The following is a 131,244-nucleotide window of genomic DNA, read 5'->3' on the forward strand; positions in this document are numbered from 1 at the left end:
TGAGATGGCTTAGCAAGCCACTCAGTTGTATCAAGCTGCTACAAAGTCAAAAAGGAATGAAACCGGACAGACCACCCGGCATCGACTTGGACACTGGAAACAACAACAGCAAACTCAGCCCTGCATCTGGGGGATAGTGCCAAAATTGGGAGAGCTGTCTCACAGACAAGTCAAGCAACAGCTTGACATAGTCATACTCACGGAATCATACCTTAAAGATAACCACCATCGCCATCCCTGAGTATCTCCTGTGCCACCAGGAGGACAGACCCAGCAGAGGTGGCGGCACAGTCAGATGGGAGTTGCCTGGGAGTCCTCAACATCAACTCTGAACCCAATGAAGTCTCATGGCATCAGGTCAAACATGACAAGGAAACCTTCTGCTGATTACCACGTACCACCCTCCCTTGGCTGTTGAACACCACTTGGAGGAAGCACTGAGGGTGGAAAGGGCACAGAACATTCTGAGTGGGGGGCTTCAATGTTAATCACCAAGAGTGGCTCGGTAGCGCCACTGTGACCAAGCTGGCCAAGTCCTAAAGGACATAGCTGCTAAACTGAGTCTGCGGCAGGTGGTGAGGAAACCAACAAGAGGGAAAAATTTTTTTCATTGATTCATGGGATGTGGGCATTGCTGGCTAGACCAATTTATTTCCCATCCCTATTGCCCTTCAGATGGTGGTGAGTTGTCTTCTTGATTGCTGCTGTCCATGTGGTGTAGGTATACTCAAAGTGCTGTTAGGGAGAGAGTTCCAGGATTTTGACCCAGCGACAGTGAAGGAATAGCGATATATTTCCAAGTCAGGATGGTGTGTGGCTTGGAGGGAAGCTTCCAGGTGGTGGCATTCCCATGCACCTGCTGCCCGTGTCCTTTCAGATGGTAGTGGTCATGGGTTTCGAAGGTGCTGTCTAAGAAGCCTTGGTGAGTTCGTGCAGTGCTTCTTCTTGTAGATGGTACACTTTGCTGCCACTGTGAGTTTGTGGTGGAGGGAGTGAATGTTTGTGGATGTGGTGTCACTCAAGCGGGCTGCTTTGCTCATCCTCACCAAACTGCCTGAGACGAAGTCCCAACTTCACATTGAGGATACCCTCCATCGTGCTGCATGGCACTACCTCTGTGAAAAATGGGATAGCTTTCAAATAGATTTAGCAACTCAAGACTGGGCAACTATGAGGCGCAGTAGGTCATCATCAGCAGCAGAATTGTACTCAGCCACATCTGTAACCTCATGGCTCAGCATATCCCCCACTCTACCATTACCACCAAACGAGGGGGACAACCCTGGTTCAATGAAGTGTGCAGGAGGGCATGACAGGAGCAGTACCAGGCATACCTAAAAATGAGGTGTCAACCTGGTGAAGCTATAACACAGGACTATTTCCATGCCAAACAGCATAAGCAGCAAGTGCTAGACAGATCTAAGCCATTCCACAACCAATGGATCAGGTCCAAGCTCTGCAGTCCTGCCAAATCCAGTCATGAATGGAGGTGGACAATTAAACAACTCACTGTAGGAGGAGGCTCCACAAATATCCCCATCCTCAATCATGGGGGAGCACAGCACATCAGTGCAAAAAAGAAGGCTGAAACATTTGCAACAACCTTCAGCCAGAAGTGCCGAGTGGATGATTCATCTCGGCCTCCTCCGGAGGTCCCCAGCATCACAGATGCCAGTCTTCAGCCAATTCGATTCATTCCATGTGATATCAAAAAATGACTGAAGGCACCGGATACTGCAAAGGCTATGGGCCCTGACAATATTCCGGCAATAGAACTAAAGACTTGTCTCCAGATCTTGCTGTGCCCCTAGCCAAGCTGTTCCAGTACAGCTACAACATGGGCATCTACTCGGCTTTGTGGAAAATTACACAGGTATGTCCTGAACTCGGAAAGCAGGACAAATCCAACCCGGCCAATCACTGCCCCATCAGTCTCCTCTCGAACATCAGTAAAGTGATGGAAGGGGCCATCAACAGTGCTAGCAAGTGGCAATTGCTTAACAATAATCTGATGTTCAGTTTGATTTTCATCAGGGTCACTCAGCTTTTGAACTCATTACAACCTTGATTCAAACATGGACAAAAAGGCTGGTCAGAGATGATTGTATGGATTAGGCCCCAACCTGTGCCATTGCAGTTAGCACCAATCAGTGTCAACCTGAGCCTGGTGTGGGAATAGCATTGTTTTTTTGATGCTAATGCAATGACATGAACTCTAGATTTGAAATATATAGCCTGGAACTGGGGGTGGAATTTTGCAATGAACAATAGAAATTGATGTCAGAATAAAACCTGGCACTGATGATAATGATGAACATTAATGTGACATTCGTGTCCAGAATACAACTCACTGCCTATAGGCAACCTCTGCGAGGCCCTGCAGTCTAACCAACAAGTTTCACAATGTAAAATATTTATTCAACATTCCTATATAGATGCAATAGTCTTTGCCTCAATATTCCCTGTAACAAGGCATTTGCAAAGTTCTGCCAGGAGGGCCGTTGTTAACTATCAATTAAAAAAAAATTTAAAGGATGTGGAACTGGCACTGAGAAATAAACAGGACACAGAGGGATGATGTGAGGAGAATTTCAGTTGGAATATTCCCTCCTTTGCAGTGTCTCTACTGGCACTGATTGGTTTCTGTTTGGGATTTGCTTTTTCTTGTATTAGATCAAATTGCCTTTGTTGTTTTGCTTCTCATATTGAGTGAGTAAGGTGTTTGAAAAAAATGCCAGTTTGTCTCACTCATCCTGACACCAACTGCATACTTAGAACCATAGAACAGTTATGGCGCAAAAAGAGGCCATTCAGCCCATCGTGTCTGCACCAGAAGAACAAGAAATTAGACACAGAAAATGGTTAGCAGCTTAATGTTAAAAGCAGAAGACGCCACTGCTTCTGGAATTGGACGACTGAAAACATCTTTGAACCATTTTACCGTTTCTGTATCAATAACCACTAGTTCTAACCATTTGTGTGAAGCATCTCTTTCATTCCCATCCTTCATTCTTCAAGTCTTAACCCTGACCTCTCAGTGCTGGTGGATAATTTGATAACTTGTTCACTCCCTCCTTCTCAGCCTCTGCCCTTAATTAGAACATAAGAACGTAAAAAATAGGGACAGGAGTAGGCCATTCAGCCCTTCAAGCCTGCCCCACCATGGCTGGTCTGCCGCAGGTCTCAACTCTTGAGTAGTCATTCATTCTATCCCAAATCTATACTCAACACCAATCAATGGTCTCAATGGCTCTCAACTACATGTATAAACTAACCTTTTACAGCACCAACGTTTTGACTGTCAGTTGGTGAGCAATATTTCCATTGTTCACGCTTCCTTTATCAAACAAACTTTAGACGTGTTTTGTTCATTCATGGGATGTGGGCATCGCTGGCTAGGCCAGTATTTGCTGTCCACCCCTAATTGCCCTCAAGAAGGTGGTGATAAGCTGCCTTCTTGAACCACTGCAGTCCCTGTGGTGTAGGTACACCCACAGTGCTGTTAGGGAGGGAGTTCCAGCATTTTGACCCAGCATATCCTCATTCAGTCCTTGAGGGATGAGCCAGAGAGAATAAGAGTCAGTGAGGCACTGAAAGTGGTTGTGCAGCCTCCTGTCTCAAATTCTCCCAGTTTGCAAACCTACTGAGATGTCTGATCTCAATATGATGGTCAGTGTGAGGGTGACACTTCTCTCATGATGTCATGGTTTCCCTCATCCAGTTAAAGGTCTCACCTTGATGAAAGTTTTGGGCAAACACCCTTGGATTTCATTTCAGTCACAATGATCGAATGAGTTAATGGAAAAACAGATTTCCGTGTGATTACAAGCCAGAGAACAGGGCCCAGGGACAATGGGCAGTGATAAGAATGTTTGCTTCTTCAGTGCCCCATACTCTTGGTGGAGGATGGTTCCAACACTCCAATGTCCTTCTGAAACAGTGTTTGTCTTTCTTGGTTTTGGGCCGTAGTAGAGCTGAGGGCTCCAGATGTTTGATGGCCAGACACCATTGATCAGGATCCACTGATGCTGGGTTTGTATCAATAAAGTGGGGAATTGATAGATACAGGCTGAGGCCTTACATGGAGCAGAATCCAATTCCAACTGCTCCAAACGTATTGTTCAGGTTGAGGCTTTTCAACATGTTGAATAGCTGGGATTGATGAACTAGTTCCATTAGGCTCCATAATGTATATGCAGGTAGCGGTGATGAGCGGGGCGGGGTGGGGGGGTGGGGGAAATGGTGTGGGGGCGTTCCTGGGACTTCAGAGTGAGGCGCAGTAAAGTCTGTTAACTACTGCCCACCCTTCAGAACTGACACCAGAAATAACAAGAGGGATCTACCAATGATGTTAAGTAGTTTTATACGTTTACAGAACAGGGAGTGAGCACCAAATTCAAGGACAGGTTGCAACTGGGTTGGTAAGAGACAACTGGGAAGTACATGAGAGTGAGGCAGTGTAACCATCAGTAACCAGACTCCAGAACTTAGACTACCTATGCAAACCAAAACTGAAGGTTTATCTCAACAGTAACTTCAACTAAACCACCCGACTCTGCATCAATATTACTGGGTGTGTTACAGCTAATTATATTGCTTGTTATGACATTCACAAATTACTATACAAGATAACCATGTTGAGACAAACTATTCAATGTCTGCAACCTCCTGTCTAACCCACAGATTGATGACGTTGGTGTTGGTCATAATCTCTTCACAAAGTAAATCTGTTCAGTTCATCCAGCCAATTACATTCACTCCTAGATAGATCAGCCAGTTAGTAACAGTCCAGGTCTTTCACTGAAACTGGTTCTGCAGCCTCCTGTCCCAAATTTACCCAATTAATGAACCTGTGATATCTGTGATATCAGTGTGATGGTCAGTGTAAGGGTGAGACTCAATCTGCAATCTCATAGTTTGACTCAACTAGCCAAGGGCTTCGTCTAAATGAAAGTTTTGGGCAATCGCCCTTTGGCTTTATTTAGGTCACAGTGACAGAATGAGCTGGAAAATAAAAACAGGCTCCCATGGGGTTACAGCCCAGTGAAAATGGCAGGTAGACAATGGTAATGGGATTGTTTGTCTTCTCGATGGTTTACCAATGCTTCAATGTCCTTTTAAAGAGTGCTTATGTTTCTTGGATTTGTAGCACTGTAGCACTGGACACTCCAGACCATCAGTGGTGCCAGACACCATTGATTAGGATTCACTGATGTTGGCTTGATTCCAGAGGCAGGGAAACCAACCAGTGCTATTGAAGGCCTCAGATGGAGCTGAGTCACTGGGTTATATGTGTTGCTGCAGCTGAGGCTTTTCAATAAGTCCTTGCTGAGTGAAAGGACAGTGGAGATGAACCAGCTCTGTTAAGCTGTATCCTGTACATGCAGACACAGCAGGGGGTAAATCTCTACCTGGAACTTTAGAGTGGGTCTAGCAAACATTAATACTTTTTTCCATCCTCTAGATCATTGCAAATAATACCAATGATGTTAGGTACTGTAGTTGAATATAGTGACAGAACAGGGCATGAGACCAAATCATAGACTGGCAGTGAGATGGTCAGTCAGGGACTCCAAAGAAAGACCTGAGAGTGAGACTGATAAACCATCAAATATCAGACTTTAGGCACCTGACTGACTACCTATGAGCAATGACATGGAAGATCTATGTTGAACAACAAATATAATGAATCCATCCCACCGTGTATTGTAGTATATGCCTACATGCCATTGTAATGTAAAGGTGATCATCAGAGCACGGGTTAATGTGGGACTGGAGAATAGCATTGCCCACTGTATGATGCATGGAGTCACATGGCAATAGACTGAGAGAACAGTCTAGAATGAACACTCTAGAAGCAACCTACTTACATGGAGTTAGCAGCACCATGCATGACAGTAACCTGGGACCTGTACATGGCTAAATGTTAACAATTATTGGTTCATGTTTCAGCATACAAGTCTCAAGACTTCTTCATTGAGCCACCACAACTGGCACCATAATACAACATGGTGAGTAATGGCAGTGATGTGAAAGGCAGCATTTTAAATGATCAACCCAGAACAGTATCCAAAGACATGAGAAATTAAAAGCAGCTGAAGCTGGGCATCTACCTTGGGACTGCACAAGAATATCTGAAGGAGAGAGATACTCCAGTACCCTGAGCAGGGTCAAGTCCTCTGAGGGTGCCAACCCCAAATGAACTGGTGCCAAATGGCCTCCAACGTTCCAAGACTGTGGTGGTATCACCACAAGGACAGTGAAAGCATCTGCTGAAAGATTCACCAAGACTAGCAGGTGGTGCCTGGGGAACGTATTCTGGCAGCAATTTGTATGGCCACCTCAGAGCCAGATGATGTCAGGGGAGGAGTCTTGCTCTTTATTGTCAACTTCAGTACAGATTGGAATGAGTGCCTCACACAATGGTATAGACAGGGATGACAGGAATTGGTTAATGAGAGGCATTAACCAGCCCATCTCATTCTACATCATCAAGGCAACAACCAGGGCATCTCTCTTATCACTGAGGTTTTCCAATTCAGAGTGGAACTTGCCAGGATCAGCAAGGTGAGAAAAGCAGGGAATACTTACTCAGTGAAACTCTCAGGCAGGGAAGTCTTCAACCAATGACACTGAACAGCTGCAGGCATATCCAGGTGAGAGGCTGCTGCTTTTAGCACTTCTTCTGAAAGTGCAAGTTCATGGCTTAATAGGTGATTTCCAACTTTTTGGAGGTCAGTTCTCCTGTCTTGAACTTCATTCACCTTGATCTGCATTTCCCTGCTTTGAGCCCTCACCACATCATGGGATCAGCTTAGGTATCTCCATCTTGAACCTCTGATGAGGAGCAAAAGGAGCTGCAACACCATCACCAATAGCACCAGCAGCAGCAGGAGCAAAAAACCAGCAGCAGCACCGCCAGCTGCCTTCTCCTCAGCCACATGCTGCTCCATGCAACAGAGCTGATGGACACTAAGATCCAGCTGGGTGTAGGTGTGTCCCCCCAAAGCAAGGTCTACAGAGGGTAACCACTTTCAATATGTGGGAGCTCCAAGCAATTAAACTTAATCAGGAGGCTCAGGCTTTCATGACAGGTCATTGCTGACATCTGCAGCCTCCTGGAAGAAGACTTCCTTACCAGTGGAGCAGGTTGGGCACTGTCATGAAAGTGGATTACTGTCCCAAATTACTTATGGGCATATTGAACTTTTTAAGGAAGACGCATTTTTTAAACTGACATACAAGCAAAGACACTGAGCAAAAACTGGCCAAGAATGTAAAGTAACCATTTTTGGAAAATTCTTACATGGATTATACTTGACCGACTAGTCCAGAGAGAACATGGAATGTCGCACCTAAAAAGATGTCAAGACAGAGACACTTGAAAGGAAGAGATGAAATACAAAAGACTGAACTTTTATCTCTTTGCGTGGTTGTGGAGACAATGGAGAATGATTACCACATCTCAGCAGAAACATCTCTGTTGAGTTATATCTCAGAATGTGAAAATTATCTGAGTTGAAAGAAAATGGGCTCTGGGTGAAAGACTTGTTTGTTATTTCCCTTCCAGGAATACATAAGGAATTGGGTTAAAAAGCTAGCTGCAGGCCTCATCTGTGTGTTCTAGTTCTTGTGTGCAAGTAAGAGTCACAACAGAAGGAGGTCAACTAGGCACCCTTTTGCAGCTCAAAGGCAAAGGCACTCTTTCTCTCCCTGCTGGAGGTAAGTCAGCAAAGCCACAGTCAAAAAGGAAATAGGATAGTTCTTCAGCTAATCTGCTGAAACTAACCTGAGGAACAAAGTGTCTCCAAATCAATTGCTAAACAGCCAAAGTCAGCTCTACTAGCATCATCCAACTTAACAGCCGCAACATTTCACCATCTACGCTTCACGGACAAGACAAAGACTGATTTGTATAGCTTTTTCAATTTTTACTTTTGGACTCAACTTCTCAATTTCTGATCTGTGTGTGTGTGTTGCATTTTTATCATTTTTTTCTCATGTTTTTACTAACTAATGAACTTACTTTTCCTTTGACTCAAGAAAGTCTGCTTAAATTGGCTCCTTATAAAACCTAAATACATTTGGACTGGGAAAAGGGAGGCACAAGGGAAGGGATTCCTTTTAAATTAACCTTGTTATGACTAACCGAGGTGTTTGAATAAAGATGGGGAGCCAGCTTATTGGTCCTCACCCGGGAGCATAACAAAATTGGGTCCCTTTGGGAAGTTACAATTTGGGAGACCTCATCAGGGATCATAACAAATTAGGGGACCTCACCCGGGGACTGGTCATAACAAATTGGAGGCTCGGTTCCAGGATAGTTACCACAGACAAAACAAAAGAATTTGAGTGGGGAAAGTAAATTGTTCCTTTGAACTCAATATTAAAAACTGCAAAAAGGTTTTCTTGAATCTGTACTACTAAAGTGTAGAAATTACCACATTTGATAGTGGTAATTAAATTTGATTTAATTACCACAGTGCTTTTGCAGGAGAATTTGGGGAAGTTAATTTTTAGGATTTAAAAGTTCTGAACCTCGAACAGTTAAAAGAGTTAGTGAGGCACTTAGGATTAAAATTTCGCCCCAAAGCCAGAAAATCCGAAATTTTAAAAGGAGTGGCCAACAAGTCTACTGATGGAAATCAAGGATGATGAAATGGATAAAATAGCAGTAGAGAGATTAAAATTGGAGCTGCGGAAAATAGTGTTTTGGGAAAGAGAAAGAGAGAAAGAAGAAAGAGAGAAGGTAAGAAGAGGAAGCTTTCCAAAAAGAACAGAGAGAGAAACAGGAAAGAGAAAGGGAAAGGGAGGCAGCTTTCCAAAGAAGACTGCATGAATTGGAAAGGGAGATAGAGGTGTCCAAGGCATCCTGTAAAATACTACTCCTGAGCAGTTAGGAAAAACCACTTGAGTCAAGAGAAGCCGAAAGGGCTGGAGGAAACCAGCTGGGATCTGTAGGAGTACAGGGAACCCAGAATGGTTCAGATGTCTTGAAGGGGGCAATAGAGCCTATAAGGGTTGGAGTAGCGAGGCAGGGACTACTTGCAATCAAAGAGGTGGGGAACATGCAGCCAAAGTCTGCAGAGAGACAGAGCTGGAGATCGTTCAGGGGCCCAAAAGGAGGCGATAGAACCAGTGAGAGTTGGAGTAGTTAAGAAACAGCTTCTTGAATTTAAAAAAGGCCAAGGTTAGGTCTGTAGAGTTAACAAGGGTCCAGGAAAGACCAGTGGAATTTAAAACAGGCAGAGAGGATGACCTGGAAATTGAGTTATTAGGCACAATTTTGCAGAATTAATCAGGGACCAGGAGAGTTCCAAGACAAGGAAGGCGACAGTGAGAGAGGTGCAACGCCCGGCTGCAGAGCCACTGGAAACTAAAAGGGCCAAAGAGAGACCTGCAGAAGTGAAAAGAAACAATGTAGAACCTGAGCAAGTTTAAAGGATCAAAGCTAGACCAGCCGTAATAAAAGAGGTCCATTAGGGACCCGTAAAGATTAAAAAGGAAGATAGGAATAGGCCAATGATCTGTTTGGCAAACAGCTTCATGGCAAATTTAAATGGGAATGAGGAGGGGTTCCAAACAGAAAGGCAGATAGTGAGGGGGATGCCTCACCTGGCTGAAGAGCCACAAGAGAGTATGACAGGAGCTGGACATCCACTTGGCAGCGATAATGTTCCGGGAGATGTGGAACAGGTTGGGGAGCACAAATTCCCAATGCAACAGAGAGTGTTATTGAATCAACATTCTGTTTGCTCACTAGCTTCATGGCAGATTTAGACAGGGACAAGGGGAGCTCCCAAACAGAGAAACTATTAGTGAGGGAGCTGCCTCACACATTCGAAAAGCCACATGACAGAGCAATAAAAGCTAGCCAGCCCGATGTGAGCTGGGGCGATCCAGAGACAATCGACAGAATAGGGATTGGCCCATCCCTACAGTAACTACATTGGGGAAGTCATTACCATATGAGCAGGCCCACGCTTGCCACCACCCAGGAGGCAGAGCAAGTGTTGCAGCTAACTCCCAGGCATCCAAAACCGGTGGACAGAGCTCTGTTGAGGAGCCAAGGGGAAGAAAAAAGACTGGGATGGGAGGACCAAGGCTGGAGGAGATGCAGTCAATGAGGGGCTAGCAAAATTTTTCTCCCTGGAGATAAATAGGGGCACAAAAAGTCCCCAGGTCCAGCTAGCAAACTTAAAACGAAAGGAGCCCTGCTGAATGAGCAGGTGGTTGACAGAAATCTTTGTATCCTCACTGGCTGCGGGTGAGGTCCCAGAGGACTGGAGAATGGCCAATGTTGTTCTATTGTTTAAGAAGGGTAGCAGGGATAATCCAGGAAATTACAGGCCGGTGAGCCTTATGTCAGTGGTAGGGAAATTATTGGTGAAGATTCTTCATGACAGGATTAACTACCATTTGGAAGCAAATGGGCGTATTAGTGAGAGGCAGCATGGAAGAGGAGGTCGTGTCTCACTAACTTGATCGAGCTTTTCGAGGAAGTGACAAAGATGATCAACGATGGAAGGGCAGTGGATGTTATATACAGGGATTTCAGTAAGGCCTTTGACAAGGTCCCTCTTGGCAGACTGGTACAGAAGGTAAAGTCGCACGGGATCAGAGGTGAGCTGGCAAGATGGATACAGAATTGGCTTGGTCATAGAAGACAGAGGGTTGCAGTGGAAAGGTGCTGTTCTGAATGGAGAGCTGTGACTGGTGGAGTTCCGCAGGGATTAGTGCTGGGACCTTTGCTGTTTGTAGTATACATAAATGATTTGGAGGAAAATGTAGCTGGGCTAATTAGTAAATTTGCAGACAACACAAAAGTTGGAGGAGTTGCAGATAGTGAAGAGGATTGTCAAAGGATACAACGGGATATAGATCGGTTGGAGACTTGGGCAGAGAAATGGCAGATGAAGTTTAATCCGGACAAATGCGAGGTAATGCATTTTGGAAGGTCTAATACAGGCAGGAATTATACAGTAAATGGCAGAACCCTTAAGTGCATAGTTGGGCAGAGGGATCTGGGTGTACAGGTCCACAGGTCACTGAAAGTGGCAACACAGGTGGGTAAGGTAGTCAGGAAGGCATATGGCATGCTTGCCTTCATCGGCAGGGCTATTGAGTATAAAAGCTGGGAAGTCATGCTGCAGCTGTATAGAACCTTGGTTAGGCCACACTTGGAATATTGCGTGCAATTCTGGTCGCCACATTACCAGAAGGATATGGAGGTATTGGAGAGGGTGCAGAGGAGGTTTACCAGGATGCTGCCTGATCTGGAGGTTATTAACTATGAGGAGAGGTTGGAGAAACTCGTATTGTTCTCACTAGAGCAATGGAGATTGAGGAGCTACTTGATAGAAGTTTACAAAATTATGAATGGCATGGACAGAGTGGATAGTCAGAAGCTTTCTCCCAGGGTGGAAGAGTCAATTACTAGGGGACATCGATTTAAGGTGAGAGGAGAAAACTATGGAGGAGATGTGTGCGGCAAGTTTTTTACGCAGAGGGTAGTAAGTGTCTGGAATTCGCTGCCAGAGGGGGTGGTGGAAGCAGGTATGATAGTGGTGTTAAAGAGGCAGCTTGACAAATACATGAATAGGTCGGGAATAGAGGGATATGGACCCCGGAAGTGCAAAATGTTTTAGTTGATGGGCAATATGATTGGCGCAGGCTTGGAGTGCCGAAGGGCCTGTTCCTGTGTTGTACTTTTCTTTGTTCGTTGTTCTTTGAGGTCTCGCTAGCCCACACCATTTTTCCCACTTTAGAGGGAGAATAGGGAAGGACCCAAGTAAACATTAAGATGGTGAGGGGCAATGCCTCACCAAGTTGATGAGCTGCAGGGCACTGCAGCAGATGCTGAACCTCAACCTGAGAGCAGTAGTGTTCCTGGGCACATGAGAGAGGCTAGGGGAGACCTCCTAAAGCAAAAGAGGAAGAGAGGACAGTCTGCCCTAAAATAGGCAAATCATGTGGAAATCACAAGCAGGATAGCAAGGAAACCCATGCAGGAGTCAGCTCTGGTAACCAGATGAAACCAAACAAGTTTTAGACCTCAACCAGAACAGTGTTGATGAAAAACTCACTAAGAGTGAAGTACCGGAACCAAAACCCCTACACGAGATGGAAGTCACAGCACAACCCACTGACACCCTGACAATTAGACCAATAAAAGTGCCTGCGTCTGAGCCAGTAAATGGGTTACAGAGGTAGGCAAAGAGTTAAATCCGACAAGAGCATCTCTGCACAGCAGCTAAATGTGCATAGTAACTGCCTCTGTGAAAGACAGTATGAGGCTAATACTAGAGACTCAGAATCACAGAATTTTTCACAGATTTCTAATGGCACAGAAGGAGGCCATTCAGCCCATTGTGTCTGCACCAGTTCGCCAAATGAGCATTCTGACCTAGTGTCATTGCCCTTCCCTTTCCCCGTACCTTGCACATTGCTTCTATTCAGATAATCATCTAATGTCCTGCTGAATGCCTCGAATGAACCTGCCTCCACCACACTTCCAGACAGTGCATTCCAGACCCGAACCACTCATTGTGTGAAAAAGTTTTTTCTCATGTCACACTTGCTTCTTTTGCAAATCACTTTAAATCTGTGCTCTCTCGTTCTTGATCCTTTTACGAGTCGGAACCATATTATAGAAAGGATGTGAACACATTGGAGAGAGTGCAGAAGAGAAACTAAGACCCGAGGGCACAGCCTCAGATTAAAGGGAAGACCTTTTAGAACAGAGATGAGGAGAAACTTCTTTAGCCAGAGAGCGGTGAATCTATGGAATTCATTGCCACAGAAGGCTGTGAAGGCCAGGTCATTGAGTGTATTTAAGACCGAGATAGATAGGTTCTTGATTGGTAAGGGGATCAAAGATTACGGGGCGAAGGCGGGAGAAATGGGGTTGAGAAACTTATCAGCCATGATTGAATGGCGGAGCAGACTCGATGGGCCGAATGGCCTAATTTCTGCTCATATGTCTTATGGTCTTATGGTTTACAAGAATGGTTTCAGGGATGAGAAACTTCAGCTATAAGGATAGATTGGAGAGATCGGGACTGTTCTCTGTCCAGCCCCCTCATGATTTTGAACATCTCAATCAAATCTCCTCTCATCCGCCTTCTCTCCAAGGAGAACAGTCCCGATCTCTCCAATCTATCCTTATAGCTGAAGTTTCTCATCCCTGAAACCATTCTTGTAAAACTCTTCTGCACTCTCTCCAGTGTGTTCACATCCTTCCTATAATATGCTTCCCACAACTGTACACAATATTCCAGCTGAGTTCTCATGAATATCTTATATAAATTCAGCATAGCCTCCCTGCTCTTGTACTCTATGCCCTATAAATAAAGCCCAGGATACTATATGGTTTATTAACTGCTCTCCCCACCTGCCTTGCATGTTCAATGATCTATGCACATAAACACCCAAGTCTTTCTGTTCCTACGCCCACTTCAAAATTTCACCCTTTATGTTATATTGTCTGTCCATGTTCCACCAAAATAAATCATCTCACACTTCTCCACATTGAACTTCAACTGCCACCTATCTGCCCACTCTACCAACTTGTCTATGTCCTCTTGAAGATCCACACCATCCTCCTTGCAGTTCACACGCCCAAGCTTCGTATCATCCACAAACTTTGAAGACCTAGACCTAGATCATTAATATACGTCAGGAAAAGCAAGGGTCCCAATACCGACCCCTGGAGAACTTGACTACAAACCTTCCTCCAGCCTGAAAAATATCCGTTGACCATTACTCTCTGCTTCCTATTTTTCAGCCAATTTTGTATCCACGTTGCCACTGTCCCTTTTATTCCGTGAGGAATAACTTCTCACCAGTCAGTTGTGTGGCACCGTGTCAAATGCCTTTTCAAAGACCATGTACACCACATCAACAGCATTAACCTCATTGACCTCTTCAAAAAACTCCAGCAAGTTAGTTAAACACGATTTCCACTTCAGAAATCCATGTCGGCTCTTCCTTATCAACCAATATTTTTCCATGTGACTACTAATTCTATCACAAATAATTGTTTCTAGAATCTTAAACTGAACTTAAACTGACTGGTCTTTCAGTGCTGGACCTTTTTTGAACAGGGCATAATGTTTGCAATTCTCCAGTCCTCTGGCATCACAACCTGAGTCGAGGGAAGATTGAAAGATTATGGCCAGTGCCCCTGCAATTTCTACTCTCAATTCCTTCATATCCTTGGATGCATCTCATCCAGTACTGGTGCCTTATCAACTTTAAGCACCAACAATCTATTCAACACTTCCTCCTTATCAACTTTGAACTTTTCTAGTGACAGAGTTACCTCATCTGTCACCATGGCCTGGGTAGCATCTACCTCTTTGGTAAAGATGGATGCAAAGTATTCATTTAATACCTCAGCCATGGCCCCTTCATCCATGTGTAAATTCACTACTTTGTCCACCCCCTTTAGCATCTTACATAGCTCAGTTTGATTTCCTCTCATCCTTCTAAACTCTAGCGAATATAAGCTGTTCAATCGCTCCTCATAATACAAACCCCACATCCCTGGAATCAATCTAGTGAACTTCCTCTGAACCGCCTCCAATGCAACTACATCCTTCCTCAAGTGAGGGGACCAAAACTGTGCACAGTACTTCAGGTGCGGTTCCACCAATGCCTTGTACAGTTGCAATAACACTTTTCTATTTTTATACTCTATTCCTTTAGCAATAAATGCCAAAATTCCATTTGCCTTCCTTATTACCTGCTGTACCTGCATACTAGCTTTCAGTGATCCATGCACGAGGACACACAGATCCCTCTGCACTGAAGCATTCTGAAGTGGCTCTCCATTTAAATAATAAGTCGCCTTTTTATTCTTCTGACCAAAATGGATAACCTCACACTTATCCACGTTAAACTCCATCTGCCAAATTTTGGCCCATTCACCTAACCTGTCCATATCCATTTGCAAATTTCTTATTTCTTCATTGCAGCTTACTTTCCCACCTATTTTGGAGTCAACTGTAAATATAGCTATAGTACCTTCTATCCCTGAATCCAAGCCATTAATATAGATTGTAAATAGCTGGGGCCCAAGGACTGAACCCCATGGCACCCCACTAATCACAGCTTGCCATCCAGAAAAAAATCCATTTATCCCAACTCTCTGCTTTATGTTGATTAGCCAATCCTCTATCCAAGCTAATATTATTTTAACTCCACGTGATCTTATCTTGTGTACTAATTTTTTGTGCGGCACCTTATCAAAGTCCTTCTGGAAGTCCAGATATACTATACCTACAGGATCCCCATTATCCAATTTGCTTGTCACATCTTCAAAGAACTCTAGCAAATTAGTCAAACACGATTTACTCTTCATAAAACCATGCTGACTCTGATGGATTTCACTTTGGCTTTCCAAATGTCCCATTACTACTTCCTTAATAATGGATTCCAACAACTTCCGAACAACAGACGTTAAACTAATTGGTCTATAGCTTCCTACTTTCTGCCTCCTCCCCTTTTTTGAAGAAGGGCGTTATATTAGCATTTTTCCAATCCACTGGAACCTTTTCAGAATCCAGGGAATTTTGGAATATTAGAGCCAATGCATCCACTATCTCCACTGCCACTTCCTTTAAGACCCTGGGATATAGGCCATCGGGTCCTGCGGACCTGTCACCCTTTAATCCCAATAGTTTGCTCAGTACTTTTTCTCTAGTCATAGTGATTGTTCTAAGTTCCTCCTTCTCTATACCCTCTGCACTACCTGTTACTATTGGGATAGTACTAATGTCCTCCACCATTAAAACTGAGGCAAAACATTGATTAAGCGTCTCTGCTATTTCTGCGTTCCCCACTATTAACTCCCCAGTCTCATCCTCCAAGGGACCAACATTCATTTTAGCAACTCTCTTTAATTTTCTATACTTGTAGAAGCTTTTGCTTTCAGTTTTTACATTTTGCACTAGTTTTCTTTCATAATTTATCTTTACTCTTTTTCCCTACAGATTTTTTCTTCTACATTCTTCTCATAATTTGTCGGTCTATAGGCTATGCCAAGCAATGTAATTGCACCCTTTTTGTTCCTTAGCTCTAGCCAAATTGATTCTGCCCTTGAACCATTTGGGACGTGTTGTTTCTCCAGAACTGCATTGCTCTTCTGAAACAATACCGCCAATCTTCCTCCTTCCTATTTTCCTATATCTTCTAAACACCTTGTACCTGGGGATATTTAACATACAGTTCTGCCCTTCCTTGAACCAGGTCTCTTTTATTGTCACAATATCATATGCCAATCTGCACCTGTAACTCCCCAATCTTATTTATTATACTCCATGCTTTCACAGTGCTTTCAATGAGTCAACCTGTTTTACTCTGTTAGTTTATGGGCACCAAGTGTGAAGTCTGTTGAAACTAAGCAAGGAGAGGATTTTAGAGTAGAAGGAGGACATCTCCATGTTAGACTACGTAACCGTGTTTTGGGAGCAACTCATGAGAGCCTGTGAGCTGGCCCAAGGACACTTAAAATGGTCCCAGAGATGTTTGGCTATTAGCAATTTGGGAGCTAACAGTCAGGTAAAACACCCAAACCCCATTGATGTTACTTAAGCCAGTGTCACAGCAAGGTACGGACACAGGGTTACTGACCAGAGATGACTATAAGATAAAGCAACTTTGAAACCTTGATACCAAGCTAATCCGTAAATGAATGTAACCTATGTGGAAAGGTTTAAGACAAACTGCCAGGTTATTCATTGGCGTTTGTTTCTCCAACAGAACCACCAGACACTGTCACATGAGGGGACATGTCTGCATAATTTTTTTTATTTTAAACATGTTTTAAGCTGAACTTAATCTCCCCGAGGCAGCTCCATGTCTCAAGGAGATTTCTGCACTCTTTTGCACACATGCGCAAAAGAGCGCAGGCCTCAACTTTCCCTCCTCCCCCCATCTGCACAGGTAGCGCTAAACACTTACGGGTGCACATCACGCTGGGTGGGCCTTAATTGGCCCACCCACGTAAAATGGCGTCATGCAGCTGATCGCAGGCAGCAATCGGCTCTGCACCCGCTCCCGACCAGCCCACCCAGCGGGGAGAAAATTCTCCCCCATGTGTTTTTTAAAAAGACATACAAGCAAAGACACTGAGAAAAAGTTGTCTGAGAAAGTAAAGTAACCACTTTCTGAAAAATTCCTATGTGGATTATACTTGACCAACTAGTCGAGAGAGAACATGGAATGTCGCACCTAAAAAGGTGTCATGACCTGCTTCAGGCAGAGACACTTGAAAGAAAGAGAGGAAATTTAAAAGACAGAACTTTAATCTTCTGTGGTTGTGGAGACAATAGAGACTGATTACCACATCTCAGCATAAACCATTTCCTATTGAGTTCTATCTACAACATGAAGTCACCCTCTTATCTCCAGGAGATTTCACAATTCAGACTGGCATTCTTGGTAATACCTTATCAGCTGACTTAAATCTCAAATCCCATACAAGTGCCTCCTCCAAACTTGTCCTCAGTAACACTTGGTTAGTTCCCAGCATTCCATACAGAATACTTGAATGAGATACAGCTCCCTTGTAAATTGATCCATTGTAAAATTCTGTTCATTCTGCAAGTAATGTAGCATTTTCCAGTCGTCTGTTTGTATCCCTTGCCCTAGTGGGGTTTGTTTGCGAAGTATCCTTTCTTCATTCTAGGTTGTATGTATGTGTCAACAATCTGCATTCTAGGGTGTACTAAAAGTTAACAATCAACAGGAGTCTCTGAGGTTGGGGAAAACATGTGGGTGTGCTCTCCAGAGTTAGGCCATTTAAATAAAATGATCATTGAAACTGAGATCATGCCTTAAGAAAATTTCCCGAAATAAATGGTGCCGATGCATCCCAGTGTTCAGATCCACATTCTGCTCCTTTCAGCCAGTCTGAAGGCTGTAGAGCTGTAGCCATTTCCACGTGAGAGGTTGGTACTCAGAGCATTTTTTCTGAAAGTATGCTTTCACAGCTTGACAGACAATTTCCAATTTCTAAGAAGTCAGTTCTCCTGTCTTGAACTTCGCTCACTGGATCTGCATTTCCCTGCTGTCAGCCTTCACCACTTCTCAGGAGCAGCTTAGGCATCTCCACCTTGAACCTCTGCTGAAGAACAAGAGGAACTGCAACAGCAACAGCAGCAGCTGCCTTTCCTCAGCCACATGCTGCTCCTCATAGCGGGGTTGATGGACACTGAGATTCATCTGGGAAAGGTGAGACGCCCCAAAACAGGGTCTATGGGCAGAGAGTCACCTCTTTCGACATGTATGAGCTCCAAACAGCCTGGGCCTCCTGAGAAATCCTTCCTTTGACAGATTCAGGGCATCAGCAAACACAATCCCTCTGATTGGCGGGTAAACATGGAAGCAGGATGTTGATGTCATGTCTGAGTAAAATAGCCTCGGTAAAATCCATTGCTGAATCAAATGGGTTCCTGACCTATTACTGACCTAACTGCTGTGTGCAGGTCCATTAGGATAAGATTCCACCCATTGTTACTTGAACCACAAAGTGAGATTCCTGGTGCCACATTTAACCAGAGTGGCAACATAACAGTCAGGACAATCAGCTGCCCTGCAATCCACCTTGACCAGTGGATGAACCACACTGAGGTAGTCCAGATGCAGCAGAATGTTGAAGCAGAAGGTGGCTCTAAATAATACTTTACTGGCCCACTATGCATCATCCTCAGACACCCCTGCTGTTGAAAGCTGCCAGTCTGAACTCAGGGACACATTGAAGATGCCAAGTCATTTGTAGAGTAAAGATGGCCCACTTTTAATTTAGGGGATCTTTAGTTTCTCAAACACTGTCCAACAGTTAATCAGGATAACAAAGGCTTCTCCTGCTAGACCAACTTGTTAATCATCTTATTTTTCATGTGCAATTGATGCATAATGTTAAGTTGAATTTCTTGAATTTGGATCTTGTCAGTGTCTGATTAATGGCCTGCAAATTGAGATGGAATTCCTTTTAGATAATTGTACGCCTGCAATGTGATAACTGCCATGGTGAATACACTACGTGTCCCAAGTACACCTACAACATGGAGTCATCCTCATATCTCCAGGAAATATCACTGCTCAGACCTGTATTCATGGCTAATAATCACGCCATCATGTTTGTCCTCGTCATTTATATCTCTATTCCCATTCAAATACCTCTACCATTCTTTACCTAGGTGCTACTTGGTTTGTCCTCATTACTACTCAGTTTGTCCTCAGTAGTCTGTTCTGACTACATGTTGTAGGATGACTAAGTTGTACTATTAGTGATAGAGTTGATCTGCAGACAATTCTTATACTCAGCAGCAACTACACGTGTGCTTTCAACTCCAACTCTATCTCTAAACTGACTGCTGTAGTAGCCTCCTATTGGTTACAACAGATATATGATCTCCCTTAACAAGTATTATTCTTAAAAGTACATTACACACCAAATAAAACAATAATTACGACATTCCTCCCCCCTTAACCCAGCTATATGTATTATATTTACCAGTACATATTTTTCAAGACAACGTAATATTTATACTGGGTAAGGGATTTACAAGTTCAGTCTTTCAGGTGGTTTCCTGGTACATGTGGAACATCGCAGCTCCACAATTTCAGATTATTTGTCAGGTTACATCTTTTTCCAGAGTTGCCTGAACACCAGGTGCTTCAGTGGGCACTTACAGTTCTGTATCCTCAACTCTTATAGGAACATCGGACATGTCAGTCCTGGTTTGAGTATCCTCAACAGGAAACGCAGACCCAGTCATGATCACTGGCGGAACCAAATCTTAATGATTTATCTCTCTCTTCTTTAAATGGTCCACATGTTTACGGATGATCCGGCCTTCCACCTCCACATAAGATAGAGGTCCAGTCTCTGCACTTATTTCATCTGGTAACCACTTTGGCGCTTCCCAGAAATTTTTCATGTATACTGGCATACTGGCTCTCCCACGGTAAATTTCCTCTCGTGACTATGCTAGCCTGCGAGCTTATTTGCCAAGGAATTGCCAGTTAGCTTTTACATGCCTGCCTTGAGCATTTGAACTACCCTTTCGGCCAGTCCATTTGAGGAAGGGTGGTACAGTGTAGTTTTCACATGAGTGATACCATTGAGGCTGATAAATGGTTGAAACTCAGCACTCATAAATGCACTTAGTCATCATCGGAAACATTACTTCTGGTAGTGAATAGCAAAACTCTGACGCAGTTTCACAATCATAGAAGCCGACATTGGTGATTTCACCTTATATACATCCAGCCATTTTGAATGGGCATCGACAATGAGCAGAAACATTGTTCCCAGGAAAGGTCCAACATAGTCAATGTGTAACTGTACCCAGCATCTACCTGGCCACTCCCATGGGTGTAATGAGCTGTCACTGGCAACTTTTGCAGTTGCTGACATTGCACATAGTGCTTTACTAAACCGTTTATTTCGCCATCCATCCCAGGCCACCATAGATAGCTGCATGCTATGGTCTTCATTTCAGGAAATTCCTGGATGAGCACTGTGTAGTTCAAATAAAAGTGGCTCCCTTCCCTTTGGAGGAACTATCACTCATGCTCCCCACAATAAGATGCCATCCTGGCTGGTTATTTCATGTCTTGTTTCATTTCGTCAGATTTAGGCTCCTGTGACAAACCATGTGGCACTTGATCTTGTACTTGAGATAGGACTGTCTACCAACTTGTCCTGTCTCTGATCTGTCGAGCACATACAAGTAATGAATCTAAGAAATTTAACAGTAAAACAAGTTCCTGGGATGTGCTCATCATTGTCTTGTAAAAGCAAATGACTAAGGGCATCGGCATTTGCGATTGGATTGCCAGGCCTATGTACAAAAGTGTATTCATATGCTGCCCAGAATTAAAGCCCATTTTTGCTGAGGCTATGGGTGGTATAGCCTTGTCCTCACTAAACAATCTTAGCAATGCTTTGCGGTCTGAAATGATTGTAAAATGGTGGTCGTGCATGTACTGGTGAAATTTCTTGACAGCAAAGATGATGGGCAGGCCTTCTTATTCTGTCTACGAGTATCCCTTTTCCACTGTGGTGAGCATTCGTGGTACATAACCTATTGGCCGTTCTGTGCTGTCGTCCATCTGATGAGATTCTTTCTGAGGCGCCTCCCAAGACCAACATTGGTTCTTTTTGAGTAGAGAATGCAGGGGGATTAGCACTGTAGACAAATTGGGTAAGAACCACCCATAATAGTTGATCATTCCTAGGAATGATTTGAACTCAAAGCATTCTGTGGCACAGTGCCTCTCTTACGGCTCTCACTTTCTCACCAACAGGGTGGAGGCCCTGTGAATGTACCTGGTGACCCAAATAGATCACTTCTCTCGCTTGGAATGGCACTTATCTTTTTTTTAAATGCACGCCAACTTGCAAGTAACATTTTAAGACTTCTAAGTTTGCCAAATGCTCTTTTTCAATGAATTCTGTCACCAATTGCCTTAAACTTCAAGGGAGTGAGGCAAGGCTGGATGGCCTCTACTTTAATGCCAGGAGTATTACAGGTAAAACAGATGAGTTAAGGGTGAGGATTGACACATGGAATTGTGATACAATAGCCATCACTGAGACGTGGTTGAGGGAAGGGCAGGATTGGCAGCTCAACATTCTGGGATATGGAATCTTCAAGTGAGACAGGGGAGGGGTAAAAGAGGAGGAGGCGTTGCATTATTAGTTAAGTAGTCAGTTACGGCAGTAAGGAGAGATGATATCTTGGAGGGGGCGTCGAATGAAGCTCTGTAAGTACAGCTTAGGAATAAAAAAGGGGCAGCCACATTGTTAGGTGTTTATTACAGACCCCCAGATAGTCAGCGGGAAATTGAGGAGCAAATATGTGCACAATTTGTGGAAGTGTGTAAAAATAATAACAATAGGGTAATTAGATTAGGTGATTTCAATTTTCCCAACATTAATTGGGATAGACATAGTGTTAAGGGCTTGGATGGAGTGGATTTCTTGAAATGTGTACAGGAGAGCTTTTTAGGTCAATATGTAGAGGATCCAACAAGGGATGGCGCAGTGCTGGACCTAATTCTGGGGAATGAAGCCGGACAGATGACTGAGGTAGTGTTGGGTGAGCATTTTGGCGATAGCGACCACAACATAGTACAGTTTAAGTTTGTTATGGACAAAAAAATCTACAAGTTGCAAAAAAAAATTTGAATTGGGGGAGAGTGGATTTTAGTAAAATAAGGCGGGATCTGGCCAAGGTAGACTGGGAACAGTTACCTGTGGGGAAATCTACAGAGGAACAGTGGGGAGTGTTCAAAAAGGAACTGGGGAGAGTACAGGCTCAACATGTTCCCTCTAGGGTGATAGGCAGGAGTAACAAGTCCAGAGAACGATGGATGACCAGAGATATTTAGGTTAATATGAGAAGGAAAGAAGAGGTTTTTAGCAGGTACAAGGGAAGCAAATCAGCAGCAGCATTAGAGGAATACAGAAAGTGCTGGGTGGAGCTTAAGAAATAATTAGGAGAGCAAAGAGGGGATATGAGAAAGCTCTGGCTGGTAAAAGTAAGGAAAATATAAGATATTCCATAAGGATATCAATGGGAAGAGGAGGATAACCAGGAAAAGAGTAGGGCCCATTAGGAACCAAGGGAGCAATCTATGGGTGGAGCCAGAGGACATCGCGTGAGTTTGAATGAATACTTCACATTCATCTTCACCCAAGAGAATGAGGATGAAGGTATCGAACTCGGGGACAGAGACTGTGAGGTTCTTAAGCAAATTGATATAGGGAGTGACAAGGTATTGGAGGTGTTGCCAGGATTAAAAGTGGGCAAATCTCCAGGACTGGATGATTTGTGACCCAGGCTGCTGAGGGAGGCAAGGGAGGATTTGGGCTTGACCCAAATTTCTAATTCCTCTCTGGCCACGGGGGAGGTGCCAGAGGACTGGAGAACATCTCATGTGGTTCTGCTATTTAAGAAGAGTTGTAGAGATAAGCCAGGGAACTACAAGCCAGTGAGTCTCACGTCAGTAGTAGGGAAACTATTGGAGAAATTTCTGAAGGAGAGTATCTATCTCCACTTGGAGAGGCAAGGTTTGATCAAGGATAGTCAGCATGGCTTTGTCAGAGGGAGGTCATGCCTAACAAATTTGATTGAATTTTTTGAGGAGGTGATCAGGTGTGTAATGAGGGTCGTGCAGTTGATGTAGTTCATATGGATTTCAGCAAAGCCTTTGACAAGGTGCCACATGGGAGACTTATAAAGAAGACAAATGCACATGGGATACAGGGTAATTTGATAAGTGGATTCAAAATTGGCTTAGTTGTAGGAGGCAGAGGGTGATGACAGAAGGATGCTTTAGTGACTGGAAGCCAGAGTCCAGTGGCATACCACAGGGACCTGTGCTCAGTACCCTATTATCTGTCATTTATGTAAATGACATAGATGACTATGTGGGAGGTAGAATTAGTAAGTTTGCCGATGACACAAAGATTGGCTGGGTGGTTAGCAGTGATGTTGAGTGTCTTGGGCTACAGGAAGAAATAAACAGGATGGTCAAATGGGCAGATAAGTGGCAGATGGAATTTAACCCTGAAAAGTGTGAGGTGATACACTTTGGAAGGAGTAATTTGACAAGGAAGTATTCAATGAACGGCATGACACTAGTAGGTTCTGAGAAACAAAGGGACCTTGGCATGTGTGTCCATAGATCTCTGAAGGCGGAAGGGCATGTTAGTGGGGTGGTGAAAAAGACATTTGGGACACTTGCCTTTATCAAACGAGGCATAGTTTACAAAAGTAGGGAGGTCATGTTGGAGTTGTATAGAACCTTAGTGAGGCCACAGCTGGAGTACTGTGTGCAGATCTGGTCACCACATTATAGGAAGGATGTGATTGCACTGGAGGGGGTGCAGAGAAGATTCACCAGGAAATTGCCTCGGATGAAACATTTAAGTTATGAAGAGAGGTTGGATAGACTTGGGTTGTTTTCGTTGGAGCAGGGAAGACTGAGGGGCGACCTGATTGAGGTGTACAAGATTATGAGGGCCATGGACAGGGTGGATAGGGAGCAGCTGTTCCCCTTAGTTGAAGGGTCAGTCACGAGGGGACATAAGTTCAAGATGAGGGGCAGGAGGTTTGGGGGGATGTGAGGAAAAACTTTTTTACCCAGAGGGTGGTGACGGTCTGGAATGCGCTCCCTGGGGGAGTGGTGGAGGCGGGTTGCCTCACATCCTTTAAAAAGTACCTGGATGAGCACTTGACATGTCATAACATTCAAGGCTATGGGCCAAGTGCTGGTAAATGGAATTAGTTAGGTAGGTCAGGTGTTTCTCATATGTAGGTGCAGACTCGATGGGTCGAAGGGCCTCTTCTGCTCTGTGATTCTGTGAATACATCGTCTAAATAGACTGCACCCTGGGCAGTCCCTGCAGTAAGCTTTCCATTGTTGCCTGAAAGATGGCACAAGCAGAGGAGACACTGAAGGGCAATCGTGTTTATTGGTACAACCCTTTGTGAGTATTAATTGTGACAAATTCCCGGGAGGCAGTATCCAACTCTAGTTGTTGATAAGCATGACAGATGTAAAGTTTTGTGTATGTTGTCCCTGCTGCCAGCTTGGCATACACGTCTTTGAATTTTGGAATGGGGTGCCTGTCTAGCTTAGCTATTTTATTAACCTTCAGTTTGTAGTCTTCACAAATTCAGATGCTTTGGTCAGGTTTAAGGGCAGGAACAATGGGCGAAGCCTATTCCGAGAACTGAACAGGTTGTATAATGCCCAGTTTCTCAAGTCTGTTCAGTTCAATGTCAGCTCTTTCTCACAAGGCATTTTGCACCTGTCTCGCCTTCATGAAGTGAGAGGGGTTGCTTCTGGATCCACATGAATCTTAGCCTGCAGGCCCTGGATTTTACCTAGTTCACCCTTGAAGATGATGGCATACTTTCTAAGTTGCTCTGGTAGCCCATTTGCTCTCAGCTGGAAAATTTCAGCCCATTCTAACTTAGGGCGGGATTTTCCAGTCGGTGAGTGGGGGATAGGGCCCGCTCGCTGACACGTAAAATGATGCACAGTGATGTCGGGCAGAACTCCCAACGACACCGCACCCCATTTAAATTTTCCGGCAGGCGGGGGTGCAGCAAAATCAGCTGTGTGCCCGCCGACTTGTCAATGGCCAATTGAGGCAATTGACAGAGTAGTTTAGCTCATTAATGGACCTGCCCGTCCAACCTTAAGGTTGATGAGCAGGCCAGGAGCCCCAGCGGGAATTAGAAAATGCATGAAACCTCATTCATGGGCAGGATGAAGTTTCATGTAGGTTTTTAAAAATTTTAATAAAGTTTTTGTTAAAATTATGGATATGCCCCAACTCATGTGATGCTGTCACATGGGAGGACATCAGGAATTTTTTTTTTCTATTTTTAATTTCTGTCACAGAACAGCCAATTTCCCTGAGGCAACACTTAGCCTCAGAGAGATGAGTGCGCTCTTTCATGCGCATGCGCAAAAGAGCGCACTCTCGATTTTGGGATATCCCCCCTGCCACCTGCACAGGGAGAACATAGCGATTCTCTGCGGACGTCATGTTGGGTGGGCCTTAATTGACCCGCCAACGTAAAATGGTACCACGCCCCCAAACGGGGGCGCCGATCAGAAGCGCACCTGTGCACACCCGCCCTTCAACTTCACCCCCGACAGGGGGAGAAAGCCTGCCCTTAATCTCCTTTAATCAGTTTTGCCCCAGGAGACTTGGCCCTTTACCTGTTACCATCATCAAGGGTAGCTTTGCCGATTAGCTTCCATAATGGGCAGTTACTCTGTTTATGCCTTTTACCTGAATGCCTTCACCCATATATGTTTTTAGCTTGGCATCAAACTTAATTGAGGTTCACCATTTTTCAAATATCTGAAGGTATATTCCCCAATTACTGTAGTGGACGCTCCCATGTCAACTCCCATTCCTGCCATTTAGTTTCACTGTAACAAATACTGATTCTGTCTTTCCAACTTTCAGATTAAACAACGAATAAAAGTCTGAATTTGTTGTTTCAGGCTCTTCTGCATTATAGATTCATTGGGCTTTTTCTTTTATTTACAAGCCTGCTTGAATCCTTCCTTGCATTTCCTCATCATGTGTCCATTTCTATGACAAAAATAGCATACGATTTTTTTAAATTGCCAATCAGTAAAACACTGTTTGTTTCCACCTCTATTAAAATTATTCTTTGAATTCACTGCTGAGTTATTTTTCTATGTTCTTCAATTAGCTGTTTCCCGCTTCTCGGCGGATTCCTGCTTTTTCGCGCCTCTTTCAGCTGAGGTTTCTCGCCCGATATGGAGGTTGGCACCATTTTGCATACCATGTATTGCTTTTGAATCTCTTACTGTGCTTTCCATGGACAACACTATCTCTAGCACCCATTTGAAATCCAGATTCACTTCGGATAATAATCGTTTCTGAATAAAATCCTCTTTCACACTACACACTAAACAATCCCTGAGCATGTTGTTCAGAGTCATACTGAACTCTCAATGTTCCATTAGCTGCTTCAAGTTTGCCACATAGCATGCAATTGTCAAAGCCGTGGCCTTATTTCTCAAATTAAACCTGAACATCTGCATCATGACTAAAGGCTTGGGTTGAAATTGACCCTTCATGAGGTCCACCAATTCATCAAATTTTTTTGAATCTGGGGCACTGGGTTCTGTCAAACTTCAAATAAAACATTAGGTTTTGCTCCAGCCACTACTAAAGAGGATTGCTCGCCTCTTCTCTTCCCCCGTCATCACACTCGCTTGAAAAAAAAGAACGAGGCATTCTATGTATTGAGACCAATAGTCTGTGGCAAGTTCTAAAGGATACATTCTCCTAAATTGTGGCATTTTGAAAGAGGATAACTTCTTCAATTCTACTTAATGCTACTTACGATCACTAGGCGAGATCCTGTGCCAATTTTTTTCTAACTTGATTTCTTCTGTTCAGTCCCGTTTGATCCTTGTCACCAGTTTGTTGTAGGGTGGCCGGGTTGTACTATTAGTGATAGAGTTGATCTGCAGACACTTCTTGGGTGGAAACATTAAGTTTATTTACAATGTACTCCCAGCAACTACACGTGTGCTTTCGACTCCAACTCTATCTCTTCACTGACTGCTGCGATCGCCTGCACTACTCTGCTATTGGTTACCGCAGATCATGTGATCTCTCTTAACAAGTATTATTCTTAAAGGTACACTACACACAAAATAAAACCATAATTATTACACATCACTTCCTGGGACCAGATTGGTTGTCTGCCTTCTGTCTTGCTTCCATTAAAATCAGAAGTGAGCATGTGGAGGCCTGGCTGAGGTCAGGATTTAGATTCTTAACACTTTGCCTCCCAGCTGATCAAAATCTGCCTGTATTTTGGATTAAAATCCACCCCCAAAGGATTGGAATCCCAACTGATGTATTTTGGTCCATCCGCTTAGGTCAGGCTAACTCAGTAGAGTACGGAAAACAAGATATTCCTGGTTTGTCTGCTACATATCCATCCTGGACAATGTCTCTGTAAAATTGCTAAATGAAATATTTTTAATGAGTGACCCAAATTCCAGCACCACAGATTAGCAGAATAAAGGTTTTCAATCTCATCAGTTTTAGGCCTGGATTTTTGCTCCTAAGGCTGGTGCGCAGAGTTAGGAAATTTTCTAACTTTCCGAACCCACCATGGGACCAAGTGCCTCAATGGCAGAATCTTCCTTCCGGGGTGGGATGGAAGTGGTGTGGGATAGAGTCATGATCACCACACCCAGACGCAGATTGAAGGAAACAACAGGAGCCACCGAGTACCAAAACCAGCTGTTTAAAAAGCCCACCTCGGTTCTCTGAGATTTTGTCCCACCTGTGTTGCTAAATATTAGGCCTTCTTAACCTCACCCCTCACACTCCTTCACCCTCACACACTCTCCATGCCAATTCAACCCAAACTAATGTCCTTTAGGGAAGGAAATCTGCTGTCCTCACCTGGTCTGGCCGACATGTGACTCCAGACCCACAGAAATGTGGTTCAATCTTAACTGCCCTCTGAAATGGCTTAGCAAGTCACTCAGTTGTATCAAGCCACTGCCAAGTCTAAAATGAATTACACTGGATGGACCCGCCATCTGTAGTATAAGGGTCTGGCACATATATGGTTAATATGGGACTGAATACAGTACCACCCATACAGTGATGTAAAAGAGCACATGATCTGCACCCAGGGTCAGTCGTGTGTTAGACAGAGCCATGTGTACCAGCAAGCATGGAGACAGCTCCCAGCTTGTACCTGTTACTATATATTTGTAAATAGCTCTACGAGTCAGTAAAGATTTACAGCTCACCCACATATGACTATGAAGACTTCTTCAGACCTACTGAACTGTAACCAACACCCTAAAACAGCTTCAACCTAGGCACCAGAATGGCAACACCAAATTTAGCCCTGTCAACCCTACAAAGTCTTCTTTACAAAGAACTGGGGGCTTGTGCCAAAGTTGGGAGAGCTGTCCCACGCACTATTGAAGCAACAACCTGACATAGCCATGCTCATGGAATCATACCTTACAGATAAAGTCCCATAACTATCCCTGGATATGTCCTGTCCCACCAACAGGACAGACTTAACTGAAGAAGAGGCACAGTGGTATACAGTATGGAGGGAGTTGCCCTGGGAGCCCTCAATATTGACTCTAGACCCCATGAAGTCTCAATGCATCAGGTCAGATGTGGACAAGGAGGCCTCCTGCTGATTACCATGTACCACGCCCCTCACCCAACTCCCCCCACCTCAGCTGATGAATCAGTGCTCCTCCATGCTGAACACCAATTCCAAGAAGAACTGAGGGCGGCAAGGGCACAAAATGTACTCTGTGTGGGGGACTTCAATGTCCATCACCAAGAGTAGCTCGGTACCACCACTACTGACTGAGCTGGCCGCCACATTAAGGGCATCGCTGCTAGACTGGATCTGCAGCAGGTGGTGGGGGAACCAAAAAGGGGGAGAAACCTACTTGACCTCATCCTCACCAATCTGCTTGCTGCAGATGCATCTGTCCATGACAATATGGGCAGAAATGACCACCACACAGTCCTTGTGGAGACAAATTCCCGTCTTCACATTGAGGATACCTTCCACCGTGTTGTGTGGCACTACCACCGAGCTAAATGGGATAGATTTTGAACTGATCTAGCAACTCCAAACTGGGCATCTATGAGATGCTGTGGGCCATCAGCATCTGTAGAATTGTACTCAAACATAAGCTGTAACCTCATGGCCCAGCATATCCTCCATTCTACTATTACCATATAGCTGAGGCATCAGTTCTGGTTCAATGAAGAGTGCAGGAGGGCATGCCAGGAGCAGTACAAGGCATACCTAAAAATGAGGTGTCAACCTGGTGAAGCTACAACATAGGATGACTTGGATGCCAAACAGCAGAAGCCGTAAGACCCTCTCCCTGGTCTAAAGGTCCTTGTCATGGATATCAACAGCACTCAACAACTTGGATAAAGTTCAACCAGAGGTGATACGCCTTTATTAAACCACTAAGCAAGAGTACATACTCATGATAATATTTGTTTAGCTTCCCTGCAAGCCGCAGTCCACCTCGGTGGTCAATCCGATGTTGAATCCTCCGTGCACGTCTTCTGAGAAACTAACTGAATCGCTCTAACCACTGCAGCCCAGACGGTTCTGTGGACTCTTTCTTTATACCTTTCTTTGCTGTGGCCCTTTGCCATATAAGGTAAAGCCTACTTTTAGTCCATTTAATTTGGTATTCAATTACATCAGTGTTCATCTCCATGGCCAGAATTTTATGTCCTGAAGGCAGGTGCGGACCCGACCCATCCAGCCACGAAATAGCACGAGATGACATCGGGCAAGCATCCTGACGTCACTGCGCACTCGCGTGATATCTCACTCGACGGGCAGCCGCTAACAATTAAGCATGCAATTAAGCCCATTAAGGAGGCAATTGGAAACTATTTTTCATGGCCCATCCACTTTTACAGTTGGCAGACGTCCAAATGGCCAGGCAGCCTTTACATTTTTGCTCAAACCTCAATCCAGGCAGACGAACTATCTGTGAGAAAATAAAATAAAAAGAGATATCTGGGGACTGCTTTTTTATGAGGTATGCTTTCAGGATCTTGATTGCACTGCCTGGACATATTTTGAAGCATTTTTGTTGCTTTGTTTATTTTGTGGTGGTCTGCAGTTCTCTGGGGCAGCTGTCTGCCTTCAGGGAGCTCACTGGAAGTACTCACCAGCACCTGAGGTGATGTCGGCACCCACCATCTTCCTGCCTCTACCAGCAGTGGTGAGCATTTCCCAGGGCGTGTTTCACATTGGCTAGCCGTTAATTGTCAGTATGAAATCGCAGTTGAGGCCCCATTTCCCATCCGCTCCTGGGCCCACCAATCGCACATGCCCAACAAGCAAAAAATTCAGGCCAATGCTTTTGACAGATCTTCCCTGGCTAGGCCTCCTTTGAAGGTCACACTTGAGTTACCATTGCTAGCTTGACTACTTTATTATCTCCAAAGCCATTATCAATCTCCAGAGCTGGGAGAAGGCAGCCCCTTAATGAAGTTCAGTCTGTTTATCAATATTGGTATGAGCCCTCCTACAGGTTAAGTCATCTTGCAGAACTTGCTGATTCTAGCAACGCTTTGACTTGACAAAGTTAACCATCATGCTTTGTGTTTTGAGCCCACAGTGCAGTTCAGTACAGTTCTTTAGATATAACTTTGGTCTGGGTTCTTCTCATTTCTTGATGTTCCATGTTACCACCATGAGGCAGACTCCACACACAGGGTTGCACCACAACCAGTCTGCATTAATTAATATAAAGGAAGTAAAGAAAACAGCTACATAGTTAAAAAGTGATTGTACATTAAAAATGTAAATAACGCGTTGTCTTACAAAGCAGCATGAGATAGACAGAGCCAAGCAATCCCACAAACAATGGATCAGATCTAAGCTCTGCAGTCCTGCCATATCCAGTCTTGAATGATAGCAGACAATTAAACAACTAACAGGAGGAGGACCCTACCCTGAGGAACCTACCCTGCAGCAATATCCTGGGACAACCACAATCATCTTCCTATGTGCTAGATGTGACTCCAACGAGCATGAAGTTTTACCCTAATTCCCACTGACATCAATTTTGCTAATTTCCCTTGATGCCACACTCAGTGAAATGCTGTTTGATGTCAAGGGCACTCACTCTCACCTGCATGCTGGACTTCTTCTTCCATATTTGGACCAATGATGTAATGAGAACCAAAACTGGCATTTGTGACAATGTTAATGCTAAGTCAGTGCTGCTTGATAGCACTGTCAATGACACATTTCATCACTTTGCTGATCATTAAGAGTAGATTGATTGGGGGGGAGGGGTGGGGGCGGGTAATTGATTGGAATGGATTTGTCCTGCTTTTTGTGGACAGAACATACCTGAGCTTTTTCCACATTGTTGGGTAGCTGCCAGCGTTGTAGTTGCACTGGAATATATTGACTAGGGGCCCAGAGAGATTGGGAACACAAGACTTCAGTACTATAGCCAGTATGTTGTCAAGGTTTGTACCCTTTGATGTATCCAATACCTTCAGCCATTTCTTGATGTCATGTGGAGTGAATTAAATTCTCTGCCAACTGTGATTGTGGTGACCTCAGGAAAAGGTCAAGATGGTTCCACTCGGCACATCTAGTTGAGGATGGCTGCATCTGCTTCAGCCTAGTCTTTTGCGTTGACATGCTAAGCTTCCATTATTGAGGATGTGGATGTTTTTGGAGCCTCCTTCTCAGGTAAGTTGTCTAGTTGTCCACCACCATTCATGACTGTCTGAAGCAGGACTGCAGAGCTTTTATCTGGTCCTTTTGTTAGCTGAGTGTATAGAATACTGCTTCGGTTGTTCAGCATGCATGTAGTCCTGTGTTGTGGCTTCACCAGGTTGACATATCATTTTTAGGTATATGAGGACTCGAAACGTCAACTCTTTTCTTCTCCACCGATGCTGCCAGACCTGCTGAGTTTTTCCAGGTAATTCTGTTTTTGTTTTTGTTTTGGATTTCCAGCATCTGCAGTTTTTTTGTTTTTATCATTTTTAGGTATGCCTGGTGCTGCTCCTGACATGCCCTCCCACATTCACCTTTGGACCAGGCTTGATGGTGATGGTAGAGTGAGGTTTATGCAGGGACACGAGGTGACAGGTTGTTGTTGAATACAATTCTGCTGCTGCTGGCCCACAGTGCCTCATGGATGCTTAGTTTTGAGCAGCTTTACCTGTTCTGAGACAAACCCATTTAGCATGGTGGTAGTGCCACACACATGATGGAGGATGTCCTGAGTATGAAGAGAAAACTTTCAAATTGGAACAGGTAATATCAAACATCCAACTCATTGAAAGGGTGGAATTGGAAAAGATATTTTAGTTTTCATTGATTATGTGCAAAAAATTTCCATCAAGATAAAGCTGTTATTTAAAAAAAAGTCTTATTATTCTGCAAGTTGACTCACTGCCCTTTATCTACTTACATAATAGCATAACCCAGCGGTATAAATAATGATAAATTAAAACAGAAAATGCTCGAAAAACTCAACAGGCCTGGAAGTGGAGAGGGAAATGGAGTTAATGTTTCAAGTCCAATATGACTCTTCTTCAAAACTGGAGAGAGGTAGAAATGTGATGGATTTTATGTTGTTGAAAAAGTGTGGAGGGACAGGTGGAGCAAAACAGAAGGTGAGGGATATGTTGGCCCTATTCAGACCATGGCCAGATATTCATGCCATTCCCATGTGTACATCCTCAAACTCATGAAGGCAGACTGAGAAAATGCTAGGTGATACAAGTCCAATTTACAAACCACAAATCATAGCAACATGAATGCACAAAACAATTGTTATGCTCAGACTCACTTTGTTTGATTTGTATAACTTAGCTTTGCATAACAATACAAAATAAAGAATGTGCCACATAAACCCAGATCAGTGGGTCCTCTAACTTTAGGGAGAGGAGGTGGAGTAGTGGTAATGTCACTGGATTAGCACTCCAGAGGGCCAGACTAATGCTCTGGGCAATAGGTTCAATCCCACTATGGCAGCTGGTAGAATTTGAATTCAGATAATAAAATCTGGAATGTAAAGCTGATCTCAGTGATGTTGACCATGCAAATATCAATGATTGTTGTAAAAGCCCATTTACTTCACTAATGCCCTTCAGGGAAGGAAATCTGCCATCCTCACCAGGTCTAACCTACATGTGACCCCAGACCCACAACAAAATGGTTGAATTTTAACTGCCCACTGAAATGGTATATCTAGCCATTTAATGCAAGGGAAATTAGAGGCAGGCAACAAATGCTGGCCGTGCCAGTGATGCCTACATCCCAAGAAAGAATAAATTTAAAGAAAACTTGACTTAAGTAGCATGGTTTCTAATACAACAACAACTTATATAGAGAGCCTTCAACGTAATAAAATGTTCCAAGGCACTTCACAGGGGCATTTGAACTCATAAGGGAATATTAGAGCAGATGGCCAAAAGCTTGATCAAAGAAATTGGATTTAAGGAGTAAATCAATCAAGGAGAATGGGGTGGAGAGTTGTAAGGAGGGGATTCCAGAGGTCAGGGCCTGGATAACCAAAGGCATGGCACCAATGGTGGAGCAATTAAAATCGGGGATATTCAAGATGCTAGAATTAGATGAGCGCAGATGTCATGAGGTTTGTGGGGTTAGAGGAGATTAGCGAGATAGCGAGGGGCAGAACCATGGTTAAATTTGAAAACAATAATTTTCCAATTCCACCCTTTCAATGAGAATTTTAAAATCAAGACATTGCTTGAATGGGAGCCAATGTAAGTCATGAGCACAGGGTTGATAGGTAAATGGGACTTGGTGTGAATTAAGGCACAGGCAACATTGTTTTGGATTACCTCAAATTTACTGAGGGTAGAAAGTTGGAGTCCAGCCAGGCTTATGTCAGAATAGTCAACTCCTGAGGTAATATAGACATGAATGAGGATTCTAGCAGCATATGAGCTGAGATGGGGGTAAGTTGGGTGATGTTACAGAAGTGGAAATAGGCAGTCTTAGTGATGGCACAAATATGTAGCCGGAGGCTAATCTCAGGATCAAATATGACACAAAGGTAGCAAATGTACTGCTTTAGTCTCAGACTGTTGCCAGGGAGAGCAATAGAGACAGTAGCTATGGAATGGCGATTGCAGTGGGGACCAAAGATTACTTCAATTTTACCGATTTTGCATTAAAGGAAATTTCTGCATATCCAGTCCTGAATGTTAGATAAGCGGTCTGATAATTTAGCAAAATGGAGAAATCAGGAGAGGTAGTGGCAGGGGGGGTAGTAAGAGAACCAATCTTGTTCTTTCAGATGATGTCGTCAAGGTGCAGCATAGAGATGGGAAATAGGAAGGGGCCAAGAATAGTCCCTTGGGAGCAGGAAGAGAAGCCACTGCAAGTGATCCTCTGGATACAATTAAAAAGATAAGAATAGAACCCGTGAAAGTAGTCACACACAGCTATTGATAGCGGAGAGGCATTGGAGTGGGACGTTGTGTCAACTGTTACAAATACTGATTCACCTCTGCAAAGCCATCATTGCTTTCTCCTCAATGTGTCTGACAACTGTTTCGGCACATTCTTTTGAGAAATTCAACCTATGTCATTTTTTTTATATTCTTCTGTTCGCAAAACGGATCAAAGACTTTCTAATACAACAGGCGTGATAAGACTTTGAGAGGGATTAGTGAGTTATTTAATATTTACATTGATAGAGAACTAACATCAATGCTGGATCATTAGCACCTTGATTAATTATCATTCCAGTTTTTTAACCTTATCTGAATATGTTAACTTTTTCATAATGCAACATTAAATGTAACTCTTATGTCAAATCCTTTCAATGAAACAAATATCATAAAATCACAAAGGATGCTAATTATTTGTGGGTCTATAACATATAAGATGGACAAACAACTCCTTGAAGAATAACCCTAATTGAGTACTAACCATTGAAGATTCACTTTCACTTGATCTTTAATTAAGAAGATGTGATCACTTGTCAATTCATACCTAACACAAGAAGTAGTTGCTGAGCAGGTGTGACTGCAGGCTGTTACAGGTGAACAGGTCAAATGTTGTTGCTGAAGTTCCAGGCTGGAATTCCATCAGGATAACTTTTGTTGTATTATTCGTGTATTTCAGGAAATGTGTAGCATTGTCTATATGTTTAGAGCGATGTCAGACGAGATTGTTAGTTATTGTTATTCCTCAGGCAAACAACTCTGACATTAATAAAAACAAAAAAACTACGGATGCTGGAAATCCAAAACAAAAACAGAATTACCTGGAAAAACTCAGCAGGCCTGGCAGCATCGGCGGAGAAGAAAAGAGTTGACGTTCCGAGTACTCATGACCCTTCGACAGAACTTGAGTTCGAGTCCAAGAAAGAGTTGAAATATAAGCTGGTTTAAGGTGTGTCTGTGGGGGGGGGCGCGGAGAGAGAGAGAGAGAGAGAGAAGTGGAGGGGGGGTGGTTGTAGGGACAAACAAGCAGTGATAGAAGCAGATCATCAAAAGATGTCAACAACAATAGAACAAAAGAACACATAGGTGTTAAAGTTGGTGATATTATCTAAACGAATGTGCTAATTAAGAATGGATGGTAGGGCACTCAAGGTATAGCTCTAGTGGGGGTGGGGAGAGCATAAAAGATTTTAAAATATTTAAAAATAATGGAAATAGGTGGAAAAGGAAAATCTATATAATTTATTGGAAAAAAAGGAAGGGGGAAACAGAAAGGGGGTGGGGATGGGGGAGGGAGCTCACGACCTAAAGTTGTTGAATTCAATATTCAGTCCGGAAGGCTGTAAAGTGCCTAGTCGGAAGATGAGGTGTTGTTCCTCCAGTTTGCGTTGGGCTTCACTGGAACAATGCAGCAAGCCAAGGACAGACATGTGGGCAAGAGAGCAGGGTGGAATGTTAAAATGGCAAGCGACAGGGAGGTTTGGGTCATTCTTGCGGACAGACCGCAGGTGTTCTGCAAAGCGGTCGCCCAGTTTATGTTTGGTCTCTCCAATGTAGAGGAGACCACATTGGGAGCAACGAATGCAGTAGACTAAGTTGGGGGAAATGCAAGTGAAATGCTGCTTCACTTGAAAGGAGTGTTTGGGCCCTTGGACGGTGAGGAGAGAGGAAGTGAGGGGGCAGCTGTTGCATCTTTTGCGTGGGCATGGGGTGGTGCCATAGGAGGGGGTTGAGGAGTAGGGGGTGATAGGCACTTTACAGCCTTCCAGACTGAATATTGAATTCAACAACTTTAGGTCGTGAGCTCCCTCCCCCATCCCCACCCCCTTTCTGTTTCCCCCTTCCTTTTTTTCCAATAAATTATATAGATTTTCCTTTTCCCACCTATTTCCATTATTTTTAAATATTTTAAAATCTTTTATGCTCTCCCCACCCCCACGAGAACTATACCTTGAGTGCCCTACCATCCATTCTTAATTAGCACATTCGTTTAGATAATATCACCAACTTTAACACCTATGTGTTCTTTTGTTCTATTGTTGTTGACATCTTTTGATGATCTGCTTCTATCACTGCTTGTTTGTCCCTACAACCACACCCCCCCCCCCTCCACTTATCTCTCTCTCTCTCTCTCCGCCCCCCACACACACACCTTAAACCTGCTTATATTTCAACTCTTTCTTGGACTCGAACTCAAGTTCTGTCAAAAGGTCATGAGGACTCGAAACGTCAACTCTTTTCTTCTCCGCCGATGCTGCCAGACCTGCTGAGTTTTTCCAGGTAATTCTGTTTTTGTTTTGGATTTCCAGCATCCTCAGTTTTTTTGTTTTTATCTCTGTGTTTAATTGACTGCCACTGCTCTTCAAGAAATGCCTACCTCCTTGAAGAAATTCTGTTCTTTTCTGCGACAAGATTTCCGTTCCTCTTTTTTGCCTTGCTCACCTTCATTGCTTTCCATTTCCCTCCTGGTGTTTGACAAGGTGTTTACTAAAACCCGCTTTCACAGCCATATCTCCTTTCTCAGTGACTGTCTCCATCTCCGACTTACCCCACGTGGATTTCAACTGAAATTCCACCCCTCATGTTTCGAACCCACCCAGGATTACAGGTATCTCCGGGACATAAAACGTTTCTCGGACTGCTGTTCCCGTCACATTCTGAAATCCACACTCAGTGCCATGCGCCGCCATATGAACACACTCGACCTCTCCCTCCAGCAGCACTGCCGTACCCTTTTTCAAAGCTGCGCGTGCCCCCAGTTTCATTTTATTCTTCGGCTCATCCGACACCTCAGCAAGAAACTTTTTCTCTTTCTCTCAAGTGCTAAGGAACGCAAGCTCCAACAACTCATCGACACCAACACCCATCTAGGACCCTCCACCCCTGCCTGTCCCTCCGTCCCCACCCCATCTTCCAATCCCAACCCCAGCCGTGTATTCACTATACCCCCTGACCTTCCCCTCTCCAATCCTGAACGTTCAGTGCTCAGCAAAGGACTTAGTTTCATACCCTTACGCCCTCACCTCAATGAATTTCGGGCTCGGCATGATGTTGAACTCTTCTTCCTCCTTCTTCGTCTCCGGGCTCACTTCTTTGGGCAGGGGTCCTCTCCCAGTTCAACGGATCCTTTTACCCATCTCCAATATTCTCCCTCCACCTGGACCCCTCCCTCTGGATTCTTACCTTCTCTTGATCTTTTCATTGAGAACTGTCGGCACGACATCAGTCGTCTCAATTTCTCTGCTCCTCTCACCCATTCTAACCTGTATCTCTCTGAACTTATTGCACTCCATTCTCTCAGGTCCAACCCTGACATTGTCATCAAACCCGCTGACAAGGGTGGTGCTGTTGTTGTCTGGCGCACTGACATCTACCTCGTGGAGGCTGAGCGTCAACTCGCAGACACTTCCTCCTACCTCTCCCTGGACCATGACCCCACCACTGAACATCAAGCCATTGTTTCCAGGACTGTCACTGACCTCATCTCCTCTGGGGATCTCCCTCCCACAGCTTCCAACCTGATAGTCACCCAACCTCGGACGGCCCGCTTCTATCTCCTACCCAAAATCCACAAACACAACTGCCCCGGTAGACCGATCGTCTCAGCTTGCTCCTGCCCCACAGAACTCATTTCTTGTTATTTTGACTCCCTTCTCTCTCCCCTTGTCCAGTCCCTTCCCACCTACATCCGTGATTCCTCTGACACCTTATGTCACATCAACAATTTCCAGTTCCCTGGCCCCAACCGCTTCCTCTTCACCATGGACGTCCAATCCCTCTACACCTCCATCCCCCACCAGGATGGTCTGAGGGCCCTTAGCTTCTTCCTCGAACAGAGGCCCGAACAATCCCCATCCACCACTACTCTCCTCCGTCTGGCTGAACTTGTTCTCACGCTGAACAATTTCTCCTTCAACTCCTCTCACTTCCTCCAAATAAAAGGTGTGGCTATGGGTACCCGCATGGGCCCCAGCTATGCCTGTCTCTTTATGGGGTATGTGGAACATTCCTTGTTGCAGTCCTACTCCGGCCCCCTTCCACAACTCTTTCTCCGGTACATCGATGATTACTTCGGTGCCGCTTCATGCTCTCGTCGGGACTTGGAAATATTTATTAATTTTGCTTCCAATCTCCACCCCTCCATCATTTTCACGTGGTCCATCTCTGACACTTCCCTTCCCTTCCTTGACCTCTCTGTCTCAATCTCTGGTGATAGACTGTCCACCAATATCCATTACAAACTCACCGACTCCCACGGCTACCTCGACTACAGCTCCTCACACCCCGCTTCCTGTAAGAACTCCATCCCATTCTCTCAGTTCCTTCGCCTCCGTCGCATCTGTCCGATGATGCTACATTCAAAAACAGTTCCTCTGACATGTCCTCCTTCTTCCTTAACCGAGGTTTTCCACTCACGGTCGTTGACAGGGCCCTCAACCGTGTCCGGCCAATCTCCCGCGCATCCGCCCTCACGCCTTCTCCTCCCTCCCAGAAACATGATAGGGTCCCCCTTGTCCTCACTTATCACCCCACCAGCCTCCGCATTCAAAGGATCATCCTCCGCCATTTCCGTCAACTCCAGCATGATGCCACCACCAAACACATCTTCCCTTAACCCCCCCTGTCGGCATTCCGTAGGGATCGCTCCCTCCGGGACACCCTGGTCCACTCCTCCATCACCCCCTACTCCTCAACCCCCTCCTATGGCACCACCCCATGCCCACGCAAAAGATGCAACAGCTGCCCCTTCACTTCCTCTCTCCTCACTGTCCAAGGGCCCAAACACTCCTTTCAAGTGATGCAGCATTTCACTTGCATTTCCCCCAACTTAGTCTACTGCATTCGTTGCTCCCAATGTGGTCTCCTCTACATTGGAGAGACCAAACATAAACTGGGCAACCGCTTTGCAGAACACCTGCGGTCTGTCCGCAAGAATGACCCAAACCTCCCTGTCGCTTGCCATTTTAACACTCCACCCTGCTCTCTTGCCCACATGTCTGTCCTTGGCTTGCTGCATTGTTCCAGTGAAGCCCAACACAAACTGGAGGAACAACACCTCATCTTCCGACTAGGCACTTTGCAGCCTTCCGGACTGAATATTGAATTCAACAACTTTAGGTCGTGAGCTCCCTCCCCCATCCCCACCCCCTTTCTGTTTCCCCCTTCCTTTTTTTCCCAATAAATTATATAGATTTTCCTTTTCCCACCTATTTCCATTATTTTTAAATATTTTAAAATCTTTTATGCTCTCCCCACCCCCACTAGAACTATACCTTGAGTGCCCTACCATCCATTCTTAATTAGCACATTCGTTTAGATAATATCACCAACTTTAACACCTATGTGTTCTTTTGTTCTATTGTTGTTGACATCTTTTGATGATCTGCTTCTATCACTGCTTGTTTGTCCCTACAACCACACCCCCCCCTCCACTTCTCTCCCTCTCTCTCTCTCCGCCCCCCACACACACACCTTAAACCAGCTTATATTTCAACTCTTTCTTGGACTTGAACTCAAGTTCTGACGAAGGGTCATGAGGACTCGAAACGTCAACTCTTTTCTTCTCCGCCGATGCTGCCAGACCTGCTGAGTTTTTCCAGGTAATTCTGTTTTTGTTCTGACATTAATAAATTTGGGTATTTGAATGAGTTTATGCTGTTTTGAGATTGGCTGGTGGCCATCAAGGGAAAGAAACATCTGTCCAGCATCCAGAAAATCTGATCAAGAGGCTGCTTCAAAGAGATATTTAAACATCACAAAAGAAAATAGCAGTTCTTCCAACTTCTTATCATGATCACAAGGGGAACTTCCCTATCACACTATTTCAAGCACTGCAACAAACTATCATATCAATTGTGATTACGTAAATGTGTTGATTAATTACTGTTTAATTTGTACATAAATGGAGTACAAACTTTAACCTTCAGAAGTCTGTTCTATAATTTAATGATCTTGAATTTGGGGAAGTTGCCTACATAAAGTTTAGTGCTCAATACAGTACAATTCAACAAAGCCGAAGACTGAGTCACATGTCCTCAATCGGTTGGGACACTTAAGCATCACAGTTCCATTGAGAACAAGACCTGCTCTGGAGAATCACCTATAAAAAGCAGAATTTCAACCGTACCCTGTGATTGTATTCCATTTCCAAATGAGAGTAAAAATTTGAATTGTAACAACAATCAAAATGTCACTTGTTCCTATATCTGGGAAGGTTAGTTATTCTGTCACTTTTCTATCTCTGCATCAAGATACAAGCAAGGCTTTCCATGCAAATAATTGATTCTTTTCTAACCTCTAACCTCCAAATTTCTCTCTGGCCATCCCAATATTCCTTGTCTATGTAGCTTATAATTTTTACCTTTGAAAGTGTGACCCTTCACCTGTCATTCTATGTATACCTGAATGTTATTCCATTTTTCCTGTAATCCAGAAGAATTGTGTGGAATTGAAACTTTCAATTTCTTTTAAGAGCAATCATCCTAAATTATCACTATCTTTCACAAAGTTAGGGCTTAAATTGCCAATATTGTATTTAGGATCCATTGTCAGTTATTTGTAGATAATTATTAACTGAAATCACTGGTCACTATGAGATGCCTATTACTGTTCCAGATCTTTTCACAAGAATCCAAAATGTGTCAAAATCAGTAAAATTGCTGATGATGAAGTAAATTTTATTTCATTTAAATTCAGAAATAATTCAACTAGACAAAATCAAAATTTGAGAACAATCTAGAAATCCCTCATGCGCCTGAAAGATCCGATAGTTGAGTTGTAACCACCCCAGTCACCATATCTCCTGTATTCACCGGGTCTCATGAAGTACTGTCGGCCTCTGTAGTTGGGATGTTCATAGAAGATCCAGTAACCGTCCATCACATGGCAGGAGTGAATGTCATGGTGACGGAAACGATCATAGACAGATGGACAGTCATCCATGAATTCCATCATCTGTCCTCCAAAGTCAGGCCTCTCGTAAATCCTCATTCTGTAGTTTCCACCTCGGTACTATAATAGAAAGAAAAGCAAAGTTAAAATTACCCTCAAATATGCAGTCAGCTCCTATACGAGGATAACAGATTGTGGTAGCAGATTCTGTTCCAAGCAGCAGCTGAATATGCTATTAGAGTTTTACTATGATATCTCATTAATTTTCATTCTGTAGGAAGCTACCTTTACTGCGATATAAAGAAAGTTATACTTTTGATAGACCTGCAAATGTACATTTGTTACAACTATAGGTGATAATTCAGAGAGAGGGAATGGGTTCAAATGATATTGGTAAAAATGAAAGTAAAGAATAATCAATATGGCCTTGTTAAATGGCACTTGTATAGTTTTTGTAAAACAAACAGGAGAATATTTTTAATAGTTTTATGCTGATCTCAGTGGACCTGTATAGACAGTTATTTCTTTAAAGTCTGTGAAGTCTGATGTGTGAAGTAATCCTTCAGAACTCATGCACATTCTACTTTAGATAGAAATCTGTTGGGGGCAAAACATATCCACTAGCTAATGAGACCAGAACAACGGACCATAAAAATAAGATTCAATCATGTGTGCTCTGCCTGAAGGCAGGTTGTTGGCTCAATTGTCTGCTGATGCTTCATCCTGAAGCTTTTTCTTGGCACTTTTTGTCAGTGATGGTTTACCATTGCCTTCCACTCTAAGGGACTGAGTGAAGACGCAGGTAACAGGTCTACCTCAGCTGGGAAAGGAATTGAACCACACTGTTGGTGTTATACTGAACCTTACACTAGCCTTCTAAGCTAACAATACACTGACAAATCCAACAGCAAATTTAGAAGTAATATCTTTACCAAGAGGGCGATTAAAATATGGAACTAATTACCACAGCAGTTGGGGTGAGAGCACACATGAATGATTAGATAGATGAATGAATAGACTTAGATGAATGCATGGGGAAGAATGGAATAGAAAGATAACTTGATGGGGCTAATTGAAGAAGGATGGAACGAGGCTCTTGTGGAGAGTAAACACCAGCATTAGTCCTGTTGAGCTAAATGGCCTGTTTCAATGCTGTCAATACAATGATATACTATATATTAGAAATGCTGATGACATTTGTGTCAGCAAATTCTAACTAAAGTATCCATCGATCAGCCTTGAAAGCATTCACTCTGAAAATTCTAATCCAATAATTCGGTTTTTATTTCTCAATACTTGATTAATCTGAACAATAAAATCATCCCATTGAATGATTGGATTTTATGGGTGTGAAATTTAGATCCATAGTGCCACTGGAGAAGAGACAATGGAGGCCAAATGCCCTTCTACTCATGTTGGTGGCACCTACATTCACTAACAGCGCTATGTTGAGAAGGATGCTCGCAAAAGTATCTCCATCATGCATCAGCATCAGCTGAATTAGTATTTCCAGCTGTTCTGATGCTCTATTTCCACATTTGGAGCACATAGTCGATTCAACAAAAATCACATCACTCAACAAGCATTAAACATTCAATTGCAAACAAGGCCCAAAACCAATGTTACTTAAAGGACAGGCAGCCAACTTGCAATTAAGATGATTTTGAAGCATGCATGCAACCGCAAGGTCTCTGAATGTATGAGCATTTTTGAAGTTTAATAACTCTTAGAAATATAAGGTCAACTGATCGCAACAGAGACATATACACGCTTTCACAGGCAATATATACAGCAACCTCAGCACAGTAGCCAATTTCTAGTCCTAAAATGAACACACAAAACAGTGTACGATGGAAATTGGTAACAATATCTGAATCTGACAAAGCTGACAACAATCCTTCGTAAATAAATACCAACTTACATATGGGTAGGAGCGACATGACCTGATGTGGTCATTGAATCCCATCCAGCGCTGGTAGTCAGGATATTCTCCCCTGCCCAGAACATACTGGTATCCCATGTAATTGGGTTTCTCATACGCCACCCACCAGTCACTTTCAACACGAACGGAGTTACAGCGGCTGAAGTAAGGGGACAGGTCAGCACAGTCACTACTGCACTCATAGTGCCGACCCTGGAAGTTTCTGTTCTCATAAAAGATGATCTGGGGAAAGAAATATGTTCAATTACTAAATTGTCAAAGTAAGAAATATTAAATGAAGCATTATAATGCAATAAATACAAAATCCTTACCTTTCCCATTTTGAGCCCACAGTTAACTTAGTAAGTCCTGCATCACACAGCTTGCTATTTATATGCTGCTGTACTTTTGCTGTTCTAATGATTGAGAACTGAAAATCAGCAAAAAAAGCAACAAAACACATATCACATGCAATGCAAAGAGAACCACCTCAAAGACAAGTGATGTGCTATTGATTCTTTCCCTTTGCCAACATGCAGTTTTAATTGTTGCCTTAAAAATAAACAGAGAATGAGAGGATTCTGCGCTTTCCATACCCTGGTTCTGCTGAACTTTTGGAACAGTTACTATTCCAAAACAGCCTCATTTGCAATGGTGCAGCATTGCCACTGCCAAACTGGCCAAGATGGGGACAAAATGTCCACCAAAAATTGGCTACATTATACAATGGGGGAAATCCAGTGTGGCATAACTATAAAAAAAATTGATCTATGAATTTAGAAATATTGGGACCAATTTTAAATCGTTCCGCTAGGTGGTAACAAGGCATTAGTGGCCCTAAATTGGAATGTTGCACCTACCATCCCGTTCACATTCCGAACCTGTCTGCTGTCATTTTGCCCAGAGTATTTCAGGGGTGGCTCTGTATCAGGTGGGAGCCTCAATACACTCTATCCATTGAGAGCTTATGTTTTTGTCCTGAAGACGTGCTTATGTCAAATATTGCACTTTTAAAAAGACAGATTTTCTCTGTGATGCACTAACATGATTTCAAATTAACAGAAAGATGGCCAAGTCTAACTACAACAGTACATCAAAGACAAGTCTATGAATTCCATTCCAGACAATTATGTCCCTGGGAATTTCTAAACAACCCTTTTCCCGGCCTTATCAAATATATCGATGGAGGCATCCACAGTATTTCACAATGGAAAATGAACCAGTCAAAGATTAAATGCTTGGTCAAAAAACCTTCATTTTTTTTTCTGAGATAGCTCTTCAGATGAGCTGATTTAATTATCATTGGAAAAAGGCATTTTTTTTTTAAATAGTAGCAGTTGGAAAGAAGTCATGTGAACAAAATCTTTTTGTGTGTGCTTGAAGCACATGCTTGGGGCAGAACATCAGCAGTAGTTGAGTGAAGGAAAGCCTCTTGTTCTCTCTCTCCATCTAAAGATTCAGCCCTGTATACTATCATGACTGCGGCTGGGGTTTCCTTTGCCCGCTGGCATTGCACGTGTTCGGTGGAGTGAGTGAATAATATGGCAAGAAGGCCAAAAATCAGTTTCACGACATCGTGAAACCGGTTTGCAATCATCCACTCCGCCCACCGATGAGCAGTCATGTTCCCCAACATTGGACATCAGGAACCTGATTGTAATACATCATCATTTGATTATAAGGCCAGCCCACCAGACTCACCAACACCCCACCCCCAACCAATCACTAGATCATCCACCTAGGTCATTGTGTATTTCACAACAGCATCTATAAGGCGTGCACTTGGCCGACTGCACTTCACTCAGCACTTCAAGGTTTGTTTGCCTACCTTGCTTCGGTCAGCACTCGCAGTCATCACAGCCAGCTTTCACATTCAGCACCGCATCACTTTTAGGGGGGCTCATGGGTAGGTCTCTACCTACCAGATCAGCAATAAGTGGGTGGCTTTTCAATGACTGCAGGGCTAGGGCTTGCTTGGGGAAGAGGGAGAAGTGGCATCAGGCAAGGGAAGAGGCTGCAGGGCAAAAGCTGTACTGGGGAAGAAGGGTATCCCAGGGTGTGTGTGGAGGCACATGTTGATCTGTGCAAGGGGCCTCAAGATGGTGAGAGCTGAGGAGGCAGTCTCCAGAGGAGATGTGCCCTTAATGTCCATCTGGCCTTTTGTACTAGCACTACTCCTCGCGTACTGCTGGATACACGTTCCACATGGCCAAGCTGCATTGACATAACTTCAACTTTATATAGAGTGTTTACTACAGTCACTCACTAATCATCGCCGCTGTGCTGGGCCAGAAAGGCCTATACTTACCAACCAATCAACCTATAGGACCCTGTGACATCACTTCTAAATTTTCTTTCTCCACTCGCGCTGCTTTCAATCTCCCGACTGCCTCTTCACTCGCACTGCTTTCAAGCTCCCGACTGCCTCTTCACTCAACCTGTTTTCAAACTCCCAATGCCTCTCCACTTAAGACCTGGTCTTCAGATTCCCGTCTGCCTCTCCACCCTGTTAAATGTCAATAACTGTTTGGAAATAAAGATCAAGACCAAATCCAATACCTTCAGATAGAGTTTTATTTCTTTTTTTTTGAGTTTTCACATTTTATTTCGCAACTACTGCACATGAAGGCACAGTACCACAACAGACCAATGTACAAGATCTTCTCATGACCAGCATCTGAAGTGCCTCTAAATTGTTGGTCTTAGAAAAAGATGTATAAACAGAAGCACAGAGTCCATTTGCCATGTAAGATTCAACAAAGACTGATCAATACTGCATCTTCAGCAGTTGTTCACCTGGACCTCATCTTTCATCTTTTACGCTTCAGCCTGCGCATACGCTTCTTCCGCCACTTAGCTCTCATGTCAACAAGGATCTCAAAATCCCAGAACCGAAAGCAAGAGTTTTATTTCTGGTGCATTAAACTCTCTACAGAGATAATTTGTTTCACCTGTTATCCTTTTACTCTTTTGAGCAACCAATTAAACTAAATTAACATCATAAAGGACAAATTAAAAGAGCAGCCCCTTAAAGGGATTCTGCAAAAGAAAAACTAATCTTAAGAGAAGCTTACAACATCAAATTAAAATGTTATTAAGGGGGTCAATAAAGCACCCTAGTCCCCACGGTGCCCACCGGGCACCGAAGGCCTTGATAGTGCTGGCAGACACCACGTGCTTCTCTCTCCAGGGACACCCAGCCACGAGCATAGCAACAGAAGAGGGGCAGACAGTCGGGCCGGCCACCCCCTTGGCTGCCTGCTGCCTGGACCTGTTGATAGCCAACTTGGCCAGGCCCAGGAGCAGGTTCACAAGGAGGTCAGCTATCTTTCTTATACAACCAAATGGATGCTTAGGTTGTTATCTAATAATTAGCAATTGAACTCCTTTAACTGTTTCCTTCCCCAACACACTCATACTGTTTTCAATCTCCCGACTGCCTCTCTACTTACCCTGTTTTCAATCTCCCAACTCCCTCCCCACTTACGAGGGTTTCAATCTCCCAACTGCCTGTCCACTCCCACTATTTTCAGATTCCCAAATGCCTCTCTACTCCTACTGTTTTCAGGTTCCCGATTACCTCTCCACTTGCGCTGTCTTCAATCTCTGACTGCCTCTCCTCTCACACTGTTTCCAGGCTCCTGACTACCTCTCCACTCATGCTGTCTTCAATCTCTGACTGCCTCTCCTCTCACACTGTTTCCAGATTCCCGACTGCCTCTCCATTGGTGCTGTTTTCAATCTCCCGACTGCCTCCTTAATCATATCATTCACAGGGCCATGAAAAATTTCCTTTTCAGTGGTGATGCCATTATACTACTGCATCTATTCTATAGGCCACCAACTAGTGGGAAAGATATAGGGGGGCAAATTTGCAGGGCAGTTTCAGAGAGGTGCAACTACTAGAATCATGATATCCTTATTTAAACTGGGATAGAAAGAGTGTAAAAGGGCAGAGAAGGGCAAGAGTTTTTGAAGTTTGTTCAGTAGAATTTTCTTGATCACAATGTTTCCAGCCCAGCAAGGAAGGATGCATTGCTGGACATCGTTCTGAAGAAAGAAATGGGGCAAGCAGATCAGGTGTCAGTCAGGTACCTTATTGGGAAGGGCAACCTTAAAATTAGATTAGCCTGGAAAAAACCAAGAAGCAATCCAAGGTAATAATGTTTATTTGGGGGAAAGTCAATTTCAGTGGAGTGAATTGGAATCAAAGATTGGCTGGAAAATTTATGATAGAACAAGGGGCTGCCATCAAAGAAGAGATGGTTTGGCTAAAGTCCCAGTACATTCCCTTGAAGGGAAAAGGTAAGACAAAGCCAGAACTCCCTGGATGATGAAAGAAATAGAGAGTAAGATGAAACATGAAAAGGGTGCGCCCAACTGATGACATGTTGATAATATAACCAGGCTGAATATAAAACGTTCGAAGAGAAAGTAGAAAAGGAAAACAGAGAGACATTGGACGGAATTTTCCGTGCCCATGGTGTCAGGTGTGTTCAGTGGAATGACCGGACAATACGGCGAGAAGGACAAAAATGGTTTTCAGACATTGTGAAAACAGATCGCGATGGCCCACTCAGTCCGTCGATGGCGGGCCACATTTCCCGCCATTCAACATCGGGAACCTCATTGTAATACAGCAGCATATCATTATTAGGCCAGCCCGCCAGCATTGTCCCCCCATGCGAGATCGTCCACCCACGTCAGTGGGAAAACACACCGATATGTTTCACAACAGCAAATATAAGGCATGCACTTGGCGAGCTGCACTTCGCTGCAGGACTTCAAGGTTTGTTTGCCTACCTTGCTTCGGGCAACACTCCCAGTCATCAGCGTCAGGCTTCGCAGACAACACAACATCACTTTTAGGGGGGCGCTCACGAGCAGGTCTCTACCTACCAGATCAGCCATATGTGGGCGGCTTTTCATTGGCTGCGGGGCCTGGGCTTGCTTGGGTAAGAAGGAAAAATGGCCTTAGGCAAGGGAAGAGGCTACAGGGTAAGGGCTGTACTGGAGAAGGAGGGTATACCAGGGTATGTGTGGGGGCACATGTTGATCTGTGCAAGTAGCCTCAAGATGGTGAGGGCTGAGGAGGCAGTCTCCCCTGGAGGTAAGGCCATATGGACGTGTGAGGTTATGTGTGTGAGAATAGGTGGTGATGTCCCTTGAGCTGGCAGTGAGTGAAATGCCAGTAAATATGTGATGGGTTTGAGTGTGTGAGTTGAGTGATGAGGTGGTTGCTATACCCTGGCTGCACAGGATGAGATCATTCATCTTCTATCTGCATTGGATGGCCACCCTCTTCTGTGCAGCATTGGTATTGCTCACCACTGCCACTGCCTACTGAGACAGAGTGGTAATGTTGCTGCCCTCCTGCGGCTAGAGCGTGGGCAGATGACAGCGGCCCTCCACGGCATCCAAAAGGTCCTCGAGAGATGCATTCTTAAACCTGAGGGCTGCAGTCTTCTTGCCTTTGTTATGATGTGGCAGATTATGTGTGTCAGGTGGATCAAATCCACAGGGGAAACTTGATCATGTGGTCGCAACAATTTTGTATTTTGTATTTTGTTTCGGGAGATGTGCCCTGAATTCAGAAGTAATAAGTCCACCAAGACTCTCAAGATTTTTACAAAACTAAATTAAACATTTATTAACAAAAGAAATTGCTACTATAATAACTTCTAAAACCCCTAATTACTCTGGCTTCCAGTACACCCCAGTTAAGGCAATGGTAAAAAATAGGTTTAAACAGATCCAGGCAAATCAAACACAATACCCTGGACAGTGGAACTCAAAGTGGCTTTTACCAGCTTTGAGTTCTATAGACAGCAGCTTAATACACAAATACTGGAGGCATTTCGCACTTCTGTAGATCATGCAATGCCTTCCCCTCTGACACATAGCTTCTTCTCCTTTATACATGTTTCTCCCTTTTATGCAAATTCCATTGTTCCCATAAGTCCTTGGAACTTTTTTTCTCATAATATAAATCTTTTCATGGTGCTAATATTATCAGTAACCTTTGGGAAAATCAACACACTGCTTGGCCTATCTTCCCTGGATAGGTGTAACATCCTACCATCTCTTTGAAACTCAAACTAACCTGATTTATCCAAAAATGCAACTTCTCCTCACTTCACCTTCTAAAACCTCAGCCATGTTTATGTTTAGCATTTCAAATCTAGCTTCCTTTTGATAAGTCAAAGCCTCCAGTCCAGCTGTCTCCAATTTAGTTAAATCCCATGCACACAGACACACTCAGAGAAACTATCCAAACTCCACTATTAACCTACTTTTACAGTAGTATTATGAGAATTATTATACTTTTGGATAGAGGATTTGCTAACCAACAGAAAGCAGAGAGTCGGGATAAATGGGTCTTTTTCTGGATGGCAAGCTGTAACTAGTCGGGTGCCACAGGGCTCAGTCCTTGGGCCCCAACTATTTACAATCTATATTAATGATTTGGACTCAGGGATAGAAGGTACTATAGCTAAATTTGCAGATGATACCAAAATAGGTGGGAAAGTAAGTTGCAATGACGAAATAAGAAATTTACAAATGGATATGGATAGGTTAGGTGAATGGACCAACATTTGGCAGATGGAGTTTAACGTGGATAAGTGTGAGGTTATCCATTTTGGTCAGAAGAATAAAAAGGCGACTTATTATTTAAATGGAGAGAAACTTCAGAATGCTTCAGTGCAGAGGGATCTCTGTGTCCTCGTGCATGAATCGCTGAAAGCTAGTATGCAGGTACAGCAGGTAATATGGAAGGCAAATGGAACTTTGACATTTATTGCTAAAGGAATAGAGTATAAAAATAAGGAAGTGTTGTTGCAACTTTACAAGGCATTGGTGAGACCGCACCTGGAGTACTGTGCACAGTTTTGGTTCCTTCACTTGGGGAAGGATGTAGTTGCACTAGAGGCGGTTCAGAGGAGGTTCACTAGATTGATTCCAGAGATGCGGGGCTTGTCTTATGAGGAGAGATTGAGCAGTTTAGGTCTATATTCGCTGGAGTTTAGAAGGATGAGAGGAGATCTAATTGAGGTATATAAGATGCTAAAGGGGATAGACAAAGTAGATGTGGAGCGGGTGTTTCCCCTTGTGGGGCATTCTAGAATGAGAGGCCATAGTTTTAGACTAAGGGATGGTAGATTTAAATCAGAGATGAGGAGGAATTACTTTTCTCAAAGGGTCATGAATCTGTGGAATTCACTACCTCACAGTGCAGTGGATGCCGGGACACTGAATAAATTTAAGGAGGAGATAGACAGATTTTTAATTAGCAATGGGTGTAAAGGTTATGGGGAGAGGGCAGGAAATTGGAGTTGAGGCCGAAATGAGATCAGCCATGATTGTAATGAATGGCGGGGCAGGCTCGAAGAGCTGAATTACCTACTCCTGCTCCTATGTCTTATGTTCTTATGTTCTCATGTTCCTGACACCTTTCAGGGCCATGTCTTCTTTGAAGCAGTCCTGGGCTGGAAGCAATGAGAGGTGTGCATGTGGCTGTACTTTAAATGTGGTGCCTGTCGCAATGAAGCGGTGAAGTGACGGCGTGGCGGGTGACAGCATGGCGTGGCCTGCCCACCATTGAAACAGCGTGTTTTCCAGGAACACATAATTAATGCGCAGGATTAGGAAAATATGGCATGAGAAGCAACCATTGCGGTCGACAGGTAAAACATCACTTAGATAGGAACAGATTAATCAGGGATAGTCAGCATGGTTTTGTTCAGAGAAAGTCGAGTCTTACTAAATTAATCAAGTTTTTTGAGGAAGTAACAAGCATGTTTGATGAGGGTAGTACAGGGGATGTTGTCTACATGGATTTTAGTAAAGCATTTGACAAGGTCCCACATGGCAGACTGGTCAGAAAAATAAAAGCCCATGGGATACAGGGAAATATGGTGAATTGGATCCAACATTAGTTCAGCAACAGGAAACAAGGGGTAATGGCTGATGGATGTTTGTGCAAATGGAAAGCGGTTTCCAGTGGCATTCCACTGGCCTCAGTCTTGGCTTCCTTGCTGTTTGTTGTATACATTAATGATTTGGACTTAAATGTGGGTGGCATGATTGGGAAATTTGCAAATGACACAAAAATTGGCCATGTAGCTGATAGTGAAATGGATAGCTGTTGTCTCCAGAATTATATCAATGGCTTGGTTGAGTGGGTGGAAAAATGACAGGTGGAATTCAATCCAGAGAAGTGTGGGGAGGGCAAACAAAGTTAGGAAGTACACAATAAATAAGAGGATTTTGGGAAGGGTAGAGGAAATGAGAGACCTTGGAGTGCATGTCCACAGGTCCCTGAAGGTGGCAGAACAGGTGGATAAGGTGGGAAAAAAGCATATGAAATGCTTTGATAAAAGCAAAAAAACTGCGGATGCTGGAAATCCAAAACAAAAACAAAAATACCTGGAAAAACTCAGCAGGTCTGACAGCATTTGCAGAGAGGAACACAGTTAATGTTTCGAGTCCATATGACTCTTCAACAGAACTAAGGAAAAATAGAAAAGAGGTGAACTATTAGCTGGTTTAAGGGGGGGTGGGACAGGTAGAGCTGGATAGAGGGCCAGTGATAGGTGGAGATTGTCAAAAGATGTCATAGACAAAAGGACAAAGAGGTGTTGACGGTGGTGATATTAGCTAAGGAATGTGCTAATGGTGACATTAAGGGTAGAAAGCAGGACGAGCAAGGTATAGATAACCCTAGTGGGGCTGGGGTGGGGGGAAGGGATCGAAATAGGCTAAAAGGTAGAGATAAAACAATGGATGGAAATACATTTAAAAATAATGGAAATAGGTGGGAAAAGAAAAATATATATAGATTATTGGAAAAAGGGGGATCGGAAAGGGGGTGGGGTTGGAGGAGAGAGTTTATAATCTAAAGTTGTTGAACTCAATATTCAGTCCGGAAGGCTGTAAAGTACCTAGTCGGAAAATGAGGTACTGTTCCTCCAGTTTGCGTTGAGCTTCACTGGAACATTGCAGCAAGCCAAGGATGGACATGTGAGCATGACAGCAGGGTGGAGTGTTGAAATGGCAAGCGACAGGGAGGTCTGGATAATGCTTGTGGACAGACCGAAGGTGTTCTGCAAAGCAGTCACCCAGTCTGCGTTTGGTCTTTCCAATGTAGAGGAAACCGCATTGGGAGAAGCGAATGCAGTAGACTAAATTGAGGGAAGTGCAAGTGAAATGCTGCTTCACTTGAAAGGAGTGTTCGGGCCCTTGGACGGTGAGGAGAGGGGAAGTAAAGGGGCGGGTGTTGCACCTTCTGCGGTTGCATGGGAAGGTGCCATGGGAGGGGTTTGAGGTGTAGGGCGTAATGGAGGAGGGGACCAGGGTGTCCCGGAGGGAAGGATCCCTGTTGAATGCCACCGGGGGGGGGTGAAGGGAAGTTGTGTTTGGTGGTGGCATCATGGTGGAGTTGGTGGAAATGGAGGAGGATGATCCTTTGCATGCGGAGGCTGGTGGAGTGAAAAGTGAGGACAAGGGGGACCCTATCATGGTTCTGGAAGGGAGAGGAAGGTGTGAGGGCGGTTGCGCGGCAGATAGGCCGGACACAGTCGAGGGACCTGTTAACCACCGTGGGTGGAAAACCTTGGTTAAGGAAGAAGGAGGACATGTAAGAGGAACTGTTTTTGAAAGTGGCATCTTCAGAACAGATGCGACGGAGGTGAAGGAATTGAGAGAATTGGATGGGGTGCTTTCCGGAAGTGGGGTGTGAGGAGCTGTAGTCGAGGTAGCTGTGGGAGTCGGTAGGCTTGTAATGAATATTGGTGGACAGTCTATCACCAGAAATTAAGACAGAGAGATCAAGGAAGGGAAGGGATGGACCATGAGAAAATAATGGTGGGGTGGAAATTGGAAGCAAAATTAATAAATTTTTCCAGGTCCAGACAAGAGCATGAAGCAGCACCGAAGCAGTCATCGATGTACCAGAGAAAGAGTTGTGGAAGGGGGCCGGAGTAGGACTGGAACAAGGAATGTTCCACATACCCCATAAAGAGCCAGGCATAGCTGGGGCCCATGCGGGTACCCGTAGCCACACCTTTTATTTGGAGGAAATGAGAGGAGTTTAAGCAGAAATTGTTCAGTGAGAGAACAAGTTCAGCCAGACGGAGGAGAGTAGTGGTGGATGGGGATTGTTCAGGCCTCTATTCGAGGAAGAAGCAGAAAGCCCTCAGACTATCCCGGTGGGGGATGGAGGTGTAGAGGGATTGGACGTCCATGGTGAAGAGGAGGCCAGGGAACTGGAAATTGTTGATATGATGTAGGGTGTCAGAGGAATCGCTGATGTAGGTGGAAACAGACTGGACAAGGGGAGAGAGAATGGAGTCAAGATAGCAAGAAATGACTTCCGTTGGGCAGGAACAGGCTGACACGATCGGTCTACCGGGACAGTCCTGTTTGTGGATTTTGGGTAGGAGGTGGAAGCGGGCCGTCCGAGGTTGGGTGACTATCAGGTTGGAAGCTGTGGAAGGAAGATCTCCAGAGGAGATGAGGTCAGTGACAGCCCTAGAAACAATGGCTTGATGTTCAGTGGTGGGGTCCTGCTCCAGGGGGAGGTAGGAGGAAGTGTCTGTGAGTTGACGCTCAGCCTCTGCGAGGTAGAGGTCAGTGTGCCAGACAACAACAGCACCACCCTTGTCAGCAGGTTTGATGTCATGGTTGGACTTGAGAGAATGGAGTGCAGCAAGTTCAGAAAGAGACAGGTTAGAGTGGATGAGAGGAGCAGAGAAATTGTGAATGAAATGCTCTCCTTTATTGGACAAGGTATAGAATACAAAAGCAGGGATGTAATGATGGAGCAGTATAAATGCTGGATAGACCACAGCTGGAATGTTGTGTACAGTTTTGGTCACCATATAACAGGAAGGACATTATAGCTCTGGAGAAAGTACAGAGGAGGTTTACAGGATGTTGCAAGAGCTTGAAAATTGCAACGTGAGGGAAGATTGGACGGGCTAGGGTTGTTTTCCTTGGAACTCAAGAGGCTGAGGGTGACCTGACTGAAGTGCACACGATTACAAGGGGCCTAGACTGAGTAGACTGGGATGTCCTGTTTCCCCGAGCGGTGAGGCCAATTGCCGGGAGCACAGATTTAAGGTAATTGGTAGAAGGATTAGGGGGGACAAGTGGAAAAACTTCTTCACCCAGAGGGTGTTTGGAATTCACTAGCTGGTTTTGTGGTGGAGGCAGAAACTCTCAACTCATTTAAAAAGCACCTGGATCTGCACCTGAAGTGCTGTAACCTGCAAGGCTACGGACCAAGTGCTGGAAGGTGGGATTAAAATGGGCAGCTAGTTGAAACCCATGGAATAAAAATGACAGGAGCAACACGAATACGAAGTTGGCTGAGTGAGAGGAAACAGAGTTGTGGTGAATGGTTGTTTTTTGGACTGGAGGGAGTTATGCAGTGGGATTCCACAGCCGTCGGAATGAGCACCACCACTTTCCTTGATCTATATTAATGACCTAAAGTATGCAGGACACAATTTCAAAATTTGCAGATGACACAAATCTTGGAAGTATTGACTGTGAGGAGGATTGTGATAGACTTCAAGAGGACACATACAGGCTGGTGGAATGGGTGGACACCTGGCAAATGAAATTTAATGCAGACAAGTATGGAGTGATTCATTTTGGTAGAAAAGATGGGGAGAAATAATATAAAATAAGTGATACAATTATAAAGGGGGTATTTGTGCATAAATTATTGAAGGTGGCAGGGCAGGTTGAGAAAACCATACAGGATCCTGGACTTTATGAATAGAGGCATAGAATACAAAAGTTTAGTATAAGAGACTGGCACATTGTGGGCATAAATGTGTTAATAAGCCTGGCAACAGCATCCTATACATTGTTGTTAAGCAACAAATAATATGGTTTAGTCGTCAGTAAATGAAAAGAATAACACCTGTAACTTAACCACTGACTTTTGCAATATAGAAATAGAGCAAGATCGCAATGAAATTGTCAGAATGGAACTTACCCAGCATTTGCTGGTACAGATGTTGATATTTTGATATTGATATTTTTGTAGTTTGTTTCTTTGATCCACATTTTTGTAACAATTTGTGTACTGGTTTTCTTTGTAGCAGCCATACTAAACATAGTATTAAAGACTGAATAAATTAGTTTTAATATAACACAAAATGGCTGCATGGTGGACTGAGAGTTGACAGGAAGAGGGTTAGGCTGTTGACACACAAAAACCAGAAGAGAGAGAACATGCTCAGACATGTAGGCAGAAATGAGTCAAACTGCACCTACACACAAAGAACCCTGGAACAAAGGACCAGTCCAGCATCGTTTGAATGCTGCAATCAGGATGCGGGCAGTTGTGATGACCCCAAGGACCCATCATCTCATTGAGGGGTAACTTATAGCTGAAAGTCCTGTGCCAATGAGAAAGAACACCATTACAAATGTGGTATGCAGGTCCTTCAGAGGGGTATAATAACCGGATGTGTAAGAGACTCGTGGTTGAAGTAGGGAGAGAGGATAGCCTAGTCAGCTATCAATGTGAGTTACAGAAGAGGATGGTTTGACCACCCGATCTTGTCTGTCTCTCAATAAACCAAGTAATCGGATTGTGAGTATACATTAGCAGCTATTTGTATCAGTATTTTCACATTGATATGGATTTATGTGCTAAGGGATTTAGGTTAATAGAAGTGTTGCTTGTAACACTTGTAATTAAAGTCTACATTGAGTCATTGAAATTCAGAGTAGACCTCTGAACCACAAGGGTTAAGTAGCTGTTCTGGGAAGGGGATAGCCTACAACATTTAGGGTTAACATAGGACTGAGTACTGTACTGCCCACATATTGATGTAAGAGAACACATGCAAGGGATGGGATTGGGGGGAGGGGGTGGCAGTGCAAATGGTGCTAAACACTGGGGCTTGGGGCTTCAGGGAGCCCGGGCTCATACATAAAAAGGCATTGCCGTGCATCATTGTCCTGAAATGAACTCTTATTTCTTCCCACCTCCCACAGCGGACAGAGCCATTAGCGTGCTGGATACACAAGATGAGGCAGTGGGAAGGCAAAATATAACCAAGAGTCTACAAATCTGGTTAGTTCGTTTGAACTTCAACTGCTTTGTGTATGGAAAGAATTCAAGCAGATTCTGGAATTTCAATAAGTATCATATTTGATTCACTATTTTTCCTCAAATTCCTCAGCTATTTAGGCCTATAAAATGTAACTTGCTGTTACATTTGTACCGTACCCAGCATATTCTAAGTAATACAAATTATATTTTGAGATGATGGAAGTTTTTTTTGTATCAATTGGACAACACTGTGGAGTGCTTTTTAAGTGACCCTGAACACCCGACTCTTGTAGGTAACTGTTGATTATGATCGTATGGACTTCAATTCAAAACCTGCAACTTTGAAAGCCCTCACTGGAACAGTTCCCAAAACTAAATAAAAATAGCTCTATTTTTTAAAGAAGGCAAATAACTGATCCTCGGCTGATTGCTACTGTTCTTTTATACATGCAGATGGCTTGTGCTATGGGAGTGCTATATCGAACCCAAGCAGTGGAACCCAGGCCATTGTTTAGTGGATAAAAGTGCAATGCATTCCCTTTTGAAGCTGTGTTACAGTTAGTCAGAAAGTTTATAACATGTATAATTTATACAATGTGGTATCAATTAGGTACTTTGTGATGGATCACTCAGTTCAGGGTTGAATAGGTCACTGAGCTTGCAATTTGGTTCAACCAGAGAAAGTGAATGGGGAGAGAGATGGAATGGTTCTTTTTTAACATACCTAACTGGAAGATGTTACCGCTCATTTATTACCGCTCATTTAAGACTGGATCTCAAATGAGGAGGCTGGCAATACAGAGCAGGTGGAGATGGAGTGAGAGCTGGTGGAGAGGGTAGAGCTGGGTGAGCTCAATCAGTATACTTGTGAATGCTAACATGTACAGGGGTGGGAAGAGAAGCCATTGTTGGAGAAGTTCTTGCTACGATCAAGTAGGTAAAACTGGGACCAAGTGAGGGAAATCTCACTGAGTTGGTTGGCAACGAAAACGAATTAGAGAAAGGATTGGTGGGAGCATGTCAAAAGCTCAAGGCCAGACAACGCATTTCGGTCACATTCATAGAGGATATGACTGTGCAACTTGGCTAGAAGTTGTTTCAGTGCTGTGGCAGTGATGGAATCTTGATTGGAGAGATTCAAAAATGGACTTGCAGAAAGGATGCACACTGGAGGCAACAACATGTTCAGAGGAAAACAACGTTGGAGATAGAGCAGTAATTTGTAAGAACAGAGGGATTGAGAGTTGCTTTATTTAGGGGAGGACTTTCGGATATGGAAGGGATAGTACCTGAGGATAGTGAACTTTTTAATTCACTTCAGCTAGCATAGGTCGAGGAAAGGAAGTTAGGTGGTCAGCAGTTTAGTGGGAGTTGGGTGATTAGAATGCAAAAGTCAGGAAGTTATTCCAAATTTCTATAAAAAACCAGTTTACCCCACCTAGAGTATTGTGTTCAATTCAGGGCACCTCGCTTCAGGAAGGATTTTGGAGAAGCTATCATAGAGATTTACTAGAATGGTTCCAGGGATGAGGGATTACACCTACAGAAGCTGGGGTTGTTTTCCTTAGAGCAAAAAAAGCTAAAAGGAAAGTTGATAGAAGTATTTAAATCATGAAGGGTTTGGCTAAAGAAAATAGAGAGAAAATGTTTCCAATAGCTAAGGTGATTGACGAAAGAACAGAGGCGACATGAGAAAAAACTTCTTTTTTTCACTGAATGATTGGAATGTTCTGTCTGACAAGGTGGTGCAAACAGGTTCAAAAGAAGTTTTCTAAAGGGAATTAGATAAGTAGTTGGAAGGAGAGAAGCATTTACTGAAATAGAGAGAAAGAGTGGGACTAGCTAGATTGTGCTTTGAAAGAGTCATGAAATGGGTCAAATGGCCTTCTTCTGTGCTATACTATTTTATTCACTTTATAGATTCCATGGTGTGTGGCTCTCTGTGTGGAAGGATGGTTCATGATTCCAAATTACAAAGGTTAACTCTTACAAATGACAGATAGACAGCCATACATCATCCTCTAAGTCAGAGCATTTGAAATGAAAGATTTAGCTGTTCAAATGATTTCTGGAAAGACTTTTGAACAGGGCATGAAAATGAATATGGTGTTTTGATGAGCTGATTGTTCAACTGTTGCTATATATATATATATATTATATATACATATATAGATGTGTGTGTACAGTTTAACATAACATATTCAATTGTAATTAAGTTAGTACTGTGTGCAAATAAATTGAAATTCCAGAACAAACAGAATTGTTGAACTTATTTAAAATCAATGATTTAATATTGTTACCTAATCTGAGCAGTAGGCCCAGAAACAGGAGAAGCACCAGGGCCTATAATTTCTCTCCCTGGCCCTGAACACATGACCCACACCTAGAGGTCAGTCAAGTGTTGGACAGAAATAAAAACAAAAAATGCTGGAAAAACTCAGCAGGTCTGACAGAATCTGTGGAGAGAGAAACAAAGTTAATGTTTCAAGTCCATATGAACCTTCTTCAGAGCTGTGTGCACAAGCTAGCATGGAGACAGCTCCTAGCTTGAATCCATTATTGTAAATATGTATATAGTTCTTGCAGTTAATAAATACATAGAGTTAACTATATGAAGACTTCATTAAAACCTACTGAATGTTATGCAACACCCTACGGCATGGTGGCAGTAAATGGAAAGCTCAAAACCTCACAAAAAATGCAGGGAAAAACTAAAATCCTGCAAGACTAAAGACAAATTCAAAGAAGCATTCTGACCTGCAGAAAAGCTCAAGAACCAATGCGCAGAGGAAAATCACCAGGGAAAAGCTCCAAAGGTTCTCCAAAGAAAGGCTTCGAAGCTGAAGGCAGAAATTTTAAAATCCTCACTTCAGCAGAAGACTCCATAGGATCTCCTGGAAGCTCAACTTCCGAGAGCACAGAGTCAGCAGACCTAGCAAGGGTGGACTAAAACTTTTAAATTCCAGGACAAAACAAGTCCTGAGAAACTTTTAAATAATTCAATGGTCTGAAGTTTCCTTCTAAAAACTCAATCAGAAGAACCAGACTCTCAAGTCAGCATCTGAAAATGTGATGTCCAAGCTCGCTCTGAAAGGGAAAAAAAATTGAATTAATCCAGAAGAATCGCGACTAAAGAATCAGCTTGAAAAACCTACAAAGGCCAGGATTCAACACTTTTGCAACACATACAAACATACAAACAAGGAGCAGGAGTAGGCCATTCAGCCCCTCAAGCCTGCTCCTTCATTTAATAAGATCATGGCTGATCTGATAGTAAACTGAAATCTGCATCCCACCTACCACCGATAACCTATTACCCCCCTTGCTTACCAAAAATCTATCCACCTCTGCCTTAAAAATATTCAAAGACTCTGCTTCCACCATCTTTTCAGGAAGAGAGTTCCAAAGATTCACGACCCTCTGAATGAAAAGATTTCGTCTCACCTCTGTTTTAAATGGTTGACCCCTTATTTTTAAACAGTGACCCCTAGTTCTAGATTCTCCCACAAGAGTGAACATCCTCTCCACATCTACCCTGTCAAGACCCCTCAGGGTCTTACATGTTTCAATCAAGTTAATCTTCTAAACTCCAGCGGATACAAGTCTAGTTTGTCCAGCCTTTCCTCATAAGACAACCCACCCACTTCAGCAATTAGTCTGGTAAACCTTCTCTTAAATGCTTCCAATGCATTTACACCCTTCCTTAAATAAGGTGAGCAGTACTGTACACAGTACTCCAAATGTGGTCTCACCAATCCCCTGTACAACAGAAGCATAACCTCTCTACTTCTGTTTTCAATTTCCCTCACAATAAGTGATAACATTCTATTAGCTTTCCTAATTACTTGCTGTATTTGCATACTAGCCTTTTGTGATTCATGTGCAAGGACACCCTCTGCACCTCAGAGCTCTGCAATCTTTCACCATTTAGATAATATGCTCCTCTTTTATTCTTCCTGCCAAAATGTACAATTTCACATTTTTCCACATTAAACTCCACCTGCCAGATCTTTGCCCACTCACTTAACTTATCTGTTTGTAGCCTTCTTATGTCCTCTTCACAACTAAAGCACCAAAGCATAGCACTGAAACGGAGAAGCCTGCAGCAAGTCGATCCAAGAAGCCTTTGTTCAAACATTTTTTCAAGGCTGAGCTCAAGCACCATTGCAGCAGCAGCCTGCCAAAACCAGCAAATGCAGGTAAACCTTTTGTCTTCAAACGAATTGCAATGTCATCTTGAATTTCAGCAACTTCTTAAACCTAAACCAACATTTTAAAACATTTTAACCATGGATCAGAAATCTATTCTTCCAGATCAATTTGGACATATCCAAGTCCCAGATCAATCACATAATTGGGGACTTTGGAGAAAAGGATTCCCTAGAAACATGGTTGCTTCAGGTCTGGATATAAAGGTAGAAGCTGAACAAGTTAACACACTGCTTTATTCAGTAGGCCCGATAGCAGATGACAATATTGCTAGACAAGGAATCAGTGAATCATCTGCTAAATTTGAAGAAGTACTAAATTATTTTATGCTTATTTTAACCTAACAAAAGTAACAAAATCCTTATAAGGGCTGAATTTGATAAGTGAGTCCAGCAGCCAGGAGAACTTGCTCCCTCATTCATTAATGATCTGTACAGGATGGCTGAAGACTCCAAACATGGAGACCTAAAATCTGAATTTATCAGGCATAGAATAGTTGTGGGATTAGCGAACGACGCACTCTCAGACATGCTGCAAGCGAAAGAAGATCTAACCATTGAGAAAGCTATCCAGATTGTTAGGCAGTCTGAACCCTGTGTGCAATAGAGGAAATCCCACAGTCCAATTTGTTAAACAACACCAGAACAGCGACACTCCAGGCTAAGGGAAGCAGTACCCGAACCAACCGGTAGAGCGACCATGCCACTGCTGTGGAGCAAAGCACCCCCATAGCCAAGGTCACTTTCCTTTAACTTCAACTCAATACTTCCAATACAGTCTGTGCAGGGCCTAAACATCTAAATGCACAGAAGACCCAAATGAGGTCAAGACTGCACACCAAGAGGACACACAGGTATGCTTCTTGGGTAAGGTAAAAATTCCTGGATTTTTGTGTAGAATGGTTAATGGCCATCTCACAAACTTTAAATTGGACATGGGACCCAATGTTACAGTCCTATTGAACAAAGAACTGTGGCTAAGCGACCTGTGACTTCAAACAACAGACAATCTGATTTCCAGCCATAGGCATGATTCTGGAAACACTAAGGTATGGTGGCAAACAAATCTTTGAGCTGCTGTACGCCATCTATAACCAGTCTTTTTCTCTCTTGATCAGAGATGCCTGAACCTCCTCAAATTGGCAGAAGATGTAATGACAACCACGGTCATAAATTTTACAGAACTGCAAGTTCTCAAAAGTTCAAACAAGAAAGCATATCATGACTGGGACTTCAGCTCTGAACTGTCTGCTCTCTTTGTACAGTAGGTTAATTAATCAATTTATTAAATAGTTATAGAAATGGCAGTTGCTGGGGTGAAGTGCTTCACCTGTGGGATGTGGAAAATCTGTAACGCTTCAAGTGTCCCGGACAACTACACCTGCAGGAAGTGTACCCAATTGCAGCTCCTCACAGACCACATGGATCGGTTGGAGCAGCTGTTGGATGCACTTAGGAGCATTCAGGTGGCGGAAAGCGTCATAGACAGGAGTTTTGCAGATAGATAGATGGGTGACCGCTAGAAGGGGCAGGCAGTCAGTGCAGAAATCCCCTGTGGCTGTCTCCCTCTACAACAGGTATACCGTTTTGGATACTGTTGGGGAGGATGGCCTATCAGGGGAAAACAACAGCAGTAGCCAGAGTTGTTCAGCAGGGGGGGGTCAAAGCACAGAAGAGCAATTGTCATAGGGGACTCTATAGTCAGGGGCTCAGATAGTCGCTTCTGTGGTTGTGAAAGAGACACCAGGATGGTATGTTGCCTCCCTGGTGCCAGGGTCCAGGATGTCTCTGATCAGGTATGGGACATTCTGAAGGGGGAGGGAGAACAGCCAGAGGTCATGGTACACATTGGCACTAACGCCATAGGCAGGAAGAGTGATGAGGTCCAGCAGCGGGAGTTCAGGGAGTTAGGCAGAAAGTTAAAAAACAGGACCTCTAGGTTTGTAATCTCAGGATTACTCCCTGTGCTACGTGCCAGTGAGGCTAGAAATAGGAAGATAGTGCAGCTAAACAAGTGGCTGAACAGATGGTGTAGGAGGGAGTGTTTCCCATTTCTGGATCTCTTCTGGGGCAGGAGGGACCTGTACAAGAAGGACAGGTTGCATCTAAACTGGAGGGGCACCAATATCCTGGCTGCAAGGTTTGCTAGTGTCACTCGCGAGGTTTAAACTAGTATGGCAGAGCAGTGGGAACCATATTAATAGGCCAGCAGGTGAAATAAATGACTGGGAAGTAGTGAATATGGCCAGTAGGACTAAGAGGAAGAGCAGGCAGGGAGAAATTATGGAACACAGTTGGGACTGAGGGTCTGAAATGCATTTGTTTCAGTGCGAGAATTATAATGGGCAAGGCAGATGGTCTTAGAGCTTGGATTAGTACTTGGGTTCTATGATGTTATTGCTATTACAGAGACTTGGTTGAAGGATGGACATGATTGGCAGATAAATGTTCCAAGATTTAGATGTTTGAAGCAGGATAGAGAGGGATGTAGAAGAGGTGGGGGAGTTGCACTGCTAGTTAAGGAAAATATCACAGCTGTGCGACAGGAGGACACCTCGGTGGGCTCATGCAGCGAGGCAATATGGGTAGAGCTCCAGAATAGGAAGGGTGTAGTCACAATGTTGGGGTTTACTATAGCTCCCAATTGCTGGCAGGAGATTGAGGAACAGTTATGTAGGCAAATTTTGGAAAGATGTAAAAGCAGTAGGGTTGTTGTGGTGGGTGATTTTAACTTTCCCTATATTGACTGGGCATCAGTTAGTGCTATGGGTTTGGGTGGTGCCGAATTTGTAAGGCGCATCCAGGAGGGCTTCCTGAGACAATATGTAGATAGTCCAACTAGGGTAGGGGCAATACTGGACCTGGTATTAGAGAATGAACCCGGCAAGGTCGTCGAAGTTTCAGTAGGGGAGCATTTCGGGGAAAGTGACCATAATTCAGTAAGTTTCAAGGTACTGGTGGCTAAGGATAACAGGAGTCCTCGGGTTTAGGAGCTTAATTGGGGGAAGGCTAATTATAACAATATTAGGCAGGAACTGAGGAACCTAGACTGGAAGTGGATGTTTGAGGGCAAATCAACAACTGACATTTGGGGAGCTTTTAAAGGTCAGTTGATAAGAATTCAGGACCGGCATGTTCCTGCTAGGATGAAGGATAAGTATAGCAAGTTTCAGGAACCTTAGATAACAAAGGATATTGTGAGATTAGTCAAAAAGAAAAGGGAAGCATTCCTAAGGGCTAGAAGGCTGGGAACAGATGAAGCCTGTGGAGAATATAAAGAAAGTAGGAAGAAGCTTAAGCAAGGAGTCAGGAGGGCTAAAAGGGATCATGAAAAGTCATTGGCAACCAGGATTAAGGAAAATCCCAAGGCCTTTTATACATATGTAAAAAGTAAGAGGGTAGCCAGGGAAAGGGTAGGCCCACTCAGGGACAGAGGTGGGAATCTGTGGAGCCAGAAGAAATGGGAGAGATACTAAATAATCATCAATATTCACCAAAGAGAAGGACTTAGCAGTCGATTTGTCTAGGGAAGAGTGTGTAGATAGCCTGGATCATGTTGAGATCAAAAAAAAGATGTTAGGCGTCTTGAAGAATATTAAGGTGGATAAGTCCCCGGGGCCAGATGGGATCAACCCCAGTGTACTCAGGGAGGCATGAGAGGAGATTGCTGGGGACTTGAAAGAAATCTTTGTATACTTACTGGCTACAGGTGAGGTCCCAGAGGACTAGAGAATGGCCAATGTTGTTCCATTGTTTAAGAAGGGTAGCAGGGATAATCCAGGAAATTACAGGCCAGTGAGCCATACGTCAGTGGTAGGGGAATTATCAGAGAAGATTCTTCGTGACAGGATTTACCACCATTTGGAAGCAGATGGGCGTATTAGTGAGAGGCAGCATGGTTTTGTGAAGGGGAGGTCATGTCTCACTAACTTGATCGAGTTTTTCGAGGAAGTGACAAAGATGATCGATGATGGAAGGGCAGTGGATGTTATCTACATGGATTTCAGTAAGACCTTTGACAAGGTCCCTCATGGCAGACTGGTACAGGAGGTAAAGTCGCACGGGATCAGGGGTGAGCTGACAAGATGGATACAGAATTGGCTTGGTCATAAAAGACAGAGGGTAGCAGTGGAAGGGTGCCTTTCTGAATGGAGAACTGTGACTAGTGGAGTTCCACAGGGATCAGTGCTGGACCTTTGCTGTTTGTAGTATATGTAAATGATTTAGAGGAAAATGTAACTAGGCTAATTAGTAAGTTTGCAGATGACACAAAGTTGGAGGAGTCGTAGATAGTGAAGAGGATTGTCAAAGGATACAATGGGATATAGATCGGTTGGAGACTTGGGTGGAGAAATGGCAGGTGAAGTTTAATCCAGACAAATGCGAGGTAATGCATTCTGGAAGGTCTAATACAGGTAGGAATTATATAGTAAATGGCAGAACCCTTAAGTTAATCAACGGGCAGAGGGATCTGGGTGTACAGGTCCACAGGTCACTGAAAGTAGCAACACAGGTGGGTAAGGTAGTTAGGAAGGCATATGGCATGCTTGCCTTCATTGGCAGGGGTATTGAGTATAAAAGCTGGGAAGTCATGCTGCAGCTGTATAGAACCTTGGTTAGGCCACACTTGGAATATTGCGTGCAAATCTGGTCGCCACATTACCAGAAGGATATGGAGGCATTGGAGAGGGTGCAGAGGAGGTTTACCAGGATGCTGCCTGGTCTGGAGGTTATTAGCTATGAAGAGAGGTTGGAGAAACACAGATTGTTCTCACAAGAGCGACGGAGATTGAGGGGCGACTTGATAGAAGTTTACAAAATTATGAGTGGCATGGACAGAGTAGTTAGTCAAAAGCTTTTTTGGGGTGGAAGAGTCAATTACTAGAGGACATAGATTTAAGGTGAGAGGAGAAAACTTTAGAGGAGATGTGCGGGGCAAGATTTTTACGCAGAGGGTAGTGAATGTCTGGAATTCGCTGCCAGAGGAAGTGGTGGAAGCAGGTATGTTAGTGGTGTTTAAGAGGCAGCTTGACAAATACATGAATAGGATGGGAATAGAGGGAAATGGACCCTGGAAGCGCAAAATGTTTTAGTTTGACAGGCAATATGATCGGCGTAGGCTTGGAGGGCCGAAGGGCCTGTTCCTATGCTGTACTTTTCTTTGTTCTTTAGATTTGTCCATTTTTGTTACAGGAGCTGGAAAACCCTCATTTGTCAGACCAGGCAACCACTCAGGTGGTTACCATGATGCCTCCCGCAGAGGATGGACAAGAGAGCAATCAGCAACCAGAGGAGCCTCAACCTCCAGCTCTGACGACTGTTGATGGGGTTGGCACTTCAACCACAGAGCAAACACTGTAACCCTTGGCCAGCATGACAGGGCCACAGATGATGCTGGAACCAAGTAGCAACCATCCATTGCTGACCACACAGCCAAATGCAAAGGTGAGCTTACTAAAAACCACATCCTTATAACACAAAAGGTCATCTTCCGTCACAGAGAACACTGCGATGACCCACACAAAGAAAGAATTAGAGGAAAAACACACATGGAGATGAGCACAACATTCATCAACTCCACAGGAAATAGGATAAATCAACAACCAGCCATCAACACAACTGTTGAATCTGACAGTGGTGTGAACGAGAGATGGAAGGGTTATAAGGCCTCCAGACCACCTGAACCTATGAACTCAGAGACTTGAAGGTAGGAGCTGGGGTAGTAATAACAATGTAAATACATGGGGAAAACTAGAATAACTTGAAATACATTGGGTAAAGTCTTGGGGGCAGATGAGTATAAGGGTCTGGCACATATAGGGTTAACATGGGACAGAGTACAGTACCGCCTTCACAGTGATATAAAAGAATACATGGCCTACACCTAGAGGTCAGTCTAGTGTTGGACAGGGCTGTGTTTACAAGCAGGCATGGAGACAACCTCTGGCTTGAACCCTTTACTGTATATATGTACATAGTTCTTGTAGTTAATAAATATACGAGTGCAAAGACTTCATTTAGACCTACTGAATGCTAGTCAACACCATTCAACAAAAAGCAAGAAAGCTTTGGTAAACTCTATAAAACACCGGTTTGGCCTTAACTGGAGTATTTTGTCCAATTCTGGGTACCATACTTTAGGAAAGATATGAAGGCATTACAGAAGTTGCAGAAAATATTAACGAGAGTTTTTCTAGGAACAAGGGACTTCAGTTATCTGGATAGATTGGATAAGCTGGGGGGTGAGGGGAGGGGATGTTTTTCTTGTTGAAAAGAGAGGTGAGAGGAGATTTGATAAAGATATTCAAGATCATGAGATGTCTGGAGAGAGTAAATAGGGAGAATCTATTCCCATTGCCAGAAGGGTTGGAACCAAAGGACACCTATTTAAGGTGAATGGCAAAAGAAATAAAGGTGACATGATGAAAGGCTTTTTTACGCAGCCAGTGTTGCGATCGGCAATGCACTACCTAAGAATGTGATGGAGGCAGATTCAATCATGACTTTCAAAAGGGAATGGAAAATCACCAGAAGACAAAACATTTACAGGATACAGGGTAAAGGGAATGAGACCAGCTGAGCAGCTCTTGCAGAGAGCAGGCACAGACACAATGGATCGAATGGCTGTAACCATCCTATGATGGCAAAGTGTAAGTACAGGCCAGTCACTTTAACCTCGGTGATGAGAAAGCTTTTCGAAATGATAATAGGGGAGAAAATGAAAGCTGCTCAAACAATTATGGATTAATTAAGGAATTCCAACACACTCTTATTAAATGCAAAGCATGTTTAACTAACTTAATTGAGATTTTTTATTAGGTAACAGAAAGGGTTGATGAGGGTAATGCAGTTGTTATGTTGTATATGGACTTTCAAAAGGGCATTTGATTAAATGCCAGCTAAAAGGCTTGCCTGAAAATTTGAAGCCCAGGGTATAAAAGGGACAGTGGCAGCATGGATTAAATAGTTGGTTGAGTAATAGGTAGCAGAGAGTAGTGGTGAATAGTTGTTTCTTGGGACTGGAGGAAGCTTGATACTGGAGTTCTCTAGAGGAATACGGAATCTTGTGGAATCCTGAGTTTTATATATCAATGCATACAGTACAAAAACAAGGAATTCATGATGAACTTTTATAAATCATTAGTTTCCGCCTCAGCTGGAGTATTATTTGCAATTATGGGTGCTGAATTTCAAGAAGAATGTGAAATTTTTAGAGAGGGTGCAGAAATGATTTATGCGATTGGTTCATGGATCAGAGTCTTCGGTTACATGGATTGATTGAAGGAGTTGGGGTTGTTGTCCTCTGAGAAGAGCAGGTAGAGAGGACATCAATGGAGCTGTTCAAAATATGAGGGAGAAACTGTTTCCATTGACAAATGATTCATGAACAAGGGAACACAGATTTAAAGTGAATGGCAAAAGAATCCACTGTAAGATAAGGAAATACATTTTTACACAGCGAGTGGTTGGAATCTAGAATACACTATCCGAGGTGTGCTGGAGGCAGATTCAACTGTGGTTTTCAACATGGAAATGGATAAGCTCCTGAAGAGAACCAATTTGCAGAGAAAGCGCTGGAAATCAAGTGCAACAAGCTGAGACCAAATGGCAGCCTTCTGTCCATAGCCATTCTATAAATCGATGATTCTGTGATTCTATGTTTCAAGTATTTATCCAATTTTCATTTGAAATTAATTATTACATCTGCTTTCACCACCCTCTCCTGCAGTCCATTCCAGATCACCACAACGCAGTTTACAAAGAAGATTCTCCTCCACTCTAAGTGCTTCTTTTGTCCTTCATAGAAATTAGGTGCTGCATTTTCTCCAGTTCTTGACTGTTCATGGACATGGACACATATGCAATCTTCAAATGTCATCATTTAAGAACAGAAGAACATAAGAACTAGGAGCAGGAGTAGGCAATTCAGCCCCTCGAGCCTGCCCCGCCATTCATTACGATCATGGCTGATCTCATTTCGGCCTCAACTCCAATTTCCTGCCCTCTCCCCATAACCTTTCAACCCGTTACTAATTAAAAATCTGTCTATCTCCTCCTTAAATTTATTCAGCGTTCCGGCATCCACTGCACTCTGAGGTAGTGAATTCCACAGATTCACGACCTTTTGAGAAAAGTAATTCCTCCTCATCTCTGATTTAAATCTGCCACCCCTTAGTCTAAAACTATGGCCTCTCGTTCTAGAATGCCCCACAAGGGGAAATACCCGCTCCACATCTACTTTGTCTATCCCCTTTAGCATCTTATATACCTCAATTAGATCTCCTCTCATCCTTCTAAACTCCAGCGAGTATAGACCTAAACTGCTCAATCTCTCCTCATAAGACAAGCCCCGCATCTCTGGAATCAATCTTGTGAGCCTCCTCTGAACTGAAACTCGCCTCCAGTGCAACTACATCCTTCCTCAAGTAAGAAGACCAAAACTGTGCACAGTACATCAGGTGCGGTCTCACCAAGGCCTTGTAAAGTTGCAACAACACTTCCTTATTTTTATACTCTATTCCTTTATCAATAAATGCCAAAATTCCATTTGCCTTCCATATTACCTGCTGTACCTGCATACTAGCTTTCAGCGACTCATGCACGAGGACATCCAGATCCCTCTGCACTGAAGCATTCTGAAGTTTCTCTCCATTTAAATAATAAGTCATCTTTTTATTCTTCTGACCAAAATGGATAATCTCACACTTATCCACGTTAAACTCCATCTGCCAAATTTTGGACCATTCACCTAACCTGTCCATATCCATTTGTAAGTTTCTTATTTCTTCCTTGCAACTTACTTTCCCACCTATTTTGGTATCATCTGCAAATTTAGCTATACTACCTTCTATCCCTGAAATCAAATCATAAATATAGATTGTAGATAGTTGGGGCTCAAGGATTAAACCCTGTGGCACCCCATTAATTACAGCTTGCCATCCAGAAAAAGACCCATTTATCTTGACTCTCTGCTTTCTGTTGGTTAGCCAATCCTCTATCCAACCTAATATATTACCCCTAACTCCACGTGACCTTGTGTATTAATCTTTTGTGCGGCACCTTATCAAAGGCCTTCTGGAAGTCCAGATATACTACACCTACAGGATCCCCATTATCCACTTTGCTTGTCACATCTTCAAAGAACTCTAGCAAATTAGTCAAACACGATTTACTCTTCATAACTACTCTGCCTACTCTGATGGATTGCATTTTGACTTTCCAAATGCCCCATTACTACTTCCTTAATAATGGATTCCAACAATTTCCCAATGACAGACTTTAAACTAACTGGTCTATAGTTTCCTACTTTCTGCCACAAGCCCCACCCCACCCCCCACCCCACCCCACTTTTTTTTGAATAAGAGTGTTATATTAGCATTTTTCCAATCCACTGGAACCTTCCTAGAATCCAGGGAATTTTGGAATATTATAGCCAATGCATCCACTATCTCTGCTGCCACTCCCTTTAAAACCATGAGATCTTGGCCATCAGGTCCTGAGGACTTGTCACCTTTTAATCCCAATAGTTTCCTCAATACTTTTTCTCTAGTGATAGTGATTGTTCTAAGTTCCTCCTTCTCTATATCCTCTGCACTACCTGTTGCTATTGGGGTGGTGCTAGTGTCCTCCACTGTGAAAACTGAGGCAAAGTATTGGTTAAGCATCTCTGCCATTTCTGTGTTTCCCACTATTAGCTCCCCAGTCTCATCCTCCGAGGGAACAACATTCACTTTAGCTACTCTCTTTCCTTTTATATACTTGTAGAAGCTTTTGCTATCAGTTTTTACATTTTGCGCTAGTTTTCTTTCATAATTTGTCTTTGCTCTTTTATTTTTTTTTTAGTAACCCTTTGTTGATCCAGTCTTCCAGCCTGCCACTGACCTTTGCAATTTGGTATGCCTTAGTGTTTGCCTTAAATTACCTTTAACTTCCTTGCTTAGCCATGGATGCTTTTTCTCCCTCTTACCATCTTTCTTCCTCATTGGGATATATTTTACTTGGGAGGAATTGAATATCTCCTTAAATATCTGCCACTGTTCATCACCTGTCCTACTTTGTTGTCTTCCTGCCCATTTGAAGATTCAAGATTTTTAATAATGTATTTGAAACTGGTTTGGTTGACCGCTCTGTTCTTGGCTGATGCTTAAGCTACAATAAATACACAAGTTGTTGTCTGATTCTTTATTCCACATGATTCAACTGTTTAGTCCCTTCCTTGCAGTGCTGATTTCAAAATCCAGGCTGTAGACAATTGTGTTCTTTCAACGTTAATTTAAGGGGATTTGGAAAATAGACTCAAAGGATTCTAAATATTTTATGCTAGTCTTAAAGATCAGTTTAAACTATCAGGGATGTAAGCATTATATTGCTCTAATTCTACTGACTTATCTTGTTTCTATATAACTACATTTCTTAGAATTGGATCTAATTGCTTTAGTGAAGTAATAGTTTAGCTGCCGATATCCTGTTTACCTGTAATCTCCTATGCCTATCGAAGAGATCAGTACTTTTCAGTGGACTATTTACAGAATGACCCAGTGGTAAAAGTGTAGGTTGTTTGTCTGGAAGCTTATAACAACCCATTCACAACTGACATTGGTTAAGCTATCTTTTGAGGCATGCATAAGAAAAAAGTATTGGTTGTGGTCCAAATTGTAACAGTTTGCTCTTCACTCTTCCTACCCTTGTCTCCCTTTACACTCTGTTCCATTGCACCTTGAGCTTCAGAGATTTTTTTTTTATCTCCGTAAATCCCCCAGCCCAGATTGTTCTCTGAAGTCATTCAACTGCTCTCCCCTCCTTCAAAAGCATTTCCCTAAAGCTTGACTACGCCTTTTGGAAATCTTATCCCCCAAACCCACCTTGATTATTTTTTGTCTCTGAAATAATTTTGAATGTTTTATCACATTAATGGTGCTATGTTAATGCAAATTGTCATTTGAATATGTTACAGTGCACAGTTATGAAATTACAATTTTTTTTAGAAAAACTGTTTTAAAGTTACATTTAAAGAAAAACCTTGGACTGAGTTTAAAGACTGTTTCAGAATTGCTGCAAGCTACCAGACAGAATTGTGGATTTCAGACTTGGTCTCCTCTTCCCAGAGGACAAAACACAATCCTTAATTTAATTCTGGCTCATTGTGGTCTCATCCAGGAGATAACGAAGTTTTGGTGATGCCTCATTGTAAGAATGTGAATTGTACCTTGACCAGGACAGAAGTTAAGAACCACAGGAGGGAGAAGAGCCGTTTTAGGGAGATGGCATTTGTACAGGTCACATAACAGTGGCCATCTTAGCTTATCTGCAAAAAGCATTGAAAAAGGCAGGAAGCTGGCAGATCTTAAAGAAGCTTCACGCAGGGAGAGACAGAGTAAAGTATCTAGAAACAGCCACAGCTTCTGCTGTAAGTAACTGGATAGCTTGAATGTGCCAAGCCAACAGAACCAGAAGGAAAGAACCTTCTCTCCTCTCTGTAAACCCTGATTACACCAACTAAGCTTACCTGTTAAAGCAACCTCCAGTAATTCGACAGTGCAAGCCATCACAGCTGCAGAGACAACACTACAACCTCAAGATTTTCATTCCAGACAAAGCAACAACTCGACTTCAAAACATATCAGGCCTGTACCCTAATAAGGATTAACCTTGATTTAGATCAATGAGTATCATTTTATCTTCATTTGTAACTAAACTTTGCATGTGTCTGTGTTGGTAACTATCTTTTCTTAAATAATTTCCAGAGCAATACTGTTGGGTTATTTTTTAAAAATTGAATTACTCATTCCAGGGGTAAAGTAAACACGCTCACATATAAATACATTGTTCACAGGTTACTTTGGGGAAATACCTTTAAAGCATCCATGACCAGACTGTAAAAACAATGGGCAGAATTTTACATTCGGCCTGCAGGGGCGGGCCCTACATGCTAGAATGTAAAATGACGCGCAATGACATCGGTCATCGCATTGTCTCGTGATATTTCATTTGGCAGGCATGTGCCGGAGTTGGCTGCACGCTCGCTGACAATTGAAAGGCCTATTAAGGCCGTTAAGGAACTAATTAATTTCAAATTTACACTGCCTGTCCAACCTGACAGTTGGTGGGCAGGCGAAAATGCCAAGCGGCCTTTACATTTTTCAGGAAACCTCATCCACAAGCGGGATGAGGTTTCCTAAAGCTAATACAACTTAAATAAAAACTTTCTTTGAAAAATGAAAACATATCCCATTTCCTGTGACACAGTCACATGAGGGAACATTTCATTAAATTTTTACTACAGCTCCGTGCCTCAGGGAGATTGAAGCACTCTTTCACGCGCACGCGCAAAATAACACTGGACCCGACTCTCCCTCTTCCCCCTGCCCACACAGGTAGTGCTCAGCACTATGGCCCGCGTTCCATGCTGGGCCTTAATTGGCCCACCTGTGTGAAATCACAGTGCGGAGCCGATCGCAGGCGGCAGTCAGATCCACAACCACTCCTGCCAAGCCCGCCCAACCAATGAAACGTCCTGGCCAATGATACAATGCACCTATTTGACTGGTATATCATTTTAAACATATCTAGAAATATAATAAATAAAGATTTTTTTATTCTTACACAGGATGTGGCCTTCACTTGCAAGGCCAGCATTTATTGCTCATCCCTAATTGCTATTGAGCTGCCTTCTTGAACCACTGCTGTCTATGTGGTGTAGGTATACTCATGGTGCTGTTAGGAAGGGTTTTTGAGGATTTTGACCAAGTGATAACGAAGGAACAATGGTATATTTCCAAGTCAGGATGATGTGCGGTTTGGAAGGGAGCTTGCAGGTGATGGTGCTCCCATGTGTCTGCTGCCCTTGTCCTACTAGATAGTAGAGGTCATGGGTTTAGAAGTTGTTGTTGAAGGAGCCTTGGTGAGTTCCTACAGTGCATCTTGTAGATGGTACACACTGCTGTCATTGTACATCGGTGATGAAGCGGGTGAATGTTGAATGCGGTGGATGGGGTGCCAATCAACAGGCTGCTTTGTCCTGGATAGTGTCAAGCTTCTTGAGTGTTGTTGGAGCTACATTCATCCAGATGAGTCATGAGTATTCCCTCATACCTGTGTCTTGTAGATGGTGGTCAGGCTTTGTGGGGGTCAGGAGGTGAGTTATTCTCCACAGAATTCCCAGCCTCTGACCTGCTCTTGTGGCCATAGTACTTATATGGCTAGAGCAGATCAATTTCTGGCAAATGGTAACCCCCATGATTTTGATAGTGGGGGATTCAGCAATGGCAGTGCCATTGAATGTGAAGGGGAGGTGGTTGGATTCTATCTCATTGGAGATGGTCATTGCCTGGAAGTTGTGTGGTGCAAATGTTACTTGTCACTCATCATCCCAACCTGAATGCTGTCCAGGTCATGTGGCTTTTGGACATAGACTGCTTCAGTATCTGAGGAGTCGCAAATGGTGCTGAACATTGTGAAATCATCAGCGAACATTCCCAAGCCAATTTGTTTAAACTTTCTAATTATCATTTGTAGGATTTTTTTAATATAATCTATAACTATTAGTTTGTTGTATCCAAGTCAAATCATTCTGATGAAATTATTAGAAAAATATGGCTATGAAAATTCAAAAAATGCAGGAGGCTGATAGATAGCTCAATGGTGTTTACTTTATTTGTGTTCAGAAAATCATTGGCAACACAAGGTAATGCTTTACAACACCAGTCTAGAAATCCTTCATTTGCCTGAAGGATCCAATAGTTGAACTAGAGGCGCCCCAGTCACTGAATTTCCTGTATTCACCGGGTCTCAGGAAATACTGTCGGCCTCTGTAGTTGGGATGTTCATAGAAGATCCAATAACCGTCCATCACATGGGAGGAGTGGATGTCACGGTGACGGAAACGATCATAGACAGATGGACAGTCATCTGTGAATTCCATCATCTGTCCTCCAAAGTCAGGTCTCTCATAAATCCTCATTCTGTAGTTTCCACCTCGGTACTGTAATATAGAATGAGAGATAATCATAGCATAGTGCAGCAAAGCAAAAAGCCATTCAGCCATCAGGCTCTTTCCAATCGCAATTCAATTAGTCCTATGGCCCCCGTCTTTCCCCATATTGCTGTAATTTTCACACCTTCCAGTATTTAACCAATTACCCTTTGAAGTCAACTATTCAATTTATATCCATCAGCCAATCAGGCAATGACCCTGAAACCTGTTCGGTGGGATTTTCCGCACCCACCCGCCGCCGCGATCTTCCAGTCCCGCCACAAGTCAATGGACTTTTGGCTGGGGCGCCACCTTGCCCGCGGCAGGTCCTGCCTGCAACAGGGCCGGAAAATCCCAGCCGTTGTTACAAATACAAAGTTTGTAAGAGTGTTATGATTTTGGGCTGTATACTTAATTTATGATGAAATGGAGGAATGATGGGGTATCATCTGACATGTTCTGAATTCTACTGACAGAAAGCTTGGGTACTTTGATTGTTAAAGGTTAAATGGGCGGGCTATTTTTTTACTGGGGAGAAGGTGCAAGGCATTCACACTTGTAGACAATGGCAGAATCATCTGTACTTACAATTGTTAGCTTGTTAGTCTCCAAAGTCCAGGAAGGTATTCAGAATGTCAGGTTTTGTAAATGGTTATACGTTACCTGTCTATTTAGCTTAAGAGAGAATGAAATTGGAAGTCTAAAGGGTAGCTAATTAGTAATTCTATCTGAATACAAGATCTGTGTGATTCATATTGCTATGGAGATGGGCTTTGAGAGGGGAGGGTTCATAGGAAGCCATTTGTAGGATTGGGTTACAGGCTTTCCAAAAAATATACTTGAAACTCACAGACAAATCAGTCTGCCAGAATCTGGGAGTGAGAGAGGGAGAAAGATCAGTTAGAGGCAGCAGTCTCTATTGTTCATCACTCAGGAATGTAGGTGGGAGCTCACACTCACACTGAAAAGACCAAAATCGCAAGGATTTAGAATGAGGCTGGTAGATTCACCTAACTTGAGCTAAAGAGAGAATATCTAGGAAAAGTCCTCACTATGAAAGACAGTTCTGAGGTTAAAATTCACCAGGCTGAGAAAGGAACATAACAGAAGTAAACCCTTAGGAGCTAAGAATCACTTTGGATGGCTTCTGGGGAGAATAAAATGTCTACTTACTAATGTGAAGCATAATCAGAGTATGGGATTTTTGGTGTGGTAAAAGTTAAGGGAGAAACTACTTCTGTAGTTTAAAGTATAAGTTGCCTAAGAAAAAATGTTTAGTCATTGTTACTTTTGGTTTGTTTGTTACAGTAAAAGTGTTAAAATGTGAAATTTTGTTGTAACATCCCTTCAGCTATTCACTGGATGTTTGAATTTCTTTTTAAAAGTTATTGGTCTCCACAGAGATTGTAACATTGTGAAAAAAAAATTTCCTCATGTCAACTCTGGTTCTTTTGCCAATCACTTTAAATCTCTAGTTATTGACTCTTCAATAGTTGGAAATAGTTTGTGTTTATTTACTCTAGATAGCCTTCATGTTCTATCAAATTTCCTCTATTCTTCTCTGCTCCAAGGAGGGTCACCCCAGCTTCTTTAGTCTCCCTCCCCTGGAGTCTTTCTAGTGAATTTCATCTCTACCCTTCCAAACCCTTCATTTCCTTCCTAAAATGTGATGTCCAGAACAGGATACAATACTTCAGTTGGGACCAAATTAGTTTTTATATAGGTTTAGTATAAATTTCTGACTTATACACTCTATGCCTCTATTTATAAAGCCCAGGATCTCATAATGCTTTATTAACTGCTTTGTTAACCTGCCCTCCACCTTCAAAGATTTGTGCACAAACATCCCCAGGTCTGTGTTCTTGGATTCCCTTTAGAATTGTAACATTTAGTAAGTATGGTTTCTCTTCATGCCCCCAACCAAAATATACCACCTCACACTTCATTGCATTGAATTTCATCTGCCTTGTCCATCCATTCCATTAGCCTCTGCAGATCCATAACTTCCTTCCTCATTGTTTATTCTAATTCCAATTGATTACAATTCGTGTCATCTACAAATTTCAAAAATGATGTCCCGTGCCCTCCCAAATGAAAGTCATTAACGTGTATCAAAAACAGCTGTGGCCAAAGTACCCAAAATTGGTTAAGGGATAGAAACCAGCAACGGGGTGAATGGCTGTTTTTTTGGACTGAGGAGAGATAGTCAGTGGCATTCTCCCCAGATAGCCTGTTGAATTGAACATTTGCACTGTCATTTCCATTTCATCTTGCCATGATGTGGAGATCAACAACAGGAATAGAAAAAGCTATTGGGGTAAATATAGTGTGTGGCTATAGATAAGTACATCAGCATCACTGCAACCAACACCTGCAGTCAATGCAATCTATTAGTTTTGTGTCTGAGATATGGCACCAATATTAAAACTTCCCTGATACAGCCATTGGATGAAGGAGATGTCCAGTTTAATAAAATATCATTAATTAAGAGAGGAAATATCAGTGCGAAGAAAAATAAATCACGTAAGCAACAAACAATTTGATCAAATTTGTATCTTACATGTGGGTAGGTGCGACATGACCTGATGTTGTCATTGAATCCCATCCAGTGCTGGTAGTCAGGATATTCTCCCCTGTTCAGAAAATACTGATATCCCATGTAATTTGGTTTCTCATACAGCACCCACCAGTCACTCTCAACACGGATGGAGTTACAGCGGCTGAAGTAAGAGTGCAGGTCAGCACAGTCAGTACTGCACTCATAGTGCCGACCCTGGAAGTTCCTGTCCTCATAAAAGATAATCTGTGGGAAACAGTTGAATTATAGATCAATAATTTAACAAGGTGAGGTACTTTTGCATTGTATAAAAATGGAAAATATGTGTGAACTGAAAGTGTGAACCTTACCTTTCCCATTTTGAGTTCACTGTTAGACAACTGCTCACTGAATGTGCCCCTGTTTCCTACAGAATGGTATTTATATTCTGGACTGGAAGGTCAATGTAAAGAATGCATTATTATTCTGATGACTCAGAACTGTACATCAGTAAAAAAAAGACAATAGCGATGTCCCATACTATGCAAAAGCTACTCCAGTATATGTAGTTAAAGGCCAGTCATCAGATCTTTTCATTTTGCTTTTACCTCGTTTTAATTGTCACCGAATAAATGAAGGATAGAGAGTTCATGATGCTTCTCAGAGATAGTGGCATGAGAGGCATCTAAAATGTCGAATGTCCAACTCTTTTGAATGTGATGAAGAGATCATACATTTAATTTTAGTTCCCTGTTTCTTTCTTTAAAAAAAAACTTTTTTTCCTATGTGTTTTCCAAAGATTAATGTAGAACAGGCATGGGAAACTGAATAAAATTGGCCTCAGCAGAAGCAAAGTCTATGCAGACATCACAAAGTTAATTATGGTGGTTTAAAGCTTCTGCCACACTTCTCAATGCTTTTCCACTGCTGTCATGAAGACATGTTTTATCCTGGTCCTCGGCATTTTAGTCCTGAAATAATTTTGCAATATGGAGCAAGTTGTTGCACTGGAGTTATGCTATCTCTACAGATTTATTTCCATTCTATTTGATGGGGGTCAGCGGATGCATCCACACCTTAAATGGATGGATAATCAGCACTCTCTAACAGCACTGTGGGTGTGTAGACACCACATGAACTTCAGCAGTTCAAGGCAGTGACTCACCATCATCTTCTCAAAGGTGATTAGGGTGGGCAACAAAAGCTGACCTAGCCAGCGACGATCACATCCCATAAAAGAATAAATAAAAAAATAAATAAAGTTAAGAGTGGGAACATTTTTTTAAAATTAGAAATAATTTTAGCACCAGCCCTGGAAGCTAAGGCTGTGCAAAGCATTTACAACCTACTAGAACCATAGAACCATAGAAAAGTTACAGCTCAGAAGGAGGCCATTTGGCCCATCTTGTCCATGCCAGCTTGAGGACACCCAGCCATAGCCTTGCAGCTTACAGTACTTTAGGTGCAGATCCAAGTACTTTTTTAAAAGCTTTAAAGTTTCTACCTCTACCACCAACTTGGGCAGCGAATTCCAGACACCCACTACCCTCCACATAAAAAAGTTCTTCCTCATGTCCCCCCTACACCTTCTGCCACTTATCTTGAATCTATGTCTCTTGGTTCTAGAATTCTCCATCAAGGGAAAAATTTTATCCTGTCCACTCTATCTATTCCCCTTATAATTTTATACACCTCAATCAAGTCACCTCCCAGCCTTCTTTGTTCTAAGGAAAATAACCTCAACCTATCCAATGTCTCCTCGTAGCTACACTTTTCTAACCCTGGCGACGTTCTTGTAAACCTCTTCTCCACTCTCTCCAGAGCTATTACGTCCTTCCTGTAATGTGGTGACCAGAACTGCACACAGTACTCCAGCTGTTGGCTCACCAGTGTTTTATACAATTCCAACATTATATCCTTACTTTTATATTTTATACCTCTGCCAATGAAGGAGAGCATTCCATATGACTCTTAACAACCTTGTCAACTTGAACTGCTGCCTTCATGGACCTGTGTGTACTTGTACGCCAAGATCTCTCACTTCATCTACCCCTCTTACTATATTCCCATTTATTTTGTAATCCCTGTAACTGTTTAACCTCCCTAAATGTATGAACTCACACTTCTCTATGCTAAAATCCATCTGCCACTTTCCCGCCCACTCCACCAATCCACCTATATCATTTTGGAGATTATGGCTATCATATCCTCTACACTATCCACTACTCGGCCAATCTTTGTGTCATCTGCAAATTTCCCAATCGTGCCCCCAACATTCACGTCCAAATTGTTAATATATAACACAAACAGCAAGGGTCCCAACACCGAGCCCTGTGAAACACCACTTGAGACAACTTTCCATTCGCAAGAGCATCCATCGACCATTACCCTTTGTTTCCTGTTACAAAGCCAACCAGTTTGCCACATTATCCTGAATCACATGGGTTTTTACTATCCTGACCAATCTGCCATATGGGACCTTGTCAAATGGCTTGCTAACTTTCATGTACACAACATCCACTGCACCACCTTCATCAACCCTTCTTGTCACTTCCTGAAAGAATTCAATCAAATTTGTGAGGCAAGACCTTCCTTTAACAAATCCATGCTGACCATCCCTGACTAGTCCATGCCTTTCCACATGACAGTTAATCCAATCTCTCAGGATTGATTCTACTAATTTACTCACCACTGATGTAAGACTAACTGGCCTATAATTGTTTGTCATTTCCTTTGATCCCTTTTTAAACAATGGAACTATGTTTGCATTTCTCCAGTCCTCCAGTACCTCCCCTGTATCTAGTGAAGATTGGAAAATCATCCTCAGAGCATCTGCTATCTCCTCCCTGACTTCCTTCAGCAGCCTCAGAAACAATCCATCTGGCCCTGGTGACTTATCAACTATCAAGGATTTCAACCCTTCAAGTACTTCTTCTCTCTTTATGACTATCCCATCCAATATCTCACAGTGTTCCTCCTGGACTACTATATCTACATCCTCCCTTTCCTTTGTAAACACTGAGTCAAAACTACTGAGTGAGTTCCTTGAAAGAGGCAGAAATTCCACCAAGAACCAAGTGGCAATATTCAAATTATATCAGCCCAAGAACATTGTTCAGGGTCAGGGGTGAGTTGTTGAGCAGAGAAAACTTCCACCCCACCAATTTTGAGGTGGAATTCTGCAAAAGCAGAAAACTAGGGCAACAATACACTTCAGAATAACAAATAGCACAGATAAGAAAGAGAAGTTAGTATACTTTTAGTTTGAGCAGTGAGCACTGAACAATTGCAAAATTCACAAATTTTGAGCAAGAGTTGAAGTAGAATATTTTCTCCACAAGTAGTCAAGCATGGATTAATCAAAGCCCATGAACTAGATAACAATTGTCGAGTTAGGGAGTTGAGGGTTATACAGATATTAGAAGATCTGCTTACTTACATGGTAGTTACATCAAAAGTACTGTGATCTCAAATAAGGGCTAAGGCCTCCCATGAGCAAAAGCAGGCACCTGGAAGGTACATTCCACCTGCCACTTTCCCATTATCCATCTATTGATGAAACCCTGGCATCTTCCTTTTAATAGATTGGCAGTTGTAGAGCTGGGTGATTCTGGATGCTTGTGATGAGTCATCTTCTTGTCAGCTTCTTTATCTTGATGTCTTCTAGCTTCATCCTAACTTATTTAACATGAATGAAAAATTATCTCTCTGAATTGTAAACTGTTGATGTACTGGGTTCAGAAATGTAAGATATTAACTAATTGCAATTAACTAATTCACAGATTTTTACTTCTGTTCAATTAAGCATGAACATCACATCATCATTGTTCCACATGGTGTGTAATATTGCTTATGCCCATAACTTTTACTTACACATATGACCTCTGATGTTATTTTATGTAGGACAAGCAACAGTGTACAAAGGAATTTATCCAAACATTCTCCAATGCATAAAAAAAAATGGCGTGCCCTATCATTTGCAAGTTATTCGGCATACATAGTCCATAAAAAAAATCATCACACATGAGCAAAAACTGTTTGTTCTTTGCAGGCTGTTCCAATTTTGTCTGTCCCTACACACATATTGAACACAGAGGGCTGAATTTTCACTCCCAAGGTGGGAAATTTCCTGGTTCAGTACATCTGCTGTAGGAAAAGGTGCCAAGTCACCGTATGGAATAACTTTTGTTGAGCACGTTGAATGTTTTCACTCCAACCTACTCTTCAACTCCTAATCCTGGCAATAATTTGCCATCTCTGTCAAAGTGGAGTTTGGCTTTCTGTCATCTCAGCCTGATCTTGTCACTCACTCCTGTTACTACTTCTGGCTTCAGTAGTTTTCTATTGTTTGAAGCATAGTCTGGGTACAACGTGACATTAGGTACTGGACTGGAATATTTTCCATGCTTCCGGTAGGTGTGTCTCTTCACTTGATGAGTGCTAACACATCTGTGCTTGATCTATTGATTTTTTGATGATCCCATTGGCAATTTTCACCACTGCCTCAGCCTTTCCATTTCACTGGGGATACTGTGGAGATGATGTGTAGTACTGGATTTCCTAATCATTCATGAAGTGCCTGAATTTTTCACTCATGAATTGAGGGCTATTGTTCCTCATCATAATGTTGGGAATGCCATGACAACTGAAGTGTGCTTTCAGGTGTTCGATGATCTCACTGGTAGTCATTGACTCCAGCTGGTCTAACTCCCAGCAGTCTGAATAGTAGTTGACTGACGAGGTTATTTTTTATTCATTCATAAGGTGTGGACATCGCTAGCTAGGCCAATGTTTATTGCCCATCCCTAACTGCCCTTGAGAAGTGGATGGTGTTACAACTGATCCCTAGGTGACGTTCCCCCAAATTGTTATGCTCCCAGGTGAGGGGAAATTAACTGGCTCCCTTTCTTTATTCAACCCTTTCAGTTGGAGGCAAAATGGTTAATTTAAAAAGGATCCCTTCCCTCTTGGATACCTTTTCCCAGTCTACATGCATTCATGTTTTAAAAGGAGCCAATTTGATCAGGTTTTCTTGAGTCAAAAAAAAAAATGAGTTTATTAGTTGCGAAAACACGAGAAAAGAAAAAAATGCAACACACATACACACAGGTTAGAAATGAGAAGTGAGTCCAGAAATACAAGTTATAAAAGATATATAAATCAGTCTTTGGCTGATCCGTGAGGAGTAGATGATGAAACGTTGTGGCCATTAAGTTGGGTGATTCCGGTAGAGTTAACTTTGGATAGTTGAGTAGTTTGTTTGGAGATTCTTGTTTCAGCAGGTTAGCTGAAAGGAGTTGCCCTGTTTCATTTTCAACTGTCGCTTTGCTGACTTGTGACTTGCTCCCAGCACACAGAGAGAATTTTTTTACCTACAAGCGCAGGGATGCCTAATTGATGTTCTTCAGCTGTGACCGCCATAGTACACACTCTCACACCAGGCCTGGAACACCAAAACTAGCACACACGACTAGGGTTGCTGTTGGCTTTTTAACCCCTTTTCTTGTGTGTTCCTGAAAGGGAATAGATCTTTCATCCAGAGCTTCCTTCTTTTCAACTCACACCAAATCCACAGACTGGAATAAAACTCACAGGAGGTGTTTTCTGCTAAAGTGGTAATCAGTTTTAATTATCTCCGCAACCACAGGACATTACAGTTTTTGCATTGCATCTTTTCCCTTGAAGTGTCTCCGTCTGAAGTAGGCCATGTCACACCTTTTAAGTGCGACATTCCATTTTCTGGACTAGTTGGTCAAATGTAACCCACACAGGAATTTCAGTCTTGGCCAGCTTTTGCTTCTATGTCCTTTTTTTAAAAACACATGACTTACTTAAAAGTTCAATATGTCTGTAAGTAGCCTGGGGCATGATCTGTGGTCATGACAATAGTGAGCTGCCTTCTTGAGTTGCTGCAGTAGTCCATGAGGTGTAGGTACACTCACAGTCTTGTTGGAGAGGGAGCTCCAGGATTTTAACCCAGCAACAGTGAAGGAACAACTAAAGGAAGAGTGACAGTAAAGGAACGGCCAATTACCGCTCCATCAATCTACTCTCAATCATCTGTAAAGTGATGGAGGGGGTCATCAACAGTGCTATCAAGCAGCACTTGCTTAGCAACAACCTGCTCACTGGTGCTCAGTTTGGGTTCTGCCAGGGTCACTCAGCTCCTGACCTCATTACAGCCTTGGTTCAAACATGGACAGAAGTGCTGAACTGCAGAGGTATGGTGAGAGTGACTGTCATGACTTAGAGGCAGCATTTGATCATGTGGCTTCAAGGAGCCCTAGCAATATTGGAGTCGATGGGAATCAGGAGGATTCCTAATTGGTGTCATACCTAGCACAAAGGAAGATGGCTATGGTTGTTGGAGGTCAATCATCTCAGTTCCAGGATATCACTGCAGGAATTCCTCAGGATAGTGTCCTTGGCCCAATCATCTTCAGCTGCTTCATCAAAGACCTTCCTTCCATCATAAGGTCAAAAGTGGGGATGTTCACTGATGATTGCACAATGTGCAACACCATTCGCACCTCCTCAGATACTGAAGCAGTCCATGTCCAAATGCAGCATGATCTAGACAATATCCAGGCTTGGGCTGGCAAGTGGCCAGTAACATTCATGCCACACAAGTACCAGGCAATAACCATCTCCAACAAGAGAGAATCTAACCATCGGCCTTTGGCATTCAATGGCATTACCATCGCTGAATCCCCCACTATCAACTTCCTGGTGGTTACCATTGACCAGAAACTGAACTGGACTAGCCATATAAATACTGTGGCTACAAGAGCAGGTTAGAGACTAGGAATCCTGCAGCGAATAACTCACCTCCTGACTCCCCAAAGCCTGTCCACCATCTACAAAGCACAAGTCAAGAGTGTGATGAAATACTCTCCCCTAGCCTAGATGAGTGTATCTCCCACAACACTCAAGAAACTTGACATCTTCCAGGACAAAGCAGCCTGTTTGATTGGCACCCATCCACAAACATTCACTCCCTCCACCACTGACAGTAATAACCTGGTGATCTAGCTCTGAAGAAGAGTCATAAAGACTTGAAAGTTAACCCTGTTTCACTCTCCACAGATGCTGCCAAGCCTGCTGAGTTTTTCCTGCACTTTCTGTTTTTATTTCAGATTTCCAGCATCCTCAGTATTTTGCTTTTATTCCAGTGGTTAAGTTGAATAGGGAATGAAGGAAAACAAAGAAAAAGATTACGATAATAGAAATTGCTATTGTGGATATGTATATGTATTTAAAAGAAAACAGAGACAAGTGAAAGTTGTACACTGGAAATATTGTATTGTAACCTTTTCATTAAGGAGGGAGGAATGGAATAGCGTCATCTCATAGCTATTTGGGTATTCACTTATATAAGAAAAAACAGACAAAACCATTTTCATTTTTAACCATCCTCCATGTTGTACACAGCAGTGATTTTGTCTGTAAAGATATGACATATTCATTTTTTGGATGTGAGCATCACTGCCAAGGCCAACATTTATTGTCCATCCCTAATTGTCCCCAGGAAATTGATGGTGAATTGCCTTCTTGAACCTGTACAATCCATGAGGTGTAGCTATGCCCACAGTGCTGTTAGGGAGAGAGTTTCTGGATTTTTACCCAGCCATAGTGAAGAAACAGGAATATAATTCCAAGTTAGGATGGTATGTGACTTGGAGGAGAACTTGCAGGTGGTGGTGCTCCCTTGAGTCTGCTGCCCTTACACTTCAAGGTAGTAGAGGTCAGAGGCTTGGAAGGAGCTGTCGAAGGAGTCTTGGCAAGTTGCTGCAGTGCACCTTGTATATGATACACAATGCTGAAACTGTATACCAGTGGTAGAGGGAGTGAACCTTTAAGGTGGGTAGGATGACAATCAAGCAGGCTGCTTCATCCTGGATGGTGTTGAGCTTCTTGAGTGTTGTTGGAGATGCACTCATCCAGACAAGTGGAGAGTATTTCATCACACTCCTGACTTGTGCTTTGTAGATGGTGGACAGGTTTTGGGGAGCCTGGAGGTGAATTACTCAACACAGAATTTCCAGCCTCTTACCTACTTTTGTATTTATATGGCTGGTCCAGTTCAGTTTTCGGTCAATAGTGACCTCCACATTAAAATCTGCATAAAGGGGACTTGAGCTCTCAATTGTTAGATGCATTTGCTTGATACAGTTTAAACATTGTGATGTGCCAAAACCGACTGAATAATGACAAAATGTGCCAGCATGGAGGGAGAATATTACTCACACTGTTTGTAGTAAGTTAGTTGTTAAAATATGCAAAATTTTATAAGTTGTTACATTTTGAACAGTGTTTTTGAAACCTCATCACTAGGGTGATGACTTTTCATCTGACAGTAAACCTAGGTACTTTAAGTGTTAAAGGTTGAAGAGGAGCCCAGGTTGTTTTGCTGTGAAGAAGGTGCAAAAAAGGTACACTTGTAGACAATGACAGAAGCGTTTGTGCTGACCTGCGGTCTGTCCGCAAGAATGACCCAAACCTCCCTGTCGCTTGCCATTTCAACACTCCACCCTGCTCTCTTGCCCACATGTCTGTCCTTGGCTTTCTGCATTGTTCCGGTGAAGCCCAACGCAAACTGGAGGAACAACACCTCATCTTCCGACTAGGCACTTTACAGCCTTCCAGACTGAATATTGAATTCAACAACTTTAGGTCTTGACCTCCCTCCTCCATCCCCACCCCCTTTCTGTTTCTTCCCCCTTCCTTTTGTTTTTTCCAATAAATTATATAGATTTTTCTTTTTCCCACCTATTTCCATTATTTTTAAATCTTTTATGCTCCCCCACCCCCACTAGAGCTATACCTTGAGTGCCCTACCATCCATTCTTAATTAGCACATTCGTTTAGATAATATCACCAACTTCGACACCTATGTGTTCTTTTGTTCTGTTGTCTGTGACATCTTTTGATGATCTGCTTCTATCACTGCTTTTGCCTAAAACCACACCACCCCCCTCCACTTCTCTCCCCCCACCCAACCCACCTCCCCCCTCCACCTTAAACTAGCTCATATTTCACCCCTTCCTGGGATTCACCTAGTTCTGTCGAAGGGTCATGAGGACTCGAAACGTCAACTCTTTTCTTCGCCGATGCTGCCAGACCTGCTGAGTTTTTCCAGGTAATTCTGTTTTTGTGCTGACTGTTCATCTCCAAAGTCCCATCAAGATGTTCAGAATGTCAGGTTTTGTAAACAGTTATGCTTTAGCTGTCTATTTAGTTTTAAAATACAATGGAGTTGGGAGTCTAAAGGTTAGCTAATTAGCATTTCTACCTGGATACAAGGCCCATGAGATTCACAATGCCATGGAAATGGACTTTGAGAGGGGAAGGGTCATTTGTAGAATTGGCTTACAGGCCTTCCAAAGGATATCCCTGAAACTCACAGACAAGTCAGTCCGCCAGGATGAAAGAGAGAGAGAGAGAGAGAAACAATAGAGAGCAGCTAGATGCAACCAGTCCTTTTGGTTCAGCGCACAGGAATGCGGATGGGAACTCACACTCAGACTGAAAAGACCAAATTCGTGAGCACTTAGAATGAGGCTCAAAGATTCACCTAACTTGAGATAGAGAGAGAATCTCCAGGAAAAAACTTTGGAAAAAAAACTCCTGAGGTTAAAAATTACCAGGCTCAAAAAGAAAAAGAATGGAAGTAAACCCTTGAGAGCTAAGGATCACTTTGGACTGGTTTAGGGAGAGTTGAATGTCTACGTAAAAGGCTGGAATGAAGTATAACTGTAGCATGGGGTTTTTCGTTGTGGTAAAAGTTAAAGGGGAAATTCTGTTCTGTAGTTTAAAGTATATGTTGCCTGCTGAAATAGTGTTTAGGTAATGTTGCTTCTTTGTTATCATAAAAGACTTAACACATGAAGTCTTTTCATGTCATCCTTTCAGTTATTCACTGGAAGTTCAAATTTTTTTTTAAATTATCAGTCTATAAGGAGATCATAACAATGTACTTGATAATCCAGGTCAATCCAATCATAAATTATATTAGGCCAAGTAATTTTGTTGTTGTGGCATTGCTCAGATGTTGACTTTGGGATATTTTAAGCCGAATTGCACAGCCAGCTAATCATGCTACGTTCAGTAATTGTTGAAATGAGCAAGATTTGTTGTGGGTTGTCATGCCATGCCCAATCATCTACCCCAAATATGGGAGCTGGTCCACTATTGGTGACTGAAGGAGCAGTGAAGCTGAACATTCCATGAAATAAAGAACTACTTACAAAATTGAAAGTGAGTTTTATGACGTAGTTGTGGCACTTTCTTATAGTCAAGAGAATTATGTAATCACTGTCCTTACATAAGCAGCTACTCCACCAAATGTTCGTCAAGCCAAATTACAACATAAAATATTATCTTTTAGGTTAATTACCTCAATGTAATTAATTTTCTACATCGAGGCTCCCCAAGATGTGGGTTGCAACCCCCAGTGGGGTTGCAAGATGAGATTTGGGTTCGCAAGCTTTGAGGCAACAATGGCTGCCATGGAGCTTGGACTGAATGCTAATAGCTGTGAGTCCCCTTTAAAGCCTCGCATTTTTTCTATTGATGGGCATGGCCTAATGGACTGATCTTTGAGGCCAGATTGCTGGTGCAAAAAAAGCCTGTGGAAAGGTGGACGTTTCTTTTCTTAAAAAAGCTGCAGTTTAAACAATTTCCACCACACTAAGCACTTCCATCACCAACACACCCCACCCACCAGCACTCAGAAGCTAAACCCCAGCCCCCACCACTCCTGCTCAGGAGCTAACCACCCACCACTCCCCCAACCCCAGCTGCTGAAGCTAACACCTCACCAGGATCACACAAAGACTGGGGCATTAAAATGGGGGTCACATTGGGGAAAAAAATTGGAAAACACTTCTAACTAATTCTATCAGAATCAGAAAAATATGAATAAAGATGATAATGCAGTGAAACATATTTTATTCTGCTCAGTAATGTTTCAATAAAATAATATTCAGCATTTCAGCAGTAATTTAGAAATCTCTCATTCGCCTGAAGGATCCAATAGTTGAACAAGAGGCTCCCCAGTCACTGAATCTCCTGTATTCACCGGGTCTCAGGAAGTACTGTCGGCCTCTGTAGTTGGGATGTTCATAGAAGATCCAGTAACCATCCGTCACATGGCAGGAGTGAATGTCACGGTAACGGAAACGATCATAGACAGATGGACAGTCATCCATGAATTCCATCATCTGTCCTCCAAAGTCAGGCCTCTCGTAAATCTTCATTTTGTAAGAATCACCCCTGTACTGTAATAGAAATAACAATGGTATGGCTGCTAATGTAGATGCAACATACTTCAGAAAACTGGTTGCTGAAAGCAGCACAAGGTTAGAATAAGATGAAGCAATAGATTAAGTTATTAATCATTAAAGTAAGTCATAAGCTAACTATTAAAATATTTGGAACTTTTGATCCAGTTAGGATATTGTAGCTCCTTTTTTTTTGTTCATTCACAGTATGTGGGCATTGCTGACAAGGCCTACATTTATTGCCCATCAGTAATTGCCGCTGGGAAGGTGGTGGTGTGCAATCTACTTGAATGCAACAGAGTATCTTGCTGGGCCGTTTCAGAGGAGCAGTTAAGAGTCAACTACCTTGTGCAGGTGTGGAGTCAGACCCAGGCCAGGCATGCCTTAAAGGACATTAGTGAACTAGACGTATTTTTACAACAAGCTGGTAGTTTCTTGGTCATCATTACTGCTTTCATCTTTTTATTTCAAATTTGTTTAATTGGATTTAAATTTGCCAGTTGCCAAGGTAAGTTTTGAACTCATGCCTCTGGATCATTTGCCTCATACCTCAGAGCACTAGTCCAATAACATAACCACTCTGCTACCATACCAATATTGACTATATTCCTTTCTGCTGGTGGGTTTGTTGATCCGCAGTGTAACATTTATAGTGAATTTGGAGCTGATTTTAGACAGTTTTCAGGAGCTGTGTTTTCATAACTGGGAGATTTTTAAGGCAAGGTTTCAGTGAATGCTCTCAGTAAAATGGCACTGGTATTGTATTTTAAATCTTTCTTTTCCTCATTGGCATTAAAGGAGCAAAACAGCAGTACTTAACAAAAGGGATCATTCAGAGATTTCTATGCTTTTTCTATTTGTGTGCAGTTAAAGTGATTATTGCAGATCCTTGGGGGGCAGATATAAGGCTCAAATCAGTATCCCTCCTATCTTCATACCTCAAGTCACTAACAAGAATTTCCAAGTTAGGACTATCTACCAGGGAGCAACAGCAGTAGGAATGATCCTTTGGAAACCTCTTGGCTTGCAAAACTCGAACAAGTCTAAGCACAGAGTAAGAAATGCAAGCACAAAAAGAACAGTTGTTTGGGCCATGCTGCCAGAGCATTCGTCACACAAGTAGCCCATAGGCCACAGGTAGGACACTCTGGATTAAGCAGATGACCTGCGGAAAAAGTTTTGCTCCACTACATCATTCTCCCTTGTAAATGGGACAGAGATAAATAAACCAGAACAATTACAATTAGGCATTTTCTATGACCAGTAAGCCTGCAACAAGACTTTGGCCAGAACTTTCCGGAGCCACCCACCACCAGGATCTTCTGGTCTCGCCAAAAGTCAGTGGACTTTAGGTTGACCCACTGAATCCCCTGTGGCGGGTTCCGCCACGGCAGGGTTGGAAAATCCCGCCTTTGCCTTACAATCACTGTTCAGAGTATTATACTATTCTCTATCCCTGCACCTTAGACACAATTATGTGATTCAGCAATAATGTAAAGCTAGCTTTTAACTTAAAATGTAAATTCACCTTCAGGGGCATAAATTGTCCCTGGGCTGTTAAGTAAAAGATTAAAAGATTTTCATTGAAAACAATGAAGAAATTAGAATGGAAGTGTTTAAAGACAGCTGGCAACGAAAGCCTACTGATGGCCCAACAAGATAAATCATAGAAGAAAATATTTTCCATCTAGCAACTTACATGTGGGTAGGTGCGACAAGACCTGATGTTGTCATTGAATCCCATCCAGCGCTGATAGTCAGGATATTCTCCCCTACCCAGAACATACTGGTATCCCATGTAATTGGGTCTCTCATACATCACCCACCAGTCACTCTCAACACGGATGGAGTTACAGCGGCTGAAGTAAGGGGACAGGTCAGCACAGTCAGTACTGCACTCATGGTGCCGACCCTGGAAGTTGTTGTCCTCATAGAAGATGATCTGAGGGAATAAAATATAAATTAACCAATAGTTTGAACAGTTTTGACTTATTATAAAATAGTTAACAGAATATGCAAAATACAATGGGCAGCTCAACCTTTCCCATTTTGACTTCACAGTTGGATTCGACTGTCTGTTACTGCTTCATACAGTGTGGTATTTATACGCTATACTGAAAGGCCACGGTAGAGAATGCTTTTGTTATTTTAATGAGAGAACTGTATTTCAGCAAAAAAGGAACAAAGGCATGTCATATACATTGCACAGAAACACCAGCATTCATACTGACAAATGTGCCATTCATTCTTTTCATTTTGCCTTCATTCACTTTTATTGTTCTGTGACAAAAAGAAAATGAGAGGATGAGAATCCACAGAGCTTTTAAGAGCTGGTGTCATCTAAAGCTCACATGTTTCATTTCCAACTTTGCTGAGTCAAATGAAACTGTTTTAATGTTTCTCTTACACGTACAATATATATAATCACAACATTTCTGATGCAAAACTGTTGTGTTTCTGATTCTTTTTTAATCATTGCCATAGGATATAACTTTCAAAAACTAGTTTGTTTTTTCATTATAAACTATATTAATACCAAGCAGTTGGTTAAGAAGCGATTGCTGATGCATTATTTTTTTGTTAATATTATTTTTATCATCATATTCTACTGTTGCTGTGAGTGTTGTATTCAATTTTTTTCTAAATCAGGAATTGCTTAATTACAGAAAACAATATTTAACTCATCATCTGAAAAAGTTGATCAAAATACTCAACTTTTCAAAGAATAACCCAGCTTCTCAAATTCTTGTCATTATTCATTTTAACAACAAAAATAATTATTTTAAAGTGTATCGACATTTAATGAATTTTAATTAGTTCAATACAGTTCTAAATACATATATATAGGGCAGAATTGCCATTGTTGGCCGGGCGCGGCGAGCAGGCCCTGGAGCGGTCACCAAGCTGACCGTCACCTGCCATCAGGCCCCAACATGGATTTCGCTCTGGCTGACCAATTAACGGCCAGCCAACATGAAACATGCACTGCAGTGCTCAGCACTTCCAGGTGGTGGTATTCCCATCTATCTGCTACCCTTGTCCTTCTAGATGGTAGTGGTGGTGGGTTTGGAAGGTGCTGTCGATGGACCCTTGGTGAGTTCCTGCAGTACTCTTGTAGATGGTACATACTGCTGCTACTGTGCGTTGGCGGTGGATGGAGTGAATTTTTGTGGATGTGGTGCCAATCAAGCAGGGTGCTTTGGCCTGGACTGTGTCAAGCTTCTTCAGTGGTGTAGGAGCTGCACTCATCCAGGCAAGTGGCGAGTATTCCATCACACTACTGACGTGTGCGTTGCAGATAGTGGACAGGCTTTGGGGGGGGGGGGCGGGGGGGTGGTCAGGAAATGGGCTACTCATCGCACAATTCCTAGCCTCTGACCTACTTTTGTAGCCAAAGTATTTATTTGGCTAGTCCAGTCCAGTTGCGCGGGAGTCAGCAGTGCAGCCGCCAACAATTAACAGGCCTATTAAAGTAATAATTAAATGAAATTTTTCACTGCCCATCCAAACTTACGGCTGGCGGGCAGGTGAAAAGGGCAAGCAACCTTTGAATTTTTTAGGAAACCTCATCCATGGGTGGGTTGAGGCTCCCAACAGAAAATAAAATTTAAATAAAAATTTTTAAATTTCATTCATAACAGGCCCTTGCTCATGTGAGAGAGTCACATTGGGGGACATGTTTTTAACATTTCTCATGTTTTTAATTTTTGAGCTTATAAATCTTCAGCTCCCTGAGGCTTATGTGCTAGTTGCGGCTTCATTGTCCGCTCTCAGCTTGGAATGGTCTACTATTTTACCTTCAATCCAAGCTAGATGGTTTAGCACTGCCACCTGCTGTTACAGTTTGAGTAATGGTTTGGCTTTTCAAAAAGATCTATGTTTAAGCCTTCCAGCTGCTTCTCATCCTCATTTTTATTCTGCACTAAATTCTTTGGCTTGTGCACTCCATTGCACTGACATGGTCTGCCGCCATCATGTTATTTGCTTGGGTAATGCCTTTTACTGTTCACTACATTCTTGGGGTTGTTCTAGTCCTCTTTTTAAGCTCTGCATGCTCCACAACTTGAAGATTAAAATACTTGCCAAAGGCTTTTGATATCTCATTAAGCTGGCTGAGGATTCATCAATGTCTTACATTAGAATTATTTCATCAGCAATTTTGCCAAAAGAAGTATAAAAACATATTAACTTGGCCTCCCTCTGATTTCCTACCGAATCGTGATGTACTCCTGTAATTTAACCATTTTCTGCTCCATGATGCCCAATTTTGCATCTGCTTTGTCTCTTGCTTGTGCTCATATTGGTCTGCTGATTTTAATTTACAATCCATGGCCATTTTCTATGAGGGGAGTACTGCTTTAATTTTTTTGTCCTCTCTTCCAAGATGGTGCTGCCGTCACTGTCCTTTGGCTTCTTTTTCCCACATCTGTGGGACCTTGGCTTGCTCCAGCAATAATTACAGGCCTGGTTCATTAAAGTAATTGATTCTTCAAGAAATCTGCAAATAAGCCATTTGAGCCAGGTCCTTGTTTTTTCAAAGCTCAAAAACCCGATAGGTGGTTTTAGGCCCTGGCTACTGTTAGAAAAGCTTTTTTTTTCAGTGGCGCTCAGCCACCATATGGTTTGACACTGTCTCCGAACCCGGGCTGGCCGGAGTAATTAAAGAAATCAGATTACTCTGCCTGATTCATGCCCTGAGACTTTTAAAGGTTTGGGTTTTAAATAATTTTGCCCACCCTTTCTGATTTGGCTAGGTTCTCTGGCTGAGCATTGGATCAGATAAAAGTAAAGTACTGCAGATGCTGAAAATCTGAAACAAAAAACAGAAAATACTAGAAAAACTCAGCAGGTCTAGCAGCATCTGTGGAGAGAGAAACAGAGTTAACAGCCGGGATTTTACCTGCCCGCCAGCGTCGGGCATGTTCGGTAGCATGAGTGGACAATATTTTTGAGTCCATATGACTCTTCTTCAGAGCTAAAGAGAAATAAAAATGAGATAGAATTTATACGTTTAAGGGGGGATGGAGCAGGTGAAGCCAGATAGAAGGTCAGCGTTAGGTGGGGGCTAAGGAGAGATTCACAAAGATGTCATGGACAGAAGACAAAGAGAGTGTTAATGGTGGTGGTGATGACTAAAGAAGGTCTGATAGTGGAATAAAGGTAAGATAGCAGAATGTGTTAATGGCAAAACAAGGGTCAGCGCTCTGTGAAAGAACAACATAGAAAAAAGTGACAAATGGCCCTGTTGGTGGTGTTGGGGAGGTGGTTGGGGAAAAATGATTAAAATGAATTAATAAATGAATATAAATAAATAAATACATATTTGAAAAAGGGGTAAAAATAGAGGAAGAGCTCATGGTCTGAAGTTGTTGAACTCAGTGTTAAGTCCAGAAGGCTGTAAAGTGCCTAATCAAAAGATGAGATGCTGTCCCTCCAGTTTTCATTGGGCCTCACTGGAACATTGGAGCAGGCCAAGGATGGATATATGAGCATGAGAGGTAGGATGATGTGTTGAAATGGCAAGCAATAGGAAGTTCTGGGTTATGCTTGCGGGCTGAACAAAGGTGTTCCACAAAACGGTCACCCAGTTTGCGTTTGGTCTCCCCAGTGTAGAGGAGACCACATTGGGAGCAGTGAATGCAGTAGACCGAATTGAAGGAGTTGCAAGTAAGAGCTGCTTCACCTGAAAGGGGTGTTTGGGCTCTAGGATGGTGAAGGGGGAGGAGGTAAATGGCAGTGCTTGCACCTTCTGCTATTGCTTGGGAAGGTGCCATGGGAAGGGGATGAGGTGTTGGGGTTGATGGAGGAATAGATCAGAGTGTCCTGGAGGGAACAGTCCCTAAGGAAAGCTGACGGGGGTGGGGGTGTGAGGGGAAGATTTGTTTGGTGGTGGCATCATGCTGGAGTTGACAGAAATGGCAGAGGATGATCCTTTGAATGCAGCTGGTGTGGTGAAAAGTGAGGACAAGGGGGACTCAATCATGGTTCTGGGAGGGAGGGGAAGGGGTGAGGACAGAGGTGCAGGAGCTGGGTCAGACACAGCTGAGGGCCCTGTCAGCCAGTGGGGGGAAACCTCAGTTAAAGAAGAAGGAAGACATACAAGAAGCACCATTCTGGAATGCGGAATCATCAGAACAGATGCGACGGAGGTGATGGAGCTGAGAGAATGGAATGGAGTCCTTACAGGAAGCAGGGTGTGAGGAGTTAAGGTAGCTGTGGGAGTCAGTGGGCTAATAATGAATATTGGTAGACAGTCTATCACCTGAAATGGAGACAGAGAGGTCAAGGAAGGGAAGGGAAATGGACCGTGTGAAGGTGATAGAAGGGTGGAAATTGGAAGGAAAATCAATACATTTTTCCAGGTCCAGACAAGAGCATGAAACATCACTGAAACAGTCATCGATGTACCGAGAAAAGAATTGTGGGAGGGGGCTTGAGTAGGACTGGAACAGGGAATGTTCCACATACTCCACAAAAAGACAGGCATATCTGGGGCCCATGCGGGTACCCATAGCCACATCTTTTATTTGGAGGAAGTGAGACAAGTAGAAGCTGCATTGGTTCAGGTTTGGCTGTTCATCTGTACAATGGGTTCTTCTTCTGCCTTTCAGCCTATTTTTCTCCTTGCAATTTTGCTCAGCCTTTTGTGATCTGACTAGGTCCTTTAACTCTGCGTTTGATCAGGTCTGGGGATGGAGCTTCTTTTTAGGTGATCTCCAGCTTTGTCTTCAGATCAGGAGCACTTCAGTCAGGTCGGGGCTTCAGTTTCTTTGGTTTTTCATGCCTTGAGATCTAGGGTCCTGCTCCAACTTCTTTGGTTCTGGGTTCATGCATGAGCTACCATCATGCTGTAAGGGTTTTTCTGTGTCTCACAAAGAGGTCTGGAAGTTTCTGTGCTTGCCTATTAAGCGTTTTTGATAGAACATAACTATATATATCTTGAAGGTATCTCCATTCTGGCTTCTGCTAGACTCTACTACTGAGTGCAAAATCATGTGACTCTACATCACATTGTAAGTGCCACCATTTTCCCAGTCCCACATTAACCCTTGCTATGCCAAACACCCTTATAACTACACAATATGCTGGGACATATTAAGGACATCTTTTAGAAAAAGGTCATGTCTTGCAGATCTGATTGTAGTTTTTGAAGAAGCCAAAAAGATAGTGGATGAGGGAAGCCCATTACACATTGGGCTGGATTGTACATTTTTCAATGGAGTGAGGGAGGCAGAATGGAGGGTGAGTGGCGTGCTTGCTTCCGCCCCCACCATCTCAGGTTGCTGAATCAAGCATCAGACGGCCAATTAGTGGTTGTCCAGCATCATGATGGCCAATTAGAGGTGCAAAGGAGGGGTGCGTCATGCCCAATCGGGTGTCTAAGCTGTGATGTCAAGTGGCAGAGGGGTTTTGCCGTGAACGGGAACTTGGTCACGGCTACAAATTTAAAGGCCCACTGCTCTCTGAATTTTTCTTTATTTTTTATTGAAGGCTCAAAAAAGTCGAAAAAATCAACTTGTCAACCATACAGACAGTGCCACCTTCCCCAGCAGAATCTGCTGCTACATGCAGCCATGGCAGGCCTTTTCTTCAGACCTTGTGCCACCTCATTATACCTCATTGTCCTAAAGTACTGCCAATTTTTTTTTACTGTCCGCACTCGAAAAAACAGCTGGCAATGAAAAATTCCCTACAATTGGTTTTTTAACCAGGTCAATAGCTTCTTAATTGGAGATTTAAAAATGGCGGATGGGTTTCTGACTTACGCACACACTCATCTTGCGCATTATTTGGAGACTGGCATGATGACATTGTCATGCCACATTTTATGTTCATGCAGGGTAGCCTGCCCAATTTATCGCCCAATAAATCCAGCCCATTGTCTACATTGTCCACATAGAGTTCCAGAAAGCTTTTGGGAAAGGACTGTAAAAGAGGCTTCTCTACAATATCAAAGCCTTTAATATTTGTGGTAACATATTGAGTTAGATAGGGAAGTTGCTGGAAGGAGGTAGGCAAAAAAACATTATTAATGGAGTTGATCTTTTTGGAGACTGATCATCAGTGGTATTCCACAAGGATCAATGGTGGGGCAGTTGCTCTTTACTATAGCTGTTAATGATCTAGATGTAAGCACCAAGAGCAGGATCTTCAAGTTTGCAGATGATACTAAGATCTGTGTGAATGTTAGGACATTAGATATTGCTCTTTTTTTATTCGTTCATGGGATGTGGGCATCACTGGCTAAGCCAACATTTATTGCCCATCCCTAATTGCCCCTAATTGCCCTTGTTCAGAGGGTATTTTAAGAGCCAACCACATTGCTGTGGATCTGGAGTCACATGTAGGCCAGACCAGGTAAGGACAGCAGATTTCTGTCCCTAAAGGACATTAGTGAACCCATTGGTTTTTACAATAATCAACAATGGATTTATGGTCATCATTAGACTTTTAATTCAAGATTTTTATTGAATTCAAATTCCACCATCTGCCATGGTGGGATTTGAACCCAGGTCCCCAGAGTATTCAGGGAGTCAAGTGGTCAGTGGATGGCTGCAGGTTGTCAGGGGGTCAGGGGTGGGGAGTAGTCAGTCAGTCGGGAAGGTGGGGGTGTCAGGTGATCGGGGTGGGCCAATAGTCGAGGCTGAAGGGGGATCGGGTGCTCAGTGCAAGCTGGGGGTGTAGTTGGGTGGTCAGGAGTGTCGTTAGGGGTTGTGGGATGGTTCGTTTCTCAGGGCGAGCTGGGTGGTTGGTAGGAGGAGGTGTAGCTGAGGAGGTCCAATGGGGCATCGGTGGGTGGGCAGTACCATAGTTACCCAGGAGGTACAAGTGATTTTGATCTTTCTAACATTTCCTGGATGTTGAAAAGGTTTGTTCAGTTGGCCTCATGAAGAGGTTCAGACTTGTAAGGTTGAACATTAAGGGCAGAATCTTCTGTTTGGTGAGTGGGGGCAGGGCCCGCTCGCCGATGCGTAAAATGACCCGGGGTGATGTCGGGTGTGTGTCGGATGTCACCCTGTGTCATTTAGATTTTCAGGTCGGCAGATGGGCAGCCGAGTCGGCTGCGTGCCCGCTGACCTGTCAACAGCCTATTAAGGCTATTAAAAAACTATTTGAAATCATTAATGGACCTGACCATCCTACCTTAAGGTTGGTGGGCAGGCGGGGAGCCCTGGTGGGCTTCTGAAAAAGCATGAAACCTCATCCATGGTCAGGATGAGGTTTCAAGAGTGAGTTAAAAATCTCAGAATATTTCAAAATAAAAGTTATGGACATGTCCAACTCCTGTGACAGTGTCACACGAGGGGACATGGCAGCGAAATTTTTTTCTCATGTTTATTTGAAGTTTCAAATCTGAGCCGATCTCCCTGAGGCAGCACTTTGCCTCAGGGAGATCTGTGCGCTGTTTCGCGCGCATGTGCGAAAGAGCGCACTTCCGGCTGAGGGTGTCCACCCCCACCTGCACAGGGAGCGCATAGTGCTTCCTGGCGGATGTCTCACTGGGTGGGCCTTAATTGGCCCGCCCACATAAAATGGCGCGCCCCCGACTGGGTGCCGATCGGGAATCCACCCGCCCACCCTCGCTCCCGCACATCCCCCCACCGATAGGGGAAAAATGTTGCCCAAAGTGTTTATTGGTAATACAAGTATCTGGACCATGTCTGCTCCGTGTCCTAACCTGTCTGCTCCGTGTCCTAACCTGTCTGCTCTCTGTCCAGGTCATTTGTAACGTGACTCCTTACTGTGGGCCATACTGTTCTCCAGACTCACATTAACCCTTGCTATGCCAAATACCCTTATTAGTTACTGGGTAACTATTCTCCTAAGAGAGTTGGAACCATCCAAAATCTCCAATTTAAATCAGAGTTTCAGACAGTTCCAGGCGCAGGGTGATTGCCGATTGGAAGTTGAAACATGCAAGGCAATTCTCATGCACCCCTTGCATGGGGACTTCCGAGGGGCTTTCCCTGGCGCAACCGCCCCACTCAGGGAATGGAACAGCTGGGCCATTGTGTTGTCTGCTCATTAATGTGATTGCAGCATGAAGGCAGTACTGAGTGTGTTGTTGAATGGCTGCATACCCTGTCGCGTGGTCACATGCCAATTGCACCTTTGGGGTTTTGGTCCACCTCCCCGTTGAGATGTGGTACTCGCAAGGGCATGTGCTACCTGCACAATGGGGTAGAGCAGCATCCTGGCTTATCCACCTCTCTTCCTGCTTCCCTCTGTTTACAGAGTAGATAATAAAGCCCCCTCTCCTGGCGTACAGGGCTTCTGTGACAGCCCAGATACATTGATGGACGACAAATTGTAATATGTTGGCTAAGTCGCCTCTTCCAAGCTGGAAAAATCTGCTGGCATAAAAATTCCGAGTCACAGTCACCTTGACAGCCACTGGCTGTGCTAATCCTACCCTGCTGTAAGGCCACAGGTCCAATGGTACAGTTTATGGTACAATATTGCTTATGTTACTGAATCAGTAAACCAGAGGTCTCAACTAATAAACTGGAGATATGAGCTCAAACCTCACAAACCAGGTGGGAAATTTAAATTCAGTTACTTAAAAAATATGGAATTATAAAGCTTGAGTTAATAATAATAATCATGAAAGTAACAGATTGTCATAAAAAACTGCTGGATCCTGGTCACTAGTTTAGCTGGACTAATGGATCTGCTTGTTTTGGGATGGCTGAGTTGGTACCATAGACAGAGTAGGTCAGCAGACAGTTCTCACCTAGAATACATTCTATTTATTTACAAAGGAACTCAGCAGCTATACTTACGTGCTTACAACTCAAACTCTGCCTCTACATTACAGACTCAAATTCTAGGCTTCTCCTACTGACTACTAACTACTAAGGTAGCCCATGTTACTCTGCTATTGAATACAAAGATCATGTGATCTTCCATTATAGCATTCTTCTTAATGGTATATTACACATCAGATTACCACAAAAAACATCAGGTTCTCTAATGTACTTCAGTGAAGAAAATCTGTCCTTACCTGGTCTGGCCTGGCCTGCCTTGCTAGTGAAAATTACATCCAGAAAACTTGGGCTGAGTGAAACCATTTTCAAAGCATACTGGACTTTTTGACTTAGCGTGGTGGGGAAAGTTGAGCACACTGGAGAGCTGGGAGCAACTTTGTAATTATTCCTATAATGCTAAATATCTGCCAAAAATGTGGTACACAGCAAAGTAAGGCGTATTTGATTGCATTAGTCAGTTCATGCAGAAGTACCTTTTTTTAAATTGGTGTCCCCTGGTTCTCCACCCTTCCGCCAATGAGAACAGTTTCTATCTATCAACTCTCTCTAAACTCCTCATGATCTTGGACATCTCTATCAACTCTCCTCTCAACCATCTCTTTAAGCAGAACAGTCCCAGCTTTTCCAATCTATCCAGGTAACTAAAGTCCCTCATCCCTGGAACTATCCTCATGAGTCATTTCTGCACCCTCTGTAATGTCTTCACATCCTTCCTATGGTGTCCAGAACTGGACAGAGTACTTCAGTTGAAGCTGAACTAGTGTTTTATAAACGTTTATCATACCTTCCTCATTTTTGTATTCTATGTGCATATTTATAAAGCCCAGTATCCCCTTTTATTTATTAACCATTTTATCAACATGCCCTGCCATCTTCAATTATTTGTGCATATATATTCCAGGACCCTCCGCTCCTACACCTCCTTATATCAAATTGCATGTCCATGTACACCACTTCAACCTCATTAATGTCATCATTCCTCTCTAGCACCTCATCAAAAAATTCAAGCAAGTTAGTCGAACAAGATTTACCCTTAGCAAATCTGTGCTGGCTTTCCTTCATTAATCTGCATTTGCCAAGTGGTTATTTAATTTTGTCACAAATTATAACCTCTAAAACCTTTTGCATCACCGGAGTTAAACTGACTGGCCTGTCATTGCTAGGCTTATCCTTACAGCCTTTTCTGAACGAGTGTTTAACAGCTGCAGTTCTGCAGTCCTGGCACCACCCCAGGAGGAATGGAAGATTATGGCCAATGCCTTCACAATTTCCACCCTAACTTCCCTCAGTATTGTTGGATGCATTCTTCTAGCCCTGATGATTTATCAACTTTAAGTCTATCTAATGCCTCCTATTTATAAATTTTTCACTCATCGAATGTGTCAACTATCTTCTCTTTCAATGTGACCTGAGTAGCATCTTCATCACGAAGTAAAGACAGAAGCAAAGTACTCATTTATTATCTCAGCCATATCCCTGTCCTCTATGTGTAAAACCCCTTTCAGGTCCCTAATTGGCCCCACACCCACTTTTAGCACCTTTTTTTACTATTTATATGCCTCTGGATTCCCATTTATGTTGGCTGCCAGTTTCTTCTAATGCTTCCTTTTTCCTTCTCTTGTTTTTTCATTTCCCCTTTGCCCATTTTATATTCAATCCAGTGCTCAACTGTATTACCCACCATTGCATTAACAACCATTTAACCAGCTGTCATATGCACCCTTTTTCAGCTTCACCTTACTTTCTATCTCTTTTGTCATCCAGGGAGCTCTGAATCTGCTAGCCCCACCTTTCCCCCTCATGGGAATATACCTTGATTGTACCTGAACTCTCTCCTCTTTAAAGACAGCCAGTTGTTCTATTACAATTTTACCTTCCAATCTTTTGATTCCAATTTACCTGCACCAGATCCACTGTCAAAACATTGAGGTTTGCCCTCCCCAATTAATTATTTTTACTCTGGATTGCTCCTTGTCCTTTTCCATTAAAAAAAACTTTGATTTTTAATGCTATGATTGGATAATTAAAGTCCCCAAATATATATTGTATAATTCTTGCACACCTCTGTAACTTCATTGCAAATTTGCTTTTCCTTTTCTTTCCCACTAGTTGGTGACCATTTGAATACACCCAAGAATTTAATGGTACCTCTGTTGTTTCTCAGTACTACCTAAATAGATTCAGTCCTTGGCCTATCTGGGGCATCCTCTCCCTCCAGCACTGCAATATTCTCCTTAATCAATATTGCTACCCCCTCCTCCTTTCTTTCCTTCACTATATTTCCTGAACACCTTGTATCCAGGAATATTTAGTACTGAGTCCTTCCCTTTTTGGACCTGGTCTCCATTAGCACCAAAACATGTTTCCATGTGGTTATCTGTGCCTGCAGCTCACCAGCCTTATTTACCACACTCTTGTTTTCACATACATAGTAAACCTAAGTTAGAACCTATTACATTCCCTCTCTCTTTGACCCCACCTAATACCTTACTATCACCTACTCTGGTGATATCCCAATTCTCTGTGCACCTTGTTTATCTTCTCCAATATTGCCCCATGATCTCCAAACCCCTGCTGAGTTATTTTAAACCCTCCCCAATAGCACTAGCAAATAACCTTGCAAGGATATTGGTCCTGGCTCTGTTCAGGTGCAATGTGTCTGGCCCGTACAGGTCACATCTGTCCCAGAGTCAATTCCACTGTCCCAGGATACTGAAGTGCACTCTCCTGCATCATCTCCCCAGCCACACATTCACCTTCTCTATTCTCTTATTTCTATGCTCACCTGTATGTGATATAGGAAGTAATCTGGAGATTATTACCTTTGAAGTCCAGCTGGGGCTGAACTAGGTTTAGCATAACTTCTTGCTTTTTGTACTCTATTCCTCTTTATAAAGCCTAGGGTCCCATATGCTTTGTTAACTTCTTCATCTTTAAATATATGAGCACAAATACCCCATTTCTCTCTGCTCTTCCATCCCCTTTAAGATTGTACAATTTACTGTGTATTGTCTCTCCTCATTCTTCCTACATTACCTCACACTTTTTTGGATTGAATTTCATCTGCCATGTGCCTATTCCATCTTGTCCTTCTCCATATGTATAAACAGAAAATGGATAGATATTTAAAACAGAAGAACAAGCAACAATAGATATTATAAAATGAAACAAAATAAAGGCAGAGAAATAGGATTAAGTTGGATAACTCAGCAGAGTTACCATTAAATTCCTGGGTGTATTCAAATGGTCACCAACAAGTGGGAAAGAAAAGGAGGAGCAAACTTGCAATGAAATTACAGAGGTGTGCAAGAATTATACAATATATATTTGGGGACTTTAATTATCCAATCATAGCATTAAAATATCAAAGTTTTTTTTAATGGAAAAGGACAAGGAGCAATCCAGAGTAAACCAACACACACAGGATGAGGCAAATGAGCTCTTTATGTGCTCTAGTTTCTAGAATTCTATTATTCTATCACCCAGTTGTCACTCTGCACGTGGATGAAGTTACACCAGCTGATGGCACCACTCCGCTCAAAGTGCCGATCCTGGAAAATTCTGCCCTTATATTAAAAAAAGCGATGAAATGCATTAATATGCTTGGAAAGTTTTGCGAACAAAATATCCCATGTAAAGATTTTCTCTGTCCTTCTAAAATCAACACCAGAAAAGCAGTTGACTGCATGTGACATGGTTTGGCGATTTGTAAGGTAGCAAATGACAGCAAACCAAAAAAAAACCTTTGTTTTTTTATAACTGAGAAGCTTAACATCAACAAAAGACTTAGTGATGTGAATGGCATTGCTTGTACAACATTTCTGTGTTTCACCATTATGAAAGATCCAAGATTTTTTTACTTGCTGTATTTTTTGAGTAAGACCATACAAATTGATTGTGTGCATATCTCAAATAATTCAGATATAATACTGCATACCGTGTTGGTTAGATCTGTACAGGAAAACATTTAGGATTTGCAGGTTTGCTTCCTATTTTCCAATCTGGCACTCTTTCATCTCTACATCCCCACTGTGTTGAATTAACAACTCATAACTCATTCCCTATTCTAAATTATTCTTTGCCAATATCTCATAACTGGAATTTTTCACTTCCTCAATGTACCCACCACACTCCCCATGAGGTGCTACGAAAATGCAAATATTGATAGTAATGGCTTTCTTTATTAAACTTCAACATTTGTAGCTATTTTTTTAAATCCAAGCTTCCACTGTCAACTGTGGCTCAGTGCACTAAGTGTTGAAAACATTTGCAACTCTGTTGCTATCTATTTATGTCACGTTAACCACATTTACTCTGCCAACTGTGTTTTCCCTGCCAGTGACAAAAATTGTGTCAACAGAATTAATCATAGCTCTCTTGATTGAAACATGACCTTGTGCTGTTTGTGTTTGGCTGACCCAATTATAAAAATGGTGTTCTCCAATAACTATGCCAGTCACATTCTCTAGGTCAGTTTCAGATTCACTGCCAAACATGTGCACTACGCTTTCATTGACTGTTAATGAATCAAGTCATTGTTGCCAAGTGATAACCTGCCAACCATATGATTGTTTAAAACATGATTGCCATGCCAATGGCTGTCCTCATATCAACTATTAAAAAATGAATGCATACGAAATCTTTATATTCCTACCTAGTAGATTGTGCTTCCCATACAGTTACCAACCACACAATCCTTTCTCCCTGTGACAAGGATAAGGGCACAGTCTGCACATAACTCACAGCCCTTTTAGCAGGGCTTTGTGATCAGCCAGCAGGTATGCAATTCAAATAGAGTTTCACACGTTAACTTTCTCCTGCAATATCACACTTCAGCTTTGTGCCATGTTGCCTCCAGTGACTGAGAATTAATTGCTCCACATTTACCAACTGGGACAGTGGGTTGGAAAATGTATAAAAATAGCTGGCTATTGTCAAACTTCCATTCAAAATTGCCCAGCTGGGAACTAAGTGATCTTTTGCCAATGATGCCAGATTATCTACTTACTGTATCTAATGTTACTTGGAATCTTTAACTTTCCCTTTTGCTTCTCACAACCACCAGTTAAACATAAATATCCAATTTTCAGTGAGTCAACTCTTGATAACCTACTTCAGAATCAAAAATCCTAAATTGAGTTCACAAGGTATCTTATCTACTTTCTTACCTACACAGAAATTATCCTTTTGCAGTTTGCAATATTGAGGGGAAAAAACAGAAACCTCAGTCTGTTGATATAAACTATCAGTATTTCCACTGACCTGAATGAGTAACAACTTGTTTTTATATTATCCATTTAATACACCAATTGTTCAAAGGTGTGTCACAGAGAAGAAGCAGTCACCAAGTAATAGAAGAAGCCCCAAGTATATCTATTTCAAAAATGAGATTTTTAGAGGGCTTCCGAAGGTGGGTGGAGATGTAGTCAATGTGGAATAATTAGGATGAGCAATCTAGAGAGTAGTACCACGGCTCTGTTACCAGTAGAAGAGTGGAGAAGGCAACACACAAGAAGCCATAGTTGGAAGCAGAATATAAACTGGAGGGGAGGAGTTTGCAGATAACATAAATGTGAAAATTTTAAATTGAATGCACTGGATTATGAGAACAAAATGATAGTCAAAGGATCGGGTATGGTTATGTGTGGGACAGAATGCTAATGTGGTCGGAAAGTTGCTATTTATATAGGGAAGAGCTATGAAGGCCTATAAGGAAAGTCGGAAGATAATGAAAGTATGGAATATGTTTTCAAAGGTAATGACATTGAGATAAGTATAGAGTTGTATGATGTCACAGAGATTAAGGTATGCTGTTTTACTGATGGTTACAATGTGGGTTTAAAAAGAAACGAGGCAGAACACAAGGTAGATATTATAATCCGGAGAAATGCATAACTGATCAATAATCATCTCCCATTTTATATTATCACCCAAGTCAAAGTTAACACCTATTCTTCATGTAAGTTTTACACTTAGGGCAAAATTTTTAGCTCGATTGTGAAATGATGCGGGTTGACGTCGGGTGAGCATCCTGACATCAACGCGCAGTCTCGCGATATTCCATTTGGCAGGTGCGTGTCAGAGTCGGCAGTGCGCCCACCTACAATTAAAAGGCCTGTTAAGGCCATTAAATTATCAATTGAGTTACATTTTTCGCTGCCCATCCAACCTTACGGTTGGCGGGCAGGCGAAAAGACCAAACACCCTTTGCACTTAGGAATCCTCATCCACAGGTGTGATGAGGTTTCCTAAAGAAAATAAAAATAAAATAATTTTTTTTTAATTTACTTAATAACATGTGCCTTCTCATGTGACAGAGTCACCTGAGGGGACATGTTTTATTACATTATTCATTTCTTTAGTATTTTGTTTGAAAATGCTCCATCTCCTTGAGACAGCTCTGTGCCTCAGGGAGATTATGAAGCGTGCACCCATGCACATGCACGAAGGTCACGCTCACCCCATTCGCAGTCCTGCCGCCGCTGAGCGCTGCTGCTTATGTTTCACACTGGACAGGCCTTAATTGACTCGCCATTGTGAAGTCGCCTTCCGGCATCGATCGCAGGCGGCGGAAGGCTTCCCAACTGCTTCCACCCGCACCTGACAAGCCCACCCGACAAGGGTGAAATTCTGCCCTTGGTTTCAGCCATTTGTATGCAGACTCACTCACACTGCAAAACCTAGGGACAGAATTTTACACTTCACAGGTGGGCGCGCACCCAACCCAATCAGGCGTAAAATAGTGTGAGGAGACATCGGGCGAGCATCCCTATGTCATCCTGCATAATCACAAACTTCAGGTCAGCGGGCACACTCGGGTGTCAGAGTCGCACCTATCATCAATTAATAGGCCATTTAAGGCCATTAAAAACCCAATTGATCCTGATTTTACATTGCCCATGCAATTTTGTGCTTGTCGCACAGGCATAAAGGGCAGGTGGGCAAATCACATTTTTCAAAACTTCAGCCATGGGCGGGATAAAAAGGGTCAGCAGCATTGCCAGTGTGGTGTCTCCAAGGCCCCTGGGGGAATTTGACTGTGTGGAACCTTCAAGGTATCAGACAGCCTTCCGTTACCCTGTTAACAGCAATTGTGATCTCCACTGGAGGCACTTCCTCTTAGGAGGCAGAGAGGGTCAGAAGAGTGAGGAGGCCAGATGTCCCAATGCTGCTTCCAGGGGAGTGACCTGTGGGAGGGGAGGTGCAGGCACAAGGGGGGCAGGGCCATCAGGTAGTCCAATGCAGAAGGGGCTGCAGAACACACCATTATCCTGCTACCAGGGTTTACAGGCAGCAATGCAGCTACCTCAACATGTCCGAGGTATAATGCTGAAGCAGGCTTCACCTCTGCAGCGAGACTGTGACCTCCATTTGTCAGATGATTGGGCCTGAGATCAGCTCCGACTGTATGGGTGGAAACCCCATGCCAGTGGCTCTGAAGGTCACAGTGATCCTCAACGTCTAGGCTTCCAGCTCTTTCCAGGCTCAGTAGGGGAACTTTGTCCCAATCAGCTGTCCACAGTTGCATCATGCTGATGACAGAAGCTCTGTTCCTGCAGGTAATGGTATTTATTCATTTCCGTACGTACGAAGCAAGTCAGGCAGAGCAAGCCAGAGGCTTTGCAGTGATTGCTGGGTTCCCCCACGTCCAGGTTGCAATCGACTGCACACATGTGGCCATCAAGGTGCCAGCGGGTCAGCTGGGTGTCTTTGTCAACAGGAAGATATTCCGCTCCATGAACGTGCAGATAGTGTGTGACCACAGGATGCAGATTCTGCAAGTCTGTACAAGGTACCCTGGCAGCTCCCATGATGCTTATATTTTCAGACATTCCGAAGTGTCAACACTATTCAGTGCTCCAGCCCGACTGGATGGATGGTTGCTGGGTGACAAGGGCTATCTGTTGAAAAGGTGGCTTATGATGCCTCTCTGCCACCCAAGAACAGAGGCCAAACAGTGTTACAATAGGAGTCATGCCTCCACAAGGGCGGTGTTAGAGAGGACCATAGGTCTTCTGAAGAGGCACTTCCAATGCCTGGATCATTCAGGGTGCACTACAATACCCCCCAGAGCAAATGTCACTGATAGTTGTTGCGTGCTACGCACTCCACAATCGGGCACTGGCAATGGGGACCCACTGCAGGAAGAGGATCTTGAGGCAGCTTCATAGGCCACAGAGTATTGGGTCAGAAAAGGAGCACAGTGAGGAGAATGCTGAAGGTGTGGAGGCAGACCCCTGGATCTTTCAAGGAGGCAGGAACACCAGGGGTCCCCTGATCCAACACATGGTCAGTTAGGCTGCCAAGGATCAGCTTCCACATCATGGCAGGCCTGCCTCCATCCCAGGTGTCTGAAATGATCCTTTCATTTGAACCCAAAGTTCACTCATTTCATGTGCAATAAAGTTTAGAGCCACCAATGTTTAGCATTACATACTGGTGTACCCTGCACCAAATAAAAAGGTGAAGCATACTCAGGCCATCACGACAAAAACTAAATTTACGTAATTTTCACACTCAAAACAAATCAACATTACCATCTCTGATGTTCATTTCCACACCAGTAAACATATAAACAAAACATTACAGAACAGAAAGTCACCCGTAACCAGTCCCTTTTATGCTTATGGTGCCTTAAACTTATGTTTATGAATGTTAGGCCTTGGTGCCACCACCCCCCCTCCCTCGCTGGTAGTGGCATTGGGGGCAGCCTGCAGACTCTGGTGCGTTGTTGGCTTTGATAACCTTGGCCATCATCCTCTCGCCAGTGGAGCCTGTGCTGGCTCTGCCTGGGAGGGAACGACCAGTGCAACAGCTGGCATCTCCCCAGTCATCGTAGCCTCATCAGATGCCATGGTCACTGGCAGAGGGGCGAAGGAGCTGCTGCCGTCATCCAGAGCACCCTGAGAGAAGCCCGCAGAGATGACAAGCAGGTCATGCACCAATGTGAGGTCGCTTTGGACCTCCCTGCTCGCCATTGATGGACAGGCACCTAACTGGCATACTGGGTGCCTCATCCACCTCCCACACTGGCATTGACCAGCTGAGGTCAATGACTGTGTGAGAGCTTGCAGGTCTGAGCGCAACCCCAGGAACCCCTCACTCTGTCCCTGGAGCTGCTTCTCCATGAGAGTCGCCACTCTCTCAATGGAGGAGCCAGTGCGCTCAGCCGTGAGGGTCAACGCAGTGCTCATGTTCCACATGGACTCCTCTACAACAGAGACCATGGCACACATGCCCTCATGGATCTCCGCCAGATCCTCCCGCATATTCCGCTGGACATCTAGCATCTGCCACCTAATGGATGACTCCAGAGGCTAATCACCTGCCTTTGGCTCAGCATTGACCTGGTCTCCAGCAGTCCTTTGACTGCTGGCGCCCTGGGATCGCTCTGCCTCCACCTGCACCTCAAGCGAGTGTGAAATGCCCTTACCACTGTTTTACCACATTCTAGCTGAAGATCTAACATGCACCAAGGTGCTGGTATCTGCACTGGTGCTTGCTTCAGACAGCAGATGTGGCGCAGGTGCAGCTGAAGCTCTGTAGTCCTCTGGCATCAAGGGTGACTCTTCGGGGTCCTGCGAACGAGTGCCTTCTGGTGAATCTAAGGGAGAACAGTAACATGTCACTAGTTTAAGTCATTACACTGTCACTGTGCATGCCAGGTGCCCTAGTGACACAATGGAGACCTGCGTCATGGTGCCGTCATCTCTCAATGAGCAATAGGGAATTCAGATTTAAGGCTCCCATCAATGTTAAGACTACACAAGAATGTTTGCACAATCTGAAACTCTCACTTCTGTGCTCTTCTTACCCTTGTTTGACACCCCAGCCTCTCCACGAGCGGCTGAATGAGTGGTGTGGTGGCGGTCCAGCTCCAAGGTGTCCTGCTTAAATCTGGTCAATAGTTGGAGATTTGGGGGGCCTCTGCCTGTCCGTGACCTCTCAATGTTATTATAGCTTGTCTCCTCCTGAAAGGATAGAGGAGCATTGATTAGTCCACTCTTGCAGCTTGGCCAATCCCATCTGAGGAGTACCTTGCAGGGCACATCCAAGTGGTGGCCCTCGAGCCGCAAGGTAGTTAGTCCAAGCAGCCGGGGCTCACCCCTTTGGCCAGCTCTGGCGTCATTGACAGTTGGCACTCAGACCCTGAGCTCAACGGCGGGGGGGGTGATGGCCAGACATTAATACTTCAACACACTAATCCAAGCCAACACGTACTCACCCTTCCGAGTGCAGCAGGTCATTGAACCTTTTGCAATACTGCACCCATATGCGTCACACAACGTTGTGGTTGCTGACCTCAGCTGACACCTCCTCCCAAGCTTTTTTTGTCTGATGCAGTGGCCTCCTCCTTCCATCTCTGTGAACAAGGGTGTCCGTCCTGAAAGCCACCTATCCAAGAGAACCGCGATGCACTTGTCTGAAAACCAGGGGGCCAAGTGCCCACTGATCTACCCTCCCGTCTAGCATCTCCAGCTGCTGTTGAGCTTCATTCTCCAGAACACAGAATATATGATTCTTTACTGGAAGCCTTCAAGGAGCTGCTTGTGCGATTAATAAACTGCCTGCCAGGTTGCCATTGGACCCAGCGCCCAACAGGCCCCTGCCCCTGCCCAGCCCTTCCTGGCCATTGAGAAGATGCGTTTCATCCTGGGCAGGCCTTAATTGACCAGCCAGCATGAAACTGCAGTCATGGGCCAATCGTTCCTAGGCTCGCCGATCGTGCACACCCGCCAAGGGTAAAATGCAGGCCTAGGATGTTGGATATAATTAAGTCAAATGCAGAAAGGCCTCAATATGCCTCAATGCTAGAGTTACTCACTGCATTCAGATGCAAAAAAAATCCCATCTGTCAACTAAGTGATGAACCTAAAACTTTAATATAATTCACAGATTTTAGAACACCAATATTTTAATTTGGTTTAATTAGTTATACAAACTGATGTACCTCTATAACATATAAATGAAATAGCCTCAAACATAGGATTGCACTTATGCTAATAACTTTTTTCTAGCCATCTTTGCATTGTAGGAAAATAACATTTTCAATATTCCTGCAGAACTCTGGAAAATGCAGAGTTAATGCAAAGAACCAAGAGTGCTTCAAAACAGTATTGTGAGCACTAAAGTTTCTTTCACAGCTTACCAACTCATCCACATCAGCAGCTAAAGCTAGGCACACCCTGGCTTGACAAGTTGAATGGATGGTTATTTTAAGGTAAGAAAAGCCTAAAATGACTCGAGGCATTCTTAGTTTCTGCTGTCTTGGGCTATTATTTAAACCCAGACAAAATAAAATGAGTTTTCACAAATAGATGTGTGAGTGACCTGATCCTTATTAGGATTGTCCTGCCATAATTATTTAAAGTCAAAGTATAATGTTTTGTATTTAATGAACAGGTCTGGCTTTCTTAAATAATTAAAAGTGTGCTCATTTTAAATGTGCTTCAAAATAAGGGAATTTTTGCCATGGTTAACCTGTGTATAGATAAATGGTACTGAAGGTGTTGACCCTGGGAATCAAACATATAACAGATGGTGCTTTTAACACAAAAGACAGAAAAACCAGAGAAAAGATAAGTAGTGAATTTTCTATAAAGGTTGTACAGGAGTTTAGGGAAAGTTAAGAACTCTACCAGACAGAGATAGACAAATAATCCAGTGTACTACTTGTTTATAAGCCTTCAGCTCCGGAGAACAGAAAATAGTTTATTGCTATCAAGAGAGAATAGACATTGGAAGAAAACTGAATTTCATCATGCTGACAGACCAGAGGGAGATCTGAATGGCCCTGAGGGAAATATGCTCACCAACAATATTGCATAATCTCAGAAGTACAGCTTGTATATGACCTGGAAATCATCGTTAAAGATATGATCTTATCAGCAATAAGCTGAACTAAATGGAATTTAAATTATCAAACAGACCTGTTGTTCAGAGATACTAACTTGTCTGCAAGATATGAAGCCGAATCTAAAATAACCTTGTTGTCATTATGTCAGCCTTGGACGTTGGGTATATTTTCAACTGAAACTGATGGTAAGTTACTGTGACATGGACTGTCTTTGTAACCTCATATATTAAATCCATCAGTTAATAATAACTTATTTATTTATTTAGTGAATGCAAATCCCCAAAGCTAAGCGATAGCCTCCTCATTTGTTGAGCTTAAGGTGATTAGTCCATCATTAGTCTGTAGATGGAACACTCCTCAATAATGTGCAACATTGTTTGTGTCTTTCCATAAGTACATGAGGGGTTTGTATTGAGGTGAAGATTGAACTGCACAGAGGCCCTGGTCTGTCCTGAACCTGTTCAGCATAGCATTCCATTCAACAAATGGGGTTTGTCACCAGGAACTTGTTAGTGACTTCCCATGTTTCCCATTCCTTGCTCCAAAGGATGTCTGCTGGTCAATCTTGCACAGGAAGGGTGCTCCATATGAGGCACTTAGATGGAAGGTAGTCAGTAAGTATGTTGAACAGATCCATCATGGGCTGAATTTTATCCTCGTCAGGCGAGCACAGCGGGTGGACCCGGAAACGGTCACGAAACCGACTGCCACCCGCGATCATGCCCAGACCATGATTTCAAGCTGATTGGCCAATTAACGGCCAGCCGGCATAAAAGGCACATTCAGAGCCTCAGTGCTGCTGGGGGGTGGGGGGATGGGGTTGGGGGGGTGGGGGGCATGCTCTGTCACATGAGCAGGGACATGTTTTATAAATGAGATTTAAATATTTTTATTGTATTTTTAATTCCTCATTTCGTGGATGAGGTTTCATAAAAAAATCTAAAGGCTGCTTGACCTTTTCACCCGCCAACCAAACGACTAGATGTTTAATTGTTTGAGGGCCTAATAGGCCTCTTAATTGTCAGCGGGCGCACTGCCACCTCTCGTGTGCGCCCACCGAGTGAAATATTGCAAGAGTGCACGACGAAATTGGGACACTCACCCAACGCGCACTATTTTATTCTCGTTCGGGTCGGGCTTGTGCCCTCCTGACAAGAGAAAAATTCTGACCCATGATGTGATAAGCGAGGTGCTGCACAGATGCTTTAAATAAGCTTGTCGGCATTCGTCAGCCAGCAGATGAGCAGCAGAGTAATGGTTGCAAGGACATAAATCATAGGACGGGTGTCAAGCGGTGCGTTCCAGTTCTGTTGGATATTGTTGCATTCAACTGAGTGTCAACAAGATGCGTGTGTGATGAATTTTGTCAGATAATGCACAGTACTCTGCTGCCAAGTATGATAAGGCAAGTGCTGAGGTGTGGAGACTTTGGAAAGCACCGCCCCATGTAGATGCAGCAAGTTTGGTTAGCAGGTTGTTTCTGGTTTTGATCTTTGCTGCTGTTTTCTTCAAATGTTCCCAGAAGGACAGAGTCCTATCTAGAGTCACTCACAAGTATGTTGGGCTGGGATCATGCTTTAGTCTCTGACCATCTTTGTGGATATGCAATTCTTTTTTGGCACTGGCATTGTGGAGGTGGAATATGCTGGATATGGTTTTAGAGGGATTTAGAAACATAGAAACACAGAAAACAGGATCAGGAGTAGGCCATTCGGCCCTTCGAGTCTGCTCCACCATTCATCATGATCATGGCTGATCATCCAATCGAACAGCTTGCTCCCACTTTCTCCCCATATCCTTTGATCCCTTTCACCCCAAGAGCTACATCTAACTCCTCCTTGAAAACATACAATGTTTTGGCCTCAACTACTTTCACAGAATTCCACAGGCTCACCACTCTCTGGGTGAGGAAATTTCTCCTCATCTCAGTTCCAAATGATCTGCCCTGTGACCTCAGACTGTGGCTCCTGGTTCTGAACTCCATTTAACGTGAGACACCATGTCCTGCAGTAGTCTGTCAACTTTGTAATGTCTATGTTAACGATCTGATCCAGAGTGTAGGAGGATGAAACTTGGGTGACACAAAAGCTGCCATCAACATACATGAACTTGCAGGACATGGTTGTTGGCAGGTCATTTGTATATACATTGAACAGTGTTGAGGATAGCACTGAGCCTTTTGTAGTCTGTTCGCCTGTCTTCGCCATGCACTTCTCCCTTGCCCAAGGTGGACTCTGAATTATCTGTTATGAAGAAGTGTTTCAACAACTGTCCCAACCCAGGTAGTTTTAAGAGCAGGCCAGTGTGCCATGTTGTATCATAGGCAGCTGTGAGGTCTTCAGATGGACAGGTGGTGGCGTAGTGGCATTGTCACAGGACTGGTAATCCAGAGACCCCGGGTAATGCTCTGGGACCTGGATTCAAATTGAATTCAATAAAAAATCTGGACTTAAAAGTCTAATGATGCCCATGTTGATTTTTGTAAAAACCCATCCGGTTCACTTATGCCCTTTAGGGAAGGAAATCTGCTGTCCTTACCTGGTCTGGCCTATATGTGATTCCAGACCCATGACAATGTGGTTGACTCTTAAATGCACCCTGAAATGGCCTAGCAAGTCACTCAGTTCTCAAGGGCAATTAGGGATGAACAACAGATGCTGACCTAGCCAGTGATTCCCATGAACAAATAAAAAAATGTTGATACCTTGAGTATTCCTACCGATTGATTTTAAAGTGCTGCTTATTCTATTAATATAAAAACTAATAAAGAAATGTTTGTTCATGATTTCATGGTCTGGCTTCCTTTTTAAAGATTTTGGCAGTGAGAATTTAAGTTGTCTGCCCAATAGCATATAATTTTGCTAATAGGGGATTGATCATATGAGTGTTAATTTGGACTAGTTGATGCAAGATAGTTCAGATGGGATAGCTAAGCAACTAGTTCTTCCCTAGACATGGATGCTGCATTCCTAGATGGTTCTTGAGGAATTGCAGTGAAATGCTTAAGAATTCATTTTGTGCCCTTGCAAAATTTATTGGTACACCAACCTCAATGTTTTTAAAACATAACTCTGCTTTTAGTCATTCACAAAATAAGAATGCATAAACCTTATAGAATATTATTATCTTTATTACTTAATTACTGAGTAATTTCCAGCAACACAAATCTTTAATTAATGAATTAGAAATCCATTACACGGCGGAAGGATCCAATAGTTGGACAGGTTGCTCCCCAGTCACCGTATCTCCTGTATTCGCCGGGTCTCATGAAGTACTGTCGGCCTCTGTAGTTGGGATGTTCATAGAAGATCCAGTAACCATCCATCACTTGGCAGGAGTGAATGTCACGGTAACGGAAACGATCATAGACAGATGGACAGTCATCCATGAATTCCATCATCTGTCCTCCAAAGTCAGGTCTCTCGTAAATCTTCATTCTGTAAGATCCTCCACTGGACTATAAAATTAACAAAATCATAAAATTAATGTAAAAATGGCACTTAATATACTAACAATGATTTTTCTTATTTGCAAATCTGCTAAATGTAAAATTCCATTCCTAAAACACTGTACAATTAAATCCACAATGACAACATAAACGGTTAGCTCTTGAAAATGCTAAAAATGTAAATCCATGGAAACAGAAATTCTAAAAATTGAATATTCCTGTAATTATTAATACGCTGTTGTTCTATCTATTGATAATTCTATACAATATTACTTCTTTCTGAATAAAGAAAATTGTGACTTAACCTCTCACTCCAATCTGTTTTGATTACATATCTATTACAGTTGTGAATAAAAATGCTGTCGATGTAAAGTCTGAATGCTTTTATTAATCATGTTATAAATTCCTGACTGCAACCCACAAATACTCTGGGAGTGCCTGTTATTTCTTATTTGCCTTCTGTTTCGAACAGGGACAGATAAAGGCACATAGCTCGTCAGTGCTTTCCTTTTACCTTTCTGTATCTACCTTCAATCGTAATCAACGATGCAAGCAGCTCCTTGCACAGTAAGTTCTATGACAGTCCTGTACATTATTGGTTATTGTGACATTCTGGGCAGTTTATTTCATATTAATAAGTTCCAATTAGATGCAATTTTAATTGGATGTTTGTACTTCTATTTCAACTTTAATTAGCTGCTAATATATAATAATGTAGTGATTCTTAAAGCTAAGGGTAACTGATTGCAGCTTGAACTCAAGCTTATCTCTTGACTACATGGTATGATATCTTTTCAGTTCACTCTTAAAATTAGATACTGTATATATTCAACTCTGTATATGTCCAGATATCATTCATGACAATTGTTATGATGCAACATAAATTGTTGTTCCCTTTGAGATTTGGTATTCTTGCAATTCTGTCCTGATGAATGCAAGACAAAAAGCTTCAACACCATGCCTCGTTTCATCAATACTCAAAGACAATTTTGGCTACAGAAAGCAGAGAAAAGGATGCACAAGCTTGAAACTTACATATGGGTATGTCCGACATGACCTGATGTTGTCATTGAATCCCATCCAGCGCTGGTAGTTAGGATATTCCCCCTTGGTCAGAACATACTGGTATCCCATGTAATTGGGTTTCTCATACGCCACCCACCAGTCACTCTCAACACGGATGGAGTTACAGCGGCTGAAGTAAGGGGATAGGTCAGCACAGTCAGTACTGCACTCATGGTGCCGACCCTGGAAGTTCCTGTCCTCGTAAAAGATGATCTGTATTGTCGCAGAAGAACAAAAAAATATTTGATTTGTTTTGCTACCAACCAGAGCAGTTGTTTAATCAAAAGAAGTCTTTGTTGTCCAGTAGTTGAGTAGGAGTGTTACTTCAATTTTCATATGGATTTCTAAATGAAAAAATTAGGGGTGTAACAAGTTTTAAGCGAGTGTAGAGACAGGAAATAGGAGAAGGGGAGGAAAGAACAAAGTGAAAGGGCTGGAAGGTAGGAGAGAGTAAATGACAAATGACATGATGATGCAAGGCAAAAAGTGATGGTAATGGGACAAAAAAAGAATCAAAAGATGGGTCTATACCAAGACCAAATGTTCCACCTGTCACCATGCTCATGTTATTGTTGATCAACCATGCAGTGGCATTGATCATGGCAATGGACTATGCTATCATTCAAACTTTCCAATTCGCCTAGCTAGAGAAAACTGTATAGGAAGATCTTGTGGCACAGTGGTAGCCTCCCTACCTCTGGGCCAGAAGCTCTGGGTTCACAGTCCCTCTTCAGGACTTGATGGCCATAGGAAGTGTGTTCACAGTGTGGCCAAACAGATTGATTATCAGCCTGTAATCCTTCCAATATGTCTGATGGCAGGCAGTAAAAAATGGGACAGCTTCCTGGTCAGCCATACTGCAGAAGGCAACAGCAAACCACTGCAGCACTTTGCCATGCATAAGCATAGACCAATCTAATGAAAGTCCATGCTCGCCAACAGCTTCTGAGGGCATAGTACCTGGAGGAGGAGAGAAGATTGTATTTTGGTGAACGTAAACCAAACATGTTGAGAGAATATGAATCCTAAATATATATATATTTATAAATCAAAAGTTTAAAACCTTTATTTACCTTTCCCATGTTGAGCTCTCTGTCCTCAGTGACTCGTGGATTCAGAGGTTTGCCTGTTTTATACTTGCCCTGGTCCGTTCAGTCTATAAAGAGCATTGACATTTAAATTAACTTTTATCTGAGTCAGCAAAATGCTGCTATATGGTATGTTCTATTTAGAAAAAATAACCTGACTCAAGAGGACAGTTTTTGTTCTCACTGCTGCCAGCTTTTATTTTACTGAATAGCAGTCTTCACAAATAGAAACACCAATAAAAGACTCGTAATCCCTGTATAAAGGCAAGCTAAGTAGGTCTACAAATTAGCTAACATTACAAAGGTGGAGAATGCGTGGAAAACTCTAAAGTGCAAAAAACATGCAGTAATTGGTTTTACTCTTTGCAGGAATATCTTGGGAAATTAACTTCTTTTGATGGGAGAATGATATAATTTAGTGCAGAAACAACAAAACGATTGTCCAAATCCTGAAGATCTGGACCAAAGGAAACCAGCAGCTTCCAAGAACAAAACAGTAGCACCAATTCCAAAGAAACTATAAACAAAAAAATAGTTTGATGGAGGTCACAACAAAAATGAATTTAAATCATTTGCAATCTGTGTCACTCTTGCTGGTAATCTGTCTCCCTCCTGATATTGTAAACAGTTCCAGAAAGTATGATAGTGGGAGAGCGACCAAAAGCTAGATTTTCATTAGAGAGGTGCGGGAAACAACAACCAGGTCTCTCTGTGGGTCACAAAGCCCCCTCCAGGGGACATTAATTAAAGTTAAGATTTTCAAATGGGTGAGCTTTAAATTGGCATGGAGACAGGCTCCCTGTCCAATTAAGGGCGGCGGGCAATCCCTCGAAGCTGGAGGACCATGATGCTTTCCAGCTTCAGCGAAGCAGCCACAATACAAGGTAAGGAACGGGGAGTGTGTTTCAACAAGAGGCTGCTCTCTCAGCCACTTATTAAAAGCTTTCGTAAAAAACAGAAAAGGCAGCCAGGCCACCACTGGGGGGAGCTGCTCTATAGTGTGACCTTCGGTTAGACCCCCACCCAGGCCTGCCTGGAATGCTTGCACCCTGCCGTGGCTGCTGGTGCCTGCCTGCAGGCAGTTGATCTGTCTTCTGTTATGTTGAGAAACTGCAGGCTGACTGGAAAATTCCAGGCAGCCTCCTAGGCTTACATTTAGAAGTTCCTTCATGAGGTCAGTTGCTTTTTTGCCGTGTGACCGGTCAGTGCTAATACTTTTTGAGGCCCACTCAGTCTCCATTCCTGCCTCTGAGGCCCCAAACATTCAGTCTTTCTGGCTGGATTTTCATCAAGGTTGCAAGAACAGCAGAAACCGCCTACTGATTAAAGCTAAGATTTTCACACAGTTGAGCCCTTAATTGACATGGAAATGGGTTTCCTGGGCATTTTGACCCACTGGGGATAGGAATAGAAGCAGGTCAGATGATGTGTGGGGCTGATTTTGACTCGATCCCTCACAGCAAGTATCACTGAGGCTGTTGATTGTCCTAAGAGAGAAACCAGGTGATTGTGTCAAAGCCTTCCAGGGCACCAGAGGGAAGCAAGATGACACAGCAGAGCTAGAGGCCTGGCACCTGGTCCTAGGCTGCCCCTCACTTCATCGCTGCCAACCTGGATTTAATGCTAGAGGCCATGAGGGAAAGGAGGGAGGTCCTCTTCTCCCTGGAAGGTGGCAGGAGGAGGCCACGTCATCATGCAGCAAGGATACCTCTCTGTTCAGTGTCATGTTCTCTGTCTCCTGTTCCTCCTCCTCTCTTACCTCCTCCTCCAGCTCTTCCCAGGTTGAGCTGTCTCTCTCCAGAGCCTCAATGTCCTCAAGGTCCACACCTCACTGAAGGGCAATATTATGGAGAGCACAGCAGACCACCACAATGACAGAGACCGAGTCAGGAGGGTACTGCAGTGTACCACTCGACAGGTCCAGGTGCCAGAATTGCTTCAGAAGCCTGAAAGCCTGCTCAATGGTTGTCCTGCAGAGCAGGTGGTGTTGGTTGTATTGCCATTGTGCCTTTAACTGGGGGTGGTCCCTCAGAGGGCTCAGTAACTATCTCTTAAAGGGATATCCTTTGTCCCATAGGATCCATCTCTGCACCATGGAAATTGGAGTAAAGATCCGAGAAAGCCTGGAATGTTGGGGGATGAAGGAGTCACAGCAGCTGCCAGAAAAGTGGGAGCACATGTAGAGAAAGCTCTGCGTGTGGCTGTGGACCATTTGGATCAGAAACCAACAGCTCCTGAAACCTGTATGCCTCTTTAAATATTCCAGCCTTCATTTCCAACAAGCTTTTTAAGAAATTGAATTGGCCTCAGTAGTGGGGAGAGCACAATCCCTGCCACGCCCTTCCCCTACCCTGGTGAACATTTCTGGCAGTGGGAACAGTGAAACTGACACTCTGCCCAGTGCCAGTTTTACGGTGCAGCAGATGATGTGTGGCAGGTGGATCTAATCCACAAGGGAAACTTGATCCCACTATCACAATGGTTTTGCAATTTGTATTTATTTTGAGATGCATGCCCTGAATTCAGAAGTAATAAGCCTACCAAGATGTCAGAGGTTTTTTAGAAAACTAAGTTAAACATTTATTAACAAAAGAAGAAATTTCAAGAACATACATAGGTCTGTAAATTACTACTATAGTAACTCCTAGGGCAGAATTTTCTGGGTGACGTACGGGGTGGGGGAGGGGGTGGTGGCGGGCGAGCGTCCCAACATCACCACGCGCCATCGCGATATTTCGCTGGGCAGGCGCACAATGAAGTTCGACACACACCCACCACTAATTAACGAGCTAGTTAAGGCCCTTAATTCATCAATGGACGACGATTTTCAGGCGCCCATGCGATCTTCGGGTCGGCGCACGGGCACAACGGGCAGGCGGATAGGAGACTTTTTAATAAAACTCATCCATGGGTGGGATAAGAGGGCTCAGTGGGGTTGTCAATCTGGTCTGTGAGTGTTGATTGCAGAAAGTATTTTAAACTTGCCTGTATGATCTGTAGCAGTTCAGAACAAATTCCAGCAGCTTTCTGTGTACTTTGAACCTTCAGGTCAGCACTCTGCAGTCAGTAATCCTTATCGGGCCTGCAGCTTTCCGAAGGCCTCTGTTTAGCCTGAGTATGGGTTCTGATGTGTCCACTGGATGCAGCTCCTCTGAGGCGGAAGGGAGGGCTAGGATAAGGAGGAGGCCAGGACTGGACAATCAGCCTCCAGGGGAGCCACCTTTGGGAGTACAGACGCAGGCACAAGGGGCGCTGGGCCAAGAGGTACTCCAAGGTGGAAGGGGCCGCAGAAGACATCACTATTCTGCTGCCAGGGTATACAGGCGGCGAAGCAGCTACCTCAATACGACTGAGGTGCAGTGCCAAAGTAGGCTCCGATTGTCAAGGGAGACAATCAACTACATTTGTCAGATGATTGTCCCCGAGATATCTCCTAACTGTGTGGGTGGACACCCCATGCCAGTGGCTCTGAAGGTCACAGTTGCCCTCAACTGCTATGCCTCTGGCTCCTTCCAGGGCTCGGTAGGTGATCTTTGCAGTGTCTCCCATCAGCTGTGCACACTTGTGTCAAGCAGGTCACAGATGCTCTGTTCAGATGTGCATTGACCCCCATCCACTTCCGTTGGGACCAGGTAAGCCAGACACAGTGAGCCAGAGGCTTCGCGGCCATTGCTGTCTTCCCCCGCATCCAGGGTGCATTAGACTGCACATGTGGCCATTAAGGCACCAGCAGGTGGGCCCAGTGCCTTCGTCAACAGGAAGGGCTTCCACTCCATGAACGTGCAGATAGTGTGTGATCACAGGATGCTGATTCCATGGAGGAAGCATGATGCTCTGACATGAGGCTCATGGCATCACTCATGCTCCGCGTGGACTCCTCCACCATAGACACCAATTGAAGTGTAGTCTCATGTATCACTCCCAGATGCTCCTGCACACTCGGCCGCATTTCCTGCAGCTGCTGCATCACGGACGATTCCAGAGGGACATTATCAGGCACCGACTCAGCATGTGCCAGGTCCCCTGCAGTCCTCTGGCTGCTCAGCACTCTCTGTCTTTGCCAGCTCCTCCAACAATTGTGAAGTGCCCTCCACTGTGCACCCACGCCCCCCAGCCTCATAATTCGCTCAACCTTCAAGAACCTAAGGAGACGAACATTGGTGGGTGGTAAATAGTCAAGAGGAGACCCAAACATTATACGCGCATACAGACAGGCTGGTCAGATGGCCTCAGGAATGCCACATGGAATGGAATGTGGATAAGTGTGAAGTTATGCACTTGGGCAAGACAAACAAGGTATGGGAATACAGGAGAAATGGTAGAACCGTGGAAAATAAGGACGATTACTGGGGCCTTGCTGGGCAGACCCATTAAGGTATCAGAACAGGAACATAAGGCGTTTACCAAGGTAAAAGCCAGACTTGCCTTTATTAGCTGAGGAATAGAATGTAGGTAAAGGGAGGTCATGTTGCAAGTGCAGTAAACACTGTCGAGGCCACAGCTACACTTTTGCGTTCAGTTGTGACCTGTGCTTCATGGGAGGGATGGTATTGGAGTGGAGAGAGTGCAGAGGTTCCTGACCAGGATGCATGCTGGCCTGGAGAGTTGGAGTAATGAGGAAACATTGCATAAACTTGTGGCATTAGCCATGGAGCACAGGAGATTGATGGGTCACATTATTGACTTTCATACCATTATAAGGGGCATAGACCCAGTGGACAGAAGGCAACATTTCCTCTTGGCAGAGAGATGACTAATCTGGTGGCCTTTATTTTAATTGAGTGCCATGAGGTTGACAGGTGAGGTGCTGAGGACCTTTTGGACAGAGTAATATGGGACGCACTGGCTGAAAGGGTGGCGGAGGTACAAACACTCCTAAGATGCAATACGTATTTGGACGTGTAGCAGCGATGCCATGGCATGTTAGGCCATGGAGATAACGGTCAGAAATGGGATAAAGTGACTTTGGAAGGTGCTAGAGATGGACATCCTCAAGGGGCCGAGGGACCTTTGTGTATGACCCACACATCTGACTGTATCAGTCTGTGAATGAGCAGTGTTGCTGCATTAACGAATGCAGCAATCATCAGTGCTTTGGATGGTGGGAAGACAGAGTGGATGGGACTGTGGGCCTCAAGTACCTGGCCACTGCACCCCAGCCTCACTGACACCTGCCGACCTGGCCACTTGGCTCTTTTCCAGCGCTGTGGCCTGTTCTTCGAATTGGGTCAGTATGTGGAGCATGGCCTAGCCACCACCAGTGCGCAAACGCTCCTGGATGTTGTGTGCAGTTTTCTCCTGCAGAACAGAGAAGACCATTTATTGGGGCTGATCCCTCATGTACTCTGCACGCACATGCTGCACCCCAACCACAGTGGCTCATCTGAGGCCTCCAGCGGCTCCTGTCCACACTACTGGTGATCAGTCACCAAAAGATAGTACGGCTGCTCCCAACCCGCTCCCCCAATGGCCACCTTGGACACATTTGGTGTCCGTCACTTTCAATAACACATGGGTCTTAACGCCCATGGCAACTAGGTGTGGTGCGAGGCCAGCAGATGGCTCTTGGCCACAACACCTTGAGGCTCACCTTCCACCATCTCATCACCATCAATAAGGCATGCATTGGAGTTATGAGTATGTACCTAGCTGCCTCTCCTGCAGGTTGCCCCCAGACTACTCAAGACCAACACATGGTGCGGGAAAAACCCATCTTCTCATCAACCACTAAGACTGATGTAAGCATGGTCACTATCTGTTTGCCCACCCAGCGTGCGCCAAATGCCCAACATGATTCAATGCAGTCACGACAGTATAACTTTATTGGGTGGGTTGGGGGGGTGGTGGGGGGGAGGGGGGGGCCTCAAAGGCCAAGGCTACCTGCTGGGTTAAATGCCCAACACCAGCATGGTCTTCACCCTTCCAGAGCGCAACAAATCGTTGAAGCGCTTGCGGCACTGGATCCAGGTGCACTGCACCACATCACGGGAGCTCATCACCTCCGCCACCTCATCCCAGACACGTTTCGTCATGTGAGGGGGCCTCCTCCTCCCATCCTGGGGAACCAACACCACTCGCCGTGCTGCCACCTCCTCGAGAAGGGCAGCACAGCATTCATTTGAAAAACGAGGGGTGCATTGGCCCTCCCTTTGCCCTCTCCTGCAGTCTTCCACTGCTCCTGGGGCAGACCCTGCAGCCTGCCCTGCTCCTGTGGCAGACCCTGTACCCTGCCCTGCTCCTCTGCCCTTCCATCCAGATTGACCTGCTGAGCAGACCCCCTGCGATTGGATCTCCAGGTGGCCATAGCGAACAGCCTACAGGAGGCTACCAGGCCTTTTAACAGACTGCTGGGTCACCACCGGACCCAGTGGTCTGTACACGTCTGCTGCAACCTGCACACTCCCCCTCTTCATGGGAGTCGGAAATGTTCTGGGCGGGCCTTAACTGGCCCGCCTGTGCAAAATGGCGGTGCGGCCCCGAACGCGGGTGCCAATCGGGCACCCGCCCATGTCTGCTCCTGCTCCAGCCTCCCGCCAAACGGAAAGTTTTGGCCCTAAAACCCCTAATTAATCTGGATTCCAGTTACAGCCCCATTCAGGCAACTGCAGACGAATAGATTTTAAACAGATTCCAGCAAGTTAACACAATACCCTGGACAGTAGAATTCAAAGTGATTTTCCCCAGTTTCAGTTTCTGTAGACGCCAGGCTTAATGCACAAATGCTGGAGGCTTCTCACACTTCTGGTAGATCTTACAATGCCTTTCCTAACATATAGCATCATTCTCCTTTATACATGTTTCTCCTTTTTAATGTAAACTCCCTTGTTCCCATATGTCTTTGGAACTTTACCTTTCTCATAATATAAATCTTTTCATGGTGCTAATATTGTCAGTAACCTTTGGGAAAAATAAACACACTGCTTGGCCTAGCTTCTCTAGCTGGGTGTAAACATTCTACCATCTCTTTGAAATTCAAACTGCCCTGATTTATCTAAAAATGCAAATTCTCCTCACCTTATATTCTAAGACTTAAGTATTTAGCATTTCAAACCTAGTTTCTTTTTGATTAATTAAAGCTTCCAGACTAGCTGTCTCCAATTCAATTAAATTCCACACAAACACACACACAAACACACAAAGGATCTATCCAAATCCCACTATTAACCTACTTTTACAATAAATCACAATAATATTATAAGTATTATTAAACTTCCATGACACCACTATTTTCAACATTACCCCCTGCCCCCCACCCCCAACCTCCCATCTCACCCTCAGAATGGTTAAAAATACAACCCATTCACAATGAAATTTCATTGTGGAAATGGCTATGCCTGCACCATGGTTAGTCACTCTACCATTTGAAGCCTACGACTTGAGTCGGGGAATGAGATTGATTGTAATTTTAAGCTATGTGCTTCTAGGGTTGTCAACTGTGATTAAATGTATTCCTGGGGATTTCATCACATGACTTTCCCCCACACTCCAGCCATTCGTCAACCAACACATCCATCCTTGTGGCACATTGCCTTCCTACACAAACTAAAAAGCAAAAAGACTCATTACCCAATTGGATGATGTTTGACTATCAGCCAACCAACCATTTCTTCCCCCATTTTTAGTATTTTCATATCTGGTAAAGAGAAATGTTCAAAGAAAATGACAAAAAAAACACTTTTAATGCCCTGATGACTTTTCTTCAGAGTTGCAAGGCTCCACAAGGGATTCTCATGTCCTTACAAAACCAATGCTTTGTTTTGAGATGATATTTTCAAGATGCAGCACGTAGATATGAAAAAGGAGGGGGGAAAGGATAGAGCCCTAGAGGCAAGACCATAAGTAAAAGTGCGGGGGGTGGTGGGGGTGGTGGCAGGGATGTGTGGAGGGAAAAGATTGCAAGTGATGCCTTTGCTACAATTAGATAGGGAAGATTAGAAACAAGTGCGTGCAGTCCCAGCTGAATGAGGTGGAGAGGGATTGGAGGGGGATGGTGGGGTCAACCATGTTGAAAGCTGCAGACAGAATCACAGAATCATACAGTGTGGAAGAGGCCCTTCAGCCCATCGAGTCTGCACCAACACGTGAGAAACGCCTGACCTACCTACCTAATCCCATTTACCAGCACTTGGCCCATAGCCTTGAATGTTATGACATGCCAAGTGCTCATCCAGGTACTTTTTAAAGGATGTGAGGCAATCCGCCTCCACCACCCTCCCAGGCAGTGCATTCTAGACCATCACCACCCTCTTCTAGTGAAGTTTTTCCTCACAACCCCCTAAACCTCCTGCCCCTCACCTTGAACTTATGCCCCCTTGAGACTGACTCTTCAAATAAGGTGAACAACTGCTCCCTATCCACCCTGACCATGCCTCCCATAACCTTGTACACCACGATCAGGTCGCCCCTCAGTTTCTCTGTTCCAATGAAAACCACCCAAGTCTATCCAACCTCTCTTCATAACTTAAGTGTTTCATTCCAAGCAACATCCTGGTCAAGAAGGATGAGAAGGGATAGTTTACCTTTCCCACAATCACAGAGGATGCCATTCAAAACTTTGATAAGAACAGTTTTGGTACTGGGGCAGGGTAGAAATCTGATTAGAGAGATTCAAACATGGAGTGCCAGAAAAGATGGGAACAGATTTGGGGGGGTGACAACACACTTAAAGACTTTGGAGAAGAAATGGAGGTTGGAGATTGTGTGGTAGTTTGGAAGGTCAGTGGAGTCAAGAGTTAGTTGTTTGAGGGGAGCAGTGCTGAGAGCAAATTTAAAACAGATAGGGACTAGACCGGAAGAGAGAGAACTGTTAACAACATCATCCAACACGAAGACTAGAATAGTCAGCAGTTTAGTGGGAACAGGATCAAAGGAACAGGATGTGGATCAAGATGGTCAAGGTGAGTTGGAGAAGGTCTGAGGGGAGATAGGAGAAAAATTAGAGAAAGGTATGAGTTCAGGGCTAGGGCAGGGGAGTTTTTTAGAGGAAATTTTGCACAGTGGGCTAATGGAAGGGAGGGAAATGGCAGAAGTAGCTGATCAGACTATCTCAATTTTAGCAACAAAAAAAATCCATGAGCTTTTCCCACTTACTGTTGGAGGAAGCAGAGGAGGGGGATTTGAAAAGGTGATTTTTGGTAGAGGAAAGAAACCAAGGGTTATCTTTGCATTCCAGGGTGATCCCAGAATAGTGAGCAGTTTTAATAAATGAGAGAAGAACATTATTTTATGTAGTCCAGCCAGACCTGGCAACTCTGAAGAAGAGTCATATGGACTCAAAACATTAATTCTGTTTTTTCTCTCCACAGACACTGTCAGACCTGCTGAGTTTTTCCAGCATTTTTTGTTTCTGTTTCAGATCTGGCAGTTGTCTGCCAGATCCATTCAAGTCTGTGTCCTTTAGACTTTCCGGAGCAGAGATGAGGGCTGTACCAAGCAAATGGCCAGCAGCAGAGAATAATAAGATAAAAGCAAAAAACTGCGGATGCTGGAAATCCAAAACAAAAACAAAAATATCTGGAAAAACCCAACAGGTCTGGCAGCATCTGTGGAGAGGAACACAGTTAACATTTCGAGTCTGAATGACCCTTCAACAGAACTAAGTAAAATTGGAAAAGAGGTGAAATATAAGCTGGTTTAAGGTGGGGGTGCTGGTGGGGTGGTGAAACAGGTAGAGCTGGATAGAGGGCCATTGATAGGTGGAGATAACCAAAAGATGTCAAAGACAAAAGGACAAAGAGGTGTTGAAGGTGGTGATATTATCTAAAGGAATGTGCTAATTAAGGGTAGATAGCAGGATAGCAAGGTACAGATAGCCCTAGTGGGGGTGGGGTGGGGGGAAGGGATCGAAATAGGCTAAAAGGTAGCGGGCTGTGAGGAGCTGTAGTCAAGATAGCTGTGGGAGTCGGTAGGCTTGTAATGGATATTGGTGGACTTCCTGTAAGGACTCCATCCCATTCTCTCAGTTCCTTCGCCTCCATTGCATCTGTTCTGATGATGCCACTTTCAAAAACAGTTCCTCTGACATGTCCTCCTTCTTCCTTAACCGAGATTTTCTACCCACAGTGGTTGACAGGGCCCTCAACCGTGTCCGGCCCATCTCCCGCGCATCCACCCTCACACCTTCTTCTCCCTCCCAGAAACATGATAGGGTCCCCCTTGTCCTCAAATATCACCCCACCAGCCTCCGCATTCAAAGGATCAACCTTCGCCATTTCCGCCAACTCCAGCATGATGCCACCACCAAACACATCTTCCCTTCACCCCCCCGGTGGCAGGGATCGTTCCCTCCAGGACACCCTGGCCCACTCCTCCATCAACCCATACACCTCAACCCCCTCCCACGGCACCTTCCCATGCAACCGCAGAAGGTGCAACACCTGCCCCTTTACTTCCCCTCTCCTCACCGTCCAAGGGCCCAAACACTCCTTTCAAGTGAAGCAGCATTTCACTTACACTTCCCTCAACTTAGTCTACTGCATTCGTTGCTCCCAATGCGGTTTCCTCTACATTGGAGAGACCAAACGCAGAGTGGGTGACCGCTTTGCAGAACATCTTCGGTCTGTCCGCAAGCATTATCCAGACCTCCCTGTCGCTTGCCATTTCAACACTCCACCCTGCTCTCATGCCCACATGTCCGTCCTTGGCTTGCTGCATTGTTCCAGTAAAGCTCAATGCAAACTGGAGGAACAGCACCTCATCTTCCGACTAGGCACCTTACAGCCTTCCGGACTGAATATTGAGTTCAACAATTTTAGATCATGAACTCTCTCCCCCATCCCCACCCCCTTTCCGATTTTCCCCTTCCTTTTTGTTTTTTCCAATAATTTATATAGATTTTTCTTTTCCCACCTACTTCCATTCTTTTTAAATGTATTTCCAACCATTGTTTTATCTCTACCTTTTAGCCTATTTCGATCCCTTACCCCCAATCCACCCCCACTAGGGCTGTCTGTACCTTGCTCATCCTGATTTCTACCCTTAATTAGCACATTCCTTTAGATAATATCACCACCTTAAACACCTCTTTGTCCTTCTGTCTGTGACATCTTTTGGTTATCTCCACCTATCACTGGCTCTCTATCCAGCTTTTCATGTCCCACCATCCCCCGTCCCCCTTAAACCAACTTATATTTCACCTCTTTTCTATTTTTCCTTAGTTCTGTTGAAGGGTCATTCAGATCCGAAACGTTAACTATGTTTCTGTCCACCGATACTGCCAGACCTCTGAGTTTTTCCAGGTATTTTTGTTTTAGTTTGCAGAGAAGAATAGTTTTAACGGGGGACTCTGACGTCAAAGGCAGAGGTGGAGGTGACAGTGCAGATGAGCAAATCAGTAGCTGCAAAAATGTCATGCTGCACAGAGGGCCAAAGGCAGTCAAGATTCTGAAAGTGCAGTTATGTTAATTGGGAGTTAGTTATTGTCTAGGGCTGACACAGAAGAAGATAGGATTGGAGGAGCGGAAGTGAGTTTGGGTGCAGAATGATACAAGGAAGTGATCAGTGATGGCCCTATCAATGATTGATACAACTGGAGTAGCGAGGCCAAATGAGATGGCAAGTCCAAGGTGGCAGTCATGAATATGGGTTGGGAAGTTTACACAGAGGGAGAGATTAAGGAATGATATGTTGAGACGATGTTGAAACTACCAAGGATGAGGAATCATTCAGTGCAGAGGCTGTGAGGAAAGTGGTGAAGATATCACTGAGAAAGTTTTATCACACTGGGATGGGCAGCAAAGATAAGGATTTTAAATGAAAGACTATTGGTAGGGAAGAGTGTCTCTTTCTGACTCCTCACAGCCCCCAGAAGCACATCCAGTCACATGTCATTGAAACAAGGCATAGTCTTTGCCTGTCGGGATTCCATTCTGCCACTCACTTCCCTTTTCTTCCCAACTCCAAACTCCTTCAAAGCGCATCTTTGGGGTGTCCCTTTAAATATTGGAGTTAAGATCATGTCATGGAAACCCTCTCACGCCCTCTGCTGTTTGGATGTGAAATCTGGAAGTAAACTATAAAAATGAGGCAGCTGAACTTTGGGGGTTCATGTACCCTATCAGACCCGTCCCTGCCAGCCCACCCAAACCTTCACCCACACACAGTGCATCACAAGCTTACAATAACCAGTTCCAATGAAGAATTATATTGGACTCGAAACATTAACTCTGTTTCTCTCTCCACAGATGCTGCCAGACCTGCTGGTTTTTCCAGCACTTTTTGTTTTGGATCTCCAGCATCCGCAGTATTTTGCTTTTATCTAACCCGTTCGTCACAAATATCTAAAACCAGTCTCATCACTGAGATGTCAGCTGTCATCACATTTGGCATGAAAATGAGAAGGGGCACAAATGAGGAGCACAACAGCTCATGTCAATGTCATGCTGTGAGGATTGAGAGAGAACTCAAGCTTCATTTTCCCCTCATCCTGCAGGAGAAGTGCATACACAATAGCTGGGAGATGGCATGGGCAGGAGGCAGTTCCAGACCTGCACCAGCTCACAGCCATAGGGGATGCAGCACTCGACATCACCCAGGTGCCATTGTGGCAGGCTATCAGTGATGCTGAGACTGGAAGCAAAGAAAAGTTAGGGTTATTTGATAGCTCTATCCTCAGGAGAAGGGCATGGAGGGGATTCCTGCCCAATGGGGGCTGTGGCTTGTCGACCGCTGTCATCAGCGGAGATGGGTTGTGTTGATATACCTGTTGAATTGTCTGAGTTCTCATCAACACCTTCTTGTTCCTGTCTCTCCTACAAGCCCTTCAGTCGGCGACCCACAGGGTGGAACAGTGCACACATAACTGGCCTCCTCAGTGGAGAGACAATCCACAGATCCTGCACCATCACTTCCTACCTCCACACAACCACCAGCGCAGACATTCATCTCAGTGGGGCTACCAGCTAGCTTAAAATGGGGGGAACAGAATGAGCAGCACATCACCAGGGAGCAGGAGGAGGAGAGTGAGGCAAAGTCAGCTTTGGAGGAAGGAGGAAGGAGGAAGGAGAACACGTATCCATGTTCTGCAGGGCAAAGATGCTGGGCTTCAGGTATCACAGACAAGGGGGGTCTTTCTGGAGCATCAGAGACAGATGAGTTCCCAATTGTTGGAGACCCCTGAGGCACTGCGGAGCCATAGACAGATAATGGAGGAATACACACAGCACATGCAGTCTGTCATGGCTCAGTGATTGGAGCGCATGAACAATTCCATTAAGGAAATGACCACCCTCTTGGATAGCTATATATAGCACCAATCTGAATGGATGTAGGAGCAGCACACAGACATGTACAGAGAGAGTGGCACTCTCTGCCACACAGTGCAGAGACACGAGGAGTGGATGGCTACATGGGTGCAATTGATGACGCCCTGGTCCTGGGGGAATTCATTGATAGTGGTAAAGTCCAATGCCCTCTGTGCCTGCACTGGCCCCACTGTGCCAAAATGGATGTATTCCCCCACCCTCTGAAATAGGGCGTGATCTACCTAATGGCGTGATGAGCTGCCGACTGCGGGATGCCAATTAGGTACGTGGCTGATCCCTGGGGTGACCCGGATGCATAAAAATTCAGGGTGTTGGGGACTTTGACAGCTGTAAGTGGGGCACTATCATAGGATTGGGGCTGTATGGCATCATACTGCAAATCCCTGAGACCAGTTGCCTGGATAGGCACTGTCTCCTCTGGCACTAGCACTCTGTAATTTGCAGGCAACTGACTCTTGGGCAGTACACCCAATATAGTGGCTGGCACCTTCTTCTCCTTGCAGCTCCTCTCTGTGTTCCTCTGCCCTCTTCCTGACCATGTGGATGCCTCTGCTGAGCCTCCTCCTCTCTCCTCCGCCAATTGTCAGAGCAGCCTGTTCCCATCTCTATTCACTGAGCTGCCAGTGGTTTGTACTGCAGGGTTTCCTCTGCCATGCTCTGCTGTCCAGGTGATGCCAACAGCCTGATAGCTCTCTCAAAACTCCAACTTCTCATTAGTGAGAAAAACATACCTGTTGGCACCAGCAATGACAACCTTGTGCCACTGGTTGAGCAGCTAAGCCTGATTGACTAATGCCCTTATTAACCCTGATGACTCCCTGATCTGTGCACACCAGATTCACCTTGACATTCACCATGTGTTCCTCATGCCTGCCAACTGAGGCCTTTTAATTAGCTTTACAACTAGCTTAACAGACACTTAACAGGCACTTAATTGGTGGTGTTGTGGATTCCAGAAAACCCTCTCTTTCCCTCCCATTGAAAGTTGCATCACATTCCGAAGGTGTTGGGATCCAGTGCCACCTTCAGGAACGCCATTTTCAAATTGCACATCCACCAGCAACTGAAAATCCTGATCATTTATTGCCCCCCCCCCCCCAACAATTTGCATATGCCCACCTATTTTCAAATCGTCAGCAAATTTGGCTACAATATATTCTGCCCCTTCATCCAAGTTGTTAATTTGGATTATAAAGAATTGAGGCTCCAGTACTAAACTCTGTGGCACCCCACTAGTTACAATTTGCCAATCAAAAAGTGATGCATTTACCCTCAGTCTCTGTTTCCTATTCATTAGCCA

At 43.6% G+C, this 131,244-nt stretch overlaps 4 protein-coding genes across 8 annotated transcripts; all 4 read right to left on the reverse strand.

The window, feature by feature from the left end:
- Positions 1-41,305: 41,305 nt before the first annotated feature.
- LOC121284889 (gamma-crystallin S-1-like) lies at positions 41,306-47,043 on the reverse strand. 3 transcript variants are annotated; one of them, XM_041200751.1, is made up of 3 exons: positions 47,032-47,043; positions 43,379-43,625; positions 41,306-41,574 (listed from the first exon to the last, which is right to left on the reverse strand). In XM_041200751.1, the coding sequence occupies exons 1-3, from the start codon at positions 47,041-47,043 to the stop codon at positions 41,306-41,308; spliced, it is 528 nt and encodes a 175-aa protein (XP_041056685.1). The 3 variants fall into 3 exon arrangements, with proteins under 3 accessions (XP_041056685.1, XP_041056683.1, XP_041056686.1); XM_041200749.1 differs by lacking the exon at positions 47,032-47,043 and adding an exon at positions 43,715-43,723 and having other exon boundaries at positions 41,306-41,581; positions 43,383-43,625; XM_041200752.1 differs by lacking the exon at positions 47,032-47,043 and adding an exon at positions 43,715-43,723.
- A 27,327-nt stretch (positions 47,044-74,370) lies between these two features.
- On the reverse strand, positions 74,371-77,568 carry LOC121284891 (gamma-crystallin M2-like). The gene is made up of 3 exons (XM_041200756.1): positions 77,545-77,568; positions 77,198-77,440; positions 74,371-74,646 (listed from the first exon to the last, which is right to left on the reverse strand). The coding sequence occupies exons 1-3, from the start codon at positions 77,551-77,553 to the stop codon at positions 74,371-74,373; spliced, it is 528 nt and encodes a 175-aa protein (XP_041056690.1). The 5' UTR covers positions 77,554-77,568.
- Positions 77,569-88,176: 10,608 nt separating this feature from the next.
- LOC121284903 (gamma-crystallin S-1-like) lies at positions 88,177-90,503 on the reverse strand. The gene is made up of 3 exons (XM_041200785.1): positions 90,495-90,503; positions 90,155-90,397; positions 88,177-88,452 (listed from the first exon to the last, which is right to left on the reverse strand). The coding sequence occupies exons 1-3, from the start codon at positions 90,501-90,503 to the stop codon at positions 88,177-88,179; spliced, it is 528 nt and encodes a 175-aa protein (XP_041056719.1).
- Positions 90,504-114,262: 23,759 nt separating this feature from the next.
- On the reverse strand, positions 114,263-116,676 carry LOC121284904 (gamma-crystallin S-1-like). 3 transcript variants are annotated; one of them, XM_041200787.1, is made up of 3 exons: positions 116,668-116,676; positions 115,565-115,807; positions 114,263-114,538 (listed from the first exon to the last, which is right to left on the reverse strand). In XM_041200787.1, the coding sequence occupies exons 1-3, from the start codon at positions 116,674-116,676 to the stop codon at positions 114,263-114,265; spliced, it is 528 nt and encodes a 175-aa protein (XP_041056721.1). The 3 variants fall into 3 exon arrangements, with proteins under 3 accessions (XP_041056721.1, XP_041056722.1, XP_041056720.1); XM_041200788.1 differs by having other exon boundaries at positions 114,263-114,528; positions 115,561-115,807; XM_041200786.1 differs by lacking the exon at positions 116,668-116,676 and adding an exon at positions 116,484-116,495.
- Positions 116,677-131,244: the final 14,568 nt, after the last annotated feature.

This window comes from Carcharodon carcharias, chromosome 12, assembly GCF_017639515.1.
Source record: "Carcharodon carcharias isolate sCarCar2 chromosome 12, sCarCar2.pri, whole genome shotgun sequence".
NCBI classification, from domain to species: domain Eukaryota; kingdom Metazoa; phylum Chordata; class Chondrichthyes; order Lamniformes; family Lamnidae; genus Carcharodon; species Carcharodon carcharias.

Bases quoted from the DNA above. Each gene is read 5' to 3' on its own strand.
- LOC121284891 (XM_041200756.1), bottom strand. The intron at 74,647-77,197 runs GTAAGATACAAA...TCTATATTACAG, and splicing joins CATGTCGCACCTACCCACAT to TACCGAGGTGGAAACTACAG.
- LOC121284903 (XM_041200785.1), bottom strand. The intron at 88,453-90,154 runs GTAAGTTGCTAG...TTTCTATTACAG, and splicing joins CTTGTCGCACCTACCCACAT to TACAGGGGTGATTCTTACAA.
- LOC121284904 (XM_041200786.1), bottom strand. The intron at 114,539-115,564 runs GTAAGTTTCAAG...TTAATTTTATAG, and splicing joins CATGTCGGACATACCCATAT to TCCAGTGGAGGATCTTACAG.
- LOC121284889 (XM_041200751.1), bottom strand. The intron at 41,575-43,378 runs GTTGGTATTTAT...TATAGTACCGAG, and splicing joins TCGCTCCTACCCATATGTAA to GTGGAAACTACAGAATGAGG.